The 144179-nt window shown below is 37.4% G+C and overlaps 2 protein-coding genes across 2 annotated transcripts; both read right to left on the bottom strand.

Annotated features, from left to right (window-relative positions):
* Positions 1-40310: 40310 nt before the first annotated feature.
* On the bottom strand, positions 40311-87512 carry lrrc4cb (leucine rich repeat containing 4C, genome duplicate b). Its single transcript, XM_072379997.1, has 2 exons — positions 86520-87512; positions 40311-44732 (listed from the first exon to the last, which is right to left on the bottom strand). The coding sequence occupies exon 2, from the start codon at positions 44703-44705 to the stop codon at positions 42810-42812; it is 1896 nt and encodes a 631-aa protein (XP_072236098.1). The 5' UTR covers positions 44706-44732; positions 86520-87512; the 3' UTR covers positions 40311-42809.
* Positions 87513-131979: 44467 nt separating this feature from the next.
* apip (APAF1 interacting protein) lies at positions 131980-142826 on the bottom strand. Its single transcript, XM_072379996.1, has 8 exons — positions 142812-142826; positions 138704-138772; positions 137672-137769; positions 135569-135617; positions 135370-135487; positions 133832-133967; positions 132695-132862; positions 131980-132539 (listed from the first exon to the last, which is right to left on the bottom strand). Exons 2-8 carry the CDS (start codon positions 138767-138769, stop codon positions 132440-132442), a joined length of 735 nt encoding a protein of 244 aa, XP_072236097.1. The 5' UTR covers positions 138770-138772; positions 142812-142826; the 3' UTR covers positions 131980-132439.
* Between the last annotated feature and the right edge of the window lie 1353 nt (positions 142827-144179).

Genomic DNA, 144179 nt, shown 5'->3' with positions numbered 1-144179 from the left:
TGAAGCTCATAATTTGAATTTAATTTTGTGGTGCACACACTTGACCTTCACCTGCCTGACACATTTCTATTTTACTTTGTGATCCCCTTTGTCCCCCCAAATAACTGAGCAACATAAAGAGAAGGCAACATGAACTTTTTTTATTTCAATCAAAGTGGGTGTAAAGGAATAATTGTCTCACTAATGCAGTCTTGACCACAGGGGCAAGTCTATGATTGTGGCCAAGCCCTTTACTAAAATGTCTTGTGGCAATATTGCAATTTCCTAAATTATATTACTCCTCAATATCAATAGAGAAATTGGTGACTTTGGAAGGAGCTTTGGTGTAACATGGTGGCTGAATTATTTTCAGCAATTGTTTTTTCTTTAGTTTTTTTGATTGCAGATTATTTGGTCAACTAATCAACATCAAAATGCAACCAAAATAGTATTTTTGCTGTCTGTAAAAATGTTGCTTTTGAAACATGAAGTACAGTGCTTGACATATTTTTTAGACCCTATTTACTGTACATATAAAGAATAGATTTATTTTCTTCTTTACATGGCTAGAGAACGAGTAAACTCCCAGTTCAGTGCCATTTAACAAAAGCAGCATTTGCCATTTACACTTTGTCTCATCTTTGTATACAGCTCAACAGAAAGAAAAGTGGTGCCCATGGGGTTGCTTATGGTTCATTTCTTGGTTTTGTCTCACATTCACTGCACACAATTCCATCTAACTGGGAGGTCTTTTGAAAGGAGAGCATGCACGGCCATGTGCATCACAAACAAATGCATAAACACACATTTAAACACAACCTACAGGCTTCCTTTCTTGGCAACAGAGAGCTCACTTAGCAACGTGTCAGAGTGCAAAGATTGGAGACTCAGTAAGCGGTAGGAAACTCGTGGTGTGGAATTATAGGATGTTTGATGTTAACAGAAGAGTCTATACACTTTTGCTGTTAAGACTGATTGGCACTAGAGAGATTGCACAGAATTAGATTCTATTTTGGGGAATGTAGTTCCCACATGGTATTTATCCAGAATGTGAATTCTATATTTTGGGACTGTGAGGGGTACATCTGAAGAAATTTGAGGAGGTTTGGGTGATGCCATTGTGTTGGGTATGATGAGGGCTTAATGTGTAAATAGACTCACACACACCATCTGATTTGCAAACTACCTTTACTTGTAACTGGTCAGTGCTAAAACAAACTTAATTTGGCAAATAGTAGACAGAGAGTGGTCTTTTGAAATTTGAAGTGACTTTCAGTATGCAATCAGCCAGATTTCCATACACATTCAGTCATGAAACCCAAACAAAACCCAAATATTTTACCTGTATATAGTTCAGTATATAGGTGCAGCAATTTATTGAAACATGCAAAAAAGTGGTGAGCTTCTGTTCTGTGTAGACTCAACACTGTTCAACCGCTGAGTTAAGGTGCCTTTTTTATGCCTGAATGATTCACAGGTTGTGATGGACTGGTGACCTGTCCAGGGTGTACCCCGCCTCTCGCCCAATGACCGCTGATATAGGCACCAGCCCCCCCGTGACCTGACAGACAGATTAAGCAGGTTTAGAAAATGGATGGATGGATGATTCACAGGTCAGTGTTAAGTGGCTTACACTAAAGACACATTTTTCTGAAAAGGGTGAAAAAAGCAGTCAAAAGTTTCACTTCTTGGAAGCAGTATATAAAGAAAAGATGGGTGGCTCCAGCCCAGCATTGTACAGAAGAAATAAATCAACAAACAGAACCCGACATATAAAATACAAGATCTCTCAAAAAATTCCAATGGGAAAACAGCAACCGGGAATAAATATTTCAAGACATGATGTTAAAATGAATCTCTTTCATGTCAGTCCTACTCAAATTAAATTAAGTGAGTCCCTAAAAATAAATCCACTGTCCTCAAGACATAACTGCAATGCAATATTTACACATTTAGTATAAAAAAGTTTTTATAATGGCTGACAGAAAAAGTCTATAATGAATTTACTGAATCTCCTCCATAGTACCATAAATAAATGCTATGAACATTAAAGACTTAAACCTCCATACAGCATCACTGCATCTATCAACGGACAAAATGAACAGATCAGAATGGTACTTTTATTTACAAATTCAGATGTATCTGGTGTTCAAAAAGTAACCCCTAGGGCTCATTTGTTCATGGAAAATGCGGCACAGAAAATAATCCCTTAAATTATACAGAATATAAAGAATAAGAGGAGAATCAAAGGGGTGATTCATCATTCTACCCCATAGGGGCAAATGTTTGAAGAGTATAAACCATGTTGGAATGTTTTTATCATGGTCACCAGTGGTGGTATGTGATGCATTGGATGCCTTGTAAAAATAGCGAAGCAATGTCATGGTGAGCATAATTGAAATGCACAGCTATGCGCTAATCCCTGCCGTTAGTGCGTATTGTGCTTTTGTTCTTACTGATCCTTTGTTTAAGACTTCTTGTTCTTGCCCACAGAGATAGAACACTGCAATGATCCCATGGATGCACCAGTGATGACACTGATGATGGAGAAAGTTTTACTGGTATGGGGATTAGAAAATGCATTTGTTTTAATGGTATTATTGGGCTGTGTAAGTACCCCAAAGGTACTTTTCATTCTTGGGAGGATCCAAGCATTTCTATGTTACTTGGGTCTCCTGTTGTGCTCAAAATTGGTTTCTTTGTGAGGCAGGTGATTTTCCAGCCTGTTCTCACTTCAATGGCATTGCATAATACCATTTTGAGAGTACTCTTTGGTGTCAACAGTCAGAAAAGAAGGAAGCCATTAGCATCAGTATTCAGTGCAGTAGGTAAACATAGTGAAATGGAGTGTTACTCTATAGAGAATGTAAGGATGCATCACACTGTGTTGAATGGATATTAGGATTATTCTCTTGTTACCTGTTTCCTGTTGTTGAAATCTGGTTGAGAAGGGAAGAGATGGAGAAAAAAAGGAGGGAGAAGATCTAATACTATTCGAGTTCAGAGTTCAGGTTATGTGCAGACAAAAGACAGCCCCAGGGCAAATACAGTCTAATGCTGTCTAAATAAACTAACCTTCACATTTTCTACAGTCAACCAACACACTGAATTATAAGTTTTTTAAACCAAAACCTGATCTTTATTTTAACCTAACTGAGAAGTTTCAGTTCCTAAATAAAAATATTTCAGTGCCTAATCTTAGCTAGAAAATTGTTCAGTATGAAAAGACAGACAACAAGGAATTAAAGAACAAACTAAATGATGGTCCCAAAATGGTCTCAGACTCAGATCTCATGGTTTTAAGTCTTGGTGTCTTTCTGCCGCTGCTTTCTTAATGCAGCAGCTTTTTGACCCAGGGCAAGATTCTCTATGAGACAATAGAATATATATTTTTTATCTGTCACCCCTCCGCCAACTCCCTTATGAAGACTTTTAGCTTGTCCATAAGTAATCACTTCAGAATGACATCTGAGCGCTTGCTTGCTGTCTGTTACTGAGGCAGCTGGTGCACCAGGGCACACTTTGTGTGTCTCTTAAAGATGCTCTGAGATGACATTTGTGAAATAGTATTAACAGAGAAGCCATCATGCCAGGCTTTAAATAATTTGCTCATTGAAAAAGAAAAGTGGGTTGAACCAATCAGAGTTTTACACTGGCAGCTGTGATGATGTATGCTGGTTTAAGGTGTGACAGTAATCAGTGTAGATTGTGCTATGGCATCAGTTACATCACAGCTAAATAATATTTCCTTATAGAAAAATCTGATTTTGTCAGTGACAAAGATGTTTTTGCCCCACTACAACTGACTTTTGAGAGTTTGAGGAGTTTGATGTTGCAAAATTTTGTTAAAGCTAACATAACAAGTGGTCATCAACAGATGGTTTGTTCAGTCATCTGCCATGTATAATTTTGAATGTTTGTTCTTTTTTTCTACACCACTGTGTAACAAACCATCTGATGAACCAGGTCACAGAATTTGGATATTCCAACTGATCTGCTATATTTTCCACATCTGCAAAAATGGCTGTAGAGCAGACAGAGTGGGATGGTGCATGTAACGGATATTTATTCTGTTTTATTACACTCTTTGACTATCCATGTGTCTTTTTGAGGGCCAACTCATCTATGGCCTTTTCCATGTAGTCCATGAAATGACAGATCCTTCTCACATTCAACATCAGTTGATGTGACCTTGTGTGACAGATCTGAAGAGTCTTTATTTTTCAGGGGGTTGACTGAGGGTCTGGGTGACTGAATCGCCTCATTACATTGAGCAAAATATTTAAATCCGAGACCAATTGCATGTACCCCATGTTACATGTAATCGTACAGGCTTGAATCTCATTCTCACGACCCTGAACAGGATGATGAAAGTATAAAGAATTTTGTAATCTTTCTATTACATGGTATAATACAGTAGGGGTGGCAGGGATTTTGTTTTCCATTACAAATAGTACTACCTTGATGCAAGCGAGATGCCTTGCTGATTATCAATAGCAATTGTTTTTCATACTCAACCAAATTGAGAAAAGTCTCCTGAACTGATCATGGTGTGGATTTGGGAGCTTCTGTTATTGTTAAACAAATTTTTTTTCAGAACAAAGAAAATGCTGCTACAAGTAGCTTTGCTTTTCTTTTTAAAAAATGGTGCCATCAATAGGTCTGGCTGCATTTCCTGTGACAATTTTCCATCCATTTAGTGGTCCACAGTGGCTTGATTGTTTTGGTTCAGATTAGTTAATTGGTAATGCCTACAATGGACCTTACAATTGGAAACAACTATGTTAGTGAGTGGATAAACAGATGGATTCTAAAATAAAATACGACAAATTGGATCCAACCAGTTGTTGCTGTTCTCTGGCAGACACATCTTTGGCATGTTTGTCCTAGAAATTCTTGTAACATATTGATTGACCAACTACATTAATATACAGTGTCTGTAATAAGCTAATACTGGTTAAAATTGTATTAATCTGAAATAATTGTTGCTATAGTCCTAGTAATTGAATAATATTAATATTTGAAAGCGTAATTCCATATATGCTGGATTGGTTGATCTACTGTTTATTCAACTTTGTGACATATTATGACATATTACTAGGAATTTATAACAGAAACTCTAGTGAGTCAGCACTGTCAATGTTTCTCTCAGATAAGTGGTTAGTTCATTTTCCCCATGAAATTTGTTGGAATTTATTAGATTATTATTGCTGAATGAATAGGCCCAAATTTCAAACCTCATTTCTAGTGTGGTGATAGTACAAAGAACAGACCTAATGTTCAGTGTGTGAGCCCTGCTTTGAATTCAAGAAGCCTTGAGGTGATGAAAAAGTCATTGCAGAGAATAAAACGTTCCTTAGACAGTCTTACGCAGAGCAAGGAGAGAAGATGTATCAGAAGAGTCATGCATATTATTAAAAATCCAGACTGGCTTTGACCTCTGTGGTTTCAGGGTGAAAATGGTTACAGCAGATTGTTTGCAGAGGTTGATCTTTAAAGACATTATAGACTGGGGAAAAGCAGTATTGCAAACTGTGAAAAATTAATATAACAAAGAAACAATATGGGAAGAAATTAAACTCATGCATGTCACTCATATATCCCATTTGAAAATTCTGTAAGGTTTTCTCTTTGAAACACGTTTTGTGGGTGTTACCTCTTGTAATAGATATGTAAATGCATGTGTCCAGTGTATGAGTCTTCTTTACAATATTTCCTCTTCTTTCTCTGCAGAAAAGTGCCTTTTCTGAGTATTCTAAACCAGCACCAAACCATGGTCAGATTCCAGATTTTATATGCTTATTCACTATGCAGTAGTTTCCACGTATTATCATAACTATGGTAGTTTGGCCTTCGCTTAGCTGATTTAAAACTACAAACCCAATGCAACAACTTATGCTATTTGTCTTCCTCACAAGTGTAGTTCTACTAGAGCTTTATTAAAACATATCCATGAAAGAGTGGTATATATACGATATCCACCATGCATGTAAGATTCGACAGTACGTAAGGTGTAGTATTATAGTCTCACGCTTTATTACAACAACATATCACTGTAACACTTTATATTAGTGTGCAAAGCACATCTCACTTAGCTTATTAACAAGTTGATGACAGTTTAATTGCTCTAGAATAGCTGCTACTATACTGCAAGGTTTTTCAGAAGAGAAGCTGCCGTCCTACTAAACTGTAGGTTGTTCTGGAATTACAGTTTTTCATTACGTGTCTTTTTGCCATTAAAAAAAAGCACATTGAACTAAGCAACATACAACATTTGTGTTACAGAAGATAGTGTTGGATGGGAGCAGTTGAATATATATATTAGATATAAGGTCAATCAGGAGAAACTAAAAAACACAAAAAAGGTGTTTGAATGCTTTTCTCGTGGCTTATAGGTTGAGAAAATTATGTCTCACTGTGGCAGGTAAAGAAAAAAACATGGAGGAGGAAAGTTTGTATAGCGCTTATCACATTATTATTTATGAACAGTTTGTTGCATTCCTCTGAACAGCTGAACAAGTACTGTACATAAATGTGCGTTATTTGGACTGCATTGAAAGCGATAGGTTCATAGGTCCAATGTAGACAGCTTTCCATTTGAAAATGTTACTTTGTGCACAAGGTGGGTAATTTACACATGACACTAACATGTTCATTTTCTGCCAGATTAATGGAAAGCAGTGCTTGTGTGAAAATGACATTATCTCCATGTAAAACCCTACAAGCATTATGCACACTGTTCATTTCTAAAATCGTTGGGTTTCACACTTCAACAAAGAAAATGCATTTTTACATTTTAGTAACTGGGTTTGCCAGTAGTTGAATCCTTCTGTCCTGTCTACACACACGTGGGTATTGTCCACATGCAAATGCCATTTTAGGCACTGCAGTCATTGTTTTGGAACTTGTTTTGCCTTCTGGGTGAGTATTTTCCCCTTATTCTGACTGTAAAGTTGATGTGTAGAATGTAAAATTATATTTTTTTAGCTTGTCACGTATGATCGTGTGCTGTTATCTCCTCTAGTTTGACGTCTGAATAGGCACCAAATCCCCCTTTTTGGTCATGACAATGGGAAACGCCATCCAGATAATTCCAGTGCTAACCTTGTTAACAGCACTTGCACACAAATGAAGAATAAAAATGTTAATCTCCAGCTACACTGAAGACTGAAGGTATCAGAATGCTCTACAGAGGTCATTGTATAATAAACTAGCACAGGATCAGCTGCCAGCATTGCCAGTTTTTTAAAAGACCTGATGGGACCTCTAGTTGTTAGACCAACTATGAGAATAATAGATAAATAATAAGGAAAGTGATAGCAATTTGCTGCTCGCCTGCACAATGGTGGGAAGACAACTATAATGAGATCATTTATATTGTGTTACATTGATACAGTATGTTTAATATGAAGGGCTCACTTGTGGTGACAAACTCATAGTTTTCTTCCTGACTTAGCTGTTTGAAACAAAGTTAGCTATTGATCATAGAGCTATAAATTTACAACACATTTAATAAGGCTCTTTAGATTATTTGCCTTTTTTTTTTAAAGCTTGATCCCACTTTGCACAAGTGAATACATAATTGTTCAATCCAGGTTTGCCACGGTTTATGTGTTGATTAGATTAAATGTCAGACTTTGATTCAATGAGTGTAAGACTACTATGCGTCTTACACAAATTTTGACAGATTATTTTAACCATATTCAGATTGTGCAAGCAGGGAGAATTGAGTTTAAAAAGTGTAAACTCTTAATATACAGCTAAATAGTCCTTAGGTTGTTATAGAATGATTTATAGAGGGAAGACAACCTACCTCGAAGATATGACACACAAACCAGTTAACAGCTTTGCCTGCAATTTCCATTAAAACTCTGATACAATTAAAAAAATCAGTGATAACAATACCACAGGCAGCACTGCTAGTGGGGTTGTAACAGATTCTCTACTAAGAGGTCATTTATGACTAAATAAAAGTGAAATATTAAGTATCTCCAATGTGAAGAGGCATAGGAAGAAAGTGTAGTGCTTATAGAGCAAGTCAGTTTGAATTTGAAATGTTTATGTTGTCATTTATGATCAAAGACTAGTACCTGCCAGTGAAAGAAACTGACTGAGTCTTTAGGATGTGCAGAGTGCATTCTGTAGTTATTCATTCACACTGCTTGCTTTTCCCATGTATTTTGTATTTTAGTTTCAGGATTTTGACAGGTGTTTTGTTCTCTGGTTTACAAGGACTTCATATTCATAAATGTACGCTGCTCTGCCTGCAACCATAACATCTTAGGAAATGTCCTTTTAAATCGTTTTTGTCTTTGCTGCTGTTTTTGTCTCCTGGATGTTTCATTAATATGAGTTTTATTTGAATAATTAATTGTATTACGTGACAATAATCTCTGACACAAAAATTACTGTTTAACACAAACTAAACTGCCATTTACCAAATGTGTGGAAGCCAATAACCCTTTTTAAACTTCAAAAATGAATGTTGGAAAGTAAAGTTTCCCCAAACTATATCCTAATTGTATCTAATCTAAGTATCATTACTTAATATTACTTATGCATATCAATACATTTAGGCCTCATGTCAATGAGAAGCACATTAAGCTACACAAGATATCTAGAACCTGAATAATGCAGTGCAAAAATTAATCACAGTGACAGTAAATAAGTCAGATTGAACTGACTAACAACACTGCAGAGACATTCATCATTACATGTCACATCGTACATTATACTGCATCTTTATTACTTATTTCCTGTTGAAATGCATATGTAAATATGTGTGCATGTGCAGTGAGTGAAGGAGGGAGTGCAAGAGCTGTGTACAGAAAATAGGGTATCCCCAGGGACAGTACTTACTCCTGGTGGAGCAACCTGTCTTAAATAAATCATTCCATTTCCATGCCCAGCTTCCCTATCTCCCCCTAATCCAGTGTGGGAGAGAGTGGAAAAAGATAGGGGAGTAAGCTGTTTTCCTTCCTCCTCTGCCTGTGTGTTGCTTTAAGCCTTTAGTAACTTGAGTTCCCAACTTTTTTCTTTTTTTTTTTTTGTTGTTGACCCACTTAAATGTTACTGTAAACCCACAAACTGGGTTGTACAGTAATGGAGGGGGAAAAAATATCCCCAAAATATGTCTATCCGTAACCAAGATTGTTTTCAGCAATGCATGTGCTCAAGCTGCCTTAGTTGAGCAGGTCGACCTTACATGCTCAACATACAGATCAGTTTTCTATGGACACTGGAACCAGTGCATAAATTTAAACAGCTCTGCATTAAACAAAAAAAAAAAGCTTGGAAAAAAAATCAAATATCACCTAACATTTAATTCAATTAAATGTATTTGAATGGCATCAATTCAAATTATAATCCAACCATGAAATAGATAATTCCAATTCAAATCCATTTAATACAGACCAATTCAACCCAGTAAGAATCCAATAATTCCAAAAATATTCCAATATATACCATTTCAAAGCCATTAAGGCTTCAATTTCAATCATAATCCAGTAAATTTTGTCATAATTCAATTAATTTCAATGCTAATCCAGTTAAATATATTCAATTGAATCAGAATTACATTTATTTTAAATAAATTTCAATAAAACACAATCAAATAGATTAGATTTCCTAATTCCTAATAGATTAATATTAATTAGATTACAATTGGATTACAATCCAAAAAGTAATTTCTGATTTAAATTAGTTATAAAAGTGATAAAATGATAAAAGTGATAAAATAGTTAATTCTGATTAACTTCCAATTGATTTCAGTCCAACAATAATCATGTTTAATCCAATCATAATCCTATTAATTTATATTCAAAGTAAATACCATACAATTGAATCCAGTCACAATCCAGTATGTCCCCATTTAAATACAAACAGTCCGCTGTAATTATAACACAGGCTAATCAAATTAATTTATATGAAATACAATATCATGATGGCAGATAGCTTCTACTCCCAACATAAATAGACATATTTGTCAAGACTGTAAAATTATTTCTATTTAAAATCAACTTATTTATTTTTGCTGACTTTAAAGTAAAAACTAAAACTAACCGCCAAATGTATCTTTAGGGTATAAGGAATCTTATAGGAACACCAAATTAGATTTGGAGGTTATTGGTAGTCTTAAGAACAGCAACGCAGTTCTTTAGCTACCCTTGGCACACCCCATGGGTCCGTCTGAAAAGTGCACATACTGCATAACAAATCAGATGACCCTGTCAGCTTTGCCTCGCAGTGATTGACACTGCACTCTCAGAAAGCTGCACACTTTTACTAGTGCTGACAAGACAAGGTTTTCCCCTCAAACTGATATCTTTACCTCTCTGTGCCTCAATACCCTTCAGACTTGCATGGTGTGATCAAGAACAGGAGATGTGAGTGAAACTTGTCTAGTCCTTCATTCCTCGTTGAGCACTGTGCTGGAAAACTGCACTAGCTGCAAACAGAGCAAATACAAACTGTGAAATAAACAGCCATTTTAGAAATGTAACGTTCATTTCATCACCCACATTTAAAAAAGCTTGTGGAGTTAAAGCAGCCACTTCACAATCCCTGTAATGTTTCATGAGGCAAAATTGTGCAATTTTTGAGACAACAGAGACAAATGGTAACCGTACAGACACAGCAGGCTGGACTAATTTAGCATAATTTACTGTGTTGTGGGAATGTGTACCTACAAGCTTTGAGAATAGTTTCCCTCTGTTCCCCTGCAGCTCATGGGTAAACATATAATGATGAAAATACTCAAACATTCTCAGTAAGAATAGATGCAATTATACAGGAGCAGCTTTGTACAACATGCATTTGTTTTGCCAAAATCGAATATGTTTTTACTCCAAAAGGTTTAATGGAATGCAATTGTGTCGACACTCCATTGCATGACAAAAGCCATTATGTCCAGTTTATCTGGCTGTCCTCTGACTGCAACAGGGACAATCAGCCTTGTGAGGAAGTGACTCCCTGAGTTTCACAGTTACCCGTTAATTCACATCCTCTGGCTTGGAGCTTATAGCCGATATCTCTTGGAAGTCAGCCATTTTCAACATTATGTCCTTATCTTAGTCAGTGGCGCACACCCGGAAAAGCTTATACTGTCTGTTTTAGAGCCCAGAACATGTTACAGCTTCCAGAAAGTTAGTTTGATCTAATTGTATTTTATTCTACAATTTTCTACAAAATGCACATTTCCAATTTGAACTTGAAACTTTGTTTCCCCTCAGCTTTCAAAAGTTAGGTAATGAGACGTTCGGATAAGAGGTCAATGCATGACCTGACTTGACAGTTGCAAAACATAGTAAATTTCACTGATGAAGTGAAGGCAGCAGCATTTGCTTTATTTCTGAATGAAACAGGATTTTATGTTATTACATGTTTTTTGCCATTCTGTTTGATGCCTCCATATGTTTGTCAGAAAGACATATTACAACTGCCAAAATAAACTCAGAAGTTTACGCATACCTGTAAGTATGAAAAAATAATTAGAACAAATCTTTGGTCCAGACCCCATGATTAATACATCACTTGCAGTGGAAATTGCCACTACGGGTTTCAAAGCTGTGATATTTGCTGAGAATATGAAACTACACCAAACTGTGACCGATTATGTTTATTCTGACTGACAAAGACATTTTTTACCTGAAAATATTCAAATGGCAGTACAGCAAGCATTACTGGAATTTGTCAACAGCGGCACAGCAGGTATGTCTGCCTCTTCAAACCACAGCTGTCCCTTCTGCTGGCCATTTTATAAGATGCTTTATGTCAGTGACACAGACAAAGTGTAAAGAAACATAAATGACTTTTAAAAGTCAAGAAATCAAATCACATAATGTCTATTTGCAAGTGTCAAGCGTTCACTAACTTTTTCATTCCACAACCCCCTTAAAGTGAAAAATCAACAAGATTAGCCACAACATTGCATTATAATATGTATGCACTATCCTTTCTGCCTGAACAGCCATAACATTTTGGTTCAACAGATGTTTCTTTTTTTTTTAAATTTTACCCAGTTTTTTTTAACTCTTTTGTGAAGCCAGGTTTTACTTTGTTCTGAGTATTCGTTCTCCACTGCAGTGCATTTTTTCATTTATTTAGATTTATTTTTTGTTTTCCTTTTATAGAGCTTTCTAAAATGTTTCACTCTACTATACAGTATATCCATTTTCTATACTGTCAATCGGGTAGCGGGTGGGCTGGAGCCTATCCCAGCAGTCATTGGGCGAAAGTACACCCTGGACAGGTCGTCAGTCCATCACAGGGCCACATACAGACAAATGAGACAAACAACCATGCACGCTCACACTCACTCCTATGGACAATTTGGAGTCACCAATTAACCTGACATGCATGTTTTTGGATGGTGGGAGGAAGCTGGAGAACCTGGAGAGAACCCACGCATACATGGGGAGAACATGCAAACTCCACACAGAAAGGCCCCAGGCGGGGATTAAACCTGGAACCCTCTTGCTGTGAGGTGACGGTGCTAACCACCACACCACCGATGGCAAATGGGCAAATTCCTAGTTTCTGAAACCTAACAATCTGTTTATAATTTACTGGGATCATAGTGTTTGGACATCCTAAATTAATCAATTTTGAAACTCTTGGACGATGTTTCAAATTTGATAATCTTGCTTATTTAAGTTGAGACTCACAATCAAGGTAAAGGTCTGTCTCCTGAAAAAAAGATTTGGAAAAAGGGATCCATGCTTTTATGACCCCTTGTTTTGAGTTCTGTCATTCTTTGTATGCGTGCTTATGTATAGTATAAACAAGTCATCCAGGCGTCGCCTGCAGCTCGTCCAAAGTGCAGCCTCTCTGGGCCTTGACACGGAGGAGTTGCTGACTTAAATCCCTCAATGGGCCAGCTCTAGTGCCACCTTACCAAGCCAAACTGCTTCGTTTCTACACTCAAGCCAGAGAGCTGAGGTCATCTAGCCAGTTGCTCATGGATATGCCTAAAATTAGGCTTAAAACTAGAGGTGAATGAGCATTCTGTGTAATAGCCTACCATCTGCCATTAGTGCTGCCTCCAAAGACACATTTCTTCTCTTTGGCCTTCCATTTGTGCTGAGAATGTCACCACCCTTGCCATTTTGATATGTTTTACTATTTCTTATATTATATTTCTTGATCTTATTGTTTTAGTTTAACTGTCATTGTTATATCATACTGTATTGTTGTACCTTTTTCATTTGTGTAGTACTTTGATCAACTTTCTGATATATTTTTTCTGATTATAACGATGAAGAGTGTGAAACATGTGCACAGGATGAACAGTCTTGTACATTATTTTATTGGGATAAAGGCATTTTCTGAAAGGACTCCAGGAGTTACAGAATTACTGGAGGATTAAGAGTTGATGAGTAAAAATGTGCATACCTACAAAACAATGCATGCATCCACATTCTTTTTGCCTGATTAGATGTCAGGATGGATGTTTAATTTATTGACATTTTACCTCACTGAAAATTTGAAAGGAGATATATTTGATGAGACATCCCCTCATGGAGATCTTAATAACTAGAAATGAAACTATACAGAAATGTTCAGTATATAGCAGCTTGCAAAGGCCAAGCATATTCTTCTAATGGCAAACATTAGCAAGTGAAATGTGAAGTCTTGGACACAGTTAAATTGTGTAAAACTGTAAAATAAGCATCATTAAGTATTAAGAGTCATATTGAGCAAGGCAAACATTTCAAGATTTGATAGCACACTGAATATGCAAAACTATTCAAATGCATTTAATTATCATTTTTCCTTCTTTAGATAATACAAAAGCAAAGAAAATTCTTTTTTTGACCAACCTAGTGAAAAATTCTACTGTCGGGAGAAAGAATCGGTTCATGGCTGTTGTTATCCTTGTGGATGCGCTGCTGTTTGCCAACAATAACATTAACATTTCAGGGTATGAACATTGAGATGACATGTTGTCATATATGATTTACAACTCCTCTTAAGATCCAGATGTCGGCCTTTGAAGTAGATGCGTTTGAGGAGTTTCCTACTTTGGTTCTCTGTGAAACTGTTTGTATTCTGCCTTTGGGTTGCCTGTATCTTGACCCCAATCATCTGACTCAACAACTCCAATAAAGTACATTCACTGTCTATTTTTCTTTCCCCCTACACATCACTGCAGATATCTTTGCTGCAATAAGCTGCAATTTTAGAAGTTGTTTTTATTGTCCAACATTGCCAGCGTCTATCACCTCTGTGGTAGCTACAGTGCCATAGAGAGAAAATTAGTACATTTATAACTGCTTTATTAAATTTAGTTCTTTTTGCAGTCAGTGTATATTCTGTGCAGGTGCAGAGATATTTCTTTGTCAACTTGTTTACATGTATGACAGGCACTAAGCCAATATATTGTAGCCAGTAAATTTTTAATTTTTTTGGAAAGAAGCCAGTGCTAGCCAAAAGAGTAAGTTAGAAGTCTGGTCAGCATTATTCAGTCAGCTGAATAATAAGTAAGTCAGCTAGTAGACACGTTAGGAATAAACCATGACCATATATGTAAATCAATTACAGCCATATATTACTATTCGGGTGGTGTTTGCCTACTGTTCGATAGGATTTCTTTTGTGTGAATGCATGTGATGTACATGCTACACAAGCGCTTAAAATAAAGCTCAATTCTAAGTTTCTACTGGGTCTCCTTGTGGAATCTTTGGCATTTAATTAGTGCCTAAGGAGACTGTTGGTTCATGACATGTCTTTACAGTTGCACAATGATTTGTCTTGTCCTCCTATGAGAATCACTACTTATTACAGATGAAGTCTATATATTTTGGTATTTTTTCAGACTCTGGTTACTTTTAATTAACAGCAAACAGTAAATATCAAAATAGTAGAGAGGCAAGGTTTGACAAAATTTTTTAATTTTTTACATTTTAAGATAAAACTGTGATTTAGACTATATTTTGCATAATAATTTTGTATAATCTTTGCAGGGCAATTCTGGCCAGAACTAGCCAAGAAGTAAGAGAAAAAAAAATAAAAACATTTTCACTATATTTATATATGTGGGGTCTGAAAAGTTGCCAATTCTAGAAATAAAGTTGTTTGACGTCAAGTTGGAGCAAATTTTAATGATACACAATTATTCTAATTAATTCAGATGTCCTCAGAACTTTGTTTCAACATAAAAGTGGCTTTGTACAAAGCCAGAAAAAACTTTTTCAACATTTTTTTACACCATCTACTTGTTCATTGTAGAATCCAAAATACTTCCAAACACTGATGCTTTCAAGATTCAAGATTCAAGCTTTGGCATTGTTATTATTCTCTCAGGGAGGTTGTACTTGCTAGTTTCCTCAATTTCCATAGAAAATATTATATTAGAAGCTGACCTTTAAACTAAGTTGACAGGGCATGCATGAGATCAAGTTGATAAGAATTCAATCTGCTGGATCCCAAGAGAGGTCTATGGCCTAAAGTGCTGAAAAACTAAAATTTTTTTTATTTGAATGGGTCATTGCCGTTCAAACAGATGTTCATCATTTGAATGAAACGTGACAGCCCTGTCGCTCAGTGAAGTGAACTGAGGTGTGGCGTTTACTGTTGAGAAATGCCAGGCATGGAAGCTGAGAAGGTCTAAATGTAATTTCACAAAAGCTGCCTGTTGAAGTAATTTCCCAGACTTCTGGTGCAGTTCTAATATTTTGTTTTTGGTATGATGACTAATAAGTATTTATTTTTTCTTTGATTAGGTGGTTCTATAACAAAGTACTCCTTTTATTTGAAAGATGACTTTGATATCTTGAATTGTTTCTACAGAACAGTTCTTCTGTATAGATTGTGCTGATACATCAAGGTAAAATGGCTGAACATTGTGTTGAATTTGTATCCTTTTGTTCACAACCTTGTGGGCTACATGAAAGCAAATTCTAAATAATATAGGATTAAAGAAAAAAAACACCTTTGACACTTCCTCAAAGGCAGGGGGTCACCGAGTTCAGTGTGTGGTCATCTACCCACTCTGCTTCAAAACTGTCTCCTGTGGAACGCTTCAAATGAGAAAAAAATAGTACAGCTACTCAAGCACTTTTTTTCATATAGACAACCAATTTCTTGGTTTTACCTTGAAGATTTTAATAATACAGGCCATATTAGTTTAGAGCTCGTGTGGAACATCATCGGTTTAGTTTTCACCTTCAGTCTGACTCTAGCTGCTTGAGAGGATATCAAAGAAGCATTTGTTTCTTACTCTTTTTAAGGTGTATGTGAAGTATACAAGGAGCATACTGTATGCTAATGCATTTTTAGTGAATGTTGTCCTTCCAATTGATCACAATTTAGCACATATTTTTCTGCAAACGTTTCTTTTTCCAAATAAACAGGTCAGTAATTACTCCAACAAACTTTTTTTATTCGCATATTCGCATGGAGTGTTTCCATCCTGCTACATAAATGTCAACATCCATGGCGTTCTACACAGCTAATGAATAACAGAGCACAGGTGAAAAAACTGCACAAATCTACGTATGTATATGCAAATGTTGATTTTAGAGTCATGAAGAGAACTACTCAATTATTTGTGGGGATATTTTAATCTTTTAGTTCTTCATAATCATTTGTATGTTTCCCAAGGCTATAGAACACAACTACCAGTGATTACAATAAAGCATCAATAATGATAATAATTGTATCGCTATATAATATAATAATCCTGAGAGTAATTCATTGTTTGCTTACTATAGGTTTATGAGACAAGTAATCTCTGCACAGTTTGAAAGTTTTGTGTATTTGCAGTAGCGGGAAAAGTCACGGGTTTCTGGTCACACTGATGCAGTGCAGTTTATTCTTGGATTTGGCAGAAGCAGTGGGGGAACTGAGCAGTTAGAAGGAGGTGATCGATTGTATTATATTGGCTGTATGGAATTAGACCACTGTAATATCCCTGAAGAGAGTGGAGCTCAGTCTTTGTTGGCAGAATGTATACACAGTATCTACTGCAGGATTTCAGTCCTTGTGTAGTTGGATTATAAACTTAAGGAGGAAGGATTAGAGGACATTGCAGAGGTTGTTTACGACTTTCCACCTATCAACTTTCTTTTACCTGTGAGTGACAAATTTCTTAACAAAGAATTGTACCATCTACAAACTGCAGGCGTGTAACTAAATGATTATCAGAAAACCAAAGAGGTAATAGGGTAAAGTAATGATGAATTTATTTTTTAAATGAGTTAGATGGCCATGCTGTGGGACCACACTGACTGTCTCTCAGCCTTGATGGATTGTATTTTGAGTGTAAAAACAGGCAATTAAATGCTGGAGACGAAGCTTAGGTGTGATTTAGCACCGCTCCTCTGAATGTTACATCATAAAACCTTTATGGCTCTAAATTATACATCAGTGGATCTGCAGTAAAATTAGATGTGTTGCACACTTTATTTTATTTGACTTTGTTCTAGTTTAAGGAATTAATGAATGAATTGGCTTCAATGAAGCCAAATACTTTGGAAACATGACAAACATGAGAAAACACATTATATGTCTCTATTCAGAGGAGGATGAAAAACACCTGGTTGTAGTTGCCTCTAACGAAAGGACCGTCAAGCAAGCTTTGTCAGAGCTTCCACAAAACTTGGAAAAGCTGACGTGAATTACAATCTCTATTGCAACTGTTATTACCAATCATTTGAGTCCACAGAGAGTCAATACTTTTGAGTTACGTTGCCTACTTTGGTGCTGAGGTACAACGTCCCATGCCGAAGATATTTTGCTCACACAGGTCTCCCCACAGTCTACAAGTGTGAAAATCATTTAACAAAGCACGTAGGACATCTCTAACATATATGTGGATATCAATTGTCACAGACTAATTGTCTATCACAGTAACTGTATATTTTATTGCCATTGATTGGTAGATAGCTTCTCATGTGCTCGCAACAAGATTCATAAAAAAGCGAATATATTGCTCATTACACATACCAGGATTATGTTGATTAGAAGTCTTTAGGCTTCTTGATTCAGGTTGTGACAACATCGGTATTAATTTACTACAAGTATGTTGCTACAGGTACACTTCTCTTCCTGTTATTTTTCAATGCTGGGAAATATTATGGCAAATGGAAGCTCCCAATTTATTTATTTTTTTTTAAATCGGTTTTATTAATTACATCTACAGAAAGTAACTTTTTAAAGTCCTGTAAAAATGCATCAAGATGCCTTGATAATTGCTTTATAATCGCATCACAGCCCCCTGAACCAAAATCGAATCGTGAGCTGCCTAAAGATTCTCACATCTAGTTGTAGATTTGTGTGTAGTATTTATTTTCTGGCTTTTCCCCTCTTATGCCATCTAACGCCATCTCTTGCACTCTCATTGGCTGTAGCTCCGCACTGACAGCTCACTTATCAACACCTCCCCTACTTCCTCATGCAAAATATTTAGCTTACTAGATATTTAGTCAAGATATTTTGGGTGTGAGACTTGTTTGCAAGCCTCACAAATCATGTCTTTGAAGCGCTCAGACATAGTGATTAACAATTTCTGTTCAAATGAGAAATAAATTGTTGGCTTTTAAGAGGGCCGCATGCAAGTTTGTCTCAATATCCTCTGTGTTAGTTGATAAATTCAATGAAATAAAGCAACCGTTTTTGTATCACATATTAATACTGAGTTGTTCAAAGTAGATTATGACACAGCAAAAGCTTTAAAGCAATATCAGAAAAGTCCATAAAAAAGAGACTAAATGTTAAAGAATAAATGTTATAAATGTTTGGTGGTGGAAGAGAGAAGAGGACCCAAATGCAGAGAGCAATCCGGAGGCTCATAGAAACTTAATTAAGATTTATTAAGAACTGAAACCAAAAGTGAGCCGGAAAGTCATAAACTAAACTGTAAAAACAAAAAGACAAAATTACAGAACAAACCAGATGTAGAAAACCAGACCGAGAATAACAAAGAGAGGGTAATGGAAATGATGTAATGATGATTGAGACAGCAGCTGACACTATTTGACAACAGGTGAGAGTACAACTACAGGTGAGAATGTGGAACAGAGAAAACTTGAACCTAAACTGAGACCAAGACATAAGTACAGACTGAGGCAAGACAAAACTAAGAGTACAGACAAAAGTAAGAATAACAGCAAAGGCAAACCATGAGAGGGGCTATAAACAAAAAGGTGAATCCTGAATACTAAGAATACACACAAGAAAATGGAATCACAAAAAAAAAGTTTGAAACCCTAACAATAAATTAATCACTCAGAAGAGAAAAGGAATATTATTTCAAAATGGCAATCCTAACACTTATTAAGAAATTTTTCAGTTATAATTACTTTAATTGGACATTGAGAAAGCACCATGTAAAAGGAATTAAGGAAAAAGATAAAAGTTATGGGCTAAAACAGCATCTGATGTGCCTTGACACATACTATGCAACTGATTTCAAATGTGTTCACAATAAGTCTGTCCACATTGATGCAGCACAGACAAAACCATGTTCTTCTTTTTGTGTAATTTTTTGATAAATTCTATTTTTTCACAGTAATATTTCAGAATCTTTCTGCTGAAACTCTGCAGATGTTATCTTTATAAGTTTTCACCTCCAAATGTTTGATAGGATAATAATGAACAGCTCAAATGTGCTGCATTTCAAGTACACTTGTTAGTAACATGCAGCTGTTGCCTCTTGAAAAGTCCAGCATGTGTTTGAACTGCACAAATCCAGCACCTTCATACCTAAAATGTGTTTTCCTTTCATTGGTGTTTTTTAAAAAAATTGTATGTGTTCTGCAGAAGACAAAGTCTCTTAAAGGATACATTTTTAGTTTGAGTGCTTCCAAGAGAAAAATCAAGGTACCTCTAAGGCTACTGGTGGCAGTGCCACAGTCGTTACATATGTTGCAGAGAAGGCTGCATATTGAGTAGAAAGTCAAGGGAAATGCTTGTTAAGGGTTTGTTGGCTGTATTTGGTGCAAATCAGCAGCCTTATGTATAATTGATCAGAGAGGAAAACTTCCATATCTTTCTCTTCAAGCCTATAATGTTGATGTACTCTTAAAGATGTGGGAAGGGAAAATAATTCTAGGAATCCAAGTAGTGATCTTAGTACATTTGTAATAGTTATTATTGTTTAATGAACAGTTTCAAATTTGTGAAATACCAGAGCCACTTTTCTAATCTTTCTTACAATCATTCAAAAAAGGAAAAAGTATGATTATTTATATTCAGTTTATTCTCCCATTATTAAACAGGTCAACCAATACTTAAAGCAGCATGTCAGGTTGCTTTAATTACACAATGTCTACAGTCAACCACTCATGAAAGATAATTATGTCAACAAAATGGCTCTCAGCCCCATGATTTCTTACATGATCTCAAGAAAATAAACACAGTAGGTTAGAAACAAAGTCTGAGACGTCTCGATGTGATGATATTATTGCGGATAAAACTGCAATGCCTAATTATTTATTCATTCAGGATTACTATGAAGTCAGTTCTTACTCCATGCAGTGCAAACCTCCACCATTGGAGAGGCCCACAGATGATGAAAATCAACCCTCGTTCTTAACTTGATGGGAGCCCCTAGTGTTACATTTTAACACATAGGGGCATATTTTGAGGTGCGGGGAACTGAGCTACAGCTGCATCTTAATAATTGATGGCTTTATACCACCGGCAAAGCTATTGTTTCATTGTTGGAAAGGTGGAGGCATTGGTGGCGTTTAGGAGAGCTGAGTTACAATCCTGTGACTGGAATTGATATGTCTGATAGTGTTATATTGTTACTATAATGACATTTTACCTTTTCAGTCACTGTTTGATTGGAGTAAGGCTCCAACACTAATAGATTCGATTTTTGAAAACAAAGTGGTTTAGGTAAAAGTACGGAAATGTTGGATCGAACATTAATCCTGAATACCTTAGATAGCATACTTCTTCCTTTTGCAACAAGCTTCTCGTCCATTTTCTGGGTTCCACAATGATTATGTCCCACAATAGCAGTGTAAGGCAAGGCAAGGCAAGGCAATTTTATTCATATAGCACCATTCATACACAAGGCAATTCAATGTGCTTTACAAGATAAATACATTAAAGGAACAATAGATCATTAAAAACAAAAGTTAAAAGGAAATAAAACAGTGCAGAAAATGCATTTAAAAAGCAAACATAAAGCAAAAGAAACAGCAGACAAATAGAAAAACAATAGCTGCAGAGTATTCCACAATATCTAGTTCACTGGTAAGCTGCAGTAAATAGTAATGTTTTAAGCCCTGATTTAAATGAGTTGACAGTTTCAGCCGACCTCAGATATTCTGGAAGTTTGTTCCACAGGAGGGAAGGGAAACTAAAGGCTGCTTCACCTTGTTTGGTTTTGATCCTGGGCACACTGAGTAAACCTGTTCCAGATGATCTGAGGGGTCTAAGGGGTGTAAATTACAGAGAGTGTTTGACTGCAGTCTTAAAGAATCTGTTGATTGACTTCAAAGTATGTCAGACCTCCCTTTAAATTGAAGATACAATTGTTACAACCTGACCCCATGGCATCCTTATCAAATGTCCTAAGCAGTTAACAAAACATTCCTAACAGAGAACTGTTAAACAACTTATACATTTTTAGGGCTTTTGTATAGTCTGTAGTCATAATAAACTGAATTCAACTGAACCAACAAACTGACTCTAAAATAACTTGATTCTGACCTGACTTGTGATCCCATTTACACTCAGACACAAACCACAAGGACCAAATTTCAGCATACTTGCTGGACAGCTATCTGTCATGCTTAATTTTTTACTGTATTGTAGATACTGTCTAACTTCATAGAATTCTCACATTTACCACAAATGAAATAAAATCACCCTTTTATGTATTACTTCTGCTACCTTTTGGTAGAGGTTAACTAAATGCCTTTATGAGACTGATGCCAACCCTAAAATTAGTCTCTACACAGAAGGTGCACCAATGAATTCTTGATGAAATGTTCAGAGACTTCTGACATGTACATTGTTGATTCAAAGGACCACAGAGGTTAAATCTGTTTAATCAAGAGCTTACTGGCTCACAGGAATTTGGAGGTCTCAATGCAAATATGTACTGAAATGGAAATCCCCATGTCCACTGACAATGAGACGGTCAAACAAAGTTGCAGAAACCCGCACTCTGACGGTAGTGAAATGGTAGACTTTTTTTTTATTATTAAGGCTAGTACTGAAAACTAAAAGATAGTAAGAACTAAACTACTGTTAATTAATCTAATTACTTTGGCTGGTCTTGAACATAAAACCTCTGTGATAAAAACTGGTTCCCTGCTGTTCTTGTCCTCCATCAACTTTACAAGGTCTGAGTTTACACAAGGGTTGGAGAGTGAAAAGTTATGGGCAAGAATTGCAAATTTATTGATTGAATTATAAATAAAAACATTATACAATGTTAAAAGGTAAGACTGTATTCTGCTTCTTTTTGTTGAGTCTGATCAAAAAAAATGTGTGCATCACATGACATGCCAGAATTAGACAAGATTAAAATGGTCAATGGTGGGGCTATCAAATGATTGCATTTCCGAATCTTGATTAATCACATTTAATAGCAAATGTATTACTTTTGGTAATCTGTGAAAAGATTATGATGTCAAATATACTTCAGTCAGTACCAGATTGTACTTTCTGATGAAGCTTTAGTCCTTCATTGTTTGCACCAAGATGTTGCATATCATAAAGAAGTCTGTGGTGGAGAATTGGAGCTGCCATCTCCTATGCAGGCATTTGTTGGGGCTGCAGCAAAAAAAAATTAACAAACAGATGAAGGAGGCTGACTCTGTGCTGGCGACTGTTCTGGAGGAAGTGGAGCTGACTATGCAAAGAAGAAAGCTACACAAATTGCAAAACATAATGGACAATGTCACATACTCTCTGTGATCAAACAACAAAGTGTGTTCAGTGAGAGGCTTCTTTAGCTTAGCTGCAACAAAAAATTACAGAAAGGCATTCCTTCCCACAGCAATAGCTAATAACTATTATTGATTTTTATGCTGCAAAAGTATTTCCTTCTTTGGTATTATTATTATTATTTTTGTTCTATGTGTTCATCTGAATCAACATTTCGTGATAAAAAAGATGTGCTAAAAATGCATTAAATTTGATAATAGTTACAGGGGAATTATTTTCCGGTATTTTTAAACCTTATTTCTGGTATGAAATAGGTTTATCTACTCACCGAGAACAGTTTGGCAAGAGTCAGCGTCCTTCGGAAGCTATTTAGATAACTCACGATCCATATAATGGAGTGAACGGGGCAAAGACCCCCTGGAGCAAAGACGGTGCTCCAGGGACGCGTGTGGATGAAGTCGTCCCAGTAGAGTGCCTGTGTATAAATCCCTCCGTTAGCTCTCCTATAGTCGCAAGTAGCCATATTACAGAGCCTATGAGCTAACAGAGCTATAGAACACGTAGTAAGACAGATAATGCCTTATTTAGAGGCTGCATCATCTTTGCCCCGTTCACGCCGTTATATGGATCGCAAGTTATCTAAATAGCTTCCCGAAGGACGCCGACTTTCGCCAAACTGTTTTCAGTGAGTAGATAAATGTATTTCATGCCAGAAATAAGGTCTAGGTTTAAAAAAACTGGAGTTCCCCTTTAAGAGGCATGAATGCAGTTTTCTTAAGATGAACACAATAAAGCTTGGCAGGAAACAAAAACACTACTAGAAAGAAAGGAAGATGAATGTATAAAAATGTCAAAATGTCAAGCCATGTAATCCTTTCAAAAGGTGGTGAGGTCTTCTGTTAGCACCTGGCATGACTCCAAACTAACACATGAAAAGTGCTTACTCCAAATACTAGAGGTGAATGCTGAGTTCTGATCCCACTTTCTGCTTCTCTCACTCTCCTTCATTCCTTCTGGCTTCGAGGGGATTATTTTGGTATCATAACATATGGATTTACAGTAGTAATGTGAGGTATATCCTGTGAGGCTTGCTCCATCTTATTTAATGTAAGGACACTTCAAGTATTGAAAGGATATGTGGCGCATGGGGTTGTTTAAATATTTTTATGAAACCACTAAGATACAATCATAACTCTAGAAATTCCCCATCATCGTAAGATTAATTTATTTTAAGACCCACATCACAATATCAGTGTCAGTGAAATAACAGCTGTTTGTGGTGTCTTGGTACATTTTACCAAACAATTGAGATTTATTCAGAAAACATTTTTAATCAGTGCTTGTTATTCATTCTAATGGAATTATTTTTACTAATCGAAACACTCACTTGAGCTAAATGTTTATCAATGACTTATGTTGAGTCAAAGGTAGAAGTAGAAGCAAATAATACTTGTGAGTTTTTAATTAGCATTTGATTAAAAAAAGCACTGTTATTTTGTATTCCTTTAAATAGTCTTCTGTATATTCACTGAAGTCCCTCAAGTGCCCTTACAAGTGCTCATGTTGTAAGTTTTAAAGATTTTTAGAAAAAGTTTATTTTTTTCTTTGCCATTGATTTGGCATCTGGCATTTTGCTAGAGTTTTAAAATACCTTCTAATAGTTTCCTTTGGGGTTTTACCACCAATGGTTTTCTTTTGTAAATTATTCCTATTAAAAAATGGAAGGCTTCATTTAATATTCTATGTGTTCCTCTACTACTTTTTAAAGATTCTATCCAGCATCTGTCCTCCACCCCTTGTCTCACTTCCTTCACTTACAGCAACTGTTGCTAGGCAACAGCTCGTGGCTGCATTAGAATATTGATATTTACATAAAAACAATATTCACTAATCGATGAAAGATTAACGTTGCAAAAGATGGACGTTGCATCATTGAGTAATCCAGTAGAGTTTAAATATATTGGGCAGACAAGGGCATATCCCTACACTTTATGAAGTGATCTTTTGTAAAGTTCAGTTACCTTGACTTAGTCATTACAATACATTTAGAGTAATTACGATGTTCAGCTGTCTTCATTCAGACAAGATTGGCATTCAGCAAAGAGTGAAAATGATTAAAGTAAATAAGATGAATCGAGGAACAGCTCAGTTTAAATCCCCAAACATACATATCATATGCTGTTTTTATTTAAATCTCTTGTTTTATAGACCCTGTAATGCAGGACGTACAGGCCAGTTTGAAGTTACAGATCAGTTTGAAGTTTGATACAGTATATGGGGTCAGCTTAACCTGCAAAAAGTATTATTAAGTCATGGTCCTTTTTAACCATGATTACAAAGATAATTCTTATGTTTGCCACATTAAATGTTATTTTTGTGGATTCAAACATATATAATCTTTGCCTTTTGTCCCCCAATCCTCTGTTCCCCATCCCACCTGCTGTGACATAGCTTTAGATGGTGAAGTGTGCACATCGCAGCACATCTGAGCACCAGCTGCCTGTCACATTTATAATAGGTTCTTGATATTTTAAATATTAATTTTAAATCTTGACAACTCGCGGAACCATATCTCAATCGTTTTATTTCCTTTTGAAGAAAGGGTTCTGAGAGTCTCCTTGGACATTTTACATTCCCAGCATGAGTCCTTAAACAGTGAAGGTGTTACAACCAGGGCAGGGAGGTTGTGCGTGACATGGATAAGGTAGGACCCAGATATCTATAAAGTAAACTTGATTTTTAAAACAAAAAGGAACAAAAAGCGCAGATGAGCGCGGATCTCAATACATCTAAACTGTGGAAAAAAAAAACAAAGCAAAGCTATGGCAGTGGAAAAACGAGAGGCAAAACCTGAGCTGACAAACCTGAAGAACATAAATCTCGTGGCATGAGTGAAAGTGAGGATTTTTCACTGAACTGAGGGAACCTGGAAACTAAAATACTGTGGGGAGGTGATTGGGGATGAAGTGCTGCTGTGAAAACAAAGACAGGTGACTTGAATGAACCTAATGACGTGACAAGGAAAAACATGGCAAGATACGAGAGTTACGATTGTAACTATGGTTCTATGAATTTGTAGTTACATTCGTAACTCTCGTTCTATTTCATTCCTCCTGACTTCCAGAGGCAGTGATTTAGCATTGGATGACTCATGCAAACAAGGTCACGAGGAATGCTTACCGCATTAAGGCATGAAAGCTGTTGATAGAACAGCCGTTGCCACAGCAGGTAGAGTAGCCACATTGACACAATAATAGCGAGCAAAGGTACATGAGGATTCCCAGGTCGCTGCAGTATAGATGTCCTGCAGAGAGACCCCTTCAAGGTTGCCCATGATGTGGATACACTCCGAGTAGAGTGGCACCACACGTTAGTAGGCGCAGGTAGGCCCTGTGAACTATAAGCATGTAAAATCGCATCGACAATCCACTTAGAAAGCCTCTGTTTTGACAGAGGTTGACCTCTCCTACAATCCCTATAGCAAACAAACAGTTTGCCAGATTTATGAAAATTGGGTGTAGCCCCCGCATACGCCTTTCGTGTCCGAACACGGCAAAGCTGCTCTGACAGCTCTATTGCTTGCTGTGATGAGCTTGGTGGACTGAATGCTGCCAACTCAATTGCTTGGTTTGCATGTGAGGGAGGTTCTCTCTTTGGTAGGAAGGAGGGAACCCCCGAACCATCCCGATACCAACGCATACTCATCTGGCTCACTGATAGGGCGTTCACCCACTCGCTTTGCAGATGTGATTGCCAGCAGAAATGCGGTCTTTGCAGACAGCCACCTGAGTTCTGCCTCTCTTATGGGTTCGAATGGGGGCCGACACACTGACCTCAAAACCAATGTCAAGTCCCATGATGGTACCACAGTGACCTTTGACGGCCTACACCTCTGTGCACCCCTCAAGAACTGACTAACCAGATAGTGTGATCCCACTGTCTGGTTGTTTACTCTGGCATGTCTTGCCGAAATGGCCACCACATATACCTTTAAGGTTGATGCACATCTGCCTCTGTCCAATAATGACTGCAGGAAACGCAGAATGGTGGCCACTGAGCAGTTCTCAGGCCACTGCGCCTGTGCCACTTGGGACTCAAGTGAAGTGTATTGACCCAGATTTGAATGGGCCGTAAGGAAAGGAGACCCAGGATGCTGCCGTGAGCATACCCAGCAGCCTGAGAAAGAGGCCATACCTCAACACTCTGCCTGTCTGGAAGCAACCTATGAGTTGCAAAATATTTTCCACTCTTTTCTGAGAAAGGAAGGCTCTTATCGACAGTTAGTCAAGAGTAATGCCCAGGTAATCTACCTTCTGACTGGGTGTAAGACTGCTCTTGGAGTAATTGACTGTGATGCCCAACCAGTTCACATGTCCAAGGAGTCAAGCAGTGTCTCTGACTGCCTGCTCTGCCCTTCAAAAACCTGTTCAGCCCCCACATGTCCAGGATTGGACGGAACCTGCCATCCTTCTTCGGAATTAAAACATACACTGAATAAAACCCATTGAGCCATGTATGCCACTTGATGGCATCTTTGTCTAAGAGAGTTTCCATCTCCCTGCTGAGGGCAAGGGATTTTGCGGAATCTTTGACCACAGGAATTCTGATCCCGCAGAAAGTTGGTGGTCAGCATCGGAACTGCAGTGAGTATCCCTTGGATATCGTGGATACCACCCAAGGGTCCATGGTCTCCCTCTCCCAGTAGCTGATGTGCTGCTGAGAGAAGCGCTCGACACCAGTCCTTTGAGCTTCAGGTCTGACTGGCCTGGTAAACTTGGGCACTGCGCTCTAGTGCCTGCTGAGCAGCTGGCCCAAACATGTGACCTGGAACCGCTGGAAAAGAATGCAGAGTACGGCGACACCCTTCCGACAGAGAAGACTTCGCCAGCCAGTGACACCGTTGACATCAACCTTCCCAGCTCCCTAGACATGAATGCAAAAGTCTGAAGGGATTTATCACTGAGGGTCTGAGCAGTAGAATCTACACCAGATTCCTGCAGGATCTGAGACAGGCCCAGGATAAGGTGGGAAAAGGAGTTACCAATACGGCCCATGCTATACTATAAGTCCTAACAAGGAGATCATCGATCAGCCGGCACTGAGGACGGGGAAAGCGGGCATCAGGTCTAAGTGCCTAAAAAAGGCACTCAAAGGAGCTGCTGTGACGGGAGCGTCATCCAGCCCCAGGTGTGCTAAAGCATTCGAATTGCTGGTTTCATTGTGGCATGGTCAGCTTCTGATCCACGCAATCAACCATCAGACCCTTGAGACAAATTGTCAGAGGCTCGAGAAACTGAATCTTTATCCTCGTCCTGTCCATCCCCCTCATCATCAAACAAACTGCAGGAAGCTGCAGTTGACAGCACATCAATATCACGACAAGGTGAGCCCCTTGTGGTGGAGTCACTACTGGGAGTTGATCCCCTATCATCAGGCTGCAGATTGAGAGAGTGCCCACCTTTCTAGTTTTCTTAGAAGGTCCCTGTAAGGCCATACTGCATCTGCGTCCTCGTCCCCTAGGTAAATGGTAAATGGACTGTACTTGCATAGCGCTTTTCTAGTCTAGTCTAGCTGACCACTCAAACTTCACAGTCACCCATTCACGCATACTTATACAGCACGTCTTATATGCATAACTACGTGCTTTCGTACACCGATGGATACATCAGTATGGTTCAGTGTCTTGCCCAAGGACAAGTAGTCCGGGGAAGCCGGAGTCGAACCACCGACCTTCCAATTGATGGGCGACTGCTCTCCCTCCTGAGCTGCCCCCAGAGTGGCTGCCAGGTCAGCACTCCCGCTAGCGGGTTACAGCACAGTATCCTATTCCACCTCTGCCAGTCTAGCCCTTCTGACCGACAGTGGCATAAATGTACAGTTCATGCATGGGTTGTCAGACATACCTGTCCTCAGGTGTTCAACGCCGGACAATGATCGTGGCCATCCTCAGGTTGGAGGGGGGCCATGCAAGAGTTACAGACATGCAAGCTCAACATGTCATTAAGTGGGGCAGTCTCCAGAAAGCACGAAAGAGTAATACAGCCAATACTGTGCTGCACAATTAACTCATAAACAGTGTGAGACAGTCACAGTAGAAACACTATGCCGCCCACACAAGTTCAAACGCGTCCACACCGGAGCGTTATTTCAACGAGTCAGTGCACTCCACACTGCTCGACAATTTAAAGTAAGACGTCTAATGGCGTGCTCACTGCCGCTACAACTCAACGAAAACCGAGAGTTAAGCAACGTAACGTGTAATATAACCTGCGAAACCTGCGAAAACACTGCCGTTTAACCTAAATGCAAGCCTGACAAGCCGCCGGCTCTTACTAACAATTAAAGCAATTTAGCTGACTTACCTGTCTGTAGTAATTCAGTACGAATCGTAACGGTGAGGTCATCGCTGTTCATCTGAAAGAAACAGACACACTTGAAAAAAAAAAATAAGCGGCTTCCTGCAGTCTCTGGTGGTCGAATAACCGAAGCACCAACCCTCAGGTTACGAGGGTTACCAGCGGTGAGCCCACTGACCTGCTATCAGATTTTTCCTCAAATGCGAGAAGATGGAAGGAACAGATTGCATGATGACGCGGGACTCTTATACTGGGGCGTGCAGCCTACTAAAGCCCTGCGCGGGACTGTTTTCATCATCCCGCTCCCGTTGAATTTCTGACCATTACCGCCTGCACCCGCAATGTTAGTGTTACACTCCCGCCTGCTCCCGCAATGTGTATGTCCACTCCCGCCCGCACCCGCAAAACTTTGAGAATTTATGCCCGCACAATAATAGAAATGCATTGATTTTGTGTCTTCTCCCGTCCCGCAGGAGAAAACATGTAATTTTATAGGCTATTAATGAGATTCATGGACAATTGAGAAACTTCTCCAAATGTCAGACTTGCCTTGCTTTGTCTTTGTGCTGTAAAAACCTTCTTTGAGCTTCCTTTCCACATTATCTATTGACATCCTGTAGTTAGGATACATCCCGATCCTGCAGTGTTTTTTTTAGCCGCCCGCTGGGCCCGCGGGACCCAATCCCATGCAGCCCTCTACACCCTACCTCATCACATGGTCACAGGTGACTTTGTTGGTATAATAACGCGACTTGCACATATGTGAGATTCAGATATCCAGTGCTAAAGCACCACCTCTGGCGGTCATCCAGAATTCATAGAACATCAGGAATGAAATAGAACTATTGAGTACAAATAAACCTAAAACTTGAAAACAAAGCCCAAGACAAAAAAACCCCACAAAACCCAAAAGAAGACATGACAGAAGGTGGCTGGGCTTTTGCCACATTTGTAAAATAACTCTACAATGTCCTGCCAAAAGAGCTTGAAGGAAAACAAGTAACAAGAAAATACTTAAAATACACTTCCTCCTGTGTGTGTTATTTTTCATGTTTAGCTTTTTTGTGCTTAACTTTAATTATATTACTTTTTATAGAAGAAATTTAGTTTGTCCTGCACAATTTCATGTTTTTTAATATGTATTTCATATACTTAGGCTATCCATAACATAATATACTCCTGAGCCAAATGCTGAAGCTGCACTGTAGACCTCATACTTGATCAGTTTTTCTGTCACCTTAGTGCTAAACCTGCATATTATTACATTAACACCAATTTCATAAAAGTATCAAATGTTGGAAGTGAAAAGTTTTATTATATCTCATCTTGAATTTGATGGCAGAAACACGTCTCAATAAAGTTGGGACAGGCCCATGTTCACCACTGTGTAGCATCCCCACTTCTTTTAACAATGTCTGAGAACTGAGGAAAACAGTTGTTGGACCTTTGGGAGATGAATGGTTGCTCTTTGTTGTCAAATACAGGATTCAAGCTGCTTAACAGTCCTTGGTCTTGTTTGTGATATTTTGCATTTCATTGTGCACTAAAACTTATAAAAATGGTGAAAGGTTTTAGCTGCTGTCAGGCCATTCCAGCATCTGGTCTCTTCTACTATGATGTTGTAATCGATGCAGTGTGTGATTTAGTGCTATCTTGCTGAGATACAGGAAAAGGCTGTCTCTGTAAAAGATGTCTTCTGAGCATATGTTATTCTAAAGCCTGTATGTAGCAATCAGCATTGATGGAACCTTAGACCTGCAAGCTGCCAGTTCCATAGACACTAATCCATCCCCAGATCATCAAACATACAGGTTTGTGAACTGTATGCTGACAACAAGCTGGATTGTCCCTCTCCTTCTTAGTCTGGAGAATGTGGCACACATCATATCCAAAATGAGCTTCAAATTTAAATTGGTCTGACTGATTTACAATGAGCTTTGGTCCAGAGAGGAAAGCAGCATTTCTGAATCATGTTCACATCAGGCTTCTTACCATGATGGAGTTTAAACCAGCATTTAACTGTGTCATCCACAAATCCTCAGTGTTTCTGAGTCTATGCAGTGATTTCCATGGCAGAATGCCTGTTTTCAATGTCTCCAAATTTTCTAAATCTTTTGATGATATTGTATACTATAGATGATGAAATATTGAAGGACTTTGTAGTTTTACATCGAGTAATATAATTCTAAAATTGGACCATCATTTTTTTTAGATTTTTTGCAGAACCTCTGCCCATCTTTTCTTCCAAGTCCAGTCAAATGACTGACCTGCGGCTAAATAACCTGATTAGCTGCAGGGTGTCCCTTCAGCTGTTTCATTAGTACCATTTACTTTTTCAGCCTTTTGATGCCCCTATTCCAACCGTTTTGAGACCTGTTTCCACCATCAAAATGAGTAAAATGACACTCTTTTCGACATTTGGCATGTTTTCTATGTTATCTTCTGAATACGATATTGGTCCATGAGATGCAAATCATTGCATTCTTTTTTTAATCAAATTTTACATAGCATCTCAACTTTTCTGGGTTTTTGTTTGGATGTACAAGTATGTAACAACAATAGTGCTAATAAATCATTCATTTCAGCTTTGCCATCACAACAGCACAAACAATTTGGAAAATCTGGTACTTGGTGCTGCCCGATTAGCTCTCTTACAAGTGCCAGAATGAAGCAGCAGCTTGTCACTTGAACGGCTGAACAGTCAGGTAGTTTGATGCCAACTCATGAAAGCATGGAAAAGGGCATTCAATATCACTGCCACTGTCAGTCGTGTCTGCCAACTTAGGTAACCACCTGTTTAGCATAAGACACTTTTGGTGTAACTGAGCTCACAGCAGCCACCACTACAGCAGCAGTCTCGCTCTTCTATCAACTGTGTAAGACTCTAAAAAGCACTACCCTAGAGTCCCTATCATTTACTCACATACTGGCCCAGGCTTGCAAGTAACAGCTGTTAATGAATCATTAAAATGTCAGGCTTAGTTGTTAGTGTCCATCAAAAATCACCAAGGCCCATACTGGTCAAATTGCCTATTTTGACCGACCAGCACACCACAACTGCAAAGTATTAAGTTTGCACTGACATATAAAAGACAGAAAATCCAATCTAAGAAGTTTTTTTGGGCGGGGAAAAGTAATTTAAGAAAAAATATGTCTACATATGAGAGAGTTGCATGTACTTAGAGAGTTTCTCCTCTGTGTTGACCCATAGATGCTGTATGTACTGCTTGAAATTCTGCCAAAGCAGCAGTAGAACAGTGCAGTCAAAACATACTTATGTCTTAAATGGATTGGCTACTTCATGAGTATATACACATGTAATCTGCCACCTGACACTCTGATTTGTCACCACTACATATCAGTTGCTTTGACAGTTAGTCCTTCATGGAATGTGTTAATCTCGTAACATGCACCTCACTTCTAATTTGTTAGCACCAGTTAGCAAAGACACATTCTGTCTGTTCCCTGCGGAGTGGCTACTACTCATTCAGATTTGGATTCAAGCTTGGAAGTAATAGACGCAGACTTTAATAAAAATATGTATCACATTTTTTTTTTCTGCTGCATAAAAAAAACTAATAGTTGACTATCCATCCATCCATTTTCTATCCCTGCTTAATCCAACTGTTGGGTTAATAGTTGACTAGTAAGTATCAAATCTAAGTACAATACTATACTTTTAGCAAAATAAACCAAATAAAGGTGTATATGAAAAAGTGAAGTACAACACATTGAATATAAAGTACTTGCACATTTAATCTGAATGTATGTCTTCTTCCAACAAAACAGGGCTGACACTTGCTGATTTCTCAAGGAGGGCTTGTTTTCCAGCCAATGTGAACCCAACAGACGTGTTGGGACTGTATTATATACAGGCTGCAACTACATGTCTTCTCTGCTTCTGCCAATTTTCTTAAGTCAAGATTATGTGTGAAATAAAGATTGTGGGTTGTAGCTCTTTTCGTCCTGCAGAAGGTCAAATTTAACACTCGAATAACTGCAGCTAGGGCAATGTGCATCTCAGATCTGCTACACTTATATCATGTGACATATGTCATTATTTATCTGCCATTATAATACAATACAGTGTGTTCAAATAATGCACTCTCTAAGTTGTCTTTACTCCACAAATCTGTAGTTTCTGTAAGGTCAGACAAATTATTCAGCTGTAACGGAACAAAACTCATAAATCTAAGACAAATAAAGTACAACTCAGCATCATCATCTCTGCTGTGACATAAACTGGGATGTTGCTACCTTAATATGTGGTTGAGCTTGAGTTTTTTTGTTTTGTTTTTTTGCTCTGTATTTCTGTCAGTTATTGCAATAAATTACCCAATAACAAGCAAATTAATCATATGAAATAAAATTAATATGGTACCTCATGCACATACACACAAAAATAACACACACATGCCGTGTGAGCATTGAGGCCACATGAATATTTTCCTCTTCTCTTTTCCACAAAATCACAAGAAACTTGGCTCCCTCTCTTATCCAGTCTGTGCAGGCAAATGTCTGAAGCTACTTTGAGCAGAAAAAGCTGCCAAAACTGTGAGAGATGCCAAACTATAGTGAGAGGCAACCATCAGAGCCTGGAAACTCGATTTAAGGCCTTGGCCTACAGCTGTTTCAAATTGGCTCCCACTGATGCTAATTGCAGCAAACCCTATTTCATAGCATTTCTTTCAAACAATATTTGTTGAACAAATTCCTCTCTATTGGATAATTCATTGTGAAAAGGGAAAACTAAAAAGAAGAAAACAAGCAACCATGTGTCCACTGTTGACTGCAACTAACATTACATGTTATATGGTTTGTGACATGAAGTGTCTACAGAGAAAGCATTTCAGCTGAATTTTCCAGCCATTCCTATCAGGCTTGTTTGATGGTATGCACCAGTTTTAATCAATACACATGGAACTTATGCTTTATTGATGCCACAGAACTTGACCAAAAGCCTATCTTCATATTATTATTGGCTAACATAGCCCAAGAATATTTCCAAAGTGACTAAAATCATGGTTTAACTTGAAACTGTGTTGCACTTACAAATAAAGATGGAATAGATTTAGATATTTCTTCAAACCTTAGTTTAGTTTTTACTTTGAACCTGGGTTAGATTTTATTTGATTGCACAGGAAGCTTTTTTTTTTTTCAAATATGAGCAGAGCTTGTGCTGAATGGGAGGTGCTGTCTGATCAGGCCACTGAAGCAGCCGAGCTGGAGCAGACAGGATTTTTTAGGTGTGGGGTTGCCTTCCTAAATGGATATTTTAATTGTGAATCTAGGCTGCGAGTAGTTACTGTTTTAGTTGCAGTAGACAGAGGGGAGAGTGTTCACAGTTTGGAGAATCACAAACTAAACGTGACAGTCAACCCAAGCTAAAAGCCGCTCAGTGGGCATTTATGAGACGAGCATATTTTTCAACATCTAGAGCTAGATTGTTTTTTACTCCATGCAATTTTTGGATCAAACACTTGTTTACATTGTTACTATGCATGGTCTGTGGTCATTTCAATATGGTCTGTGTTACAACACTGTTTCACTCTCGTCATGGCTCTCCGCTGAGAAGCTTTGGATTTAGTTGTCCATCAAGAAACCATGTGATTATCCAAAGTAAGACCATTTTGACTGCTGTCCTCTACAGATAAGACTACTCATAAGTACTTGGGGCAATCCCACTTAAAAGAAAAAAATAAATAAAAATTAAATATCTTGTTAACGTCTGTTTTTTGACAGGAAATATATAAATATGCAGAGGGAATGATTGTGCTAGATGTTTCATAGGAATTTAAACCTAATCCAAGTAGATGTAATGTTTAGAATATGCCCCCATTGAGATGGACTGAGCAAAATAATCAAGGTCTTCAAAGAAAGTTACAGTAAGGGACAGACTTTTTATGTTTATGTTATATTTATGCATTTGGCAGATGCTTTTATCCAAAGCGACTTACACTCATATCCCATGTAGGGTAAGAGGGTCTTGCCTAAGGACCCCTACAGAAGGTAGAACCTTTCATGCAGGGGTGTCAGGATTTGAACGCAGATCATCCACATTAATGGTGGCAATCTTAGCACTACACTATCCAGTCCCGACTTTCTCCATGCTGCTGAATTTCTTCCTCCAATGAAACTGTAATGGAGCCAAAAAGAGAAATTGGACCAACTGTCAAAGATGGCAGTGACAGATTCGCACCTGTAGCACATTATCCTTAGACTGGTACAGCAGTAAGGCATTTTACTCTTTCTCACCAAGCAGTTTCCAGCAGCATGATAATGTAATTTTCCATATGTAAATATTTATTTTAATTTGGGAAATTAAGCATTGAGTAACTCTATTTGAGACTGCATTAAGAATCTTAGAGTTGAACAAAGATTGATTATCAATAATTCAAGAATTGTTTTAATCCTAGTTTTAATCCCATATTACTCATTTTAAACCAAGTTTAGCCAAACTCAAATTATAGATAGATTATAAATAGATTAAATTAACTTTTCCACCCTGCAGACCCATGTGCTGGGTCTGGCTGAATTTTATGTAAAACTTCAACTGTCACCATTTAATGACAGGTTTTCAAGTCAACAAACAGGCTGTCAAGTACTATTTTGAATTTGGCATTTGATTTTGGCAATCATGCCAAAGTATGTTTACATGACACTAGAAAAAAACATATGATTTTGTCAGATAAAATCTTAGTTTTCAGTCCAACTGAAATCGTACAAAACTGAGATTATCAAATCTTAACCCATCCAGAACCCACCCAGAAAATTCTGTTGAAGATCGAGTCACTCTGCATGTATACAAGCAATTGTGCTCAAATGGCTCTAGGCATAAGCTTCAAAGTTCCATCTTTTTGTAAAAAAATTGTATTGTGTGTGCATTAATATAGCCAGATTTCCCATAAAAGCTTCTTACATTCACATATTTTTCTTTTTCCTTTGCTAGATTGATAAATACTTGAGAAATTGTGACAGAAAATCAGCCTTTTAGGACTACTTGTGAACTCACAGTTGCTTAAATAATTTCCACTGTTGCTGTGCTCTAATAAAATTCAGATTTTTATTTATCTATTTTCTTTTTAACAACCCCAACATCTTCTGACTAAATCACCTTTAAAGTAACTTAAAGACAATGGCCGTGTTTCCCAGATTCGCTAAGAATTGGGAAACGCGGCCAATGTCTGTGCAGTGAAGTTATACTTACAGGTACCATGATCTCCCATAGAGAAAGGTTAGATGAAGCAAAACATTTTGGTATGTTTTCTCACACAGTTCACAGCTTTGTGATGTCGAACATACTTCAGTCAATAACTCCATTCTGCTGTTGTGCGTCTGTTCTGGGACGAGGATGGTGATCCAGTCAAATGCTCAAGTTGAGCTATAAACGTTGCTTGACTCAGCTGTGCATATGACCATATTGTTCAGTTTTTGATATCACTCTATCATTCTCCCTCTAATTTGCAATCGTACTTTGACAGAATTTAGAAATTGTCATTTTTGGCTAGAGTTCCCCAGGTTTATGAAGATTGTGGGGATACTTACTGTATTTCAGAGTCCTTCCAGTAGTCTCTGGGCCTAAGGTTGATCAATTTACCCTTAAAGTTGTTACTGAGTTTGAAGATATTTGAAGTAGAAGTTTTAGAAATTGCCTTAGGCTTTCAGGTTTAATCTTTGTTAGTGCATCCCAACCTTACAGTCCATTTTGCTGCATATTATAGACATAACTATGTTGATGGTGTGTTATGCTCTGAGTGCTTCCAAAATGCAAGTGACCTTCAGCTCAATACTGTGACTTAATACCTCCCAGTATTTAGACACACTGAGCACCCGGGCTGCTGCTGCTGCTCTGATAACATGCTGTGCACGCATGCCCTGTGTGAATTTACGACTTACGGAAACCGAGTCATCAGCACAGTCCAGAGTTTACACTTAAAGGATATTTTCTGCCTCACACCTTCCAGTCTGTCCATTGCTACGGGTGGGCTGCCTCATATCCTTTCCCTCTCTGTCCACCTTTCATATGTGTAACAGGTGTTACTGGATGCTTGACTATGGACAACAGCAGTCAAGTGGGAAACCATCTGTTTCACAGCTTGCTGGTGGTCTGTTTAACCTGGTTGTCTCGTCTCTCAGAACGCAACTCCCTCATCAGAGCTTTTCTTAAAGGAGACGTGTGAGCTTGTGACCAAATAGATGTAACTGGTTTGATAATTTTGTGCATATTACACTCAATTAAACACACAGACAAAAGACTAAGGACAGAAAATGTGATGGTGTTTTGGCTTGTGTGGAGCACTCTTGATTGTAATAAGGAATTGTATCACTTATTTCAATAGATATCATGAATATAACAGTATTTGTTCCTTTAAATGCCAGGGCATTTATGCAAGCATCCATGTGGCGTCAATTTCATTATCTGCCCAAGCCTGTGAAAGTCTGTCCAGATTCTATGAACATTTATCCATGCAGCCTGAAATCCCCTTGAACTTTTTGCCCAGCATCAGCCTCAAAAGTGAAACGTTTGTTTTTCCACATTTTTCCTATTCTTGTTAAGTGCTTTTAATCATGCTTTCAGGAGTAGATGATATTTCATTGTTAAAAGCTTCAAACTGGGTTTACATGTTTAGCATCTGATACTTAACACTTGAATCCATACAATGTTGCAAATTATTTCAAATATATAAAGTAGCTTTTGTTACAATGTCCACATGGAATATAGCCTTTGAACACAATCAGTATTAAGCAGAAGGGAAGTGCTTTTTACACCCAAAAAAAAAGATAATTGCATTCTTTCATCTAAAGAAATTGGAAGTTTTCATTTTAAGCCTGCAATGGCACTATGCACATGTCATAATACGGCTTTAACACTCACTCTGCTGCAAAAAAAATGTGTGAATGTGACCCCTCTGGCAGCAAAGGAGAAAATAATTGATCACTTGTTTGGAAATAAGCAGTCTTGCCTCAAAGGAGAAAAGAGAACCAAAAAGTGAAAGCGGGACTTTGGGTCCTCTTCTAGAAGTGAGAAAATGTCATTAAAAAAAGTCTTGTAACTGCAATAATACTTCAAATTTATTTTTTACCAACAATGGTTTACTCCATATCCATGTCTCTCTCTGGATTTTTTTCAAAGGAAGGATGGCAGCATAAGAAAATGTCATAGTGATAGTGAAAACGAGTGCTTAGGTAAACTCCAGCTTTATGAAAGTTGATGCTGAGATTTCTTCTCACTTTTCAATTTGAAAGGCACATAAAAGAAACACTTAAGGGGAGACTGTGAGGTCAGTGAAACTGTCGTTGATAGTCCAGGCGTGATGTCAGGCTTTGTATAAACCACCATGTAGTATTTTAGTAATTAATGAGCCTTAAGTGGCGTTGTGCCCTGTTAATGAGTGTTTCGGGTTAGCTGTTCTGTGTGGTAGCATGGCTGTATTTATGCAACCTGTGTTGTTCAGATGCATGCTATTCTTTCTTCTGACAGCTTCTTTTTCCTTTTATCTTCAGGCTGCTCTGTGCATTGCTGACACTTGTTGTGGAGTTGTACGCTGACTGTACTCTGTATGGCACAGCAACTCTAACATCTTAGACTTGACAATGAGCTGACAAGCAGTAGGCATTTTAATGGGTGGAAAAAAACAACAAACCGAAGAGGCAAATGACCAATGTTTGTTTTTCAGGGGTTTGTTTCTGCTCAGTATGGTTTGAAAATATCGTGCACTTTTGCAGCTATTTGTCAAGTTACCACACATGTTTTTTTTTTCCTTGATAGAACATGCTCAGAAGCACTGTAACTTGTCTTTCCTGGACAAAGAGCTGGATACTCTGTATGACCAACCAAGATGTGAGTCAAGTTTACTGAAAAATATTCTTATAAAGATGTCCACATTCATATGCCCATGGAAAATAATAATTTTTTTCTCCATGTGGGGAAAAGACAACCCCTCTGCCTCATACATGGTGCAGTTCAGTTTTTGAACTGGATCTGACATGATTTCATTCAGCCTCAATAAAGTCATCACTTAGCTAATGAATCAATTATGATATTGGAATTGACATCCTAGTATTCAGCACTGGCCATAAATGCCAGTAGCATCTGAATGAAGCCAGCTCCACTTGCTTCAATTGATGGACAAGTACTTTATAACTGCAATGGAGCAATCTCAGTGGCAGTTGTGTTTTCAAGCCAATTTGTGCTATTTGGGCGATGAGTATGTCATAATAACAAGCAGGCTCCTCAATGATGTTTTGTTATTTTTTAACACAACTTTATTTGTTCTGGTGCAGATTGCAATTAATTGATTCTATTGGATTTTGAATTGGTCTGTGCATGAGACATACTGGGGCAATGTTCCCCAAGCTTCTGTGAGATTCTTTTGACATTATTTGATTTAGCTGGGAGAGGAGGACTATTCCATTGTGCTATTGGGTAAGAATTTTTCAGATTTGCCTGCATGAATAAAATAGTTCTGCCAGACAGATGGAGTGATTCAAATCAGATAAAGAAATCCAGTTTCCCTTGTCTAATGCAAAAAGAGCACTTATTTTTTTCGCTTAAAAGATCCACTTTCCTCCTCTGACCTCATAAAACAAGCTACACGACATTTCAGCAAATTCCTCTCCGTTAAGCATTCTGAGAAACCAGTTTTTTTATCTTTCTACACGTGATCATGTGCAAATAAAACAAAGATGGCAAAATGGTGACAGCACTTCTGTTAATGACACATTGAAATCTATTGGAAAAAAAGGAATCATAATTTTTATTCGTATTCATGTACAGTATGAACTACAATCTCAGGTATCAATAATTGAACATCATCCTCAGGGAAATTAGCTGGACTCCTTACAAGCACTGTCTTTTTTTTCTTGTTTTTGTTTTGCTTTTTAATATTTTTTTAATAATTGGAGCACATGTAAAATTATGATTTGAAGATTTTTTTTGCATTATGTTTTTCAAAATATTTTTTTAGATTTTTTTTTGTAGAAATTTAACCATGTGATGATTATCCTCTCCAAAAAAGAGAGAGAATGTTCCCACATACAGTAACCCTCCCCATACATAGACAGTTGGCAGAATAACACACAATGATTTGATCACCTTGGCTAAGGGTTTTGCACAGAAATCAAGCTCAGTCTGCTGGTATTTTAAGTCCAACATTCTCCATGTCAGTCTACTGTCAACTCCATTCCAGCGCTCATATATTCCCCCCATGTAAGCCGTCCCGGTAAAGCAAATACCAATACACAGATATCCCATTCATTCTGAATAAGTCACAACCCCCAAATATATATATATTTATATAAAAAGTCTGAACCTTTTTTCACTGTAGCCAGCATCAACATTGAATCATTAAGCCACCAGAAGCATTGAAAGGAATTGAGCATTGAAAAAACAAAACAGTGAAAAGGGAAAGAATGGTTTACTCACTGACATTACCACTGACGGGACAATTCCCATCATTCATAAAGCTTTTTGAAGGGCTGGTGGTGAGTAGATTCCGGTTTCAGCTGCTTTTATATGTCTGTCTGTCCTTAGCAGACATGACCAGTCTCTAAATGGATATTTTGCTTCCATCTTGTTTGTTCGCCTTCTCATTGTAGATGACACAACAATACATAAATGAGACTCCTTGGAAGTTTGATTTTGGGACAATGTTTTGTTATACTTTAAGCTATAATTTGCAGTCTATCCAGAGAAAAGATTAAAAAAGGCTGATGAAACTGCCTTAAAGCCAAATTTGGTGACTCATTTTAAAGTACCCAAACTGAATATTGCTTGTCAAAGTGACATCGTGTGTGGGTCAAATCCCATCAAAACCCACCTGTAAATACACATTCCATTCAGCCAGTTTTGTTGATAATCAGTTTCATTTGAGAAATCGCTAGTAGGAAATTCAAATATGCTTGTTGCGCAGAGACCAAAGCAAAAGGAATATCTACTTTCTGCACAAGGTCACTGTTTCCATGGCGACGCGCTGATGGCTAGTTTTCCCTCCTTATTTCTTATCTATTTTTCTTCTTCTGTCCTCTCATATCTGCAATATCTCTGTTTGAAGACCACTCCTGACTGTCGTGGGTCTAACCCCCACCAAGCCACTATTCTATCCTTTTCATTCCTTCCTTCCACTTCCTTAAGCCCTCCTCTTTGAAAGACTAAATGAAAAAGCAGCAAGTAAACAGACTGAAGGAGAGAAAATGTTTTGATGGTCTATAAATGATGCTACATCAAAGTGTTTGTGTATTTTTTCTCTAACAAAAATGAGACTGAGCAGGGGTCGCTTCAATATCAAAGGCCTCTACCCCATGTTAGATGTTAGGCACAAAGTCTCATGCTGTTTTCTTATCAGCTTTTCTGTGTTAGAGTGGAAATGAACTGCTGATACAGATTAATGAGCTATAACCCATCATCCCTTATTTTGTTGCAGGTTCCTAGCTGCATCACTGACTACGTTAGCCCTGTCTGCATTTGTCTGACAGGGTCACACTACATTACAAAGCAGCCTCATTTGCCTTTTTATCTGTACTAACAGATGGACTATCAGCGCCTGAGCTCGTGTAACCCTGGGGTGATAGCAAGGTAGTGCGACACCGAGTGGACGTACATCATTACCGAGTTAACAGGGAGGCTGCCGACCACAGCCTTATGCTACCCTTCATTTTCCTAAGCAATATTCTGCTGTCGTGCGGCAGACGCCAGCGAATAAAGCTAGACAAATGAGACATGGCGAGGGGTGAGGAATGTGCCTGAGCTCAGTGACAGAGAGACAATCAAAGAAGCAAGACATGGAGGAAAAGAGAGCGAAGAGAGTGTTGAGTGGGAAAATGGAGGATTGAGAGATAAAAAAGAGAGGAGGGTTAGAAGGAAAAAGGTTAAGTGTAAAGAATGTAAGGAAATGTGAGGATAGGGGAGTGGGAGCAAGAACTTAATCTTAATTAAAGTGAAGGATGTATGGCTGTTGTTTGGGAGCCACGGGGGAAATGCACATTTAGTCATTTGCCAGCTTTGCTCCGCAGGCTTGCTGGTTTTACTGTGATATCATCCAGAGCTGCGTCATTAGAAGATCTAATCTTATGGTGAATGACAACTTGAATATGATGGTGAGGAAAATAACCTACCCTCTCCCTATCATTTTTTTCTTAATGCCTTGTAAACTTTCTCCATATTGGATGTGGTATGCTGATCAACTTGCAAACAAATGTTTAAGCAATGTCCTTTTAACAAATTATATTATTTTAAAATTAGTCAAAACATTACATTAATAATATTATATTTATTTTTGCAATGCCTAGAGTTGTTTCACAAGCTGCGTTTGAGACCTTTCACATTCACTTTTAATAAACCATTCTTTCCCCTGTGCAGTGTTACACAGAGAGAGAAATAAAATGAGCTAAAGAGCTATCACAAATTGTTTTTCTTCATTTAGCCACTAGACATTTTTAATAAATAATCTTTGTTTTGAAAAGACACCTTTTAAAGTATCACATGTTGTCCCTCTGCCAAATGCTGATTAACTGCCTGTCAACTGTCAAGTCAACTGCATTTAATTTTCTTTTTATCATCATGTTTTGGTCCATTGTATTCCAAGTGTTACACTGGTAATGCTGGATATGTAGTCAAATTTAAGATCAGATTTGGGTCTCTTGCACATTGTCTTTTGAACAGGCTTGAATCAGTAAAGGTTCCTGTGTAGCTGAGCTGTGTATAGCACTGTGCATATGCGGGTGGTGGTAAGTGCTCTTGTAGGTGTTGTAGTGGTTGTAGTGCTCCAGAGGGGGCAGCGATAGGTGTCTCTCCATAGCAGCAACACCTGCAAGCTCTTCCTCAACGGTAATGACCTCCATCGAGGAGGCAGGGCCATCAGGGTCCTGTTGGTTATGCTGCTTCCTCATCTTGTAGAAAATAACCAGCAGAACAGCGGCCATAAGTGTTATGGCCACAAAGCAGCCAATAATAATCTTGGTGGTTTTCATCACCTCATCCAGGCCATTTGGGGCTCCCTCTCCTTCCCGATCAAGGACTGGAACGGTATAAGTCCGCTCTGTGGTCCTTGTTGAAACAGGAGTGCCCTTTGTGGTTGAGGATGACACCCAGCCAAATGGGGGAAGTGGTGTTTGGCTATCATCCCCAGGGATCTCAATGGTCTCCACGGTGACTGTAGTAAAATAGGTCACCCCGCTGTTTTCCACAGAAGTGACGTTAAGCACGGCAGAAGCAGAAATATTGCCTGCTGTGTTGCTAACCATACAAGTGTAAGTCCCAGTGTCCTGCATTGTGACACTAGTAAAGTTCAGTGTCCCATCATTGAGAACAGACAATCGTACCTTGTAAGCCCCATGCGTCACCAAAGAGCCATTTGGTGTGAGCCAGCTGATAGATGTCAGCGAGCTTGTACGACATTTAAGTTCAGCACCCATTCCTTCTGTCACATTCAGGTCAGAGGGTGGCTCTACAATAACAGGAACATCACACTGGAAGTAGCTGTGGTCCAGTTCTCCAATGTAGCGACCTTTAAAGACTGAAGGACTATGGCATCGTGCGCAGCAGCTGGTATTGGCAGGAACTGTTTCTTTAAGCCACCAGCTAAGCCACAGAATATCACAGTTGCAATTCCAAGGGTTATGATGGAGATGGACTCTTTCCAGACGATGCAGCGGTGTGAAGAGATCATGTGGTAGAAAAGTAAGATTGTTGTGAGCCAGGTTGAGCTCCACGAGTGACTGAAGATCATCAAAGGAATTCCTCTCAATAGTTTGGATTTGGGCATGCATCATCCACAGCTTCTGAAGGTTCACTAACCCTGTAAATGAGCTGGGCTTGATAACAGAGAGCTGGTTACCTGACATTTCTAGCTCTTCTAGCCTAACCAAAGGTAAAATGTTGGGTATCTCCTTGAGGTTGCACATACCCAGGTTCAGGTAGCGCAGGTTGCTTAAGTCCTTAAAAGCCCCGTCAGAAATGTAGGAGAGACGTTTGAGCTCACCTAGATCTAGCCTTCGAAGTGAGGGAACCCGGTTGAAGGCATAAGATGGTATACTTTCTATGGGGTTGTTCCGTAGCCACAATTCTTTCAGCTTGGACAAGTACTCGAATGCTCCATTGGGGATTGTCGTAAGTCGATTATCAAAGAGCTCCAATGTGTTGAGACTGGCCAGTCCATTGAAGGCGCCAATTTCAATGCTGCGGATGTGATTCTTGCTCAGTTGCAGGATCTCCAGATGGCGCAGATGCTTGAAACTGTCCACCTTGATGACTTGAATGAGGTTATCCTGCAGGTTCAGGTAGCGGGTGTTGGTTGAAATGCCATCTGGGACGTCCCGTAGACCACGGCGGGTGCATATTACTTTGCTGAATTGGTTGCTGCATGAGCAGGCAGAGGGACAGGTCTGAGCTCGAACCAGCCCAGCCACCACCAGGATCTGAAGGGCCAAAAGCAGCACAAAGAGGGGGTTGGATAGTGCCCCCTTCAGCCTACGACCTCTCATTGTCTGGCGCTGGAGGGAGGAGATCATTGTGTTCAGCATTCATAGTTCATCTGGTGTTTGTGTTCTCTGTGAGAAGAAGAAAAAGGGGGAGGATATTTATTAACCACAAAATAGCAAGGCATACAGTGCTGATGTTGTATTGAGGCAATCACAAAGACAGAAAATCTTTTTTAGAATGCATGAATTAATGATGATGAAAACATTTGCTTGTTTCCGCATCTTAAATATGAGAAGTTGCTTTTTCCATGAGTTTTATTTTATTCTAAATTGAATATTTTATTTTATTCAATTTTTTTTTTTTTTTACGCTTGACTAGTAAAACCAGACAATAAATCAAAAATGGAATATTTCACTATGAACTGCAATACAAATACAACATACTCAGTCCTGAAAGTTCTGAACGCTTCAGTTAATTATCAATATTACCAGTTTTTTACTCTTTAACCTTGGGTTGTCCCCAATTTCCATAAGTTGATGAATCTACACAGAAGCACAAATATATATAAAAAAATAATAATAATTTCAGCCTGTGCCTCTCAGTGGAGTTGAACTAGTGAATACATTATTTAAACTAGTTACTCACAGGAATCATAAGCCTGAAATCCTTGAATACACAATGGTTTCATCATGAAACACTCAAATAAAAGGGTGTAATCTGTTAGACTTGTGAAGTAATTTGCTTTGTTTAAGTCATAAAAGACAAATACAGTCTGAATGCCAATGAGAAATTTGTCCATGTTAAACATAATGCGAAATGCAATACAATCTGTGAATTTTATGTTCCATCATAGGGTAAAATAATGACCTTTTTCAAAACAGAGCAGTAATAATAAGTCAAATGATTTTTAGACAAAAAACCATGACAAATGGTTCAATTTATAAGTGTGAGGTCTGACACTATTGTTACAGTACACTTGAGAGTACAATTGGGATAACATGTCTCCCAATTGATATAGTTATCCTGAATTAGATTATATTAGTCTATTCAACCAACATGTCTAGGAATATGCAGGAACATGCTGATATAAAAAAATATATTGAACAAATTTTACACATACAGCACAGCCTGTACCTCCCACTTCCACTCTGCTCTGTTGATATGTTGCTATCACCCTTCATTTTTTGTCTCTCCTTTAAAGATGGCAATCTACAAATATATAATACATGGTGAACATATAAAATGTGAGTGTGTACAGTCAAGCTGTGGTGTTAAGTGATTCAGACACCAATCTTTAGCGCAGTCAATGCATTTGCCGAGAGCAAAGCACATTGGTCTATAACAAAAAACATGAACCTTCCCTACTGGGTTCTTGTATTTGAATATTCTCCTTATCTCTTTTATGCTCTTACAGTTGAAGTTATTTGTTAATCATCTCTTTTTGTCAACCCCTGAGCAAGAAGAAACAAGAATATTATGACAGGTGTTTTCTAAACTGTAAAGATTGTTAACTGATGTGAAAATGCTCTCTGGTGAAGATGAGTGGCTGGCTTAATCAGAAGAAATGAGTCTACATGTGGCTTGGTTTTGCACCACCCAGGCTGCCACGGTAGCTGTGTTGGAGCGAAGTTGCAGAGAGACGAGCCTCTGCAGGGGGATCAGATCGAATAAGGCTTCCCACTGGCTGGAGCTCATTTTGTCTGGGTGGAATTGCAACAACCCCGCACATCCACCAAAGAGAGGAAAATGTCAGACATGGCAAACACACTGATAGTGATTATCTGCTGTCAATAAAACGTATCAGTATGCATTTCCAATTGAATGCTTAAAGAGATGAGTATGTTGACATACCACTTCCAAGAGTGATTTCATCTTTGGCCACATGCCTTTTTCATAATGCATTTGTTGTGAATACATTTTAACAGCGCCTTATGCCTCATTACATAAAGAAATGGCATATATATTGCAGAAGAAAAAAAACTTCATCCCTTTGTTGGTGCAACACGGCATGGATTAATTTCATCTAGCTGTGCTGAACATGTATTCAGTGAAAGCAGTAGCTGCTTACAACTAAAATCCTGCCAGCAACATAAAAACACACCCACCCTTACTTTTCAGCTTCTGTACCAGCAGCTGCAGGCTTTGTCTGACAGCACTGGGATTTTCCAAATTCATTTGTTATAATGAGTGTGTCGGAAAAGTGCAATGGGAAATATATTTTTCAATCGAGGTGCACAAGGACACAATGGGATATAGCATTTCAAAGTTTTTAAATTACTGTGTCAGACTCAAATCTGTCACCGTGGAGCACTTGAAGGAGCAATGTTTTATTTCAAATAGCGAGATGTGTTAATTTGGACATTCGATACTGTCGATACATGACTAAAGCAAGCTTAGCACAAATGCATACAAATGTCTTCCTAAGAAACTGAGTAGCCCAACACAAAAAAAAAACTGTTCTGTTCTGACATTTAAATAGTATATGAGAAGAAATTTCTTAAAACGGCTCGACACAAATTAAACTTAGGAAGATAATAAATATTTGAGGATGAAACTATGAGCACAAAGTGTTGCATTATGGAGTAACATTCTCTGCAGTCTCATTTAGATTTTGTTATTTGTCTGGGCTTGTTGGCATGTTTAGCAATTCCCCTCTGGGTTCTAATGGGGAATTTGGATTCCTTTATGTACAACACGATTACTCCAACCCCAAAGTGAACTTCTCAATTTGCATTAGCAGAATCTGACAAAGAAGTTTCATATTTAGAAGACCGTTTACTATGGTAATTCCTGTTTTTCCATCATTACTCACAAAAGATAATTCCATTATATTCACATACTGTATATATTCTTATTAATTAAATATATAATGCCATATACCTGAAGTCACTAAGTACTGTAGCTGTTTGGTGGAGAGAAAGTATCTAAACATATCCAAAGTAAAGGAGGTTGAGTTGTTGAGGAGACAGTTGCTGATCATTTGCAGTTAATCATCTGAGTATGAATTAATAGAGTGGGTTAAGCATGAAGTGATATGAAATATGGGAAAACTCTTATAATGATGCAAAAATAAGCCTATGGCCACGAAGAAGACCGTCTAATGACCTGAATATCTTGCTTATTCATTCTGCACATTACTGATTCATTACATTTGCACACGTTTGTTGCATGTCTTCCTTTTAACCTTGTTTGTGCTGATGTTGTAACCTCATGGGCCATCTGGGTCTTTGAAGACCTGGCTACAGACATCATGCTTCAGAGATGTAGATTGATGCCAAGTCTGTTGTATCAGTGTTTAAAATTATCATAAATCTCCATTGCTGATAAATATATTAGCATTTGTAATGTATATAAATAAAAAAACAATACATCACATTCTATTTTGAAGGATGGGGAGGAGAATTTACTATATTTCTTTCAGGAAAAAACTCAGAGGGATATATGTTACACTCTGCTTAAAGCAGGGATGTCCACATCCGGTCCTCAAGGGCCGCTGTTCTGCAGGCTTTAGATGTTTCCCTGCTTCAGCACACCTGATTCAGATCAATGCATCATTAGTAGGCTTGTGCAGAACTTAACAATCTTTTGAAGAGATCCATTTCATCTGAATCAGGTGTGTTGGAGCAGGGAAACATCTAAAACCTGCAGGATAGCAGCCCTCGAGGACCGACTTTGGACATCCCTGGCTTAAAGCCTATTTGTTCCTACTGAAAACACTGACAATGACGTATAATGTTTATTTAATTTCTCATGCAATTCTTTCTCTTTCTTTGTCTTTTCTTTTTGAAAACCATACTCAACCAGGTGTCAGTATTTTACAAAAAAACATTAACTAAAGCTGTGCTGAAACAATTGGCCGATTATTTTTTGTCAAATGGGTTGTCTATCTATCAGAGATTACTTTAGCCTTGTGGGTTATTGTTTCAGACATTTTCAAAAGGCAAGAATGCGAAATATTCTTTTGTGCCAGTTTGTCAAAAGTCTCATGATTGTGGACTAAGATATTTTTGGACTGTTAATCACATCGGGCTCTGAAAAATTTGAATGGGCAATACTTTCTGACATTTTATAGTCATCAGCCTATGAAACAGGAAAACAACTGTCAGCTTGATGGATACTGAAACTAATAGATAGCAGCCCTAAAATTAATCAAGTCTTTTTGCAGATCAGATGCACATTAAATGCATTTTACTGTTTCATCTTAGTAAATGTGTTTCTTACATTTATACTGTTGCCAGCTGCAGCTGTGACACAGTGTCAGAGACAGACTGTTTTTCTTTTGACACTTTCAGAAGACTATCATTTCAAAGAAAGCACAATCATTATTTGACAAAAGGATAAAACAGAATGCAGTATAAACTTTTTGCATCCAGTCATATTGTCAACACAAAGGCTAGACTTATAAATCTAACACTGTAACCCTACAGTTGGAGGTTGCTGACTTATCAGCACTTTTTCTTTTAACCGGAGTGGACATTATGTTTTTTTTTAACTGCAAACCCTACATGATTTTGAACTTCATCATGTGGCTTGTTTGGGACAACTGTTGAAGCAACAATGCTTTTATAAATAAAACTGCTCACATTGTGCACAATCAGTAATTGCTTTAAAATGAATGTTTTGTCTTTTCTCTGTCCTTGAAAAGAATTTTAGGCCACTGTTGCAATACACTGCAATCTAGATAACAAAAAATGAATGATGCAAATCACATTTTGGTGTTTCCTTTGAAGAAATCATGTGTACGCAATGCTGGGCTCTTTTTCTTTACTTAGTGGAATGTCCTGAAAAAGGTTAAAGGTATTAAACCAAAGATAAAGAAAATTTATGCAAGCTAAACAAAAAAAAAGTAGTAGTACATGCAAGGTTTCCTTATTCTTATTGCATAACAGATACAACCTGTGTGACAATCTGTAACATACTTTTGAGAGACGACATAGAGTAACTGATTCAGCTGCACATTTTATATAAAAAAGATACTATAGTGGGTTACGCTACATATTTTCTGTCATCTCGATAGAGATTAAATACTACATGAATGAATGGCTCATGAAAAGGTGGAGAGGCTCTATATAGGCATGGAGTGCAGGATGCTCCAAAGACTGCAGAGACAATCTAGACTTATTATCGCTGCATGCTTTCACATATGCCTCGTTGATTTGTTTTTATCCTGAAGTTGCCTTAGGAAAAATCCTTTAAGGCTGAAATAAACTATGTACCAGGGGACATACAGAATATACTGTATGTTCCTGCTAATTTATCAACATATTATTACCACTACTCTGTTCCAGTTAGAGTAGGTCTTGGATCATTTGTCTTCTCACTACAGATAACTGAAATAGGCAATAATCCTTCGCTCATCATCAAGATGTGATACAGTTGACCTTCTACCCTTAGCCTAAACTCTGCTTCCCCTTAAGGGGTGGCAGGGGTTGAGCAAAGTCTGTCCTTCCAGATGGCACATTCATTCTATTGAAGATCATCACAAACTTAGATGACTAGACTCATTTTCTCCAGCAACTGATGAAAGAAATTCAATTAAAAGAAGGGCTGAACTGAGACCAATCAAAGTGCCATCTGGAATTAATATAAGACAGACAATCATAGTGAGGACTAAAACCTACCATATAGACACATTTCAATTTACCATCATGCTATTATACTGTTTATGAAAACAGAGCAAAAGTCTTTGTTTTCAATCATTGTCTTGTTTCTGATGAGAAATACAATACAATTATCAGCTGACCAGCCACTTTGCCCTATGGACTAATGATTGCTAGGTAGGAGCCCTAGAATATGTGAACCCCATTATTACATTATGATTTGTCTTTGTCATTATGAAATGACTATGGAATTGCAATGATATGGTTTTGTGATTTTACAGAGGAAAACCACAGAAGTAAAGGTTGTGAAGTTCTGTAATATAACTGGATAAGATATCTCCCTTTCCATGAGACCTGATCAAATAAAATGTACTTAAATAACACAAGGGTTTTCAAAGCATCAAAACACTTTAACCCATTAGAAAGGTCACATCAAAAGACTGAAGTGGGACAAATGACAAACTTAAAAGCCCTGATGGTCATTAACTTGTACTGCACAACACTGCAAAGCTGAACTTCAGTTCAGCAGTAGTAATTTGTATATTAAAGAGACAAACTTTAAACAATGTTTAAAAATAAATTTTTCTCATGCTTTGCATTGCTGCAAAATCTCCTTTTACCTTCTGTATAAAATCTTAAGTTTAGCTCATACGTCTTTAAGGTCACCCTCCCCAAATGCATTGGTCAAAATTTATGACTTGCAAGACAGTTGGTTATTCTTTGATTGCGTCATGTCAAACTAGCCACTAGAAGGCAAAATGCAAATACGTTTTATGGTGATGCCTTTCTGTTCAGGAAGAAAAGCCTGGACTACAATCAACATGTTTCAGGAAGTGTTTTCTGTAGGGAAAGAATAACTCCCTTTGGTGTGTGCAACTATGCCGACCTTTTTACATACATAAACGAGCAAAATAGTGCAGTATACTTAAAGAAATCTTAATAATCCATAACATGACTTCCTTAAAATATATATTATTAATGTAAAAATTAAAAAACATCTTGTTTCCTGGTCTGCACAAGTTTTCAGACAATAATAACACTTGCATTGCGTCTTTTGTAACTGTGTAGGGCATTATCAGATAGTAGGACATAGAGTTCTTGTGAGCTTTTTCTTCTGCCTTAATTTAAGGTAAGTAAAAAGAAGGTTAGACTCTTCTAATACAGGAGGAGGTAGAACAAGTGGGTATGGAGACACCTTTAAAGTGATAATTCAATTCCTATTCACGTATTACCTTATGCTGCCTCCATTATGATAATTGCATGGGCTAAATAATCTGCAGGGACCTCCATGTTCAAATGCACTCTGCCAAGGCACTGTCTGGTCTCTGCAAAGGGATTAAGACAGGGTGCCCTGGGTGGAAGACTGGCTGAATGCGAGGGCGCTCTTAGTATTCGTGTCACTTGTCTTGCCCACCAATCTGCTACCATGACTGTGCTCCTAAAAAGAGATCTGCAGGATTGGCCAACTGTAAATGGAAGGGCATGGCAGCAGAGTTGAGGCTGATTGAAGTAAATAAAAACACAGTGCAATATGTTATCGTGACTCAGGCAGTAGTGGTAATCTTGGTAATTGGCTGCAAACATATTGTGTAGACGCTGTAAAATAATTTGGTCTTGGTGAACGGAAAACTGTTGAAACACATTTCCACCGGATATGGTGTCTAAAAGTAGGTAACAGTTTCAGGCCTTTTTCATGCAAAGATCATGCTTAAATTACATGAACAAGAATCATCATTATTCCACCTTTGCATTAATCAATGACTAAATAAAGACATTGTTGTGCCGAATCAATGTTTGCAACAAGAAAAGACAAGTACATACAGCATGAAGCATTTGTTGAATAAACTACACACCATAAACTGTATTTCTAATTAATTTATTTAATTTATTTTTTTTTACAGTCGTCAGACTAACTGTATCACTGCTTGAACTTACATGCACAAGAATTCGAAATGAACTTGTCACACTATTTTGCTTGAAAAATAAATGATTAAATATTCACTTAAAAGGTTCCACATCTCAGTGATGCCCTCATTATATTGCATGCTTCACCAATAGAACTTTGCTCTTTGCAAATGTGTAAATAACATAGTGAATGTGGTTTCTTTCAGCTTCATAAGCTGTCGAAAGTGGAAATTATGTTTTAATGACTGTAAATTTAAAAGTTTAATGCTCAACTACTTGAGACTGCAATTTGCCAGAATCTTTGAGATTTCTTCCTTACTATGGTGTGTCACTGATATAATGGTAATCTCTGGTAATGCCTCCAAAAAGACAAAATGCTGGTGTCCATTGTTAGTATTGAGGACAAAAATAGTGTTGCATTAAAAATGACACAATAGGAATGTAGCTTCAATGGCCAGACTTGGCAGGTCTCCACTCCCTCCAAAATGCAGCGAGCTTGAAGGGATTAGTTCACTGAAGTGTCCTCTGTTCAGTCACAGCTATTTGCCAATGAATTCTGGCCATTCTAGTTTGCAAATTGACTGAAAAGAGGAAGTTGCAGGCAGTTGTTTCTGGAGCTTTTGTGTTCAAACTGGGGCTGACAGAATACTGACAAAAAATGACACTGTACGTGATGCAGTCATTTGTTCTTTTGTTTAAAATTGTTGCCCACCAGAGAGCTACTGTCTCTCATTGGAAATCCTTTCTCTGGATTCTGCCCCATCTATTGTTATGTGAGAAGTCATTCACACGTCTCTAATAAGTGCAATGTTGAGACCATTATGTAGTCACACATCACTATGTTGAGGCACAGTGGGTATGATTTTGGTGTGTAGTCTCACAAGAGTTAACTTATGAAACAATGATTACAGTACACGTGTAAATATAAATAATATTCATGTTCCATATATAATGCGTAATTATGTGGAATAAATGTAGTGACATTTAAGACAGCAGCTAAACACATGTCAGTTTTTGGCATCAATGTGTAAAAATAAAGGTTCCAAAACCATTAAAATGTGCCTTAGTTCACAGTATGAGCTGTTTTTTCTGATATATCAAATACAGAAAGGGTATTTTTCCCTCGGGTCATATGCAGCGTAAATTAACATCTTCACTCCAACTCTTGTTCAGCTCCACATCAGTGTGTGCTTACAAACATCAAGCTGGCACGCACTATCAGCAGAATTACAACAGTGTTGTTGGTGAGAGCGGCATGTTCCATGATGCCAGCGTCACAGTAGATAGCCAGCCTCTGTTCAACAACTTCGATTCCCATGTCCCCTCTGTACTTTCACACAACACCAATATGCAACAAAGTGGAGTCAGTCCCAGTTTGGGAAGTATGTATGAAAAAGTCCTTGTGATGATGAAGATGAAAAATCAAAATGTTCACCCTGTTAAAAAAAGAAAGTTCTAAGTTCTATATGGCATCTAATATGCTATATATGCTTCTGAAGAGATGCTACCAGAGGAGGTAATAGTTTACATATGATTTCACATCTACAGGACCACAACCCATCACTTTTTGCCCAGTTTATGGCCCTGCTATCTTGAAATGAATGTTTGCTAACAGCTACGAGTTAGCATGTCCACTTAGGTGAAATTAATAGTTTACTACAAGCTTGCCATTGAGGCAAATAACATGGCTAATTAATTAAGCTAACATCAGTTAATTACCAAAAGTAAAGTTATTTCTTAGAGCGATAAAGTGCCTTTTTTGTAAAAAATTAGTGCTTTCACTTTAGTAGTTTAATTAAATTTAGCTGGTATCACTTCTATACTGTCATTTCCATCTGTTCAAAATCCCATTTTTAAGAAACAGCTTGCTGTCTCTCTGGTGTGTGTCTGTGTGTGTAAGTTTTTTAAATATAAAATACATATTTGAAGGTTTTCACATTCTTTGTATTCTAGCAGCAGATAGTTTTTTTGTCAGTATTTACTTATGTTTTAAAGTTTAATTAGATACATAATAAGTAGTAGTAATAGCTCTAATTAAATCAAACCTATATCAAATCCATACATTTAGATATGCTCAGCAGAAAATGGTACATCCATTTTAATAAAAAAAATTAAGAAAAAACAATATCAAAGCTATGAAGTTTAAGCTTTGTTTCTCATATACCTCTTAAGACACTTCACTGTAGCTGGAGGAAAATCTTTCTTATGTTTGCCTGCTGACTTGATCAGGTCTTGACAGGACTCAGTCCCACATCAGTGCAAACTGCTAGCAAATAATACATAGCTTTTTACGTGGATAAAAATAAAGAAACAGTAAAAACAAACAGAAATAAAGTGCTCCACTAATCTTTCCTTAGCTGACACACTGCTCGTAACTCAAAGCATAAATATGTAAAGTTGAACAGAACTTCTTCAAAATTTAAAAGAGGATGTTGCTGCTCTGATTCAGCAGCGATGAATTAGTTTTGTGCTGAGAGTTCTTGTTGGTCTTAGATCTGTATGCACTCTGAGGCCAGACTCCAGCACTCATAATCATGTTTTGAGGCTTACAAAATGCCCAAGATGAAAGCTACAAGGCAACATAGCTCCTGTATAGTTAATGGATTTCACCAAATGAATTGGCCTCTACAGTATAGTCTAAAAAGCACTCTGCATGCAATCATCCATGCCTCCTTGAGGAGCATACTGTGTGCACCTGTGAGACTATGTGTAGGCTGTTTCTGCATAATTACAGAATTAAATATTGTAGTGCAAATCTAAAATGTGGAAAGAAAAATACTTAAGTTTTCTGTAACTTCTAACACACACACAGTATCGCATGATACTTTGGAAATGTCCTGCATTTGTGAAAGAATTAAACACCAACACCTATTTATACAATGCCCAAAAGTAGATAAAGAAAGCAGATAAATTCAATGAGACCAAAATGTTCTACGTGATCAATCATTTACTCAGGAAAATGTTATGTTTTTGTGAGTGGAAACTTATCTGAGTTTTTACTTTCACTATCTTGTGTGACCGTCTGTGCAAGTATAATTGCAACTACTGTACAGATTTCTGTTGATCAGTCCTCCACATGAGCTTGGAGAAATGTCAACCCTTTCCTCTGTACATAACAACTAAGGATCTGGAATATTAGTGGATTTCCCCACACAAACTGCTCACTTCCAATTCTTCTACTAACATTTCTATTAGACAAGACTCATGTCAAGACTTTTGACTTGGCCATTTCTAAAGGCCAGCTTTCCTGGTCTACAAGCAGCAAAACAACCTCAAATAATTCATCATCGTTGTTCAAAACAACTTTCTGGATTATCCTCATGATTTTTGACAAACTGAAGCTGGGTAACAATGTTTTTCTGGACAGTCATACACACTATCCTTCGTTCAGTTTTCTCTTGGCTCATATGCTTGGACAGAAGTCAGTTTGACAAAGGTTGTTAATTATTTTAAAGTTTTCTGTGACCTTATATGACTATTTCAATTTTTACCTTTAAAAGCAGACAGTTTTCATCAGGTTAAATCAGACGATTAAATCCTTTCCCTTTGCCAGTAGTAGCGTGTTTATATACATATTTATTATAGTGCTCTGGGGTTTCAATGTATTAATGACAGGTCCAGAAACTAATGTTAGCTTTAAGGTGACAAGCCTGTAACTACGACATGAAAGGATGGCGTTACATTGTATCCTACTGGCCTTTTGGACAACAGCTGATTCTCTTGGTAATTTAAAGTGATTGCATTAAACTTAATAAGGCTTCTTATTCAGTGCCTTAAGTTCTTCAGAACTGAAGAAGGTAAAAGATCTTCAAGAACCATGAGGTGAATTCCAATTGCCTTCAATTAAACAATTTAGAATTACTTTTTCAGCTAGTTTATTCTTTTCGAAACATCACCCCCACATAGCAGTCAGATGTTTAACAGTCAGATCACATTAATTTGTCTTGTCTCTTTTTGTCAATCAATAGCCTCTATGTGAGATGGTTAACATATGTTTATGTAGAGAAAAAGTGAGATGGACCATTTTTGTTGCCACAGTTGTGCCATCCTCTTTGAAAATGATTATGTACACCAAAAAGGTTTTATATACCTTTTTATTGCCGTGTGATCTTTGTTGGTCAATCGGTTATTTAACGGTTATGTAAAATTTCTATCATTTGTTCACAGTTTGTCCTAGTGTGGATTAGTAACTCTTTAAATATGGTTTTGTTACCACCAGAGGAATGTCAGAAAGGTAGTTTTCTGACATCCTCATAAATCTCCTTTGTTTGTGTTTTACACTTATCCTCATGATGTTTTACACAAATTATTGTGGTATGACACTGAAAAGACCTGACTAACCACACTTTAAAACTGATCGTAAATCCACCAGGTTTATGTATGTTTTTTCTACATAAGTATCTCATTAGATGTTAAGTTTTGGCCAAATGTTCTGTTTTTGTTTAAATGGGTTTTCTTTATTAACATTTAGGATTTGAGTACTGTTATGAGGTTGTAGATTACATTAATGCAGAATAATAGAAATATATTTAACCAAATCATAAACTCTCAAGCACCATGCACCCAAATATGACTACATTTAGCTGTGTAATGAACACATATATTTAAGATATGATAACATTTAATCCTGCATCGGCTACAAATACAAATAGACACACATGAATGACATCAGTCACCTGCATAACTTGGCTAAGGATTAAGGTAAGATAAATCTGTCTTTCCTAAACTACCTAATTTACTTGATTATAGTGATAACAATTTGATAGTTCTATTGATCCCTCTATTTTTCGCCCTGCACCTTCCAGGACGGTCAGGGTGTCAGGTCAGCTTCACAGAGAGATGGCAGCAAGTTTGTGGGGAATCGCTGACTTTCTCAAGGGCATCAAATAGAACGGCATGTTCATTATGAGCTGTTGAGTGTGTGGTTACTTAAATCTCCTCTACTTATCTTCAAAAGAAATTTGAAACATTAGACAAGCTGTTACTTTTTTTATTCTAGTGAAAATTAGGAGCACACTATGAAGTTGTCCTACTTCGAAGGCAGTCTTTTCAACTAGTCCTCAATATAGTACAAAAAGAACAATGGGTACTCCTAAAATATTTTTCATTAAGTGCATACCTGCCATGTGCCTGGTTGTCTCATATGGGTACCTGACACCCCTAGGTACTAATTAGTAGCACAAAACTACAAAAGTAGATCCTGAACAATGTTTCTTGTTATATATATATATGCCATCTACATGCCAAAATTGTAGGACACCATATTCCTTTTATAAACCAACTAGTCGTTCCCACTGCAACAATTTACATGTTGGAATGAAATTCCCTTTGACCAGATTACTATAATTATCGACCTCCTGATGAAGGGTGAGAAGAGGATTAAGGTCTGTTTAAAAATAACCCCCATCAAATATATCTGGATTCGACAAATGCAAGCAGAGGAGCAGATGTTTTCTCAGTGGAGTTATTTTGATTTTTGCCTCTCAACTTATTCCTCCTCCTCTTTTCTGTTCTCCGTTAATCTGTTTTGATTACTAAGCAGTGAATGCATGATGCTAGGTGGGAGATCATCTTAAAGTAATTCAGAAACCAGAGTAGGAGTAATGCAAATGGCAGTCAACAATTTTCTAAAAGCTACATCAATAATGTACACCAAGTATGTCATAAAGTCCATATCTACTAAGAGAATAACAAATGAGCACCATGAGCCAAATAATTGTTCTGCTGGTGCAAGGTCATTAGGTAGGATTGGAATTTGTTGTATTATTGCACCAGAAGCATCACCCTGATGACCATTTCATCTTGTTTTGAAGGTTAAGTGTTGATGCATTCTATCATCCACTGAGCCAGTTACTCAAAAGACTAACTGTGGTTTTGCTACATAAGGGACTGGGTTAGTTTTCCCATTGCTAATAGCTGATTGATTATGTGTAGCTAGTGTTGACAGCACACAGTCTGTAGGCCATATTTTTTCTGTCATTATTTGTTCATGCTCAGACGTCTTAGCTGGCATGCTGATAAGCTGTGGTTTTGTGTTTGTGTCACCCCCAGAAAAGTCTTTCTTCTAGTAATTTATCTATGTTTGTCCTATCTATTTTGTTTGCTGATCTAATGATTTTTTTTCCTGATCCATTTCAAAACACAAAACACTTTGAAAACAAATTGGATTACAATTCACAATAATGCAAATATATATATTTTTTTATTACAGTTGCATAGATAGAGTGGCCAATTGGGTGCTTGAGGAGGATTCCCAGGGTGCCATTTAACAATTTAGCTGGTGTTCTGGCCAGAAAATAAATGGCTGTTTTGACTATCATTACAAAATTATTCTGCTGGACATGTGCCCGTTTCAGTTTTTACACTTAAGACTGCACAGCCTTAGGACTGCAGTGAATCAGTTTTAAAGCAATCCCTTCCTCCCAAATTCTCAGTAGAGACCATACTGTCCAGCTCCAGCAAATTGTATTCGTTCATCCCTTGACATTGTGATAAAAAGGATTTTATAAAGGAGGAAATGGACATAATAAAATCACGAGGAGACATCCAGAAAGTTTAGATATAAAAAACAAAAATAGTTGGAGGGTGATGCAATCAAATGTAGGAAGCTAGCAGAGAGTTTTCAAGAGGAAACAAGCACATTCCTGGAAAAAGAAAAGAATGTCACATAACCAGTCACGCAATGTTCCTTATGTGATGAATAATAAAGAAAAATCAAGTGATCTGCATGGGTAGTGAAATAACCCCTTAAATAAATGCTTATGTGACCTTTGATCAGCAAATAAGCCAACCCCTGCACGGACTGATGATGACCTCCAAATTGGTCACGATTTAACTGCTGAGAGGACAGATAGGACATATGTGAATCATTGTTCAGAGGCTTCTAATATTTACATTGTAAATTTAAAGGACTACAGGGGTCTATCATATTAATCAGAATTAGATAGTTTAGCCTGATCAATTAGTGTTTTTGACATATATGAATTCAATGTACTGTACCTTAGATCTACTAATAAAGAATAGGTTAAAGTTGTTTTTTGGAAAGCAGATTTAAAAGAAGTGCTGTACGTAAGGCAGTAAGGCAGCACAAATAACAAAAGAAGAACAGTTAAAATAAATAAAGCAATTGAAGAACTCTCATTTAGAATGAAACGCTATGGAATTTAGGAGTATTTTAAGACAAGACTTAAAAACAGGAAATGTTGAAGCCTGCTAATCAATAACTTCTATCAAGCTGTCAGTGAGAACTAAAGTTTTTGAAGAGCAGCCTAAAAACTCAAATTCTCATTAGAAAAAGAAATCTTCATGTCCTTTGACAATGACACAGTAATAAAGTTGCATTAAAAAGGATTGTATAGAAATATGTAAACTGAACTCAAGTGATGTAGTGTAGGCTTTATTTACTTTAGTTCAAACTAAAGGATAATACGGTCTCAACTGCTGATAATTTTGCTGATTTCCTTCACATCGATTAAGACTGATATTGGACATGAAACTCCAGCTTTGCTGTGAGGGTAGACATTTAGTGCAGAAGTTTTATAATAACTGCAGAAACATCCTTTAAGTCTTCATTTAAATTTCTAGCAGCCTTCAACACAAGTTTGTAACGTATAAAACACTTTTACTGTAAAGTTAACACATGTAAATATCACCACAAGGATTCAGATAAAGATGTGTACATTGGACAGTTATTTTAATTGAATCATTCTGTGGCTGTTAATTGGGCTAAATTGAATGGCCCAAACAGATGTGTCTTTTCACACTTGAACCTGCTCTGGGTTAAATTACATGTTGGTAAATATTTACATTTATTTTTAATCCTGATGAGCCCAAGGCAGCGCTGTCTAACCACTGCGATGCTGATTATTCTTCATCTGAGGCTGCTTGTTTTTCTCCCCTCGAGTCAAACATGTTACTCGCTTGACACCAGGGCCCTCACAATCCTGACATTTTTACTTGATGAGTAATTATCATATGTATTCTTGCAGGTAACAAACAATTTGTCTTTTGGTTTTAGGCCACTGTTTACATAAGGTGTATTGACGCCTTTGATGCTGTGAATCACCTCCATCATCGTATTGGGCTCTCCTTTTTCATTTGATTTCAAATCATGATGTGAATAGATGTTCATCAAAATGCATTCAATGGAATCCTTATAGTCAAGTCCATTGTGATAAACAATTGGTACCACCATAGCAGCAGGAAAAAAATGGGAAAGATAATGACATGTAATTTCAGATAGAAGTCACTTGTCTTAGTTTGTCGTGTTGATTTCAAACAGATAAATAGAAATGATTTTGCAAAATGGTCTTTGTCTGTGCTTATAATTACTGTCAGATAATTATGTAGCAGCTGTGACAGGCCTACTTATATACAGTTTCCACATTTGGCTTTTTTTATATATTGATTCCAGATAAAAAGAACATGACAGCCACAGATTTAAAGTAACATTACAAAGTGAACTATAGTTCTATTGAAAAAAGCTTTTGAGTTAAGTTTAATCTCATTAAAATGATTTATCACCTGATTTGTATTATTAAAAAAGTGACTGAGAACAAACATATTGTCTTCCTGAAATGAATGAACTGAAATATGTTCAGAGACAGTGCATTTTTAAGACAGAGGAAGTAATTTTTTTAATGAATAAAATGCAAAATGCAATATAAAAATCATCATTAACCATGGAATAAATAAACTTAGAAAACTATTTTAAAGTTTGTATTATTGAATTTGATAGAAAACACATTTAATTTATACATGAAATAGACATGGAGCAGCACTGTATTAGATTTTTTTGCTCTTTGATTAATTTAAATCCAATATTAAGTTTTTGTTTTATCTGGCTCTTCGGGTGATAAATGTTCACAATATATTAGCTGACTGTTTCTGTCTGCAGTTTAGTCCTGAGGATGAAATGCACAGGTTTTTTTTTTACTGAAAACAGCTACCAGCTGTGATTCCAATCCATTTTCCAGGCCATAAAACCAAGACAATGAGCTAAGGGATAGCAACTCTCTGAGAGTTCACTACTGTCTACAGCACCTGTCATATTACAGCTTATCGAACACCCATAGCCACCCATAATGGTATACATAGCGCAGACATATTTTTTCAATGCTGAATGGCTTTGGTTGGATCTCACTTGGATTAGTTATAAGGAAGGATGGGGGGGTGGCCAGACACATTTTAGGTTATTGAGGGGTCATTTTCAGAAGCGACTGACGCATCCATCTTTCCCCTTTCCTTTCCTTTTGGAACTTTTACAGGTCTATAACTATGTCACCTTATTACTGCAATTACTATAGCCGTTACGGAGCTGTTGCAAGAAAACTGTTGACTCGCCCCTGTCCCTTTTTGTTCCATTTTTGTCCCTGTTTAAAGATAAATACAATTCTTTAGACTGTATTTCCTGTTATACTGTCAGTAAAAACAAACATCCATTTTTTTCTCACTTGTATCATTAAGTGCCTTTAAGGGCTGGAGTCTGTCTCATGATTCATCGGGTGAGAATCAACCTGAACATGTTTCCAGTCTGTCACAGCGCTGACGCATATAGACAGGGAAAACATTTACACCTACAGGCACTTTAGAGTCCCAGGTCACTTAACTCAGATGTCTTTGGACTGGTGTGGTGGGATGTTTCTAAGTGCATGCTTGTTACTGCTGCTATAACACACATATCAAAGAACAATTTTTGTCCATCTTACTTCCACCATGTTTTCGACAAATTGGGTTGCTGCTTACTTTATGAATAGACTTTTAAAATGAAGAACTAATGCAATATGTTTTGTAAATAATCAAACTATCTAAAATGATTAGACTATTAATTAGTCGATGACAGATTATTGTCAGGAGTTTTAATATTAAACACATGTGATGGCATTTTTGATCATTTTGATTGCTTTTATAAATTGATTAGTTTATGAGGTAAAAAATCAGCAGATGAAACTGTAAAAAAAAAATCTATAGCTATTCGACACAGCGAGATATGAAGCGATAGAGTGATATTGCAGATAGACACACCACAACACATTTTACTTGGGTCATAAATGATTAACTCATCTCTATTCCAGAGCATGAAACCTTAGCCTGCTCCTTAGTCAAAATCTGTGGCATCGTACATGCTGTAGGCTGCAAATACCTTTTGCAAGGTGTTGTTTTAAGTTTGCACTGTGACACATCAGGGGACAGATGCATACAACATTGTGTACGCACAAAAGCAGAAATGTGCAGATACATTCTTTGCATCAGATTTATAGAACTATACATATGTGTTATTGTCCTCTGGAAATCTTAAGCACGGTACATGTACATTTTTCTAGCCATGAATGAATGCAGACATTCCTCTAATTTGTTATTTGCATAATAATACTTTGTTTGCTCCACAACTAAAACGACATTATTGTGAAAACTTTTTTAAAAAATGAGAAAACTGAGATATTTAACAAAGAAGCACAGAAGAAGGAAAACTGTGTTGTTTGTTGATCTCAGTTCTGGAATCACATACAAAAACTGCTCATTTAAAAAAGTAACAAGCATGCTCTGTAAGTGCAGAGCAACGACATTTCAGAGGTTAAAAAACATGGCAAGAGCTCACTCATCACATCAGGGCAACGGCAGAGAAACAACAACTCCTGTTTCATCTATAGCCAATGAGCACGCAGCCTGTGCAGTATACAGTCTTCCTTGAAGATGTCAGGAGGGAGTTTTCTTGAACAACCTTGTGGAATCGAACTAGAGAGGTCCTCCACAGCCATTACACACAACACATGGCTGCAGTTAGAAGTAAGTTAATAAAAGTAAATTGTGAAAATTGACCATGTGAAAAAAAACAAACAATCCCACTGAGCTCTGTGAAGCTGTCTGTTCTGTGTTATACTAATGATGAGGCCTCCTCCATGTCCACCTCATATCATGGTTACATTGCTATAGAAGTGTGTGTACCCATCGTCATGCAGTGTGCTTATTCCCACTACACGCTCTATCTTTATGAATGACGAAAGGTGCATGTTTGTCTGGTCGTACTGGAATGTTACCATATGAGTAACAAACAAGTTCTGCATAAAGAGGCAGGGTGGATAAACCAAGCCAAGTTCAAGCCAACAAATTTGCAGTTTGATCAGCAAGCTTCACTGTATGTGTATTTTCAGACAAGACTTTCAGGTTTATGGACACAACGCACTCTCCAAATGATTACCTGTCTTTATATTCCGGAGCTGTCTGCGCCAAAAAAGATGGTAAGTGAGGAGCTACAGTCAATGAGAGGACAAGAGATGTGGTCAGGTAATGTAACAAAGGGGAAACCTGGAAAAGGCAAAATAATTTGTCAGAGAACAAGGTGAGGAGACTATTTGGTTAAACATTAGCGAGAACACCTGAGATTTGTTGGCATGTCCAGACTCGAGAAAAGAATTTAAGAAAAACTGTCAGTTCTCTTCAACAACCAGGTGAGCAAAACAGATTGAAGTACTGTACTTAATTAATTTTGTAACAATCATGAGAAGGACAGTGGTGTAAAAGTCAGCTGGTGCTGCTTGATTAAAATGAGACAAAAATTGAGATTTAAGCCTGGTGAAAAATCCTGTCATGTGTGACTCCCTGCCACAGATCACTGGTGTAGTGTGAACACACTGGGACTTCAAAACTCACAAGTGAAGCACACCAGATTGTATGAACAGTACAGCAGTCTGACAAAACTAAAAATCGAATTCTACAAACCTGTATTAAGTTGAAGTAGTTTTGTCATGACACAGTTCCACAGTAATCTAAGGACAGTTATTTTTTCATCAGCTTTTGTTTTCACTTACTAATTAACACCATAACATCTTTAGGTTAGGTTTACACACATATACTACTTGGTTTGTTTCAGGCACTAAAACTACTTTCTTAAGATGGTCGCTTGGCTTAAATTTGTTTATGGACTCTTTATAAAGGGTGGCCTCTGCAATGATTCGTGATGCCAGGAAGTCCCTGATAAAACAGCATTATTGACTCATTGGGAGTGAGAACAGGCTCCCGATTTGGACACATGCTTGTTTATCTCATATTCTTCTTTATCTGCCCCTAATGCAAACGTGATCTAATGAGACAAATATAGTTGAGTAATATTCACGAGGGGCCTTTTTTTTTAACTTTCAATACTAAAAAGGGCATTTTGATTATAAACTTTGTACTCGGTAATCACCTTTTATTAGATAAAGGATAGTCATATTTACTGTGCTTCCTTTGAAGCCTTGGAAGAATGCTAAAGTACATATATGAATCTAAAGGGGAGTGGGTAATACACATATAGAATAAATCATACCGAACCCTGTTAATATTTTTACTAGCAGACTGTCAGAGTCAAACACACAAACCTGTGCCTGAGAGTTTCCGCATAACATAGATTTTTGTACTTTGGAAGATGTATATGTGCAGATATCATTTTTCCTATAGAATCTGAGGTTAAGCATTCTGAGCACATATAGAACATTGTCTCTCCCTTTCTATCTCTGCATGTCGGCAGCTTCACTGCACCTTAATCCTGGAAGCTTTTTCCACTCTCTTTCCTCGAAGCATCTTTCTCTTTCGACTTCATTCTCATGAGAACCACTATCTGTCTCCTTCTATCCTAAAGCCTTTTTTCTGTCTCCCTCTCATTCTCTACTCTCATCACTAAATAATTTCTTACAGAGGGAAATCTAATCAAATCTCAGTGAGAGTGAGAAAAGGAGAGATGGGAAGAAATTGTGTGTGTGATTCAGACTGTGGGGGGTGGGGGAGTGGGACCGAATCTGAAAGCAACGTTGGCAGTGTGTGAGGGGGTTGTAGAGTGACAGAGTTGCAAGTGCATTAGCAGTCAGAGCACTTAGTATGAGGAATCCATTCATTATTCATTAGCTAATTCACCGTGTATAGTAATTAAAATCAAGGCCTGTTCTAAAATGGAATGAGCTATGATAGACTGGTTTTATATGTACAATATTTAAAGAAGCTGCTTTTCAATACTTATGCTTCAGGGTTTTAGAAGTCATGTTTGCAAGTTTAAATGCTGCAACTTACTTCAAGACCTCTTCTAGTGCAGAAAGTACACACGGTGGCATCTTTCTCTCATGAGAATCTAAAACAGAAATATTGAAGTGTGCAACACGACCTGTAAATGAAAAAAAATTAAAAAGCTGTTGCATTGTATTGTACAGTATATGTAAGGATAATCACTAATCAAAAACACAAATGTAATAATCAGAGCAGATTAATCCATTTACATATTTCTGAAAGAAATTCCACTTATGTTAATGTCATGTTATGTCAATAATCCCTAAAGCTTGATGAAAGACAGAAATCCTCATGTCAATGCACAAAAAACCCCAAAAGGAAATGTTTATTTGATATTAACAACTCTACACGACAAATTAGTGTCATGTCAGTTAGTGGAGTAAAGTGTGGTGGGAGGGAGGTATTCTGCAATATACATATGTATCTGTAATGTGCCAGTTTATACCAACATGTGGACTAATTAAATCTCTGGCAAATGTATGATCAATGACAACTGATGACAGATGACAAACTGCTTAATCAATAGCCATTTAAATTCAACAAAGTTATTATGTGTAATATGTGTAGAACCAGTTTTTGAGGGAGGGGTTGAATTAAATATCCATTATATATAATTAATTGGCAAATTTTAGGCTTGATTGGGTTGAAATTTGAGCTGTTTTATTATTTATTGGCATCTTGGCAAAAAATGTCATTTAGTGGCTCTGCTGTGGTGGAAAAGCTACTGCTGAAAACATGGGTTTGCTTGCTCATTTCAGAAAACATAAATACCCAAAAATCATCTTATCAGGGATCGAGGGGATGATAGCAAGCCTTAACAAATACAAAACATCCAACCTAAAAAACATGCTACGACTCCTGGGTGTAAACGTTGACCAGTTTCCCCTTGCTTCAGTTTTCAATGACTTTTTTACTAAGGTGTAGGTACCTTGTTTTTTTGCTGCTTTCAGTCTGCTTTGATTTGGGTCTGGAAAAATGCTATATGGTTAAGTTTAACCATGCCTGATGTGCATTTCCTTGTAAATTTAAAAACACATACAGGTGATGCTAATTCTAACAACTGTGATTGGTCTTTTAGGTATGTGTTTATACTGCACACTATTTTGCTCAAATGAAACACCTCTGTGGAGCACAAATATAAAATTTAATGGGCTGTAATTTGATCAGCTTTGCTCATAATGCCAACACATTAGCCAGCATTCTTCTATTCTATTCTCTTCTATCTATTTTCTCATGGTAAAAGCCTTGTCCATCTCTACATTCAGTTTAATTGTTGCATACATCACCTCCTCTAACATCTTTCCTCCCATCTGTGTTGCAGTTTGGGTTAGGGATAATAAACACTCCCTCATAGTCACAGAACCATAGTTCCATCCAGTAACATTTGTTTTTAGTCATTGTTGTTTGAAGCAATGTCAGAAAACTCCTCATCAACACAGGGTTTGGGGTCCAATTGCAGACTACTGTAGATACATTGCACAAGGACAAACACTCACACAAGTGGAGGTCAAACTGATGATTAATGAAACCAAGCTGGTCACACCAGTAACCAGGCAGGCAGGTTTGACTAACAGGTATAGAAATAAGCACACCTTTAAGGAAATATTAGTCTTTTTCCTTTTGACTGGCAATTTTTTTCAACTATGCTTATTTTTTGCATTATTTGAATGGATATCTAATTATGGCCATAAAACATAGATGCAATGTGATTATGCATTTAATGCCATCAATGTTATCATTTTGCAAATTATTCAGCCATAAGTTCAGCTCCTCAGCCAACGTGTCAACTTTCAATATGCCCAGATGGCTGTTTTCTTTGTTAAAATGAAGGCTAGTACTTTCACAACTATGATGTAACAGTTAGCTTTTGGATGTGTTTCAGTTCTGCCTTTTGATTAACCAAAGAAGAATTGCAATATCTGTAAAGAACAAAAAACACACTAAGGTCAGTGTCTCAAGCCCTCCCCAGGAGATGTAGAGATGTGCGTGATCACAATAAAACCAAAAGTACTTTTCAGGATCTGTTTCCCTCTATTAACACCACATAGCAGTGGCTCAACATAAATCCTTGAGACAGTAACTTTTACATTTGCTGTTATTGAAACTCAGTGTGTGGTAGATTATGAAGAAACAAAGGCATGAAAGGGTTAACCTCAGAAAAAACTTCTGCTTTCATGAGATCAACAACAGCAACTTGTTTGGGGAAAAAAAAGAAGACTTTGCATGAGCAGCCCCACAACAAAATAAAAAAGACTGGGACAAATGAATTGCTTGACATAAATACCAGGCCACATAAATAACTACATGCAAGCCAGGAGCAGGGTGACTGATATTAACTCTCAACAATAAAACGCACTTAAGGATGAAAAGGGACATTGAGGAACTAAACGGACTGCTCCCTTTTGTAGATAAAGCAATAATCACCACAAAAGCTGCCGGCAAAATGAAATGGAGAGGAAAAAAATCTCATCACATTTAGACACACTAAGTGTTTCAAAAACAATTTAGCATCAATATCAGCACTTTGGGTGCAGAGTCGTCTTATGGGTCTGCACCATAAACCACACTCTTCCACCATTACAGAGGTGACACGTGTCACACCTTTTTTTCTCAAAAATCCAAAGAGCCACCAAACTACACCTATTAGCTGAATGTCTGGGTGTGTCTGCAAGCACTTTCCCAAAATGGTCACATCTGCCTTCACAAAATTGGAATGGAGTGAAGATCTTCTGACCACCACACTTTTTCATCTTGTATCTGATGACATCATAATAAAGAAGGTTTAAGAAAATATCCCACAAGAGTATAGGATCATGCTTGCGAATGTATTACCAGTTGGATGTCTTTTTTTGCCCCATGATACAACATTCTGGTGAGATATTCTTTAAAATAAATTAATTAAAAAAATGATGAAATGATAATTATGCTTAGAGAAAACTGAATAAATAAACTGAATTGTGAATGCATGATAGGCTGAATGTACACCACTAAGTCCTACAATGCTGTTAAAAACCAGCCAACTTTGATTAAAAAAAAAGTTATTTACTAATATGATCAGTGACTGCTTTGACACCTTTAAACAAAAAAGATTACATATTGAATTATGCAAAATTTGGAGACCTCTGTATTTTATGCAACATGTTCATATGGAATGGGATGCATAGGGCTTCTGGCCATGGACTTAAATGAATGGAGAACTAATTTTTGTAAACTGCTGGACAGTGACATGCTTAATTCTTGTGAACAAATTCACACAAATTTGAATGATTTAATTTTTAATAATGTAAAGCTTGAACTGTGCCATGGTCTCAAGGTCATTGGTGATTCTGAATTTAAAGTTCATATTTTGTTTTTTTGGTTTACGTCTTGGCTCGGGTACACTCTAAATATTTTTATGCATGTAAAAGTTTTGCAGAATAACAGCCTTTAGTTCATATCAAAGGGAGTTATTATCTCTCAGAAAACTCCAATTCAACCTGTTACTTGGGCAGGCCTCCACACTGTGACCATTCTGTCATGTTTGGCCACTATGTTTGAAATTTGCAAGACATTTTTTTACAACTAGGCTCACCGTTGGAACTTGGAAATATGCCCAATTTTATATTGTTTTAAAAAAACAATACTCAAATCAACAAAGCTCAAATCGAGAATTGATTTGTTTGCGTGTGCGTCATGTGAGATTGAGAGAGATCGAACATGTAATGTGAGCCTTTCATCATCATAACAACATTGAGAGGGGACAAAACTGCACAGGCTGTCACCTACCAGTGTCCAGTCAGTGAATAGCTGACTTTGAAATGTTGATTTATTTTTTAAAGGAAACAATCATTCATCCTACAATAATTGAAAGGTAAACACCTACTCGTTCAGACGTGGAACGTTCCAGCAGTTTATAAGGTAAAGCTATTACAAAGAAAAACACAATCTATCATATATACCAATGGGTTCAGGAAAATGCTGACTAGACAACAAACTTGTTAATACCTTGTTTCCATTTATATGTGTTTGTGTTCAAGCCCACCAAAAATGGGGGGTGTTATATTGAACACTAGGGGGCATACTCCCTATGTTATGGACTGAACCTTCACTGACCAAGGTGGTAAACATTAAACACTCATAAAGTGAATCAAAAATGTAAACTACGCTGATGAACTGCGGCAACTCTGTCAGCAGTATGTTAAAAGAAGGAATCAACTGATAGTCTGCAGAAGGGAATGAAATCACATATTCAGTACATCCAAACACATTGTAACTAAAGAGCTGCTAATCTTTACATAAATGGTGCATATTTTAATTGTACCTTTAACTGACCCCTAGAAGTTAAACATGTGATTCATATTTTGACATTTGAGGCCTAGTCTGCACAATCAATCAAATTTGAAAAAAACAAAACAACATACATATATATATCCCACTGTTAATAACTTTTAAATGAGCATAATATGGACTCTTGAAGACACAAATATGGTCATTTCCATAATAATAATTATTCTGATTTATTTTGTTTTGATTAATTGATTATCATGAAATGTCAGGAAAGTGACAAATGTGACAATTATTTTTAGCATGTATTCTTGATAGACACAGAAGAACAAAACAACAAATTTCTGTGTTCACAAAAGCCTTAAACTCTTGTTACTTAATTGTTTCTTTTTTAACATTTCCTGGCTTGTGTCTTAACTCGAAGTGATAAAAGCAACCAGTCCATGAGTGAATGGGAGATTGAAGGCGAGGAAAAGATGTTGGCTGAACTCACTGTTGGTCCTCTCTCTCTGTCCTGGTGTAAAAGTAGGTGTTCATCCCTTGAATACAGATGGCATTACACAAGCAATCCTCTAACCAGCTGAGACAAGCTAACATGCTGGTGTCTGGAACGGCCTTCCTCTGCAGCGCCTTTGCAGTGCCAAACTCCTATGTTCATCTCACAGCCAAGAGCCTTCGCTTAGGGTACGGTTACCTTTTTCTTACTCTTAATTATTCAGTAAATGAGTTGCTTTGTTTTTCTGTTAGCTGTAATGTCAGTGAGGAGAGGGGAGAGACTATTCTTTTGTAGATGATTGGAAAAACTATTTAAAGCTGCCTCAAGAAAATGTGCAATACAGAATCAATGCATAATGGAATAAATATTGCTTGAATGCACAATCATCACAATAAAATTGAATTGTGTCTCTTCTCTGGTCTCCTCCCTTGTGCCTTGGTGGTAGATTGACCTGAACTTATGACAATTAACCTTGAGCACAGTGGGGGAAAGCAGAGGAAGGAGCCACAAGATTTTCAATGATTAAATTATCCATCCTGTTGCACATATCAACTCCAATGTTGCATTCTTAGCCTCTGAAAGATTAGGTATTTGCTGTGCAAAAAACAATTTAGTGTAACCCTCTTTCAGACACTATTTCTATGCAGAGAATTGTATTATGAGTAGAAAGCTACTTTATAATTTAATACATTCAAGAGTCTAAGTGAGGTGTTATCCACTGGTCCAGTATGTAATCCAGTAAAGGCAACTGCATAGGTAGTTTACATGTTTGAGTGATTATGTCTGTATAACTTAAAAGTCAGAAAGTCAGAACACAGATCTGTGCAAATTGGTTTGGGACTTATGACATGTTGTTGCAAAGATGAATGGAAACTGCAGTGGAGATATGAAAGAAAATCAATTCAGTTGGGACTACATTTGCATCACATACAATACAGTAATTGGAGTGAAAAATATCAACAGCTTCCTTATTGAAAGTATCTGAACCAGTGTTTGGATATGGTTGTACAAAGCCATATATCTTGCAGTTTTAGTTGCGCTTAAAGATTTTATTGTGAAAAACACAGCCCAAGAATTATGAGGTGGGCCATCAGAGGAGAGAAAAGACTTCAGCACACAGATTGCTCTACAGCAAAAAGCCCAATGTTAAGATATTTTAATAAAAATGTGTAATTATGTAGGAAGAACATAAGTTAATATGATTCAGCCCACAATTCTACTAAATAAGACAAATGACTAAATTCTGTCTTTATATCATGGTGTGAAGGCCATCATTGGCTGACAATATCACATGTTTTTTAAAAAAACAAAAAAACATCCCATCATGCCAATCATGTATACACAGCGACACTGACACTTAGTCTCTCTTCAAAGCTTTTAGTACAAGTTTGATTTTCCATGTACTCTCATAGCACTAATAGCATTTTGAGAGTTGTTTGGTTGCTCAGAGCCACCGTACGTAGAAACACCATTATCATAAAAGACATTTGACAGATTTATTCACTTTGTTTCCCAGTTTTCCACGCACTTTACGACAAACAATTTAAAAAATACAGAAATAATAGGGTTGCAGAAATTGAAACCTGCTTTGATATCTGTAGTTTATTGCTGACAGGGAATCAAACTGGAACCCCTGACATCCTAATATACACTGGGACAACTCAGCTCTTTTATCGTCTGGTGAAACTCTTGCCAAATCAGATGGATCCAGTTATTTTCTTTTTCTACTGTGAAGAAGTGAGAGGACTACAAAAGCATCCTAACCGCCTGATGACTCCATGTTTTTACCCAAACACTCCCATTCCCAATGGATAATTAATAAAAAAGCATCACACTAAGAGGAAGCTTTCTGTAAATTAATCTAATAATTTCTTCCTGAAATGTTCTTACTTTGTTGCTCTTTTTATGAACAACACTGTTAAGTTAATGGCTTCCCTCGTGTTAATGAATGTACCTCTTGGTTATTGCCTGGCAGATGTGCTTCAGCAAGACTGTGTCAACATTCAAGGCAAGAATTCCTTTGACATTGTACCGCCACTAGTGGATTGCATGTTCCTAGCTCAATAAAAACAACACAGTAGTGGCATTTCTCTGGAGAATTGATCTGATTGTGTCAAGTCATTTCCTGGAGAAATTCCAGTTTAAACAGCAACTTGTTGAACTTATGAATATTTAATTACACATTAAAAAAACTGTCCTAAAATTAAGTAGCACATGGAAAATAAAGTAGAGGTAAGATGAAGACAACAGAGTGCAGTAATTTAAAAATCATTGTCTTCTGTTTTTATTTACAGTTCACTAAGCATCCCAGCTCTTTTTTCCTTTTGGAAATGTGGGTCCACAGGTTGTAAAATATGCACGTAATCCAAATGTCATATATTTCGCTGCTCACTTCATTTTCATGTAAGCTCTGGGCATGAATTTGATCAAACTAGTCAGAGCCTCTCACTTGGGTAGCAAAGCATGTTGTCCTGATGCACTGGATGAGTCCTCGTACCTCTTCTCATACACACTGGATAAAGGGTGCTATATATTTTGTGAAATTAGAGAAAATTAAACCTTCTTTTCATGACTCCAACGTTAGTCTCTAAAATTTGGGAGTACTTCTTAGAACAAGTCAGGTCCCTCCAATTTTAATACTGTATACATTAGTTGATGCCCCCCCCCCCTTGTATTGCACTGCACTGTCTTGTCTCGTGTTGACATAAATATACCTTGTGGTCGAGTCATGTTCACCTCATGCTGGTATCACATAGTCTGTCTGTTTTTGTTTTTTTTTGTTTTTTGGGGGGGTGGGGGGTTATTTTTTGCTTTTCGTGTTTTTTGTTTTATGTTTTTACTTATTAGCTATACTATCATGTATTTGTTTGCTTTTTCACATATACACTTTTTATTTGACCTCCTCTCCGTGGTTGTACTGTTGTGATCCCCTTGTCTTGTTTACACTACCCCTTATGCCACTGTCTATCTCATTTTTCACTTTTCTTTTATTTCATGTATTCCGTCATACATGTGGGGATTCATATACTGTATTAAATGTTTTTGTGTTGAAAATTCTATAAATAAAACATATACAAAAAAAAACAAAAAACACTCAGACCCTGATCCTTGATCTTGAAAGTACCTTTACCAAATCTTAGCTGGCATAGGTGAGACCAGAAAGAGACACTTCTTGTAACATGATTTGAGTTTTGTTTGGAGGCATGGCTGGCCAGAGTCACAACATATAGACTAATTGCACAACCGTAAACTTGCAAGCTGATGTTAAAGCCCAGAATATTGTTGAGTACAGGATATTATTGCTGTGAGGAGAAAGCGCCTCCCCCCTCCCTTTTTTTCCTTGCTGAACCTATTTTGACGTAAAGCTGCAATGATTTTGAAGTCTAAAAATCAGAAAGCAAATAGCATTAACAGCCTATAATTGTTCACTCAGATTGAGAAGCACATTCACCAAGCTGGTACAAAAATAATTGTTGGTCTCTGTGCCTAGTCTTCTCCATTAATAACAGCTGTATGGGGTGTACTCCCATTAAAGCAATGTCACAAGTTCAAGTTGTGCATGGTTAAGGCTGACCACTTAGAGTGACAGGTGAGTGCTGTGGCCACCACCCAGTGAGCATTGGTGTTAAGATGTAGGAAGGGTTCAGCCTTGATGTCTAAGCAAAGTCGGGAGCTGCCAATCATTCACTGAACAACTTACTTGACAAAGCACTTGTTTTGATCCTAATTCCTATTGATCACCATGAGGTAGGCAAAACTGTGAGCCAAAGAAAACAAACCATTACAGTCCAGCAACAGAAAAAAGTGGCCTAAAATGTGTATCCAGCAATTCCTGCTGTGGCATCGGTGCAGTTTTGGCTTCCACGTGCTTTGTATCCCATTAAAAAGAAAAGTCTTAAGAAAGAATGAATGATTTTATAAAGTAAATGTAGTGCTGACAGTGTAAATATATGCCCTAGTTAGATTGCGTGGAGCCCTTTACCATTATTTAATCACTCCTGATGTGTTTGATTTACAACAAATTTCACACAAAGGCCCAGCTCAGAGGGACACACAAGGACATTTAGCTTTGATTGTAAGCTTTTGTATGGGGATCAGTACTTGACTAGATAGGAGCCACTGTAGTGTAAAACACTCTGATCACCTAATGGGCAAAATGTGCTATAAATCCACACCATTACAGTAATAGACCACTTTAATCACAGAAATTACAGTAGATTCCTACATGTCTAATGTAAATTCATTCCGTTTTAACTTGATTAAGTTAAACATTTTTTTTTTTTTGTTGATATATACATATTTCTTTTAATTCTTTTGACAATAAAGTATCTCTCTTTTTCAGAAATATCCAATTTATATCTTGCAGGTTCTATTATCAGTAGGTTTAATTGATATGGTCTTCTACTTTCTGTACTTGAAAAAATTCAAAGCAGGTTCAAACTGAAACATGGTTTTCTTTCATCCTACATACTGTTTACACACACACACACACACACACACACTCAGTTACACAAGTACAGGTGTCTCATGAGGCCTGCTTGCTGCGCTGCACTTTCCTCTGGATATGCTCTAACAGAATATACGAGCTCGAGGGCTTGGAACAGGGCCAGGCTCGTCTCCTCGATTTTGGGTCATAAACGCAGCCTCTGCCCAAGGACTGCGGGGCCTTTTAAAACAGGGCTCAGTTTGATTGGACACACTTCTGTTGCTCCCTCCCGACAGCTAGCAAGCCAGCTGATCAGAGAGGCAGAACAAAGCCGATCTCTTACAAGCCAGTCCGCTCTCAACCTCTTGTACAGTAAACAGGATGTATTTCTACATGAAGCAGACTGTCTTTGCTTCACCAGTGGTAATGGAAGACGGAGGTGTGTGTGTGTGGGGGGGGTTTGATGTAAGACTAACAGACCGGAACTTTTGTGCCCAAAAAAAATAAAAAATCGTTGGATAAATTCAGCATCAGCAACACATTCCAGTAGGGACCCCAGCATCGGGATTAGGGATGGAAAGAAACTAAATTTAAATCCATCCAATGAACCAGGGACAAGTGCAGGATGTTTGTCAGATCCTATGCTTTCTACATACGGCCTCACTCACACTGGTGTTTTGAACATCTAATTTATCCATGAATATTACAACGTGCACCATTTGGCTCATGAATATGAAATAGATGGAACCACAGGCTCTCCCCATAATCAACAGTCGACACACACAGTTCGTCATCAGCTCTGTAGTTCTGCTGCAGCTCTTTCTCTAGTACATTTTGATAATCAAAGCCGATCATAGCCTTAGCAGAGTGTTAGTGCTGGGACAAACTGCCTGTGAATAATATGAATACAGCCTTTTGTTGCAAAGGATATTTTAGTGGATTGCAAGCACTCTATTTTTCACTCTGTCTCGCTTTTCTGTCTGTCTCATCGACATGCGCAGACAATTGGTATTTACACTGTGACAGCCCTGATCCCTTGAAGACCAACTTTCACTCTCATGGAGCAAAATTATGATTGTAATGTTTTATTTACAGTTCTGCCATCTGAAAAAACAGTAAACTCACTGTCGAAACAACACTGAAACATGATGCAGAGCTGAACAGCTAATGCACCAACAATCTCCGTTTACCCCGCCTTAAGCTGCGTGGCTCTGCTCCAACATGACCATATGCCCCTTAGCCGAGCTGCTCTACGCTATATTAAATGACTCATGATACATAGTTGACATGTCACCACTACCCAAGTATGACAAAAAAAACTGGAGGAACCTGGTAGGCAATTCTAGTGAATAGATATGTCGCATTTTTTCTGGCTCACAGTGGCATAGTTTCAGTGAAATGAATTGCACTACAGTCTTCTTCTTGTGATGCATTTCTGTTGTTGCTGGTCGGTCTGTCGGCTGTTTTCCATATATTAGTAATTACTGTTACGAGCATACTGACAAAGAAAGGCAAGCTTTCATTTAATTTAGATCTACTGATTTGCTATTTTCATCTGACCGTTAATTTGTGATAAAATTTGTTGTGTAATTTTTCTGGCGTCTGATCGCCTTAAAAATCTTAAATAAGTATTTAAGGATTTGATGGTTTTGCTTGGGGCTTTAGGAAATTAAATAATCAGTTTATCAAGGAAAGAAGTGAGATATTAATTGACATTTACACAATATAACCAAAATGGCATGAAAACAAAAGGTACACTTAGCATTTTCAAACCCATTACAATAACTCTACAATCTAAGGTGGCCAACTATGTTTTCCCCTTATTATATCAAGTTGTATTTTTTAAGAAGGATTATCTACTCTGGTCTGCTTTTTGCTCATAACTTATTGTTGAGAACAGAAGGGTAAATAAAACCGTAAGTCTCCAGTCTGACGGCAGAAGCAAAGTTCTTGACAGAGATGCATGCTTATCCGATCTAACAACAGGACCGGCTAAATGAAAGTATAGAACAACAACTTGTGGATAGAGTGGTCAAACAGCACTGATTTATCTAACATTATTAGGCTCACAATGTGAGAGTGAGATGAAAACGTCTCCTTGGTTTGTGTTTGTATTTCCTGCCTGGATAATTAAAGTCCAGTGTACAGGTGCTAGTTAGATGAGTGAGCAAAATTCTGCTTCAGCTGTGCATAGGAGTGCATTACACTTACTGAGCACCAGTGCTTTATCTGATGATAGCATTCATTACTGATAACTTAATCAACAGTCCAGTTTGCAGAAGGCAGGAAATAAGGAAAAATGTTTGTGAAGAAGCAATTCACTGGTCATAAACCTTAGCATAACCTTATATATATATCCACATACATATATAAAAAACTTTAAATTGCATCATTCCTTCAGGACCATATGCTGATCCAAGGTGGCTGATGTGTGCTACGGTGTCACTGTCATCTGGAAAGACCAGGGACTGAACCCCAGTCCTTGTTGTTAAAGGTCGAGTGCTCTATATTCGCCAAATATTGTCAGTGTTGGTAAGTGAAGGTTTTTTTAGAGTGGGAACAAAATCAGGTGAAATGACAAGATAAAAGTTTAAAATGTGTTGACTTGACATACATAATGTCCCTAAAAGTGATGTGCGGTGATTTGAAAGTCCTGTTGGTTCACAATTTCTGAAAATCTCCAGTAATGCAAAGATATAAATTCAGGGTTATTTTCTCACATTAGAAATAAATTCAAATTCAAGAAATGTTTAATTAATTGTCAAGAGAAAGGGCCGGTAATGCATCACCCGGTAATAGTGGGGTACTGTTTTTCTTTATTTAACTTTAAAGGCATTACAATGACTTTCTGTGCCAGGAGGAGAGCTTCAAAACAGGATGATGTATCTGCTTATATTTATTTATTCATTTATTCTCATTTTAGTAAACTGATTTTCTTACTGCAACACTACAATTTCCATTCAGGGATAAACAAAGAAATGCCCGGATGATTTAATGTAAAAATACTTTAAGTTAAGTAACAGTAATAGAGTCTGATCTATAGAAATCTTTTTTTGTACTTCTGGTCAATGAGCCGTCTTAGCGTCTTAGTTATTTAAGGTAGTGACACATAAGTGAATTGCCGAGCTCAGAAATGACATTATCTATACCTCAATATAGCCTGATATTCATTCTGCATCATGATGGGTTCAAATATTCAGCCAAAATAATAAATACTTACTTCAGTGTAAAGAACAAGGAGTCTTTATATAGCCCGAGCTCAGCATCTGAGAGTGCATAGAGAGACAGAGGGAACTGACACAGCTGAACTAAACTATGAATGAAGTTAAGCAACTAATAAAAATACTCAACAGTAAGTCCCTTACATGCCTTAAAATCTTGCACAGCGCCATATATCACCATGATTAACATGTCAGCGCACCACCTCTTTTTTCACTCTGAATCTTATGAAGGGCTTAATTCTGACCGCTCTTCTTTCACAACAAGGTCAGAGTGGTGACTCTCTTTCAACTGACATTATAGAAAACATTTTGTAATGCTAGCTATGTTTTTCTGCAGCAAAACTATTTCATTTTTGCTCCATTTACAGAAATTTCTTCACTTATTTTAGTGTTTAAAAAAATACATTTATCAACTAACTTTATTCCATAGCACCATAAACTATGTATTGTTAAATTTAAAGGCAGAGCATCGATGGCAGTACTGATTAGAATCAGCTGCATGAAAATGACTTGATCATACGCGTCTATGATATACAAGAGGCTGGAAATTAATAAAATATCACATACTGTTTCAACCATCCTGTCTCTTATGTATTCTTTAACTACTTGGCTTGTTATATTTCATGACTAATTAAAGGGACTTTGTTATGACTTAGGACACAGTTCACAAATAGCGAGCATTTCTATTTCTTTTGAAGGACTGAATTTTCTTGTGGCAATCAGTGAGGTTCACTAATAATGCATGCATGGCATTGACAGAGCATGATTTTCCAACTTCCTTGCTAAATCCAAGAAAAAACTGATGAAGAAAAGTGTTGACACAAAAGAGGAAATTGTAGCAGAGGTGAGTTGGAGTTGCACACTAAAGAGACAATCTTGCCATCCCTACAAGATTCCCTTCTCGGCTTTGTAGTGTTTGACTTGGCGCCAGTAACTGGGGCTTTATCTTTGCCATTGAAGCCAATCTAGTGGATTCCAGCAAGTACAATTCGTGCTGTTTGCCAGAGCAGTAATTAACTAGATATTAATTTCAGTTTTACACTAATTTGGTAACTCCTGTCATTGTGACATGAAACATGAATCGATCTGTTCCTGGTAAGTTGCAACATGAAAGTCCGTGCATGCATAACTCTGAGTACTGCTAAGATATTCAAAGGCATCTGAACTAAATGAGCTGGCAGGAGATAAAATGTATATTAATATGTGGGGAATTAGATAAATATGGGCAAGTTAGAGAGAAGGAGAAGGGAAGAGGAGGGGGCATGCGTTAAACATGAGAGAGATAGAGACTCATCATGACAGTCATCACTTCAGTTATTATCCCTAATTCTCGTGGGGAATATCTCAGTAAGGCGGAGTAAATTTGACACTGATAGGCACACAATAAGATTTGCCCACACTATGAGCCCTTCTAAGGGCTTCCTTTCACCTACATGAGGTTTGAACGTCATGCATCAAATGGCAGAAGCCTCACATGGACCACGTTAGTGTTGGTTGGATTCTGCTTTGTAGCTGGGTTTCGAAGCGTCATATCCAGGTGCTGCACAAACTGTTGGTGGGATTTGATTCTCTCCTCTCTGCTCTCTGAGAGTCTCAGTCTAATTAGTGCTATGAGCCAAACCACAAAATGTTAAGGGGAGTACCATAACGTCTCACATCAGGACATCAGTAAACCTGTGCATTGTGAGTGGAGACAGAGCACTGAAGAGTGCTGAAATTCTTTTTACAAATTTGGCCACATTGCTCAAGTGATGCTCATGTGTTTTGGTCAGTCACTCACTTGGTTTACTATATTAATCCCAGAATATCTCAATAACTATTTGTTGAATCGCTGTGTAATTTTGAAAGTCACAATCCGCAAAGGATCAGTCCCTCTAACTTTGATCCTATGACTTTTGACCTGAACTTTAACAGCCACATTAAATCAATAACATCAGCAGCTTTTTACCATCCAAAAAAACATTGCCAGAATCAAAGGAAGAGTGCCTAAACCAGACTTATAAAGACTAATCCATGCATTTGTCTCCAGCAGGTTAGACTACTGTAATGGCCTGCTCACTGGGCTCTCTAAACGGGCTGTAAGGCAGCTGCAGTACATCCAGAATGCTGCTGCTTGAGTCCTGACTAGAACCTGACTAGAAATATGATCATATTAGTCCAGTGCTCCTGTCGCTCAGAGAATAGACTTTAAAACAGTTTCTGCTTGTGTACAAGTCTCTTCATGGTCTTGCGCCAAAGTACATCTCTGACAGGTAGGAGCCATCTGAACCAACTCGGACTCTGGGAACCTCAGGGAGGTGTCTCGTGTTGGTGCCCAGAGTCATGACTAAACAAGGTGAGGCTGTGTTTCAGTTTTATGCTCCTAAAATCTGGAGCAGTCTTCCAGAAGATATGAGACAGGCCTTATCGCTGATTAAACTCTGTCTAAATCCAGGCTGAAAACAGTTCTATTTATGATTATTTATGTGCATATGACAACTGAAAGTATTTTATCTGCACTCTGCGCTTTTAATTAAATTAATCAATAATTATTTCTTAGGTTTTTGGAATGATTTTATTTGCCTTCTTCTGATTTTATATAGCTGTAAAGCACGTTGAATTGTCTTGTGTACAAATTGTGCTCTACAAATAAACTTGCCTTGCCTTGCCTTTTTATTTACAGTAGCACCATGTATTTTGTTGCATTTTAAAGAAATGTCTTGACAACAAATACAAACGATTACCAGACTGTGCTTTAGAGGATAAATCTAAATTTTGATCGAATGACAAACTTTTCCATAATAGGCCAAGGTCTTTACTTAGCTAGTATAATATTCCGACTTTAAAGGCAGCTGTAGAAGTTAACTAGTTTTCAAGGGGAAAGACATATTTTTAATGTCTTTGTCACAGCTATAGAATATATCTAGTTTAACTATGTTTTCTGTGATCTTTGAATGTCATGTTGATGTATGTCATGTCATAACGTCATAATCTAACAATAAAATGGGTTATTAACACCTTAATATAGACATAACAATATAAATTGTTAATAGAAGATTACAGGGGGGTAGCACCTATAGGGTTCCAGGTTCAACTCCCAGCTGGGGCCTTTCTGTGTGGAGTTTGCATGTTCTCCCCGAGTATGCATTGGTTCTATCCGGGTACTACGGCTTCCTCCCACCGTCCAAAAACATGCATGCTAGGTTAATTGATGTTTCTAAAATTGTCCTTAGGAGTGAGCATGAGCGTGTGTGTGGTTGTTTGTCTCGTTTGTCTCTGTGTGGCCCTGACTGAGGCCTCAGTTTTACAGGATACAGAGTGCCTTTTTTATCTATTACACTGATTCATGCACCAAAGGACGCAGCAGTAGCCAACGTGGGGTTCAGTGTCGGGCTTGAGGACACTTGCACATGTGGTCTGGGAGTCAAACCACTGACCTTCTGATTGGCACATGCCTGATCTTGCTCCTGAGCTTCAGCAGCTCTGAGTTTCCAGCTTCTCTCTGACATTGCTTCCATCCAGCCAATTTTCATGAGTGAGTTTGTTCATTATGACAGGACCAAATACAACAGACCAACGTATCAGCCTGAACTCAACCTCATTTAAAGATGTTGGACCAAACCAAATTATATAAGAACAGAGCAGTGGAAGTAAAATAATTTCAGATTTTTTAAATGTATCTATTTAATTTGTCTTTTATTGTTTAGTAGCCACCGTGTAAGAACTTCTCTTTATTAGTGCAAAGCTTAACTGCAATCAAATACAGTTTTGTCACTGCAAACAGTCCCACCCATGGCTCTGATGTGCTATTTGTTGGTGTCTATGTATGGCTCACTGGACTGACATTTTTTTTCTTCTTCTTCACACCAACAAACCCCCGTTCGATGTTATATTGCCAGATGAATGAGGCAAATGTGTGGACAGTAAAGGTTAAAGCTACTGTTTCCACTGAATGTTATTTAGATACGCAATTAGGATCTGCTCTGTCTTGAAATGTAGTTTTTAGTTGCTACAGTATATATGTAAGCAATAACTATAAAAACAAATGTTATATAAATACATTAATACAGACTGCATCTTTTGACTTGTAAATTGAATACACCATGTTTAGTGGTATTGATAAACTGTTTGAGCAAAGATAAAGGAAATAAAAGATCATTAATTATGACATGTCTTTGACTCTGAACTTTAATAACCAGTGTCTACTACAATCAATTTAGATCCTAAATGAATCAGCTAAAGATCTCTACACAAGAATATGGAATAACTCTCAAGATACACAGCTTTTAGTTCTTTCTTGTTTGGTGCTGTGATATATCTTGATTTTTATTTTATGCTCTTACACTTTGAAGAAACTTCAGCTGGTGCAAAAAAGCATTAAGTTGGTTAAAGAAAAAAAACAGAAAGTTGCCCTCAAGACATTGTTTACTGTGATTATGCATTCTTCAGAGCAGGGGGCGGAACTCAGCTGTGCCTCACATCACAATACTGCCATACCCACTGTATAATCACAGAAAATAATGTTGACTTGTGCATTATTGCTAACTGTATATGTGTAGGCTGTTGGGAATCTTTTGAGAAATCTATAAAGGTCATTATGGCATTTGCAGAAGTGGCTGGTTGCTGAAGAGGCAGAAACATGGTACCCGTAGACTGAACATACTCTTTCTATCAGAGTCTCTCACTGGAGTTGATTGCTGGCTCCTGCTGCAGGCTACTGCAGACACATGGTACACAACACAGATGGTGAAGTAAGGCACCAACAGACGCAGTCAAAACAATTATGACATTTGTGCCATAAGTTATCATTTTTTGCAGGCATCAGCACTGTCACACTACATAAGTAACACTTAACTCCATTCAGTAGGTACGTGCATGGATGCCATCTCTTCATATATCCCTACTCTGATATTTGTTGATTTAAAAATGCAAAACTGTGAATGACACAGAGCGGGATTCACCGAATAATCCCCTTTCTGGTGCACAAAAGCATAACTTAAGCTGCTACAGTGAATACTAAGTCTCTCTCCAGCCTGGCATGCATGGACTCTTTCACACCCGAGCAGTCCAAATCAGATCTGCCTGTCTCTTGACTTGACACAAACACATGTTTTCTAGAGGTACAACTAGGACGATACAGAGAGCTATCTGTCAAAATGGAGCCGACTGGAAGTCAGTCTAATCTAAAGCTTCATTCCACTCACTTGTCTTTGCCACAGAGACATATAGTGCAAATATACAAGCAATGCAAACAATTCCTTTATATTAGTCAGGATTAAATACACAAGCATGGAGAAGCTGGACTGTTTTTCACTTTATTCGGACTGAATGTCAGACATAAATTAGACCCACTCCCATCACAATCTTCATATCACTCAGAAAAGTATGTGAACGTGCAGGGCACCAATATAAATTGATGAAACAACAAAACTGGGTCTGCGTGTAGTAAAACAGATTCTTCAAAAACTGTGACTACCCCATCAGTCACCAAAAGCATAAATACAACGCAGAGGACAGTCATTTGAAAATGAATCAGCAATTTTTACTGTTGACAGGCTGAAACCAAAGGCTTTCAAAAACAGACATTAATCTACACTCCGATTGTGAACACAGCATACAGTTCAGCAAAGAATGACCTAGTGCAGTTTAAGCAAAAACAACCATCACTCAAAGAGACACTTAGGCTTGACTGGACATTGGTCAATCATAGGTAGTATCAGATATATTATTTTGGTTAGTATTAACAGAAATTTATCTTTTGATTCTGATTTTAGTTTGTTAAATACTTTAAAATATAGTGAAACGATTTCCAGTTTCCCAAAGTCCAAACTAATCTCTTTAAATTGTAATACCAAATCCCAAAGCTATAGAATAAGAAAATCAGCAAATCTATCCATTAGCTACATTCACTTGATCCTTCAGAGAGTCACAGATGGCTGTTTTCTATTCCCACTAACATTGGGCGTGAGGTGGGGTACACCCTTTACAGGTCATCATTTCAACACAACGCTAACACTGACAGACAGAGAAGCATACACACTCATGCTCACACATGTGGCTAGACAACCTAACAAGCATGTCTGTGCACTTTGGGAAGAAACTGAAACACCTGGAGAAAACCCATAAATATAAATTCAACACTGAGGGTTTAAACCTTCTTGTTGTGAGGCAACAGTGCTACTGTGCAATAGTACAACTGCAACACTGTGCCACATCAGCTAATTTTTAGCTGATGTTTATGCACTACTTTATGTAATAGTCATAATGATAAATTTTGTTTTTACTAACTTTTTTCATTCTTTGCTTATTTATAAACCAGTTTTCCAGCACAAGATTAATCTTTGGCACATTTCAGAACCATCACTGCCAGGAAGTGAAAAAGTGCTACAAGCAGACTTTCTTGTCTAAAAAATGTCACACTGAAATTAGGTTGAGAGCTTGTTACAGCACTGGCTTAGTCTTCGGAACTTTCTCTGGTTGACCCATAACCTGAGGATTTGGGGAAAATTAATAAAGAATTAAACATATTTGGCTTGTTGTTTAACATTTAAACTAAGAAAATCGCACATGTATGTGAGTGGCTCTTAAAATTACTCAGTGATTAGTGTCCCACTAGGCTTTGTGTTGTGTGTAAAAACCCTAGGCTGACTCATTATTTTGGCTCCTGTGGCTCAAAAAAAGAAAGAAAGTCTTCATAAAAACAAAGTTTTATAAGATGACTGATTGTTGAAGTATATTTTTCTGGAGCTTCTGTTATGTGTATTTTACTAACTGATGATTGATGATAATGATGATAAGGATAAGACAACAATGGAATGAAAATATCTTGAATCAACATTACTACCATGAGGGGACAGGCACTCAGTATCCAACCGGGCTATTTTGTGCTATTTCCAAAAGCAAGAAAAACAGACAAGGCAACATGAATCAACTCAGTGTACTGTTTGTCAGAAGAGTAAGAAGGCAGCTTGTCACTGGCGATTTATATAGGAATATTATCATGTAAAGCATAAATTTCCTCTTTTATGGACCAGGTTGTGTAAGAACAAAAGCTACATTTTAGTGAGCAGGAAGAAGCCTCATAGTCAGATGAGTCATCGTTCACCCTGTTCTGTACCAGTGGTTGACTACATGTGTGTCACGCATGAAAAGAAATCTATTCACCCAAGTGTTTATTTCCCACAGTGAAGGCTTATGTCAGGGCTGTTGTAGTAAGTAGCCTGGGTATGCTTTACATCCATTCAGTCCCTTAGCAGGCAGGTAAAATGCAAAACCTACAATACTTGTCAAGGTGATGACATTTCTTATGTTTCTGTGTTTCTCTCCTGATGAGTATGGAATTTAATGAGGCAATAAACTCAAACTCGGAAGCCATTACGAGTCCCAGTGTTGTTTGCTAAACACAGAACTCATGTATGCCACCCCCAATAGCCACAAATTCTCAGCCAAGCAGAACATTGTACTAAGTTCCAAAAACATGCTGCCATATACATATATCCAGCTGAGCTTCTCAAGAATCTAAGAACTCATTGTGGCAGCTCAGGTGGCCCATTGCCTTACTCAGACATTTTCTAGTGTGGCCATAATTTGAGCACTTAGAAGCAAATTGGAGTGCACTGAAATAACAAGATATCAGTAGACTTTAAGGCACTGCAGAGTGTAATCTGACTTTAAATCTCATAATAAAAAATAACAGTAGAAAATTCTTCTATACAGAGAATACAAAGCATATTATTCAACAAAATATATCACATATTAGTAAGAACAACTATAACAGCACCTATAACAGCTCAATGTATAATGTTTCCCCTTTTAAATAACCATTTGTTTTAGTTATCTGTTATGTAAATACTAAATATTAAACATAAGGATGGATGACAGGTTAATTTTCCAACAATTGACAGACTCCAAATGATTCACCTCACTCTTTAGTCATCAAAGAGCCAAACCTATTAAACCGGCTTTATGAGTAGGCTATTCTCTTGCGTGCATGCAAATATTATTGTGGTTTGTCCTTCATTTTACAGGCTGGTTGTAAAATCACCGGGTGTGAATATGGTACAGTAGATTTGAGGACGAGTCTGTTCAGTTTTTAAGTGGAAAGCTTTTGACTGCAGCAGCACTTGTAATTTTAGTTGTGATGTCAGCGCTCTAAATGCAGGTCCTTCCACACATTTCAACCAGAGCATTTTCAGCACCACACACTGGTGGACAGCTCCTGTTCACGGTTTGTTTAGGGCTACGCAGACCTAAGCGAGATCTCCAAAGATTTGACGGTTTAAATTTTAAAATCCAAGCTGTTCTACTAGTTAACCTGCTCAGACTATGATGGGGAGAAATAACCTCATTCTGCTCGAGGTGTACCACCCGCGGATGGCTTGGCTGAGGTTTTGTTTCAGACACACGGGCTCAAAATGTAGAAGGATAGTAAGAGGGAAAATACAGGAGTAGATTCTATAACATAAAACATGGCTCAAAGATCTCAAAGCGCCCTTCACGTGGGGCAGCCTGTCCACCTGGCCAATCCGGCGCCCTTTTTGCTGCAAACGTGAATGCTGAAAATACCTGAACTGAATTTGAATTACCATATGACGTAGGCCTTTTTCTATCAATAATGTCCTACTGGCAACAGGGACTACCACATACTCTTAGTCTCTACCAAGCGCTCAAACACACAATTTGTTGCACCAGTCACCCCACGTTTCCTCAGCCCCCCTCTTTGCTCCAATCTTTATCTCTCTATATTTATATCTCGCACATATCTTCAGAAACGCACATAAACGCTCACCCTCGAGAGGGAATGCGACAGATCGCATAACCTACCTACAGAGATGAAATAGAGACGTAAAAAGTAGCTTTACATTTAAGTCTGTGAGCCGACCGCAAATCACGGGTTAAATGGCGATGGAAGATGGTTCAGCACAGGAATATAAGCCAATAAATCTAGCCAATTAATGACTCAATGGGACTGAATTTAATGATGTACTTACGCATTTTGTCGAATAAATGAAGATGAGAACAGTGCAGGAAAAATCAGCAGGGCCCCTGTCCACGTTTTCAAGATTTGCAGTGCAACCGAGACACAAATCTCCATGTGAAAGGGGCTGAAGGCTGCAGCAGTCCGCGTCTCTCACTCGATCACAAGTCAAGATGCTCGCCTGCGAAAAACGCCGAACACTCAGGAAGAGTTGCGTGTATCTGCGGTGCGGCCACCATTCCCTCGGATACAACGCGCGCCGATGAAAACCCTCAGAGGACCAACAGTAGCCTCCTGGACTTGAGTGTATTCGTCTGGACTGAGGAGGAGGAAATCCTGCAGAGTTTTTGATGGGGATTCAAGTCCTTATAGGCCGCTTTTTGTTCCTTTTTTTTTTACCCCTCTCAAATCAGTCACAGTCCAAAACTGATTCCCAACAGATGGCTCGAAAAATCACCAAATCAAATTCAACCGAAAGGGGAAAAAAGATAGGAAAAAAAAAAACAAAAAACAAACAAACAACTAAACTTAAAAAAAATAAGTGACAGTCTGTGATGTTCTTAAATCAGGTTAACGAGATCAGTGGACAGACATGACAATCAACATTTACCTTTTTAAAGCATTGTGGAGAAGGTCAGCGCAGAAAGAGGTGCAGAAGCGTCCTGAAAAAATAAAAAAAAAAAACCTGAGAACGCCTATTGGATAAAATTAAGGATATCCGTCCCACTGCAACCATCACACGCGTCGCATCAGTACAAATGGGTTGCCATAGGCTGCTCTGAAAATCGCACAGCATATGGCATACAACGTTTTCTAACAAGCAGAATGGGAAGATTCTCTGGTGCTTTATTCCCCGCCAAAGCAGTTTGGTGTATTGATTACATAAGTAATAATTCCGCTTGTCAGGGAGCTTGTGTCCAGTCCGCGTGGTGAGGCTGCACCATCCGTGTGTTGCAAATAAAGCGCGGTTTTGCCACCGGCTCCTAATGGTCCCCCCGCTCGCTGCAGTCCATGACTTGAATAGCGAGCACGTTGAAATCGTGGTCTCCAGGCACAGATCTGCCGCGCGTGTGTGACTCAAAAAGCGCGCGCGCGTGGCTAAATAGGTACGCGCTTGTGTAGGCGTGAGCGTGTTCCTGTGTCGCCCTGGGACCACTTTAACTTTGACCACTTTGCCTACGTGTCCATCTCCCCATTTAAATCACCCAGCGGTCGTTAATTATCAGGGATCAATAGCATTAACGCTTAAAGCCCGGATCTGATGTGTCTGAGTGTGTGCTTGTGTGTACGTGGGGCGCGCGTGCACGTGTGATTCGCTTGTTGATGAGGTATGGTTGCCACCTACAGGCGTTATTCTCTATTCAGTCATCCAAAAAGGACCATTTCCACCGTCAGCATCCACAAATAAATTCACACTCAACATGTAACGGTCTTACCACTCCTCCACTTTGAAACCACAGGTAGAACGAGAACATATGTACACCAAAATCAGGAAAAATGTGATAATCTAATTTACTCTGAGGTTATGAACATTACATTATTCCTTCCTGATCCTTTGTTTGAAATTAAAAAATAGATAGCATTCATTAAAAAAAATGTGCCTTATTACTCTCCAGTGTGATTGAAATCTGCTTAGAGATAAAAGCCATGGTCATAAAACGCAAAAACTTATGTGCCACACAGGTTGGTGTTGCCTAGAAGGTGAGGTTTAGTGAGTTGAAGATGGACAGAAGTGACTTGGTTCATTTGATCTGAGATGAACAGCCTGTCTCATTAAGTGGCATAATAAACCACCAGTCGGCCATGTGTTAGAGGGGCTCCTGGCCACTGAGGCCACAGTGCTTTCAGAGATTGAGAAAGGAAAAAAATCAGTCAGCAATAATGTTAAGATAAATATTATTTGTGTTGGAGTGCTTCCTGGATACAGTGTAGATTTTACATAGGTTTATAGTCAAAAGTGAAAAAAAAACTACAGGGTACTCTCCTTTAAAATCCATTTCTATGGTATAGTCATGCCTGACATGTAAAAATGGACACGTTTCAGCATACAAGCCTTTCAGCATATCAAGAATAATCTTGTTTTGATCACCTTGTAATTCAAATGTCAACTAAGTGAAAGTCTATGTAGTATCAAAAGTAAATAATTAAAGTTCATCTGCAGGGGGTTGGGACAGCCTGAATAAATGGTTTAATAAACATGAAACAGTGAAAGCAGATGCTTTTAAAAAGGGCAGACGGTGTCAGTTGAATGGTTTGATGGGTAAGAAAATTAGGTGAATTGTATGCAGTGGCCCTAACTGTCACCACATCAAAAGATGAACTCATATGGGAGATTTTGCACTACCATGTTTTACACAGCTCTTTATACTCATCTTCAAAATACCAAATGAGAACTGTAATGAATGATTAGCATCCTTATTAGTAAACTGACAATTAAATACAAATAATAAATATAATAATCGCAATAGAAACCTGAGCATAGTAAATTCTTTAAGTGAACAGGCTAATGTCTTCTTCATATCTGTTTGAAGAGCAGTCTTTATTGTCAGTTGGGTGGTTATCTGAGGCTGTATTGTCCCTATAAAAAAACTAATTGTTAGATAAACCAGAGAACTCTGGGATCATCAGAGTGCACATAGATCATAAATTGTTGTTCTGTCTGAACCATGAATGTCAACCTGCTGGTGGCTAGAGGAAACGTCAAGGAAAGTCAGACAGAATCATCATCTATAGATCTTAAATGCCTGGAAGAAATTCCATGAAAATCCCTCCAACAGTATGTCAATGAGGAACACTAACCAACAAAAATACCAAACACTGCCAGCCTGACAGCTTCACTGCCAGTGAGACTGACAATTAATTACATGTTTAATTGGTATTCAAAATAGTAACAGCAAATGAATTGTCTGTAGTTTTCTTTTACTCTTCTGTTAATTAGCCAAATGATTTAGTCCTGGAGGAAATGTCTTTTGTCTTAATGTCATTCCAGAGACTTGTACGATCTATGCTCTTGAGGTCTGAGGAAGTTGTGGCAAATGATATTGTCCTAAAACCTTAATGAACCACATTGGTCTTACTTGTCTCGTAAATTTTAATCTTTCTGTTTTGCTCTCTGATTGCAGTATCTGTCCTGGGTAGATAGAAGCATTGAAACATGACAATAGTTTACCACATTTTTACCTTATAGACTCACCTAAAAAACAGATCCAATTCTTTTTAATCAATAATGACAAAGCAAAAAATTATTTTTGAAACATTGCTTTGAGGTATACAGAATTGTCCACAGAACATGATTGTGTCAAGCCACAGATATGGGAAATATTACAAGAAAATCTGTGCAGCTTTTGAAGAGCCCAAATGATTAGCATCCTCAACCATTCTAAAATGAAAGAAGTTTCAAACCACAAACAATGTCACTATGTCTGGTTGCTCAGCCATACTGAGTAATCAGAGAAAATTAGCCATGGTCACACAGGTACAAAACTATGAAAAACTTCTCTGATCTGTTGAAACAGAGATTTAAGTATTTGTTCGCAAGTCCCATTGCCATGTGTGGTTGACAGCAGGCACTGGTCATCATGATGACAACATCATGCTGTGTGAGTGTTTTCAATTTAAGTCAATCAATCAATCAATCAACATTTATTTATTTAGCACCTTACAACAACCAGAGCTTGACCAAAATACTTCACAATTCCAAAACTAGATTTAAAAGTAGATTACATATAACACAAGACAACAACAAAAAGGTGGGCCACAGCTTCAGTGAAAAGCCAGTTTAAATAAATAAGTTTTTAATTTGGCTTTGAACTGAGGTAGGTCAGTGGTGGTATGTAGATCAGAGGGCAGTGTATTCCAAGATTTCAGACCTACCACTGCGAAAGATCGGTCACCCCACTGCTTACACCTGGACCGGGGAACCTCCAGTAGATGTTGACCAGCAGAGCGGAGAGCTCTGCTAGATTGGTGAAACCCTGAGGTTTCACCAATGTAGGGAGGTGCAAGGCCATTAACTGCGTTGAAAACAAATAACAAGGTTTTAAACTGGATCCTAAATTTTACAGGTAGCCAGTGGAGGGAGTAAAGTACAGGTGTCATGTGATCGTGTTTACGGGTGTTAGTTAGGAGCCTGGCAGCAGCATTTTGTAACAGTTGTAGGCAGTGGAGAGATGTTTGGCTAAGTCCAATGTACAGTGTATTGCAGTAATGTAACCTTGAGCTAATAAAGGCATTGATGGCTGTTTCCAGGTCACAGCAGCTCAGAAATAGCTTAACTTTTGCAAGGAGGCGAAGCTGAAAGAATCTTGCCTTCATTACTGCGTTAATTTGTGGGTCAAATTTAAGACTGGAGTCAAATTTCACTCCCAGATTTTTATCAATATAATTACAGTAGGGTGTCAGTGGGCCAAGACCAGATGTAGTAGTAGGCAGGTTTGAAAATACATTCTGTCTTGTTTTCGTTTAGGGAGAGAAAAATTTGTGATAGCCAGAGTTTAATGTCACTCAGACATTTGTGGATGAACTCCTTGGCATCTGGAGAATTTGACATGATGGGGGCAGATAGAGTTGTAGATCATCTGCATACAGATGAAAGAAAACGTTGTGCTTTAGAATTGTTGAACCTAATGGCAGGAGATATAATGAGAACAAAACAGGGCCCAAGTCAGTTCAATAATACTTTATTAATCCTAGAATGGCCATATTGATGCAACATCAACAATTGTTATAGATATGTCATTGTTATAGATTGGCAAAGGTTTTGTAAAGTTGAGAGTTGTGTTTGAAATCTTCAGAGGTTGCCATCAATGGTTTGGGGCGTTGTTATTGTAGCTTGATAGCAGCCTAGCTGACAGTGTCATATGCAGCCTCAGTAGGGAATTCTCTCAGTGGATAACATGGACAGAAACTCAAAGCCAACAGTTCAATCTCTGCTAAACAGATCCTCTCCTTTTCAGTGGGATTTTCAGGTTACACTACCTGCTGTTAACAAGAACTGCAATTCATCCACCTTTATGGTTCCTCTCTGTCGGCAGTATTTGTCTTTATGATAGACTGAAAGCTGGGTTGAAATAGTATTGCCGTCCCAGTGTTCCTGCTGTATCCTCATCAGGGCTCTACGCTTGTTGAATTTATTTTTTATTGATTTCATATTTCTTAGAATGATCAAAGGAAGAAATGGTTTAAACTCACTCCTCCTTTCTTACGTTTTGCTTCTGCTCTTCATCCCAGACGCCTCCTTTTCAACTAATCTGAATTTGGGCTCACATTCAAGATATTGCTTGTGATATAAAAAGATCAATCCCTCCCAGATGCAAAAAAACTCTAACTTGGCATGGTTTTGCATCATAACAATTGAAAAAAGTACCAGAATTACCAGCAGAAATAATTTCAGCAGCAAAGCATGCTAACAAGTGCAGGAAAATGCTTGAAAAAAAAAAAAAAAGTGTTTTCATAGAAAAAAGCATGGTAGAATATCCTGAAAGAAACACACAATATGTCCAGAGCTACTGCAGCAGGCAACGACTAGTGTGGTGCTATTTTCCTCCCGAATTAGCTGAGAAAGCTCAGAATAGAGTGAAAGATGGATGCAGAAAAATATTGTACAAGTCTGAAAAAAAACTTCTTAGGATCACAAATCAGTCAAAGTCCCAAAGTCTACCACCAGTACCTGAACCCAGTAGAACATCTCTGGAGAGACATGAAAATGGCTGAGCATAAATGAAAATTAGTTGAATTTGAACTAACTTGTGAAGAAAAATGGCAGAAACTTCCAAATGAAAAGTGTGCAAATCAAGCTAAGATACATTCCAAGAAGATTTTAAGCTGCCATTGCTGCCGAAGGTGAAAGGTCTAAATACTCATGTAAATGTTATACACTTATAGTATTTAATCTTTGCCTTGTTATTCAAAAGATTTATGTGCAGACCAATAAGAAACTATTTTCTTTATCAATTTTAAGATGAGCCTAAAACATTTAGTAAAGCGTGGATAAGCAGAAAGGGTCTGAAAACTATTTGACAGCACAGTGAGACTTTACAAGCTAATTTTTCACAAAGTCAGATTTAGAGAGGTCAACTCTTTCCAGATGCTTCTGGACAGAGATAACATCATCAAATAATAAAAAAAAAAACAACTGTGGCATGAACAAATTTGGCAGACATGGCAAAATTACTGAAAGGGAATTAAATTGGTGAACAAAAACAAATCTGACATTGGTTCATATGTCCCCATTTTTCATTCAGTTTTGAATTTATCTTCAGCTGCTAGAACTGGAAACACTTGCTACACTCTCATAAAAGATATAACAGCATTTTCCTCATCTGTGAAAGTCAGCGCTTTCCTCATCATGCATAACTTAAAGGGTAGTTTGTCAAAACACAAGGCAATTTCATATGCATTAAATGTAATCCTGATCTAAGAAGCTAAATCAGTGGTCTCTGATTCAAGATTGCATCATTGCCTCAGACTCAGGTTCACAAAACTGGACCTTGTATGCTTCAAGTCATGAATATTCAGGCATAATTGGTCTTAACCTCAATATCATATTTCAAGCATTGCTCTAATTATTATGTGGTAACGTTGCATAACATAAGAAACTTTCAGTCTCCTCTACAAACACTGTATTTTGAGCTCTCAGCATTTTATTTATGCTTTGATGAAATATGAATTTTAATTCCTCGATCTCTGGTGCAAGAAAATTAAAAATAAAAGTGTAGGCAACAAGAGGGAGGGATGCACACCCTATGTTGCTATAAATGAAAGCCTCAGCAGATCTGTACCATCAAATCAATGTCAGCCACATACTGCTTCAAATATGTACTCCCTCATTATAATGTTGTTCATACAAGGACAATATAAATATACTGTATGTCTTATTTAGATCTTTTTGAATCAGTATAGAACAGCAAACACATTTAGTGTCAGTACCAAAGATTTCTAGCCCACAAATTTCCTCTGGGGGCGTAAATTAATGCATAGAGTTTGAAGGATATTTGACAGCTTCTGTTACCTCTATTTTCTTTGCAAACGGCAAAACTGGATATTGTTTAGACCATGTTTATATTTGTATGCAATGTTTCAAAGGGATTTCATGGACGTTATATGATCTGTGTATGGGGAAATCTGTCCACTTTCAGCCTTATTCAAACTCACAAATGAACCAAGAGACTCTAGGATACTACAGATGTCACCATACTGTATGTAATAGTAGTCCGATGTTCCTTCACTTTTCTTCTCCGAATGCAATCTTTTCTTAACAAAGACAGTTAAACAAAAAACTTAAAAATACCTATTTTGTAACCACGTGCAGCATTGTCTCAAAGGGAAATATTATTCTGTTTATACAGAAGTGTAATTGTGGCTGTATTGCGATTTATATCAATTAATGCTGAGATTGCGCATTTGCCAGCTTGTAAAGAACTGATTATGACTCGTATGTCTGAGCTCAACTAATGTTATCATTACTATTCTATTGTTGTTTCCAAAACAGAATCTTGATCTTCAAGAATGTATTTGATCCTAAGTCAAAGTCATCTTTTATGAGATTTAATCTTGCATTTTGGATTTCTAACCCTAACCAAAGTAGTTTCAGATGTCTAAACCTAACCAGAACTGTGCTGCTTGCTTAACAATGTCATAGAAAAGTTTAAAAAGCTTGCAAACGTCAAGACTTTATAATAATGTATGATGCACTAATGTGAATGGTTGACAATTCTCTGCTGGTAGGCAGAGAAAAGTTATTACTGGCCCACATGGGAGGAATATACACTGATGACATGAACAGAATGATATAACAACAAAGACGCAGACAGGGGACTTGGCTATTTTGAAAAGAGAACAGTTAGCAGGGGTTAAACTGGGTTCTGTAAGGAGAGAATCCTTATCCAATGAAGTCTGGATCGCAGACTGCATGTATACTGTAGGCAGTAGCAATGGAGTGATTTATTGAAACATCTGCACATAAATGGAAATAAGGTGTATATGGCAAGAAGTGTGTTTTTGCAATTCTGACAACCTGAAACCTCTTAGACAAGCTTTGCTGTATTTTCTTTACATGGTTTCCAGGAATAGTTCTCCAGAACTGTTGAAGAACATTCCAAAGCTCTTCTTTGGAAGTCGGCTGCCTTTCGTTCCGTTCTCTGTCAAAATGATCCCACACTGCTTCAATAATGTTGAGGTCTGGGCTCATGAGAGTATCTGTCACTCCATATAATCTGTTGACACTAATTTTTCGTTTTGTGTCATTTGGCATACCCCAGCCTTTTCTCTGTTTCCCTTCCTTATTGGCTTCTTGATATTAATCCTTTTTAGGCCATTTCTGATGAGACTTCTCTGAATAGTAAATTTGATAAAAAAAATTTTAAAAAGTAAATTAAAACAGTAAACAGATCAATTGAGGGGCAAGTGCATTATTCATGTCCCCAATCAAGTATTTGCTGGATTTTTTTTTCTTTTTTTTAAATGAAGGCCATCACTTTCAAATACTGTTAGTCTGCCATAGATACTTTTTTTTAGACCTGCCATTTTTTTGGCTTCCTCTTTTCTATTTTTTTTTCCAGTCTAGAAACACTGACATCCCCACTCTTCAAAGAAACGGATGCAGTCATGCACAGTAATTTAAAAGCCTGATGTAATAAACTGTCGTTTGGTTTATTTCTCTATTCCAGTGATTGCACAGTAGTTCCACAATTAGAAATGTTATCATATTTAAGCAGCAAAACTGAAAACTCTATTAATTCAGAGGGAAATATATCTGAACTTATGCTGAATATATAAAAATATTCACTTATTCTGACTGTTCATACAAGTCTGCTTTGTTACAAATGTGAGGAAGTATGTATTTATGAGCAACAGCTCAGCTCTTAGCTTGTAGAAAAGCATTTTAGATGCATGACGTTTAATCAGAAATCTTTCTACTTTAGTGGCTTCCACAAAGAATGGAAGGAAAAGTGAGTGCAGGTGCTGCCTGAAGTTGGCTGATCACACATGCACTTGGTAGCAGGAGTTTTTCTATGTGAGATGTGTTCTTACAGCTAGACATAATCCCAAGTGATGTCAAAGTAGAGTGTACAGGATACAGGACATGATGCAAAAAGTATGTTGTTGAAATCGTACTGTTCTGTTAGCAGCACATCAAGAATGAGATGAGGTCCCATGACTTTACCTTGATGATGACTGTTTCTTTGCTGACATTGTGGATGCTTGTAGTATAGATATCGGTGGAAACCAATATACAGACAGGCAGAGAAGAGGCATTTGAAGCATCAATCTTGAATAACACGCAATCATTCACCATGAACTCTTCCAGGTAGTAGCAGTTCCATTCGCACATGAGCTCATTCAAATATTTTCTGTGCTTAATGCTACCTTGGTAGCATTAAACTTTTAAAAAGTTAGTTCTTACTGCTGCTGACATTTTGACGTGTAGTTCCTCAGGAAAATGACTTTAAAATTTTATGTTTGCGGTGAATGTGTGAAATCTGCTTCAGTGTGGAGATTTTCTGCATCTGTGTGATGCTACAGTTGATTTGGTAAAAGAGACATATTGTGCCCTTTTTTCACAAGCTGGCACAATTTCCTGAGGTCTTAATAAAATGTCTATGACATGCTTTGGTCAAAATAACATAGAGAGACAGTGCAGCAGCTCCATTTTCTTCCACTGATTTATATCTCTAGTCATGCGGGTCTTTTTGTAGTGTGTTGTGACACTTTCAACTTCACTCCACCCCTCACTTCCTACAGTTCGGCCTCTTTTGAAATCTGTAGCACTTAATAAGTCTTGGCGTACGTTATTACAGCATGAGAGAATATAAAGCAAATAGCCTGTGAGCTCACACCAAACAGACAGAAAAATACTTGATCTTCAAGTTAATTTGTAAATACTCACATTTCCCTCATATACAGTTCTACCACATGCCACTGGTAGGCTAAAGATCTATACTTTCAGTACAGTCTCATCAGGAACCGTATGTTAAACTGCCTCAAGTTGTTGAAACATGCACCGCAGAACATAAGAGCCATCGTTGCTTAATATCACTTTTACATCCTAATTCCTTTGTAACATTTGAGCATCATAAACTCTGGACTTCACTGTCACTCCATTCTTTAGTGTTTTGCTCAAGTTTTTTGGAGTGAACATGAAGAACTGTTGCTAATATCACCAATATTTCACCAATATAACTGCAGTAACCAGTACTGTACTGATGGTGCATTCATGACAAATGGGAAATCAGATTTTCTAACTTCTGACCAGTAAAAAATTATAGACTGCCAAAAACGAGTCAGATTTTCTTGTTGGGAACAGAAAATTAAACAAAGCACTAGTAAAGTGTCATTATTTTATTTATTTCTTAAGTAAAGCAGACTATATAGCCAGTGATGAGATTTGATGTTAAAGTCAAACAAAAAAGTGAGAACAGAAGAAGTGATAGAGTCATTCAGTGCAACCATGAAGTGAATGAAGCACCATTAAGTTGAAGCTGGGCATAGAAAATGAAAAAAGGGCTTGGACAACTTTGTAAAGTGACGTGAGTTTCTCAAGCAAATCTGACCGGCTCGTTGAATAACACATTTTTAAATTGATGGGGCCTAAAAGAAAATGGTAGGGTTATGTTTTTCCTGAGTTTTTCTGTCCATAGTGAGTTCAGACTCAAATATTTGCTCAAATAGTGATTTTTCTGTATGTGCCCTTTGAGACAAATCAGCAACATTTGTTCTGCATGAGTTTGAAAGAAGATTTCAAGAACTATACAGGAGTTGGTTATGCTGTCATACTAAATAATAGAGAAGCAGGTTTATGGGATGAGCTCATAGAACTCCATTGGACTCTGGACCAGTGGCTGCAAGGATACATACACTGAAGCAAGTAGAGCAACTTCACACTTCATAAAGAGGCATTGGCTTACAGCTTCTTGACAGTTAGTCAGGGATATACTAGTAAGAAATGAGTAAATAAGAATTATTTGCCCCTGGTTAAAGTCAATGAAGGATCCAGTTTACATTAAAAGGTATCCTGAAATGACACAATGCAGTTATTTATGCAAGTGTAAATGTAAAGCTTCATGCATAAAAAGTATTTTGCGGTTGTCCAACTGGTATTATACAAACAAAATTTGGAAACCAAGATTGCTGCTTCAGACATGACAGAAGTGAAAGAGAATGTTGAAAATGTTAAACTGCTTTACACCTTCTTCTGTCTTTTGGGAGGATGAACTTCTTCTCCCTTACTTATTTAGACATTGTGGCTTTATAGTCTGTCAAACAAATTGAAGGGCACAGTTGAGAAAAGCTAAGTGAAAGTGTTTAACAAATTATGGGCAGAGATGGATTTAGTTGATCCTTTTTATCCCTTTTTTTGGTCCAAAGCCACTTCTCTGTCAAAATTGATTTGGCCCCTAAATTTCCTTCTCTGTGTGAGACATCTCTTCTCCTTCTTTCTTCTTTTCTATCTTTCCCCATCAGCCCATTGGGATTGTTGGATCAGCGGCTGTGGAAGCACATATCCCAGACCACTTTCTGGGACAAACTTCAAGAAGCTGGAAAAAATATGGAAGGGGAAATATGGTAGAGAGAGAAAAAGAGAGGCTCTTCTACCACTACGGAGCCTCTTCAATTATTCAAATGGCCGCTGTCCCTCTGCACTTGTTCTCTCTGCTTGGTTTGAATATTAAAATGGCTGCCCCCAAAGAGACAGATACCCAGAAGATGAAGCCCATGCAGAGAGTAAAGGCTGAGTGCGCTTGACTTTTCACATCTCTGCCAAAAGAGTCGATGGATGGGAGACTGTCTATGAAATTCCATTAAAGGCAGTATGCGGTACTGCATTATTAGCATCAAGTAGAGCTACTTGTGTCCCAACAGAAAGAAAAATCGTGCTCCAGTGTGCACTTTGAAGCTATTACAGTTCCTTGTCCTTTGTTTAAAGACTTGACCTGGTCCTACTTACCCAGACTTACTTTTAAGATTATTAAAGATTATGATTTTCTTCGTAGCCTAGGCAGCATGATTTAGATCTATACTGTTTTGATAACATTGCTCAGATATAGTTAACTTTACTTTGATCAGATTTTCTGATTTTCACCTTTGTAGCATTCTTTTGTAGAGTCCTTCAAATGTCAGGCAATATAATGTGTTTTAAACATTTCAACCCAGGGACCCAATGAAACATTGCTGTCAATTTGAAAGATGGTTTAGAGATTTTCCAATCAGAAAGAAGCTTTATTTCACATTAGCATTTAGCAACACAGTATTACCTGTATGCTAGCATAGTTAAGTGAAAGGTCCATTTTATCTCGGTGCACTTGTTTCTGTTCATATCAACGTAAGAATGGTTGTTCTGATCGTCATTTTTTGGTCTGTTTATCATAAACTTTATTTATTGTGAGGTTTGAATAATTTTATCAACACTGCATATGCTTACCACTTTCTTAAAACTTGTTTTCACTTATCACTTTGCCTATTTCTAAAGACATCACTGCTTTAACTCCTGGGTTCTGCTGATGTACAGCAGTCTTACGTCACCACAGAATCTTTATCGATTGAGAGTTGGGCTTTGATCAGGCCATTCCAAGACATTTTTCTGCTTGAATAACCAATAACAAGGGTTATTGTTGCTGATAGAGTATTACATATTCTCTTAAAGATTCTCATGTAAAACCTGAATCTGCAAAACAAGTTGTAGCTATGTTGTATTCATAACCAGAGTGGCTAATCGGGAGCTTTGGGAGTATTCCCAGTGGGCCCCTTAACAAATGGGCCACTATTCCAGTCAAGAGAAAAAAGGCCTACTTTGGCGATCATTATGTCACTTAATCTGCTCAATTGTGTTTTATTTTCTACACGTGTGACTGTACACGGTCAAGGTCGCAATAGATAAGACAGATGCTACCACCCCTTCCCAAATTGTCAAAGGTGGCTAAGACCACACAGCTTAGCTTCACAAGTTCTGTTTAATTAAAAATGAGGATATTGATGGTATGAATATGCAAGGAGAGGCTGAAAAGGTTAAATGCGAAAAACAAAGTCTTAGTGGGTGATACAGCCTAATTTGGGAATTAAATAGATATTTTCCAAGGGGCAAATGAGCGTAGGACTAGCTACTCAAAGTAAAGGAAGAAATGATGATGAGTCTCGTGATTACTGCTGAATGTCAAGTTTTCAACATGTTGCCATTGAAAACGGTCAGGAATGGTGGTGAAGGTAGGACCCAGCTGCAGTACTTCAAAATCAAAAAGGTTTATTCCAAAAACAAACAAGGAGCATGAACTAAAGGCGCGGCAGAGCTGGATCTCAAAAATACTTGACTGTGGTAATTAAGCAAGACTATGGTAGATAACAAACATGACTATGAAAAACTGTGGCTATGAATGAACAAATACACTCTGAAACTGTGATGCAAAACCAGACTTAGCTTTTCATGAACATGGCATGAAAGGGAAGTGAGGATTCTGCAAAGGCTGTGACTGAACCTGGAAACTAAATGCTGTGGGGAGGTGATTGGTGATGATGTGCAGCTGGGAGCAGAAACAGGTGACTTGAGTGAGACTAAGTGACTGGGGAAAAAACATGGCCTGGAACATAACAAAGAATCTGAAAACATGAAGATCAAACATAAAACGTGACTGAACCTGAAACATAACAATAATCAAAACATAAACTGTGACAAAAACATAATTTGAGGAGGAAAAATTAAACAAGATCTCTAAACAATTTAAAGCACAAACTGTGTTTGCAGTAAAATATAAAAAAAATAAAAAGGTTTTTTGAAGTCTTTATGCAGCAAATAACCTCCAGTCCCTTGCTGAGAATGATGATGTAGAACTGAATGATGAGGACCTGACTGCTGAGAGAACATGTTAGATATCAGTTCAAACAATATATGTGACCGTAAGTTATTGTAATTTAGTAGAAAACTAACACAAACAAGCTGCACAGATGGATACTATAAGAAATCTATATGTTCAGAGGTTCCTGATGCTCACAGAAAAGGACATTTCCATGTTTACTTACAATGAAACTGTATTAAACAAAGAAGCAGAAACCAGCACAATGTTCAGAATAGAGAGAAATACTAGACCTCATTTAAATTTAGATAAGGCATACTAATAAATACTGTAAAATAGTAAGGAATTAACTGTTGTTTAATTTATCCAGTTTCCTCCTTGTGTTTAAAACTGAGCTAGAAGAAAGGCACACACTTACAATTGGTATATCTGTCATTTAAATTAAAGGTTACAGTATGAAATATTTATTTTTCAACAATTCTGTAACCCCAAATTGGCATGATGTGAAATCTGCTGACATTGTAATCAATTTATATCTAAGAGGTATGAACCATATTCTCATCCACTAAGTCTCACTGTTTTTCAGTGACAATTCCTGACATGTTTAGCAATCTGACGAAAGTAACTGCAGTTGTGCACAGAATTGAAGTCTGGGCTTTTTAGAGATGTTTTAATGTTGTCATGACTGTTTTTCTAAGCAGCCAATCAAATGGATAGAGGCTCTCACCCTGACAACCAGAAAACCTTGTTCTTTCTTTCTGTCTGTCTATTTCTTGTGTCAGACCAAAAACATAATAAAGAAAAGCATTTGCGGGAGCTTGTCGGACACTAAATGATGATGGTAAAAGAAGCCTATTAATAATGTAATGTCGACAAAACTAAAACAGTCAATACGAATGCAAATTACCTGCAGTCTACTCGCTGTGACGGGGGGCACAAAGATGCCAAATGTTTCTCTGAATGCTATGCTCTTGCACCGCGAACCATTGGAAATTAATCCAACTTAAAATTGTTCCTTAATAAACCTGAAATAGGTCCAGACTTGGGTTTCTTCTAAACATAGCTCTTAAACAAGACTGTAATTTTCATTGTACTGATGTGTCCGATGGATTGTGTCACACACCGACCTTTCCCTGACGCACAGCTGTCAGACCGTGTTTGGACGAGTTCATTCAGCTGTCAGTATGAAAGCAAGTGCCCCTCTGTTTGCCACTCGTGACGTTTAACAAAATGTATCTGGGCAAATAGGCTTAAAGTAAAACAAAGCAAAGAAATATCCTAATGCTGCAATGTTTAAAATTTAAATTATTGATAGATAATATGATTTATTGGACTACACTCAATTTAATATTGTTATGCAACTGTATAATTTGACAAAAGAAAAGAAAAAGAAACAAGTGAAACAAAAGTGTTATTTTTTTAAATGAACCAGATCTGATGACTGCAATGTCCACATTTGCACCCTTGTGCCCTCCATAAAATTATTTGCTCCTGTATTAGGATTTTTTTAAAATTATTTTGTCACCTTTCTTTCTTGCTTTCTTTCTTTTTTATGTGAGTAGAGGCTGGTGGTGAGATTTAACATTCCTCTTTGATTTATTAGTGCATGTGACTCAGTAGAAACTCCCACTAGAGAGACCTCAGAGGCAATTTGACTTTCTTTGTGTTTTTATTTAATTTAATTTTATTCATTTCCTTTTATTCTGTTAGTATTCAGTGATCACAGAGAGCAGTGTAGGAGGATGAACCTTAATGGATTGTGTTTCCTCTCATTATAGCAGTTCCAGATAATTAAAGTGGCTTTCTGTGTATGCATATTATACTAAAGCCCCTTTGTGGATTAAAGAAAAAAATAACTTGGCTATGGCTATGAAGACCGTAAATGTTTACTTTGAACTGAATAGAAAGCTAAGGTTCAGATGCTCCTGAGGGCAACAAGAACATTTGCTGTCTTAATATGAAGTAAAAATAAGAAATATTCTATGAATCTTTTCTGATCCACTAATTGCAAAATGAAACTGTTTGTGTGCAGTGTGTAAGTGCTGTGAAATCATCTACTCTTAAAATAATTATATAATTGCTATGGCTTGCAAAGGCTCCCAAATTATCTATATGTAGGTCAGAGAGAATGGTCCATTAATATTCTTTGACATTAATGAAAAAACTGCCTTCCATATTGACATTTGACCCTCATGTGCTTGGCCAGAGAGGACCCTATTTCTCATTGCCCTTTGTGTCTGATTATTCCTTTAATCCAATAGAATAATTTCAAAATCAAAACCGGAATGAAAAACGTGTCTGTACATCAAAATTTGACATATCCAGCCTCAGCTTAGTTAGTTCTTAATAAAAAACAAATACAACATTAAGATTAATGCTATCATTACAAAGGTGTAATTGAGAGGGGGATTTTTCACCCCAAGTGATGTGAAAAAAAGCAGAACTCTTTCAGTTCTAAGATTTTAAGTATCAGGCTATAATAAAGATTGATCTTAGAATGATGAAAATACAGTCTCAGATGAAATACAACACATGACAAATTACAATGCGTTATAATTTATTTACGACTTATTAACTTAAAAAATATATAAAAAAATATATATAAAAGAGCTCTGTAAAAACTAACTCTTACTCCTTACATAGGAATTTAGAGGGTAGGCAGCATTTGTATGCTGCTAATCAAGTACACTAGGTTAATTGATCATTTGCTAATGTGAGCAACTCTATAAAAGCAGAGGTTTTGGCCAATATCTGGCTTAGAGTATTCATGTTCAACACCATGCAATGGAGTAAAACATCAGCGATGATCTTGTCAGTTGTTGCTGCCCATCAATTTGGCAAGGGTTATATGACAATTTGAAGTTCATCGTTCACAGTAAGGAATATTTTTCACAAGTGGAAAATTTAAGATAGTTTAAAATCTTCCCAGGAGTGGACGCCCCACCATATTCACCAAAATGTCAAACCATCCAGTGCTCAGAGAAATGGCATAAAACCGTAAGAGCTACTTCACAGACTGCAAGCCTCGGATAGCATGTTAAATGTTAAAGTTCATGACAGTAAAACTAGAAAAAGAATCAACAAGTATGTTTGTTTGGAAGGGTTTGCAGGTTCTTCTCTCAAAAATCATGCCAGCATGGCTTAGGTTTAAAACAAGCACAAATCTTAATGTAATGTACAGCACCAAGCTTGGAGAAAACCAAACACAGCATATCATCAAAAACAACTGTCAAGCTCTGTGATGGAGGGCTGAGGACTTGGACTTGATTGCTGTCATAGGACCTGGACACCTTGCAGTCATTGAGTCAACATTTAGCTTCTCTGTAAACAAAACTATTCTGGAGTAAAATGTGAGGCGTCTGTCTGAAGGTCAAAGCTTGTCCAAAGCTTGGCCATGCAGCAGTACAATGACCCCAAACACAGCAGCAAATCTTCAATAGAATGGCTGAAAAAGAAAAGAAAAAACGATGTTGCAAAGGTCCGGTCATCAACCTTATGAAAATGCTTTGGTGGGACCTTAGGAGAGCTGTGCATGAATTAATGCCTGAAAAACCTCAATAAACTGAAGTAAGATTATAAAGTAGGGTGGGCCAAAATTCCTCCACTATGTGAGAGACTGATAACATCATACAGAAAACCATTACTCCGAGGTATTGCTGCTTAAGGTGGGTCTCTTACATCTATTCAGTTATGAAGTGTAATTAGTTTTCACACACTTCTTCTGCCTTATGGCTTAGTTTTTGTTAAATAAATAATGTTGCTGTGTAATTTGGCATATGTTTTTGTTCATTAAGTTGTTTTTACATTATCAAGAGACCTGGTAAAGACTAGATGTATTTCTATTATCTCCAGATAAAGCCTTGAAATTGAAACTTTAGAATTAAAAGAATATTCATTTCTTTTTATAGAAAAATGGTGTTACATTTAATAAAGAAAACACAAATTCTAACCCCTGCTATAGTTTAAAGTTTCTAGATTATTCGAGGAATTACAAAACAATGGAGAGGTATATAATATGGAAGCTGCCATCTCTACCATTCCAATATAGATATACTGGCACATGATCAAATACGCTCAGTGTCCACACAATCGTTGAACACTGCTGTCCAACGGGCCTTGTTTCTCCAGAATACATTATATACAGAATACATTTTTGATTAATTACACAAGGTCCCCATTGAATTTGAATTACCTCCAAAACAGTGTACAAAGTCCTAGTCATGTGACTTCCCGTATGGCGCCCAGATTTCTATGAAGGATGATAATGAGGCCTATTAGCATAAACATGAAGACAGAAAAAAGCTTCTAAAATGGGTGTATCTTGGGAGATTTCGACAGTTTTACCGCCTCAGATGAACCGATAGCTCAGATGAATACGTGCCTTAGAGTGATTAATGCAAATGCTTTAGGTGTTGCATAGCGACAGTAGTTACAGTAAATTTAGTATTATATACATTACGTGCCACAAAAAAGAAAACACAAGCTCCTGAGTTATGATGCTTCCTTGTATGTTTATTACATGCATGCTGTCATATTTGATCTGTAGGACCCAGTCCTGATCCTTATGCATAAAACATTTCTATGCTTTCAAGAGTTAAAATTATTTGGAATGAAAGAGAATGGTGAATGAATAATGTATTGAATGATTTGACAACCTTCAGATGAAATTTAAGTGATAGGTCAGATTCCCCCCTCTCAGTTTAGAGTTTATATTTATCCAGTATTACCAAAAGTGTAAAAAGAAAATAGCACCTTTCAGTGTTAAGCAGAGTATGGGAGGCCGATAGGAGTGGTTAACACAGTAGAGATGAATCTCAGTGTCTTTTTTTAATTAGAACTGAGTGAACTGACAGAGACAGTGACCTTCTTTCATTGCTATGACTGCCTTTTATAACTGTAGCAACTTGTCTTCAACACTGATTTCATGTATTCAAGTTTTGAATCCTTAAGCTAAAGCGGCAAAGTTTTAGCAGCAATTCATGGTTGTAAATTGTGAGATGGTACTATGTCACTCGGATGTTGTTTTCTGTCGGCGGTGGTCACATGATGGGAACTGCGATATGTGAATTTAAATGTTTAAATTTTTTGTAACTATCTAACCGTGCACAATAATTCTACCTAACTGTGTACTTTTAAAGCTTAGACCCAACAATTTGCAGGTGAGAGTGCAATTGAGAAGCAAACAATTGCATGCAGGCATTTTTTAGCCTTTTTTTGTGAAATTGCAACGTTTTGCACTGTTGACCAATGTACCTACTTCAAGTTCGGTCATGAAAAAAATCTTCATCTCAACAAGATTTCCTATCCTGGAAAATACTGTGCAGGGGCAGGTGGATGGTAGAAATCAACACGTGGCTTTATCCATAATCCAGGCTGGGCACACAGAGGCCTGGATTCTGCATGCTCAATATGCTCACAAAGAAGTCCAAATCATGTCAGAATAAGGATATCCTCACATTCAAATGGTGACTAGGAGATAAATCAGTGACAATCAGACAGGCGACACAGTTCATTGCGAAACCAACTGATCTAGCTGACACCATCCAACTAATTTAACTAATAGAGGCTGTGTCTACTATAGGGTATCAGGAATATTTTCTTTTTTGCAGATGTTGTGTTACTATCAGTGCTACCGTGCCCTATTCATCACAGATACTCAATTCTCTCTAAATCAGTATTTTTCATTGTCGACAGATAGGTGAGGTTTGTGGAATGACTAAAGATCACCTGGAGGCCTCTTCACAAATCAATACAACCTCACGAACACCGTTATCTCCTAAAGAGAGGAGTTAAGATTGATTGTCGTTAAGCACTTTACAGGATAGAATAAGGATGAGGACGAATCATAAAACGCCCACACACCATCTACCCATCCCTCTCAGCTACTACAGAGTACAGCCAATCGATAGGAGCGGGATCAGCAAAAATAAATAAATAAATCACAGCAGAGAGATAAATACATGAATAAACAAGGTAAGAAATAGTGAAATAAAAGTGTAACTGAGCAAACACATTGACCATGACATGACAAAATATAATTTCTTTTTAGAATCCTAGTTTCAAATGCTGCCGGTTTTATGTTTATTGATCCTATAACTGATTTAGCATATTAATGCATTTATGTATGTAGAGTTGTGTTGGTTAAATCCCTGGGTCTCTTTAGTGCTAACCTTTGTGTACCTTTTTGTGTAACCTTTGTCCTGAAATGGAAAAACAAAAAATCAGTTCTTGGATTAAATGACCGAGTCTATCCTACTTAAAATAAATAAAGGAAAATCAGTGGAATTATCCTAATTCAATAGGAGGGTAACAAAAATATGCACAATGGATTATTTGGAGTATAATCTTTTCACAGATATGACGTAAATAGGTAGACAATGTTGGTTCTTGCAGGGTGAAATCAGTCATCTGATAACTGTGTACTGAGTACACAAAACTATGTGTTTCGTATATATATGTATATATATATACATATATGTGTGTGTGTGTTTATATGCAAGCATAAAACTGATACATAAAGAATATGATACAAAAAGAAAATGTCATGTTCTGTGTATTTCTAGTCTATTTACTAATTGTTCGTTTCACAAACTGTCAGGTGTTTGAATACAAGTACAATGATATTCATTATGCAAAGCCAATTGTTTTTCATACAATAAAAGGAACTAACTGACATATACCGTCACTTACACCACAGGGAGCAAATGCAGACAGTTCTATGGCTGTAACTTATTTTATCAATTTAGGAATACCATTATTTGAAATTGAATAGTGAGATCTAAGTTACAACTTGTGATGAAGGAAAAAGATTTGATTTGGAGACTGGTGTAAAATTCTCCCTGGGATCTGTGTGCATTCTTGTTTTTTCATTGTTGCCTGCCATTAATAACAGAGTGTCATGGTGCAATAGTGTTTTATTTGCTTGTGAATAAATAAACGTACAGTATGTTTATCATGTCGGGATGCCACTCAACAATCTGAGCTGAAAATAAAGAGCCAGAGCCATTGTTGTAGTTGTGATGAATAATATTTTCTCAGAATATCCTCTGATGAAATACGTTCAATGATAACCCTTGTTACAAAGTATAGTTTTTATGTATTTTACACTTTTATGCACACAATGTCATGAAGATGTTTAATTCAATTCCAAAGAAGTTCCAAGAAGCATTTATCATCACTCATTTTCCACTAGGGAGAATGAGAGCAAAGGAAATATGTTGCCTTTTATTGATTGTTGCACAGATCTAGGAATGAAGCAGGTGTTGCATCAGTTCCCCAGTTCTCCAAAGCATCAGTTTCATTAAATTAACAACATTATGGTTCTTCTACTCTAGAAATTACAAATTCCTGCAAGAATGATTGCTTCCCCACCTTATTGACAAGTGAAAACATAACCACAGGAGCGTCATACCATGACTATTAGAACCATAAAAATTTCTATTAATACTTTTAATGATAAATGATAAAACACTTACACCAGAATACATTTTTGTATTTCCTAAGTACTCGTGGTATCTACTAGTATCAGAAGAATGAGTAATGTCAACAATCTGAATGATGGGTCTTTAACAGTTGGTGAGAGTGTAGAACATTAATGCACATTTTCCTGACAGCAAATCCAAACCAAGTATGGTATTGTAAAAAGTGTGAAGTGCTGTATAAATCATCGCTTAGCTTTACACAAGCTTAGCTTATTAGATCATAAAATCTTCAGCAGCACAAGTAAGTTTTTAAGTAAGTAATAATTGATGAGTTTTATAGGAATCAATTACTACAGCTTCAAGATAAAATGTCCTAAATAAAATTTGCTAAAGAAACATCTACCATTGCACAATCTGCTGTTTCCTTCCTAAGAAACTTATTATGAATTTAAAAAAATATTTTTTTAAATGTATATTTGGATGTGCAAGTTGACTATCAACTCAAAAACTAGGATGTAACAAAACCCAGTCTCTTTGTTTGAGGATGTCTTGGTCAGAAAATATGTTTGGAGTTGGAGTTGGATCTGAAATCACTGCTGACCCTTACATTATTTCCAAGTGTAGTGTTTTACCAACTGGGGCTGGAACAACAAATGACTCGCAATTACTCTGTTTCCATATGCATGTTTAAATGGTGCAACAAATCTGTAAATCTTTTTTTTTTAAAAAGGGCACAATATGTCTCCTCAAAGACCAACTTGGAATGAAACAAGCTTAATATGTTTCTTCATGATGCAAGCAAATGGGTTATAAGAAGCCAGAGTTTAACAGTGATTATTATATCATGATAATAATATATTATTATTGGTTAAGTCAGTATCAGCTTAATTATTATTATACTATGTATGTATAGTATAGTCTGGTGGGGGTATTTCTATTAGTATGTGTTTTTATTGTTAGGTTGCAGATGGTAGCATAGGGCTCTACAATGTGTAATAGTAAAACTGTAAAATAGAGCACTGACCTTGGAGGAGGATGTGCTCTCTGAAGTATTGTAGCTAAATCTGCCACAACCCATGTATTCTCTTGCGAGATCAATATTGTATGCATATATTGTCCATGCAAATTAAAATAAACCAAACTAATGGAAACATTCTTTGTAATATAAGTCTGATAGTTTAGGTTTTGTCAGTGCAGAAGACATTAAGGCAAAGTGGCCATAAGATACAAAAATGTCTGAATTAATGCTGTTCAAATGGTCTCATTAAGATACAAAAAATTATACATTCCAAAGTATTTTTTACTGTCAGTTAGGTACCCCAAAATAAACTGTAATAAACAGAATCCAACTAAGTTAATGCAATATACAAGCAAAGATGATTTAATGACATAGAGCGAAATGATTTAAATGCAGATATAATTTTGACTCACTATTTTAAAAAAATTTTTTATTCTTATTATTTTAATGCCAGAAGGATCATATTAAAATGCTAATGTACGTTTTTCTTTCCTGATGGCACCAGCTTTTTGATATGACTCACATTTTCACACCAGTGTTGAGAACAAGAGCGAAAGTGGAGCAGTATGTGCCCTACATCTGTCTGCATTTGTTCACAAAGTTGGTCAGGTAAGGGACAACTCTGGGATCCACCAGCCTGACAGCACTCACCGGTAATGCTGTAGGTGTAAATGGAGTCATACTCTGTTGAAAGAATAAGGCTTGTGTGTGTGCTCCCTTCATCCATCATATTTCAGGGTGCATGCATCTGACTATGCGGGCATGAGAGGCGGAGGATGCTCTCCAGCCGGGCCCAGGAGATGGGCTGAAGGGAAGATGACAGATGACGGATGAGGTAGCCGTCATGGTTTCCTAAGAGCTCAGTAAGACCTGTCTTCTGGCACACGTCTAAATTATTACCCCCGCTTCAGTGCCATTTGTAGCTTTCAGCCCGGTCGTGTGTTATCCAAGGGATGCAGGAGACATTTAGGTTTTGTAGGCTCACAAATTCGCTTTTATCAGTCACTTTCTCCAGGAAATAAGATAATCATCTGCATACCTCTTGCTGTTAAATTAACCAGCGCCTGCTGTTTCCTTGAGGCTGCGATGCTGCTACATTTGAAGATTCATGGGTATATAAGAACTGGAAACGATGTCAATGCAAGGTGCTCTTAGCAGTTGGTTATACAGCTTCTTTTTCAGGTGCAATGGGAATGTCAGATCTTGAAATCTTTCTTTTTTTTTCTTGTACTTGAACTCTGACTGCTTCAGAATATGACAGTGTAGGTTTCAAGATTACACAATCGCTTGCCAAGTTGCAGGGCAATATGGATATAGTACATGAAGAGCTTGTATGCAAAGCTAAATTTTATGATCCAGGAACAGCTGGTCTCAAGCGATTACTGCTATTATAAAATACTTGACACAAACAAGCCCTAATGATAAATCCTACTGCATACTCATTAATTCAAGACTTAGAAAACATGCATGACTGTGATCCGCTCCCTGCAGGCAGACTCTCTTGCTGTGAGCTTGGATAGCGAGGGCCCCATTTCTCTATGTTTCACTGCGGCCCCAGAAAAAATAACTGGCAAGGACGCTGACAGAAATGTGAACTGCACACATGTATCTGCCAGACACTGTGGGCCAGAGCTGAGTGGGAGCTTCAGCATGCCAAGTCAGTGTAGAGGAAAATAGGGCAAACAATGCAATCCAAAAGACAACAAAGTGGACCCATTCTTATGCACAGCAATTACACAAATATAAAGTATCAAGATTTGCATATATTTGCAAAACAAAATGGCAACGAGAAGACTTCTTTATTCTGTTTTACTGCAAGTGTAGCTTCCCTGCACCCTCTTGGCACATGCTTTTACTATCAACAAAACTGCAAATATCGACCATAATCTGCAGAACTGAAATGTTTCTTGTCAAGTTCTGTGTGTGAAAATTATTCATATAATGAAATATTATATGAAAGAGTGCACTCTTTCTTCCATTAAAGGTGTAATACATAGACATTCCTCACCCCCACACTCCTTTGTACTAGATCCCTGCTCTGACTCACTGTCTTAGTCATCTCTGTTGTGAAAATTTGACTTTAGTATTTTCATTAATTACCTGCACTGAGGTTCACACATGCTAATGAGGGCACAGCACTGAAATGCATCTCTTGTGTCATAGCAGACATTTTTTAATGACATTTTCAGCAAGCGTATTCTTAGTCTATTTATTATTAAAATGATGCACCTTCATTTTGATCCAAAATTCCAGTTGGTGATTGAAATCATCCTGTTTTAGTGTGACAGCCTGAGAGTGCATTGCACTCTGTTCCACTTCTATTCTAATCTTACCTTCCAAACTCTAGGATGTGTTTTATAAAATGCACTTGTTGGCCATTCTCCAAGCTGCTCCATCTCCATTAGTCCGTCATTGCAAAGTGTTGTTACACGATAAGTTACCTTCACAGATGAGGAAGGCATTTGCTGTATCTCACAAACAGACAAACAAACAAAAAACAAGAATGATGAGCTGATGGATGTTTAAAAAAGCTCTGTAGAGCTAAAGGGAACTGCAGAGCTATGTGATTAATGCCCCTTTGCCTCGCCACATTAGAATAAGGTGATGAGATTAATTTTTCATGGAAAATATTAACTTTAGCAGCTTTTAACAAGTCAGCTTTAAAACATACTGTCATTTAAATTCATCTTTTTCAACAGTAAATTATCAAGATATTAACTTTTTGATGGCACTGTCCACCTTAAAAAGAAAACCATCATTATAAAACCATAGGTGCTAACAGATGCCTTCCTTTCACCTTTGTAACAATTTAACAATTGTGAATTTATGTTTTGGTTCCAGCAGAGTTTACCAGCAGTTTCTGAACTGTGACACGAAATGTTAAGTATTAATTTGTGTCCTGGAACATGACTCATAACTTATATGCAAATGTCAATATGAAAGAAGTGGGAATACAGTAACATGGCATTTCATGAAACTGTCTCAAAAGGAGCGAAGAAAAAAAACAGGCAAAAAAAACTGGAGGCCTGAAAAGTTTGATGGTGATTTGAGTTAAGCAGTGGAGCTTTTTTCTTCATGTTTAAAATCTTATCTCTTTACCATTTCAGTCACATCTCCCTCTGCTTTCTTTTACTGTGTGGTTCCAGACTTGATCAAAAAGGAATGAGCGCAAGCTCTTTAACAACACATTAAATGGTGCTCACATGGATTGAGTTAAAATGATATGCTGGTGCCACCGAAACAATACCAATATTACAACCTTTTTCAGTGCTGGAAAATCTCAAGTTGTGATGGGAACATGTCATCACTTGGAGCTCAGTTTCAGCACCAGAAAACATGCAACACATGCACATGCAATACACTGAATTTCACATTCTATGGCTGCTGATTGTAAAATGCAATATATCCCATAGGCAGACATTACTGAACATGGAATATATTAATGTCTGTCACGGTTTATGTTCTGTTCCATGTCTTGTCTCGTCATTTCCTGTTTTATTTTGAAATCACTAACTATCTCCTCTTGTTTCAGGTATCTTGCCCTTCCTCTCGTGTCAAGCGTCTCATTGTCTTCCCTGATTCCCAAGTGTTTCCGCCTTGGTCCCTCATGTGTTCAAATAGTCTGCGTTTCCCTTGTCTTGTGCCAGTATGTTGTCTCACCACTTGAGCATCATTACCAGCCCTTTGTCTTGTTCTTTCAGCCATAGTTTCCACGAGCCTACAGTGAGCGAGCCTCCTGCAGTGCTATCTTGTTTTATAGATTATCCTTGTCCATAGCCTTAGTTTATTTATTCTAAAACGGTAAGTTTCATGGCTTTGTTTTTCCCTCCGCTTTCAAGGAGTGATTTTTGTTGTAACGTTTCATTGTCAGGAGTTTTTAGTTATCGTTAAAGTTCATAGAGCCTCTGTTTGGTCAGAGTGCGTCTTTTGTTTTACTCCGCCTCGTTTTGAGAGCGTGACTTTGTTTTGATTAATGTTCATAGCTTTTCTGTTTTTCTCCCAGTTGGAGAGTTTTGTTTGTAATTTTCATAGCTGCGCTCTTCCTCCGCTAGGTTACTGAGGAGAGTGCTTAGGTTTTCATAGCCTTTTCCTTTTGCGCTGCCAGGAGATCGCCCTGCATTCCTGTGTTCTGTGTGCTGCCTTTTAAATAATAAAAACCTTCTTGCAACCCACACGACCCTGCACCTGAGTACCCTGGTAACTCGACAATGTCAAAATGTGTGAGCAAACATTTAGACATTTGTACGTGTCTAAATATATATTTGGTAACCTGTAGACCTATCTATGCACATTAATTCACCAGTGAGAGTGCAGCAGAAAAACTTCAAACTTAAGCTGTATCTAGGTAGGGAAATCTATAAAAAGAACTTTGAAATTATTAATATTATTTTTAAGTTTATTGGGAAACTGCAACATTTTGCGGACAATCATGAAATATTTTTGTCATGAACTCACTTGACGAACACAGGAGCTAATAGACACAAAAATATGACTTGGGCGAAAGAAGGAATAGTGGTGGCAAAGCAGGATTTTCAACCCAGATATGTTAGAGTTTACCTTGTAATATTTCTAGTCATGTCTTTTGGTGTTACTTTTGTTGTTTATTTGGTTTAACTAATTATGTATCTTGTATGCCTATTTCACATTTTACCATGAGGTCATGTTGTTGTTCTGGTCCCCATATCATCTTCAAGATGGATACTTACATCTAAATACAAACATCAAATTACAGATTAAATACACAGTTTTTCCCTTGTCGCAGATGAAGGCCGAAAAAAACACGTCTAACTGTAAATCACTTAGAAAATGATTTATTCTGACAAGCTGTGGGCAGTGAAGAATGAAAATGCACAGCTCTGAAGGAGACTCACATTTGATTGCTAAAATTTGCCTCATGATACCACTGTGCAGAGAAGGCAGCTCTATGGCAACGACAGAGCTGAACTAAATTCTTTTTTTAAAACATATTTATCAAAATGACTAAGATGCCTTTTTCTTTTAAGTCTTTTATCTTAAATTAGAACAAAAAAGATTATTTTCCATTCTTCTCTATTATTCCAAAATAATTTTTCACAGTTTTTTCTGTTTTTATTATCGTTTTTTCTTATTTCGAAAAGAATTCAAACCTTCATAAAACAGATAAAGACAGGTATAACTTAGAATCTTCCCCTAGATTTAGTGATTTTTAAAATAAGCTTTAATCACTCAGCTGTAATAAAAAAAAATTAATCAGAGCATTATCATAACACTCCTGAAGTAATTGACAATGCACCAGCAGAGGGCAACAAAAAATCATCATCTCCCCAGCCAACCGTATGTAGGGCACCTCCAACAGCAACATTTAACAAGAACTCAACGAGTGGGAACAACTAGAAACAAGGCATCCATTTTGTGGCAGCCACATGCTCATGGGATCTAAATTTGACAGTTCCACTATTCTAACATATTGCTGTCATTTTAAGCTGTGAGACAGCAGTGAAGCTATTGGCTACCGGACAGTACTGGCTGTCACAAAAGCTCTCACTTCAGAGGCAGTTATATTCTGCTTTCTGTAACCTGTTTGAGATGTAGAGTTGTTACATATATCACTGCAGCTCTTTTAGCAAATACCATGGTAGGAAAAAACGTTTTATCTTTGAGGCTCAAAGTAAGTACTAATGTAATAATGTAGTCATCCACTTTTTTCACAAGAGAAAACAACCCCCATTCCTCAGATGTCAAATAAACAAGCTTCTGCTTTGATAATGAAATATGTGTAAAATAATGTATCATCCAATATCTACTTGGCTTGCAGTTCATTTAATCCAGATGTGGAGGTAACTAGATTAGAGGCAAGCCTGCCATATCTCCTCTGGATGTATCCAATCACATTATGTATGAAACACACTGCAAGAATACAGAATATTTCTACAACGATAGTTGAGTTGTGTGGCAGCAGCTGCATAGGCACTTGTGTGGCTGCCTCTTGGCTTATGTCTCTGCTTCTTGAAGCAGGCATGTGTGCCAAGAAGGAACTAAGTTCCTTGCAAATCCATTCACTGGGAATGGTTGTCATCCCTCCAATCCATTCAAATTTGATTTGGCAAAAGTAGTTTGCATGACAGAACCTTGAGCCTCAATCGGGGGAGGTGATAAAGGGTAGGTTGAATGACGCACATTCTCTGGAAACTAAATGAGTCAGGAGAAGGATTCCACTGCTCATACAATACACTTGGTTGATAAATTTAAAAACCCCATTTTGAAGTGGCAGTTTATGTAGCGAGGAAGCAGCTGGATAGATTTACTTCACTGTGTACAGTGGATATATGTGCTTACCACTCCAAAGAATACCCAGGGCTCTTATTCCCCTGTATTCCCCTCCTCTGTATGAGTCAACACCATCCTTTCCAGAGGAATAGATAGTGGATTGGGTGACCAGACAAGGGTAAAGGGTGATAAACAACAAACAATTTATCATTGCTCGTTAATCTATCTATCATTCTTGATTAATTTCTATCCATAAGCTAATCAAGAAATGTTATTTCTTCACTGTCAGCAGACTATAAGAAACTTTATTTTTGCAAATATAACTATTTCAAATCTCTGAACTCTGCACTTTCCTTCAGCTCAACATTTTAACACCTTTCAACCCCTTGTTTTAGTTTTTCTGTTTACATCTCACTACTTTCCTAACAAAAAGCACATTGAAAACCATCTTCACAATGTCTGCAGTAAGTGGTAACTAACATTAAGTGACAAAAATGACCCAGAAATGACTCAGCAAGTGACTCAAATAAAGATAGAAACAGCACTGACAAATACAATGCAGCATTTAGATTTTAAAAGGTCAGATGTTGTCATTAGTTGATATTTAGTGAAAACAGTCTTAGAAATAACCAGTAGGACTTACATTCACTAAATAAATCCAAATATGTGAGCTCATGTCTGCTTAAAATGCATCTAAATGAGCTGTTGGTTTGTGTTTTGATACATCTTGTTTCTGCTGATCCACAAGAAATCAGTGGATGAATTCAAACTTTCTTTGCATCATACTGTAAAGCAAATGTTAAGCAAACTTAAAATACGCAAATTAACTCTTGTCTCAGTCAAATACCGGTAGTCACCTACAAAATGCAAAGAAGCCGCAAACACTGAAAGCTGAAAGTTTTTTTCTAAAAGGACATCGAAGCTATGAAGCATAAAAAGCACACCACTTCTTGGTCCTTTTTTAAACCCACTTTTTTTCCTCTGCAGATGGACGACATCCAGAATTGGGTGATGGCCTTATAGGCTACATTTATGGCTGTAATAAACAGGGTGGTGTTTTCTGACTGGAAACCAAACTTCAAGGAAGAAAACACACAAATCACTCACCTTGGCTATATAAAAGAAAGTTCTCCAGGAAACTGTTTCAGCTGTGTACTTGTTGATTACTCTTTATAGCCTTTATACTCTTTATAGTCTTTATACTCTTTATAGTCGTGTGTTGATTGTGTCAGAACTTATTTGTAGTAGGAGTTGTTTCCATCTGCTCTAATGTGCTCTAATTCCTTTTTCTATTTGTTTTCTTCAAACTTCAAAACTTCAAATCTGCATCAAGAAATATTGATTTTTATAATTGAAATTTAGTCTTTTCTGACCCAAACCTTCTGTGATGGACTGGTGACCTGTCCAGGGTGTACCCCACCTCTCGCCTGATGACTGCTGGGATAGACTCCAGCCCCCCCGCGACCCGACCGACGGATTAAACGGGTATAGAAAATGGATGGATGATGAACTTTTTACAGCCATGCTATAATTTTGTCAAAAACGTTGGAAATTTGCTAATTTCTAGTTTTTGTGCCTCATCTCTATATGACTCAAAAGCTGATCCAAGGAAAAAACATCTTGAAGGATCTTGCAGTTGCATAACTGCATCTGGAGGAAAGAGGAACGAAAAAGGCTGCTGGAGGAGCCTTTGCATGAAATCCTTTCATCTACTTTCATTTGTAGAAGAGGTATGACACATGATGTAAAGAGAAATTTTGATGATGATTTGACATCATTCATGTTCTCATTCATTTACTCACTTGATTTTTTTTTCACTCACTGTTTCACCTGAACCTTCCTTAGGTTTAGCTATCACTACTACTTATTAGGATTAGGCAACACAGTTTCTTGGTCAGTTTTAGGCACAAAATTCCTTAGTTAGGTTTAGGATTCAAAATGGCATGGTTAGGCTGTGCATCTGATAATAATTTACTCTACTACTACTTTTGTCAGGACACCAGCCCTACACAGGCAGAGCATAAGTGTCCATCTGCCTTGATGACATGTAAATAGAATAGGACTTTTTTGTCTCAAGTTGTTGGTTTTAGGGCCACCATGTGAGACGTTACGGTCTGAAAATGTCTTTCTATAAAGAAAATGTGAGTTGTGCCCATTTTTTGTTGCCTGAATGCAGCATCCTCAGTGAAAATTCTGCTGTGTTACCATAGATGTTAACGTGCCGTGGAGTCGATTGAAACCTGCATCTATTGCAGTCATTTGACGTGTAACTGCATGCCAATTAAACACTCTCACATCACACTCAGGAGCCAGATATCAGCAGGTGTCAGCAGGTTTTTTGACAAGTGTAAATAGAGCTTTGAATGAGAGGGACTAAAACATGAGAAGAGGAAGCGAGGAGCTGAATCAAAGATATATAACAAGAGGGGATAGTCTTTGCTTTTTCAGCCAAGGCTTACACAGCTTAAACACCAGTGGACAACTGCAGATTAGACAATATTTGTAGATTTCTCATGTTGCCTAAATAGCTTGTGAGAGCATTATGACTTTGTTAGTTTCACGCCATAATATCCTTAGATACCCTGTGTAAATCCAACATATCTGCTTTTGTGAAAGAAATCTTTGCGAGTACACCCACACCTACTGTTACCTGTTCCATGATTGTCTTAGATGTACAAAGCTATGTTACATGCATTTTGAATTTTGAGATCGTTATCCTTTTGTAGAAGCCTTTGGTCTTTCATGTTTACCTTTAACAGATGGTGTTGTATTTTCTTTGTATAATTTACTGCCGTTTGATCTGATTAATCATTATCTCTATAAGTAAAATGTTACATTTGCACCACAAGTCCATAGCATAGATAGATCTATCTTCATGCTTAACAAGCAGAAATGTGCTCTTTAATTCTGCAATGCGTTTATCCAAACGTATCTTTGCTAAATGTGGCCCAAAATTTCTGTTGTTACTGTATCAGCCCTCATGGGGTTGCAGAATCCACCAGATTTGTTTTACATGGTCACACATTTATTTATTAATAGAGCAGTTGAACCATTTTTTTCTAAATCTAAATTTGTCTTTGTTGCAATGCAAGGAGCAGTTTCCTGGGAAAGTTTTTAGAGCTTCTTTACTTCCACTTGATCTCCAAAATTCTTGTCAACTTCATAATTACATTTCAGACTTAAGAAATGGCTACCTGGGAACGGTCTACTTTCTTTTTATACACACGTGGACAAAATTGTTGGTACCCCTCAGTTAAAGAAGGAAAAACCCACAATTCTCACTGAAATCACTTGAAACTTACAAAAGTAACAATAAATGAAAATTTAACGAAAAATTAAATAATCAAAATCAGCCATTACTTTTGAATTGTTGATTAACATAATTATTAAAAAATAAATAAATAATGAAATAGGGCCATAACTTAATATTTTGTTGCACAACCTTTTGAGGCAATCACTGCAATTAAACGATTTCTGTATTTGTCAATGAGCGTTCTGCAGCTGTCAACAGGTATTTTGGCCCACTCCTCATGAGCAAACTGCTCCAGTTGTCTCAGGTTTGATGGGTGTCTTCTCCAAATGGCATGTTTCAGCTCCTTCCACAGATGTTCAATGGGATTCAGATCTGGGCTCATGGAAGGCCACTTTAGAATAGTCCAACGCTTTTCTCTCAGCTATTCTTGGGAGTTTTTGGCTGTGTGTTTTGGATTGTTGTCCTGTTGGAAGACCCATGACCTGCGACTGAGACCAAGCTTTCTGACACTAGGCAGTACATTTCTCTCCAGAATGCCTTGATAGTCGTCAGATTTCATTTTACCTTGCACACATTCAAGACACCCTGTGCCAGATGCAGCAGAAAGCAGCCCCAAAACATTGCTGAGCCTCCTCCATGTTTCACCGTAGGGACAGTGTTCTTTTCTTCGTATGCTTGGTTTTTGAGTCTATAAACATAGAGTTGATGTGCCTTACCAAAAAGCTCCAGTTTGGTCTCATCTGTCCAAAGGACATTCTCCCAGAAGCTTTGTGGCTTGTCAACATGCATTTTTGCAAATTCCAGTCTCGCTTTTTTTCAGCAGTGGTGTCCTCCTTGGTCGTCTCCCATGAAGTCCACTTTGGCTCAAACAACGACGAATGGTGCGATCTGACACTGATGTACCTTGGCCTTGGAGTTCACCTTTAATTTCTTTGGAGGTTGTCCTGGGCTCTTTGGATACAATTCGAACGACACCTGTGATGTCAATTAAAGGACACACCTGAGTTAATCATGTCACTCTGGTCAAATAGTTTTCAATCTTTTATAGAGGTACCATCATTTTTGTCCAGCCCTATTTCCTTATTATTTTTTTTAAATAATTATGTTAATCAACATTTCAAAAGTAATGGCTGATTTGGATTATTTAATTTTCAATGAATTTTTATTTAGTGTTACTTTTGTAGGTTTCAAGTGCTTTCAGTGAGAATTGTGGGGTTTTCCTTCTTTAACTGAGGGGTACCAACAATTTTGTCCACGTGTGTAGCTTTCTTTGTAGGGATCTATTACTTTAATTATTTCTGCAAACACGTTTACGTGGCTGAGTTGTTTTGTTTGTCTGTTAGCAAAATTACTCAAGTAATAAAGGATTAATTTCCTAGAAAATGTTACCAGTGTTGTGGCATGACCTAACTTTGAAGTAATTATAACAATGAACTCATCTAGCTAAACTTGCTGAAAGGAATGTTTCACCTTTGTTGTCTCTTGTTGATCAGTGCATATTTCTCACACTTAAATATTCAAAGTAATAGAAATTTTGACCAGGAGTGCCAAAACATTTGCCTGCCAATGTAAACAAACCCATCATTTATTTTTCTTTACTTTTATTCCTAATTCTAAATTGTTTTATGATGCCAGTTGCTTTGCAACACTTTGTCTTATTCTTCATAGTAAAATAAGTAACATTTAGTTTTAAACAACATTGCAGAATTTGTTTTCTCTTTATAATACCTGTGCAAATGTATGTGTGGCTTCTCATAGGCATATTACAACAGCTGTGGCCGCCTTCCTGACTACTCTTACAAGACTAATGTGAAAGGGTGTATTACAGGAATTTATGATCATAATCCATTTGATCCTTGTCAGGTTATGCACATTTTTCACTGTGCCTTAGTGGTTTCAAAGACAGTTTAACATCATAACTTTGGCTATAGCGACTGTTGATGAGGTGACTGACAGTATCTGGTGCAGCTGTGATTAGGATTATTATTTAGGAGGATTTCTTTGTAGACATTTGTATTGCAGACTTAGATTCCAAATTACATAAACTGCCTGTCCCCTTACAGGCCCAGTTTAGGGTGCAGCTGTCACTTGAACATGAAGATTTCGTGGAATTCTCATCAATCAATGATAAGTCTGGCTCATAATCAGAGCTCTTCATTTTCTTTTATATATTTAGTTCTGAAATACAGGAGAGATACCCTCATTTATAATTAAAGATTTAGCTATGGGTTCATATTTGCACATAAGGTAATACAAGTTCAGTATTTTTATTGATGGTCTTTCTTGTCCGATCCATCCGTTTGAGGATCTGCTCAGAACTCTGGGGAAAAGCACTTCGACTGAGGAGGAAACCAAAGTCAGAGTCAAAGCTATGTTCTCAAAGCCAAAGTTATAATGATCTCCACTTGTTTGAAGCACAGACATGCAGGAATCTCCTCAAAGAATTTTAAACTCGAATATAAAATGCAACTGTTTTGATGCAGTAAATGGATAAAGTATCCAAAAATAAGTTTTATTTATGGATCATTACACATTTCAATATAGGATTATTGAGATAGTGTCCCATTATATTATATCAAAATCTAATAAAAAGGAATCAAATATGATTTACTTTATCAGACAGAAACACTAGGTAATGTTTTGGTGTCACATTATGCGTTCTCTTGCAAATGTATCATGCTAGTTTTCTCATAATCTATTTGTCATAGTGCATAAAAGACTGACCAGTCCAAACAAAGGATTGATAATGAAACAAAAATTTTGAAATGGTCTTCTTTTCTTTCTTTCTTACTCTTGAAAAACTTAAAAATGTATGACTTTAATTAGACATTTTCTTTAATCCCTACTCCGTGTTTGTGTCTTTTGCACATGGCGCAGGGCTTAAACTAAAAAGAAGTGATGTATAACATGCTAAAGGTGTGTAAGAGGGTGTATTATCAGGCAACTCATAAGAGAAACTAATTTTTGAATGTATAAACTTATTACCTAAACTCAAAGCATCGGTGTACAACAACTTCCTTTGGTGTAGAACTAAACCACTAATTTTTAAAATAAAACTATTCACAATTAACAAACTCATTCACATTCAAAAACACAGCAGATAGCCCTCCTCATCCATCAGCAATGTTACTGCAGCAGCCCAGGAGGGACAAAAAAAAAGAGAGTTACAAAGAAAGAACTTTTTTTTGTTGTTAGTTTGGGTGCGGGTTGTAGCAAGTTGCAGTTTTCACTGCCAGCTGACACTACATCTTATGCACTGGACCTTAAACCAACATGCAGCAGGTGAAAGAAAAAGTTCATTTTAAAACAAACAAACAAAAAAAATTAATTAAAAAAATGACTTAGTCTGACAATAGATGAGCTCCTGACAAATGGTCCTTGACAACTCCTCTGCTACTCTTTCTAGCCTTCAAATGCTAACTTTTTCTCCCCTTAAAACCAGTCGTCACTCCTGTTGTGACAACTTCACAAAATGCAGTGAGGCTGTATTGGTTTTCATGAAATTTGCTTAGAACACTTTTGATCTTGGCAGTCTATTATTGTTGTGCTTAGTTGTGCTTATAAAGTGCAAAATACATTAGTCATATGTTTACCAGTTATATATTATAGAAACATATCGAGATATGTATGTTATATTTTTGTAAATTTAGAGTGTGTTTTCTCACAAACATGGAAACTGTACCTTGCATAAAGTTTTGCAGCCAGTCAGTCATCAACTATCCCTTAGTGCATATGAACAGTTACAGTTAACAGGCACTCAAAGAGTTTTAGACTGCAAGTATAAGCAAACATTTTGCAGATGCTGCAGAAAGAGGAGATGATGTGACACTTAATAATATGCATTTACTGCTGATTCCTGCTTTCAAAAAGCTGAGCCAAGACAGCATCCTGGCTTGATCTGGTTGAGGCTGTGGTTGTGGAGCATTTCTCAAGACTACAGCTATGTTGAATGTATGTTATGATGGAGTTGGTTACAGTGCTGTGATCACTCCTCCCTGCTCTTGTTACTATTGACAATGCTAACCCAGACAGGGTGTGAATTTGCAGAGCTACAGTCAGATATCAAGAGTTTCTATATGGTGCAAAACACAACAACATCATATTAAACACACACACAAAAACAAAAAGATATCTCCTGTAGTTATTGAATAAATACATAAGAAGACCAGAGTGTAAAGCATACTAAGCAGAATATTCCTTAATTATGTGCCATGACCCAATAGAACTGTGCGGTAGTGTTTTTCATATGGACTTTATTTAAACAGGATATATTACATATATACAGTCATATTGAGATAAAAAGATCTCTTTTGCTAGAGCATCCTAGCTAAGCCGGTAGCATCACACAGTTACAACACACCCCACACACAACACAGCCATTTGACAAATTAAAATTGAAGTGAAGAATCATAATAAATGCCTTGATAAACCAAAAAACCACAACATAAATATCACATGTCAGAAAAAGCCAAGATAAAAATTATTAGCCAAAAGTATCTTCTGGTCTTATTTTTCTATTTTCTTCTTAATCTGCTGTCTAGGATATTTTTGGGCTGCAAGCTTTGGGTAGAAGGTGTGTAGACACCAGGCAGTAACTGTCATACATTCATGCTTCTTCGGCTGAAAGTTGGTTGGTAACTGCCCTGAATTTATTTATTTTATTTTATTTATTCCAATTTATCTCTTTGTTGTGTAACTGATTGCAGTCAGTTTTTTCACTGAAGTGCACAGACTTGTAACAGCACCTAAGTCCAAGTCAGAGTAAACTGTGTCATATGGTTTTACCCCACTTACCCTGTTTTAATAGAATACCAGTAAGTACTGAATCTATTATTTCTCATGAGAGAAGTGAATGTAAACTGATTATTTCATCCTTGAGTCCTCAAATTCTACTGAAACCAGAAATCTTCTAACATAAGGGCAGAAAATGCACTTTGTTTAATGCCTATCTGTGTAAGTTGTTCTTTTATTCATCTGCACAATGGTAGCAAATGTTAGATCACTCAGACAGAACAATAATGTCATACAATTTCATACAATTAGAATAGCTTGAAATGGATTGTTTTGTCTTTAAAGACAATGGTGTTAATACTCTGCAGCAGAGGGCCAAATAAAAAAACTGCATTTTCAAGCATTAACTGCTTATTATCCCTTAGAAAAAAAAGCAGCATTTCCCACAACAGATTATTGAAATCACAACTTCATGTGTTTGAAATATCATGTTTTGTAAAATATTGCTCTGTATGTTTGTGAGTGTGTATTTGGTTTTAGTGTTTAGCACCTCAGAGCCAGAGTAAATAAAGCAATTTTAACTTGTGAAGCATTGCATAACTGAAAAATGAGCAGCTGAAGGCTTTCTCAAAGAGCCCAGCCAGCAGTCAATGAGAGTTGGATAAACTAGTTCCTTTAGTTATATAACTGCACTGACAAACACTGAGCCAATAACTGCTGAATGAGTGTCAACAGCTACTAGCAGTTTCCTACATTATAAATAAAACTGCTGTATATCATAATAGAGATATTAGAGATATCATAATAGAGAGCATTTCTGTATTGATCAGAGGAAATGCAAAAGCTGTTGCTCAGGGAGTCCGAATAAACCATCACAAATAAGTGGTATTGAAAAACAATAAAGAAATTTACTACTAAGGTCCCTAAGCTGTATTTTAAACTGAAAATCACACAGTTATTATTATTTTGATCCTTTTATAGGATTCAGCCAAGAGCAGAACAGGCGTTATTATTAAAACAAGAAAATTAGAACTCCAATTTTTAGGTTTATAATGAAACTGAAATTATTCTCAGGATAGATTTTGGAAACAGCATTCACTACATTCTGGTAGTTCATACAGTATGTTCTAGTGTGCAGTCATCATTGCCATTAATCTATTTATTGGCTATTTAAAGGTCTGAAAGGTAGAATTCAAGTTTACGTCTTCAAACAATATGTGAGATAAGGAAATTGTTGAGGACTGCAGGAGCCATACATAGCCAAAGAGCAGCGTTATAGAAAACATCCGAACGTAGTAGGGAGAAGTAGGATCTCTTGTCAAAGAATGAATGAAAAAGACAAGAATGTTAAATATGTTAAATCTACCTTGAAGTTCAATACAGCATCCATGAAAATAAAAAAAATAAGCTATTTTGCTGCATAAAAGTATTTCTCACATACACAATGAAAAGGTTGGGCTTTTGAATATTCACAACTTCAAAAGAAAAAGATGCTCTTAAATTTTTTGTGCTGACATACATGTCATGCACATACTCGGCTCAACACAGCTGGAAAAACAAAGTAAAGTAAAGAGGAAACATTAGTATTTGGTGAGGCAAACAGCTTTTGTAAGGAAGAAGAGTGAGGTTCTTTACAACTATATCAACAAAGTCAGAGAGGGCAAGAAAACAAAGTGAGGCCTTGGTGAAAGGATTAGGAACATATGAGGGCTCACAGCAAAGTGCTGCTGTTGGTTTGATAAGTTTGCTGAGGGTAAGGATTCACATTGGAATTTAGAGGACAATATGAGGAGCAGATCATTTGTTTTTCCCAAGCCATGGCTGGAAACCTGTAGCAGCAATTATGGAAAGAAAACCTTTTTACTTTGCTAGCAGGAACTTCCATCAGCTACTGCCACTTCACTTGATTTATATGGCTTATTATGCTTATTTAGTCAGCTCTCTAGATGCTATTATATTGGATTCAGTTCAGTAAATCAATCATGGTAGAGAGGTTAAGTTTCAATGGTAACCTGAGCCAGCTGCAGCACTTTATCTTAAGTCCTGGTTTTGGTCTGATATTAACCTTGTGGTTAGAAATAAAAAATAAGTCATATTGAGTGAATTTGACATATTTTTAAAATATTTATTGCTAAACTTGTCAGGTGAAGTGCTTTATTTCTAACTATAAATTTCCCCAGGCTACAGCTGCCTTCAAATAGGAGCAACAATCAGAATTGAGTTATTTAATGTTGAATTGTTTCTGATTGTTCAAAGCATTGGCTTTTGTCCAGATCTCATAAAAGTTAATTAACCAACTGTTTCCTTGTCCCATTAACTGAATTTTCATTGAAATTACAGGCAGGAAATTTAATGGAGCTACCTGAATGATAGATTTACAGAATCTCTGTAAAAGCCTTAATGAGTACACTTTATGGGCATTTGTCTGATATAGTCCCTTTGTCTGTAACAGCTTGTGTTTATCTCCATTACATTTTACAGCTGTTAACTGTTCACACCAATCAGAAGTAAGACAGGCTTAATGGTGAATTTAGCTTATTTATCTTATTATTCAACCAGCAGGGAGTGGAGAGATTTCAAAGTGGACGCCCTGAAAAGCAGCTTCTCCATCCTAATGTTATAGCTTACATGTTGGCACAAACAGTTTCCTTTATACAGCTAGAGGACATGAAGCAATGGCCCATTTGCAGTTACTTCCGGTGTACTAGCTGCATTTTTAATTCGATAATAATTTTCTAGATTTATTTCCTTGGCAATACATACCTGTGTCTGGTAAAACAACCAATGATATCTTCTAATGCAAGATCAATATAGGTTTTCTTTTAGAATAGAATAGAAATAGAAAAATACTTTATTCATTGTTAATAGGTACTGGTCTCAGCAGATGATCATATTCATACAATAGCAGAGAAGAAAAGATGGTACACAGTGGTAAACATGGCCCATAACTTTATTGAGACTAGTTTCTGCCATCACTTCAAGATGAGATAATAATTTTCATGAAATAGTAAAAAGTCCTACATTTCAACATTCAATATGTTTTATTTGTTCTACATTCAATAAAATATTGGTTTGTGAGATTTGGTAATTATTGTATTCTGTTTTAATTTATATTTTACACAGCATCCCAATCTTTTTGGAATTAGAGTTGTAGGCCGTCTCTCAACATCAACCAAATGTGAAATCTCCTTTTTCTAGCTTGACAGGTAGCACCAAGTCCCATCTAACATATTCTCACTGATTTTCTGTCAGGACCCCTGGCATTACAAATAGATGTATAAAGTAGCTTTTCACATCAGCTTTGCATGCCAGGTAAACGTACACATGGTCAAGGTGATGAATCTTAAAACCAACCACAATCTGTTCTTAAACTTGGATAAAAAGTTTTAACATTATTTAGCCTGGTTTAAAATAGACACAATTATATCTACTGTTTGTTAAATTTCGTTTTCATGTCATAACAGGAATCAAGTTCCAACCCATTTGGTGCGGGCATGAAAGAAGGCTGAAAGGCATTGCTCTACAGGTCTTTCTGGCTTTGATTTTAAAAAAGAGAAACAGTTTGTGTCCATCAGCACATGTACAATGATTTTTCATTCTTTTACCCATGAGTCACACGGATGTGGTCGCTGCATAAGCCTCCAAGTATAAAGCAAAGGTTCACAAAATAAACTCCACATTGCTTTGTTACCAATCACTGATTGAAGTTTACTCTATTCAAAAAGTTACCAGAATTTTTTTATTTTCTATAAAATGCATTCTCGTCATCTTGGTAAAGAGTACAGAGAAAAAAAATATTGCGTTTAAGCTCTTTAGGCAGCTGAGGTAAAATTAAACTCATATCACATAGATGACAAGTTGCAATATATACAAGAGAAAAAGCCAAGAGCTGGTTGTGTCATGCTGAATCAAATCCAACACTATATAATACAGTTTCTCTTCTTCTCATGTCACCTTTCTGTATGCAAGGTGAAAGAGGGGCAGAATGCCAGGAAGACGTCACAAAAAGTCAAAATACAAAAGTGCTACCTGATATGTTGACCATAAGACACATTAGTGAGATTCAAGAGTTTTCTGTATGGATGTGTGACTGTGTGCTGAGTGGCTGATACACATATTGTGTCTAAGCATCAATAATATTAATTCATATCACCATTTGGCCTGTCACAACGCTTTTACTGAAGCTAAAAATCATAAACACATTTACACTTTAATCAATATCCTAAAAAATATGGCACAGCAATGAGTGTTCCTCTTCTCCTGAGACATGGGTGCCAAATACGTTAATACAACTTGAACATGATTTATGGATTGAGAGGCGCCACCACAGCACTTGAGCTGTTATACATCCCTCAACTGATTGAAAAGGCTGGTGAAAATAACATTTTCCGCAACGCTTTTAATGAGATGCCCTGCACAGCAACTGGTAATGTGCTCCAAGAAGGACTGCTAATGGCTACAGTAATGAAAGAGAGATGGAATCAAAAACAGTGATGTGATTTCTTGGTTATCCAGGGAACAAACACTTAAGTTTATCTCAACAAACGTAAATATCAGTTGTGATGTTTGAGGAAGTTCAAAGCAACATGCAAAGAAATAAAAGGAGAGGTATCTCTGGACTCATTTAATGGAAGGCCTAAATAAAGCCGGGGTTTGTACTGTCTGGGGATTGAAGCAGCAGATTCTGTAGCACAGATGCAACAGTCATTACAGATGCAGAGGAAGTGTAAAACAATAGTGATGATGATACTCTTCAAATTTTTGAGGCCTGAAAAGAAATCGATTCTGAAGCAGTTACACGTGAAATGAAAATCTTTTTTTTTTCATGAACACAGATGCCTTGTTTAAAGAGAAACTATCTGCTACTAAAACTGCCTTTATGGAGAGGACAACAATTAAAAATACAGCAGTCAGTAGATCATACAGCAGCCGACCCCAAAGTATTTTCTTTCCTTCCTTTTAAAAATGGTATCTTGTGTGTAGCCTTCAGTCTAACAAAGACACTGGATGCGTTCCATTCCTCATGACATACAGTATTTATGAACACAGAAACTGCTCATATTGTTCTTTTTTAGTTTTGCCTTGTACCTTTGATAACACCTTGTCTGTTGTTCACTGTGAAACCACTGGGAGGACAGAGTGCTCCTATCATCCGTTTTCATATACACATGTTCATCCCCGTGAGAATGCATGTGATAAACATAATGATGGCTCCTATTATAGAAGCTCCATTGTTACTTGAGCTCAAAAATCCACAGAGAGCCAAATACATCTGATCTAATAGTATATTCAAGGATATCTCTTCTTTATTCAAAGGGGACCTGTTGTGCCTTACAATAGTTACATGACAGTTATAGTTATTTGTTACTTTTCAGGATGGATTATCACATTGAAAAATATGTATTTAATAAGTTTTAAGCCTAGGATTGGATATTGTTTGTGTTGTTCTTGATTCCAATATTAAAACAATACTGTGAAAATAGTAACAGTTCCTGAACTAATGCTTCAAATAATGTCCCATGACATCAATGAAACAGCTCTTTATTGCTGAGGTAGATCTATTAGTATATTAAGGAATAACAATTTAACATTAGTTAGTTTAGTCTTCAACACGTAAACAAAAAAAAAAACAAACAGTCACTTAATATAGGTAAATATGACCTTAGACGAGCAACAACATGACACATTATAACACGTCATTATTACAGAAACTGAACAAAATCCAGACTTCTCTCCAGAAAGAACATGGTAGCATGGCTTAGGTTTGCAAAGTGCATCTGAATAAACTACATGACCTCTGGAAAAATATTCTTTGGATAGACAAGACAAAGAGGAGATGTTTTTTCCATGATGCACGGCAGTATATTTGGCAAAAATAGCATATCAGCACAAACACAAAACATGTCAAGCTTGGTGGTGGTGGAGAGCTGATAGTTTGGGTGTGTTTTGCAGCCACAGGACCTGGACACCTTGCAGTCATTGAGTCAACCATGTACTCCTCTGAATACTAATGTATACCAGAGTCAAATATGAGACCATCTGTCCAACAGCTAAACGCTTGACTGATGAAGGTCATGCAACAGGACAATGATCCCAAACACAGCAGCAAATACTGAATGTTTGAGAAGGAAAATAATCTAGATGTTGCAATGGTCTACTCAAAGTCCAAACCTCAACGTGATTGAAATGCTGTGGTGAGACCTTAAGAGAGCTGTGAGTGAATGAATACCTGCAAACCTCAATGAACTAAAGTGATTTTGTAAAGAAGCATGGGCCAAAATTCCTCGAAAACAATGCGAGACTGATAATGTCGTAAAGAAAATGATTACTTGAAGTTATTGCTGCTTAAGGTGATTCCACAAGCTATTGAATCATGGAGCATACTTTTTTTTCTATTAAAGGCATTGCTTATGCATTTAGGCTTTGTTTGTGTTGAATATAATATATACCAAATTCTAGGACCTAGTAAAGAAATCTTTAAAGATCTTTCATGCTTAAAGATCGTGTTAGCAGTACATGCATACTACCCCTTTATTTTGGCTCAAAGTATGGTGGTACCGCTACATAACGCACTACACTGTGATGTCTATCGCCAAACTCTATTGAATGTTAACTTGCTTGTCGAGACTTGTACACAACATAACTTCAAAAACACCACACACCATTCATTGTTCACTAAACATTTTCATCACCGAGCTTCTTCTTATTTATGCTATACAACACAGCAGATTTGAATGAATGAATAAAAGCAGACATGTCTGCAGCCTGGAACATTTCAATAACCTACTAAATCTTCTCTTTATCACATGACCATTTACCTTCAAAGTGAAAGTGTATTTATTTATTTTTTCCTGCTTGATAAAAAGCTATGTTCTATAACTGGTTATTTAAATTTGAAAGGCTGAAATATCTTTTTGTCCATGTCTTACGCACATGCAGGAATACAAGCATGAGCTTAAAAGTACATTGCGTCATTATTATTGGTGTTTCCAGGGAGTTTCTGTCATAGTTTCTGGACTGGTTCTGAATACACTGTAGCTTCAAGTACGCTGAGAATAAACATGCTACTACTAGCAATGGGAAAGAGTTTAAAAAGCTTGTGTTTGTGGGTTTACCTAGAAACCCATTAAATCAAGCTACTTTTTATGTAAAAACAACATTAGCTTGTGTACCCGGGTGTTGTATTCCCATCAATGCAAATTACAGCAGGATTGAATGCTGTTTAAACACTTTCCCATTACTCTCAAAAGTCAGATGTTTGCAGTTTTTAAATCAGTGAAAAAAAAAGTGATATTGATGCCATGTGACACAGTGAGAGTGAAATAGAGTCTTACCTTGTAATTATCTCTCAATTCCCTAAAAGGTCATTCTGGGAAACTAACCTTTTTGAGATTATCTAGGAGACCAAAATGCTTTTTTCTTTGCTAAAAAGACATAAGTAGAGATGTATTTTGGTCCATAAAAAATACATCTGCCTCCATGTAATTGCTTAGATCTAAAGTGACCAATTAAATACTTTTGCTCCATGCTCTTTTCACTACCTAAAAAGAAACCTGATTTTGGGAATAGTCATTATGGTTCAGCAAGGTTTCTAACCGAGTCAAACGACCCAGAAGTATCTAACTGGATGACATGGTGGGAGCTGTGCACAAAATGCAATAAAAAAATAAGCCTCAGTACCTCCTTCAACACAAAAATTAGACACCTCTTTATAAAAGGAAGGAAGATCATTATGTCCTATTCCCTGCAGCCCAAACACTGTAAGTTTGCCTCAAGCATATTCAGTCATATTAATTGTGATTAATTGAATTACATAAGGGAGGACGAGTGTGAGCAGCCATTCTTAATGGCACAACACATTGTGGTTTGTGGGTTTCCTTCTTTTTTTTTTTTTTTTTTTTTATATTTGCTTTACATTACCAACCTCATTAAGCATAATTTCAACCTGGCTTTCCAAACGCAGTAAGAATGCACAGCATCCTCTTCAGAACAGTTGCATGTTCACCACAGCAGATACAATCTTAGCCTTGTGGATGTGTGGCAAGATGCTCCTTGCTGCATAATTGTCTTATCTATAATGTAATATAATATAATATATATATATATATAAAATAGATGACTGTATCCACTTTAAAGCACAAAAGTATTTGTGGCCACATTCTGGCTACGATGGATGTACCACAGCACCCCCTAGAGCTCTGTGTAACCTGTGTAACTCTGTATTCCGATTCCATTCTGAACGTCTGTTACTAACTTTATTGTCTATTAAGGAAAGATTTTTAACATTAATGTGAAATGGAGTTAATACCGGACAATATGTTGTAACATCTGGTATGAGCAGCTTGAGGTTCACAAAATGTGAACGTCAGATTCCAATCTGACTTTTGACATTAATGAACATTTTGTGTGGTTTTAGTCCACAAACTGAATGGTTTTTTAAAGACAAAAAAAAGAATCACTCGACAGAAACAGAAAAGAAAAACACACTCCTCAAAAACCATAAAAGTCACTTCAGCTCAGACATTTTTGTCTCTTGACATCGTAAACTTAAAAATGTAATTTTCATGTTATGGGTTGGAGTTAAGTTCCCTTTAGGGATGAGTTAAGCAGAATTCCTCATTAATCAGAGAAGTGAGGAATCTTGGCAGCACGAAAGAAGCTTTTTCTTGTTTTGCACTGCATTTCTTGTTTTTTCCAATTTCAAATAAGCCTGCGGCACATTTGACAGTGCTCTGTTTTGAGCGAGTACAGTTGTGGCAGCACTGGGATAGCAGCAGCAGAGGGAGCTTGTTAAAAGAAGGACAGCTCAGGCTTTCATGAGAAATGAGTATGCACAGAAGAAAACGCGTGCTGTGCGAGGACCTACAGACACTGAGCGATTTTTGCACCAAACGCGCTTGCCTGCTAATGGAATGCTGGTGTGAGAATTAAAGGATGTCCATGAACACAGCAAGAATTATTTTATGCAACATGGGGTTATTTTCAATACAAGATGTTTGACAAAATGACCACAGACATATGAGTGGTACCAGTTGGGTATCGGTTGTTTAATTTGAAACATGCTTTAGACAAAATGAAGTTGGCAGGTTTAGGTGAACCTGAAATCTATAAATCTGCAAGTCACTATCAACATCCCATCATCTTTTATTCATTGCAGATCAAAGGAAAAACATGTTCCCTGACATGCACCACAACCTTGATTTCAGTGCAGTCAGGCTTGAACAGTAAAGCATTTGAACCTGAGGACATTGGTTTGACAGCTACTCTCTTGTGAGTTGTCCTGAGGTGCTTTACAGTGTTCTTTCAGGTACTTTCAGATTACAGGTCTTCGATCTTCAACCCAAAATCTGCCCTTAACATCAAATGTCATCAATTTTTGAAGCAGGTTTCCGTGAAAGGCAAATGATTACAATCTGTTCCCCTGATTGAACTCAACTAACCTTTCTGTAACAAATGTCTCTTTACAATAAGCACCACAGAATGTCAGACTATTCCCTTTTCTTCAGTTGGAATTGCTGAGGGGTCCAATCCACACTGTTTCATCTGGACAGCGATGTCAAACAAGTAATCGTAGCATTCACACCTACGAAATGCAGAAGAAAAGTGGAGGTACACACAACAAAGGACTAAAATAAGCAGGGGTTTTTATGTCACATATATCCTCAGCACAATTTTACTAATAAATTCTGTCATAAACAAGATCAAAAAGGTTAATAGTGTTGGGATGGAGTTGCTCACATCGTCTTTGCTTTTTCCCATGACTCTCCCCAAACATAGACACCATGTCGGCGGACAAGAACCGCACACGAATCTGGGTATTCTTCCATAGCCCGTGCCATCCGGTCTTTCAAGTCCTTTTCCTCCGGTGTGTTTTCAATAATCGGCACCAACAACATGTCGTCGTACCTGTATAGGCAGGGTTAAAATACAAATGACACAAAGGCTAGAAACTAATTAGCTTTTGCCATCAAAGTATAGTCAAGTAAAAAATTTGACATTGCTGTTGCCTGTATAGCACCTGATAGTTTGGCTTTAAAATCAAATGCTGTAAAAGCAAGGCTTACTGTAAATCCAGCTCAGTACTTAAAGGTCAGTGTCTTAACCTCTTTATGGGCATTTTTTGTCAGATTACTTGATGTTCTCCCCACATCCCAACAGCTTCTCTGTTCTGTTGTCCATTTTATATCGAAATCCAGACAGGTTGTTGAGCAAAACAATAACCTTTAACCTTTTCACCACTTTAAAAACAAAACAATCAATCAATGAAGACGATCAGTTGCTACTCTTATCCAGCCTCTGTTTACCCTAAGAGAGAGGCATTCCGACATTCTTTTGTTAGACCACATGGATAAGCAACAAGCTCAACATTAAACCTTTGAAATGTTACGGTATTTTACCTAGGCTTTTTATGAATGACAAGATTGTGGACTGGATCGTTTAAGTCTGAAATAGCAACACACACCTAGTGTGCACAAAAATAAAGTCAAAAAGTGTAAAAGCTTTTGAATTTGAAATTCAGATGTAAAGATGTAATTTGAATTTTCTTAACCCAGGTGGAGGTGATGAGCCAAACATGTTGGTTTCCAGAGAAGAGTTGGTTTAAACAGTGGGTGCACTGGTGCCAGAACAGTGGCATATAAATTATTCTTGGTGGGAAGTTTTCCATTCATAGTCACTGAAAAATGAGCTGCACACCAGTTTATTACACTTAAGTGGTGTATAGTATCCTGAAAATCAGACACTGCATGTCAAACATGTTAAGGTTGTATTTCTATTCTAAGTACCAAAATAACTCTTTCACAACACCTTTAGGACCCTTCACTTGACCAAAAACCTTCTTTTAACTTTGCTAATGCTTGCTGCTTGATTACATACCGGTAGTTTGTGCCTGAGGTGCCCTTACGAATTCCCTTGATCATCTCCTGGTGTGTAATCCTCAACTCTTTGCCAGGAAACAGCAGTGTTGCCATGACAGCAGCCTTGGAGTGGGTGTGTATGACTGCCTGCGCCTCTGTATTTTAGAAAAGGAAAAGCAGATTTAGGTTTTTGAGTTTTCCCTTTTGGTATGTTCTCAATCCAATGATACCTATAACAGACAAAAAGTCTGAAAAGTTTTCTTTCAGAGTGAACTTATCCATTTTAAAGTCTCTCTGTAAAGATGGCCGTTTTTGTCGTGACATTGTTTCCCCTGCATCTGCTCATGCCTGAAGGAAGACCCCTGGCTAAAATAATTTCTTAATTTCTTTAAAAGAATATGGAATGCAGATTAGCTATCATGAACATAAAACCAACTAGAAAGAAAAGTAGCTAAACACTTGGGGGTTTGGCAGAGGTGGGAGAAACTTGAGTAATGTTTCTTCAAGCATGAATATCAGTGACACTGGTCCAACTGAACCTATCAAAGAATAATAAGGGCAAACATTCCAAATCCAGTTGTAACACAGACTGTGGCTAATATTTCTGCCAAATTCCCCACTGTAAGTTGTACTCCGCAAATTGCTGACAGCCTGGTGCGCCTACAAATGGAAGCTCTGATACAATGTAATATTGTGATTAAGTTGCATACATATCCTCATAATGCAGTTAGGATTGGGATACTTAAAATAGCTTAATAATTTTTTGCTTACGATATGGCCTTATTCAGGTTAAGGTAATCAGTCAACGCAGTCTGACATTGGGGCGACATCAGAATATCGCCATACATGTTAATCTAGTCGGTTTAAAGTCTCAGTGAACATTATCCCATCATTCAGGAGCATGAAACAAAACCATCTACTTCTCTCATAAAATATTCTCTCATATATTACTATGAAATGAAATACAACATCAATAATTTTTTTTCCATGAGTCACTGTGGCATCATTTCATAGATGTAGATATAGTCCTTTCAAAGAAAATTTTCTAATTAAATAAATATCAAGCCTCAGAGATATGATGCTGTCCAGTCAGGTCACGCGTACCAATCTCTGACTCCAGCGTCTTTTTCAAATATAGTTTCTTCTGAATCAAAAGATAGCAACAGCCAAGTGTCAAACTTGAGGTTCAAAATGCAGGCTCACTAACTAAAAGGTTCCTTATTCATATGCAGCATCCATCCATTCACCTTCTATGTCCGCTTAATTAAAAGTGTAAGGTCGCAGACGAGAGGCAGGGCACACCCTGGACACATCCTTGCCAGTCCATCACACACACGCTCACACTCACTCCCAGGGAGTGGAGCCGGGAATTGAACCTGGAGCCCTCTTGCTGTGAGGCGACTGTGCAAACCACAACACCACCATGCAGCCCCTCATTTGCAGCTTTAACACTGACAAAACGGATTATTAAAAACATGTAACAGCCCACTGAGAGGATCTATCACGAACTGCACACAGATTAGTATCGGTGGGATGTGATGTGCTGGCATGACCAACCTCTCATAGTGTAGGCGTTCATAAAAAGCGGTGTGCACTGGCTCTTCTTTAACTTCTTCCAGGGAGGCGGACAGCTGATATCTCTCTCCTCCACGTCGCACACAAACATATCATCTGGCTGAGGAACACAATCGTTAGAAAAAACTGAATCACCTCAGCTACTGAGCAAAGTTTCACATTGTGTTTAGAACCGGCTCACCTGTATTCTCTCTTTCTGGACACCTGATGGTGCAATGTAAATCTGGTCTCTGGAAAAAATAGGTACATATTAATATTAAGCAGAGGGTTGATTGATTAGCTCCTGGAGGAAGGAACCATAGAGTTATTTTGTCAGGACATTATGGAGCAGTGTGGTGTTCCACAAGAGACAAACTACTGGATTTCTCTGACTTTACTTTGTCTTTGCTTCAGTGAAAAGGCTCCAGTATGGAGTGGATTTAAACTGCGGCTATTATAAAATGTGAAACAACATTGGGTAGAGAAAAAAAAAAGAAGATAAAAAGCTTTTCCAGACTTGCATAACACACTCAATCCCCAAAGTATTATAACTTTGTTGCTACTTTAAGTTTGAATCTTCTGCAACTGTAGGCTGCGTACGTGCTGGAAATGTGAGTGTCATGTGTATCAACGCAGCACATCTCCAGTGTCGGAGTATTATCCGTGTCAGAAATACTCCTATTCTGTGGCCTTGGTGACGACAAGTGACAGAATAAAGGAAACATTTTTTTTTTAAATTGTTCTCTCTCTTTTTGTGTATCTTGCAACAAAAATGCCCAGAAATTTCTTTTTAATTTTGCATGTAAGGTTTGGTGAGGTCGCCTCAGGCTGTGAGTGATTTCTAAGTCAAACCAAAGCAACTGTGGGGGAAAACGGGAATCAGAACTTAAAATTCTGGCCTGCACTCACAGATAGAAGGCAGGCATTTTCTGTAAACTATGGAATAACATCATCATTATGTGCATTAAAGCTGCTTGATCGATTTAATGTTTGCTTTGTGTAAAGAAGGTCTCCAGTACGTGTAGCATAATATCTGCCATATGATGAATTGCACTTGAATAATGTGTACAGTGAGGTAAGAATGGATGTCACCAAACAAATTGATATTCTATTGGAAATGAAGATGTTTTCATGGCTCCGTCTTCAGCTGGAACTGAAGAAACTGTTGGAAGCACAGAACGTTTGGTTAATTTGACAATTACTTTAAATAATTCTCTGGAAATGAGGGATGACTGAATTTCCAGTGTAAGTTTCTTACGTTTTCCGTTTTCTGTTCCAGAGTGTTCGGGCTAAAAGAGTCCCTCTGTACCAGAACACCCTTTTAAAGTTCCAGGTGAAACCATATCTCCATTAAGCAGGGAAGATAACATGTTTGGGATAAAGTCAGTAAGATTTTGTCGTGCAAGGCATATTATGCAGTTGTGTTAAAGCCTTTTTGATTATAAAATGTTTGTTTCTAAGATATTTGGTATATTTTCTTGTTGGGGGTTTTGTAACAAATGGACTGTTCTCTTTAGATGGTAGAGCCTGGGGATGGATTAGTGGGAGGCTTTAAAAGACAGTCAGTTAAGATCCTGGGCTACATGCCCTGCAGAGGGTGGTAATGCATGAGTTCCTGTCATATGGATGTCTGTTGGTGAATAAAAATCTGGTTGGTCTGCACTGACACTCTGCCATGAGCCTCCTCTGTGAACCAGCCGCCATCGGTCATCTTAACACTTTGGAAACTCTTGCTTTTGTTACCTCATGATGAATATTGTTTATTATCAGAAAATGCTATCAGGAGATGTTAAATATTATGGCCATAAACTATGGCCTCCACATTCTTTCATGACACAGGAGCTGTGTCAAATGTCTCCCACTTTTTATTCAAAATGCAAGAGACAGCCTTTGTTCAGTACTGCAGAGACGCTCAGACTTTTCTATAGGAATTGTATGCATAATCATTTATCAAGACCCATTGTTGGCTTCAATAAAAGTCTGCCGCTCCTTATTTCTAACAGAGATTTCTAAATGGGCGGTGCTTTATTTGTAGCTGCCATCAAACACAACGCACTTCAAAAATGTTTGTAATAAACTGTCAAAACCTTCGGTTTGGATTCTTTCTGAACAGAACATCTGCCTTCTCTGTAGATTCACACGCATTTTCTGAACTAACATAACTGACCACCCACTGAGCTTCTTGTCAGTGCACACATCCTCTAAAGCAATCTCCGGAACAAAAGTGGATATTTGGTATTACCAGAGATATGCAACAATGAGTTACTACTACTGATGCCTCACGTTATTTTATCTGCGTACGAACCCTTGTCTTAGGCTGATCCCACCGCCCGTTCCCGTCACCCATCCCAGCTGATAGAAGAGCCGACATAACTCAGGAATGAGAACGCGGGGATGCTCCTCCTGGAAGACACATAAAGACAAGTTGTTCACCAAATCATAAATGACTCAAGTGTAAGAATGCTTCACATCAGTGAAGCGTGAATAAATTGTGAATTCACGTCAATACATTCACAAGCTTTTAATGATTATGCGTCGGGCATCCACTTTAACACTTTGTTTGTTTTTGATGACTTTTACTGACATTTTACTGTTGTAATTATATCTGGTAATTTTTTTTATCGTTCTTCAGAAAGTCTTATGTAATCTTGCCAGTGCTTTGATTTATTGTCATGCTGGAATGTTCCCTCCCTGCCAAGCTTCTGATCACCGGGAGTCATCTTGTGAGACAGTTTTTGGCATATTCACCTTGTTTCATCACCTGAGCCCATAGATTTATCTTATCATCTGACAAAAGAATGAGCTCCCATATTCTTTCCAAGTTCAGTGGAAAAGTTGAATCTGTTTAGAACAAAGAGATAAGCACTTTGCTTTTCCAATGCATGTTGTCCACAGAGGTTGATATTGATATGTCTTCAGCACCATCTCAGCTCCCATGGAAAATAACAAATATTCAAAGTGAGATATTGAGCTACTTCAGCTAAAATACGAGCTTATCTTGAATTTGGTGGCAGCAACAAGTAACAAAAATAGTTGGCATGAGGCCATGTTTACCACTGTGTGAGTCCATAAATGTGTGTTAGAGAGATGTCTGATGTAGGCTGCTCAACAGTGCTGCATCTCTTTGTCATATTTTGCGTGGAGGGCAGACGGGCTAGTCCAGCACCTGGGCTTTTCTACTACAAAGCCACACTGTCTGGAAATATGAAAGGTCTTCCATGGGATAAGAACATGACATTCTTTTTTCATTTTCATTTTACACTACATCCCAACTTTTATGGAATTGGGGCTGTAATCTCATACAGACACATTTCAGTATGCCAGGAGTAATACTCGCCTGTTTCTTGGTGGCCTCTTGTCCTGCATCTTGGCAGCCATTGCTGGTGCCACTCAAAGTCAACATCTCCTGTGAGAAAATGAGACAACTGTTGACCACACCAAAGAACAACTTACAACCTTGACAGAAGATGTCTGGGGAATGTTTAAGGTTACATTGATTTTGGCGTCATATAAAACACACTTAGTGCTCTTAAGTAACAAGGAAAAAATCTTCCGTCAGTGCGTCACGCCCTTATTTTGACTTGTGTCCTACTGGAACTATTTACTGTAGAAATAACAAGGAAGAGTGTTAGAAAATACAATTCCTTTTCTCAGTAATTTCTCTGCTGTCTTTCCCTCCCTCACAAAGGTTAGGTAGAATCCGTGGTTTCCTTTTGAAGACTAGATAAACACTGTCAGTCATTTAAATTTCCGTGATTAATGGAAAACCTTTCAAGACATATTATTTTAAAGAAGAAAAAGACACTTATCATTCACATTTATAATCTGCGGAAAAACAATCCAGCCATTGTAGATATATTTGATTATTATCTTATATACACAGTTATTCATGATTAACCTGGAAAAAAATATCTAGGAGTTTGTAAAACGTGTTCAAACAATGACACTTTTTATCCTCAATATATGTTTTCATGCAACATTGAATAAAATCACACCACAGAAAACATATTTAAGATATACTGCTGTGCAGAGTTGTCAAGCAGGGAGCAGCGTAGACATGCCAATACGAAACACAATGCCCTGTCATTAGTTATCATGAAGACATGCAAAGGATGCAAACGGCAAAAATCAAAAATGCTCCAAACCCAGCCATGACAGGCAGTCTTTGGCTGTTTCCTGTGGGCTGCCAAGACATTAGCAATGACTCTACAGTCAGTTGCACGGAGTATATATAGCTTTATTGTTGGGATTGTGCAGCAGGAAACTGTGCACACAAACATGGTGATGGGTGTAATGATCTTTCACAGTAAATACTGACACACAATGACTTATAAAAGGGAGCAATATAAGAGAATACTCATAAAGTTTTGTAAATGTGACTGGATGGATACATTTTGAAGAGAGGAAATGTGCATTAGTAATAGTCAAATTGGTTGACCAATCAGGCTAACTATTTGCTACTGAGATAAATTGTAACAGCAAACTGTTTCACAGCATCAACATTTGAGCTTGAAGCTGCCTTGTTAGTGTAGCTGCTGTGGAGGCTTATATTCAGTTAACACCTAAAGAATGGATCTACTCCTGCAAGAGAAAATGCAGACATAATACTGTTGAATTTTCATTCTCAATAGATTTACTCTTTTTTTAAATGTTGTATTTCATCAAACGCTGAAACCAAACAAATAAAAAACCAACATGACATCAGAAAGCGTTTTCTCAAACTAATGGGTATAAGAAACTGGAAAGCCAACATTGCTCAATCTCTGATGTTTATCGTTTTCACTTTACTTTTTCTTTTATTAACCAGCAATATTTTCTTGATGCATCAATACTTGAAGTTTTTCAGTTCATTTTCACTCCGGTATCTCTGCAGCTTTGCAGGGTTTTAGTTTAGATTTCACTTGACCTTCTGCACTGAAATGTTTAGTAGCTGTCTTGGCCTTTGCGAATTTGTAGCAGACATTTTTTCACTATTTTGACTCATTATAGACTGATCGTAAAATAAGCAGCTAATGAACTGACAGGAAATTATCACAAGTCTCATATTTTCTCATTTCTTATAATTCACTTGTAATTTCCAACATTTTAGTACATAATGTACAGTTTAATATCACAGGCCCACATACCAACATTTAAAAAGCACAACTCTAATGAAGATGCAGTTTTCTATTGTTGAGAATGTTTCTTTGCATCTCTGCTTTACAAATTAATTCCTGTTTACTGCGGCAAACCCTTTTGAAACTGCTTTGAATATGTGGTACATGTCAGAACACACTCTCTTGGATGATTGAGCCTATGCCATTAAACAAAGTACGCAAATTTAATTGCAAGTCAAGATAAGATAAGATCAGACTGTAACCGTAGCTCTCTGATTCACAGCTGTGTCAGTAAAATCACTGTGCCCTGATTAAACGGAAAACTGATGAACTCGCACAGTACAAAAAAACAGCAAAAACAGACTTAATAGAAAATAGGATTTTATGCATTTGACCCACAAGACAATTGTCTTGCAGAAAATATTTCAAAACTTCTGATAATTTTAAACATCTGTGGATAAACGCCATATGATAAATAGGGCAAACAGAGACAAGTTTAAAAAGTGCACATGTTTTGAATTTGACAAAACACTACATACAATATATTATGAGGGTTTTTTCTTGTTTTTTATAGTCTAACTGGCAGTGAGTTTTAAAACCAGAAAGGCAATCAGAAACCAATCTTCTGCTAAGATCTGTGCCAAATCCTGGAATGTTAGAGTGTTATCTTGATTTGGATGAAAATTTAGAGGTTACTTCCTTAAGCCACACTCTGCCTCTTTATCAACTTTCATAAAATTCAGCTTACAACACCAAAACCACTGACAGGCAGAGTGAGTAACACGATTCATTAACTTTTGAAGTTATTTATCATTGCCCTGACAGGTCAAAGCTTTTTAGCCCACTCCATATTAGGCTGGTGGTCATGTTTGTCTCTATATGGCTAGATATTTCCATTAGGATAATTTAACGAACCAATGTTAAGAGTGTAGCCCTATTTGGTAGGTTCAGCCATGTTTATGTTTATGTATTTAGCAGACGCTTTTATCCAAAGCGACTTACAAATCAAGATATAACAAGCTATATAAAAAGCTAACAAACTACATAGAAGGAACCCACTAGTCTGACTCTGTCAGAGGTGACAGAGTAGAGATAGGCTGCAGGCATAGAAGGAAGTGCATAAAGATAAAGTGCAAAGATAGAGGGGGTAGGTAAGTACAAGGTAAGTGCTAGGATAGGAGATGCTCTCTGAAGAGCTGGGTTTTCAAGAGTTTCTTGAAGATAGACAGGGTAGTGCTCGGTAGGTCATTCCACCATCGTGGGACGACACATGAAAAGAGTTTGGATTGTCTTAGGCGTGGTGTAGGCACTGCTAGACGACAATCCTGGGACGAACGGAGGGACCGAGTTGTGACATAAGCCTTTGCAAGAGCATTCAAGTAGATGGGAGCCGTTCCATTAAGCACTTTGTAGGCTAACGTCAGTGACTTGAATTTGCCATAAAAAAAACAATGAAAATTATCTGAAAATATAAATGTTGCTGTCAGATTCCCGAGATGAAACGCTTGGGAGTTGCTTTGAAAATACAGATCATATCAGCTTAACGTGCATGCATACACACAGCAAGACCCACTCCACACTCCACACATGGTCAAAGTTTGTAAAAACAGTAACACAAACGTGTATATTAAAACAGACGAACTCATTCACTGTTTCTCAGTTTCTTTTGTCAGACTGTAAACGTATCATGAAATGTGACTGAAAAGCTGCCCATTAGGACAGTGTCCAGTCATTCCGCTCTGATAAAATCCTGATTTCATAAACGCAGATTCGGCTTTACTAACATGCTCAATGATCTACCACATAGAGAGTTAAAGGCGGCAGAACGTCTTGAAGTTTACTCGCCATTGGACATAATTCGTGTGTGCCTCTCCCGTGCATGCATAAAGGTTATTAAATCATTCATAAGGAAATGCAACATACATGTGATACACATGCATGACTATGAGACACATCTATCAAACTCAAAACAGTAGTGCTAGCGTTTATGTCAACCTTAATTTTATTATGGAGAGAAAAATAAACTTCTAAGTCGTTTGGCTTATGGGCTAATACGTGTCGATTGGGGGGAACTCACACATTCACTTTCAGAAGTCGTTTGACCTTACCAAAACAATGCTGCAGCTGACTTAAACGCTCATTAACCGTACTTCTGTTTCAGTTCTGTCGCAAAAAGAGGTTTGTCATCGCATTAAAGGTGATACAAATTATGTGACAATAGCAGTGACAAACTTGCAGCTGTTACACATTAAAAACAATTTCGGTCGGCTTGCAAACTTATTGTGAGTCGGACTCACAACTGTAGCGTCAATAGCCATGAAATACATAGGACAGGACACCACTACTTACCGCACGTACGCTCTTAGACAGACCAGTCTAAATCTAAGTTTGTCGCGGCGAACATTACGTCATCAACGTACGTCGTCCAAAAGTGACGCATCATATGCCGTTAGACTGGATAGAGTCATGGGAGGGTTAGTCACTTCAACTGAAATAATCAAGCGCCAAGTCCTGGCATCCCTCCTGGTGTTTTATTGTGTGTTATTATGTGGAACTGAATCTTTAACATTGAGTGTATTCAACAGAATACCTGTTCCTGAGAGCTGCAGCAAGATCTTGCAAGCAGAACCTGGCGAGCAGAGGAGCATGAGAGCTAACCCAGCTTCAGTTCGCAAGGGAGACCATTGTGCCTTTCCAGCCTAATATTGGTCTGTCTTCAGCACGACTGTCCTGGTAGCTCTGTATAATATCCCATGGGGGAGAGACTGGATGCTGCACATGAGAAAAACTATTTCTTGGCTGCTGGGGATTTTCATAGAAGGCTGTAACATACCCTTGGAAGTGTGATGCTGGGGACAAGTCAGTCCTCCAACTTACTCATTGAACAGAACAGCATGCAATCTTTTTCATGATAAACTACAATTTCTTCTTACAATAATAAAGTTTAATTTAATTTGTTCAGTCCATCCATTTCAATGTTTTATGTTTACCTTTTTCTTTCCATCGGTGAAAGTGAAATAAGTACAGCACAGTCAATTCAGGTTCATCATATCATCACCAAAGAATATAAAAAAGGAAAATATGAGGTATTAAAAAGGGAAATTTTCATTTTAAGAAAAGTAATAAACAAAAGGGTTAGAAAAGTATTCTGAAAATGCATTATTTTTATTGTACATGCTAGATTTCCAGTTCATATGACACAAGAAATGTAAATGTCAGTTTTTTTTTTCTTCTAAATAATTATAGGCCTGGCATAGACAGATAAGAAGCAGAATGCAAAAACACCAGTGTGCTGATAATATAAAACTGAGACAAAAAAAAACAAACTAATTGAAATATTATGACAGAAAACAACAAAATATGCACAATTTGTGTCCATCTGCACAGAATAAGTCAATTTTGTGTCATACTTTTTTCACTATTTACCGTGAAACTGAGCTGAATAAAACCAGACTTTTTTCTCTTAATTTGTAGGAATGATTCATAGATAAATCTAAGTATACTAAATTGAGTAAAATGGAATAAAGCTCAGAACAAACCTCAGTTTCCGCCCTAAGAGTAAAGGCTATTTTTTCCAAACAGTCTTGACCCCAAAAGTGTTTCAAGTCATCCTTGCAGCAATCATCTATCAGCTCCATGCCCAACTCATCTATGTCTCAATACATAACTGCAATCAGTCAGATGCATAATATTGGCGTAAATATCGGACAGAAGCTA

This window comes from Leuresthes tenuis, unplaced genomic scaffold (genome assembly GCF_036924035.1).
Source record: "Leuresthes tenuis unplaced genomic scaffold, fLeuTen1.0.hap1 SCAF_2, whole genome shotgun sequence".
NCBI lineage: Eukaryota > Metazoa > Chordata > Actinopteri > Atheriniformes > Atherinopsidae > Leuresthes > Leuresthes tenuis.
This window is presented reverse-complemented; position numbering and strand designations above follow the sequence as displayed.

Excerpts from the sequence above, each read along its gene's own strand:
- lrrc4cb (XM_072379997.1), bottom strand. The coding sequence starts at position 44,705 with ATGCTGAACACAATGATCTCCTCCCTCCAGCGCCAGACAATGAGAGGT.
- apip (XM_072379996.1), bottom strand. The coding sequence starts at position 138,769 with ATGTTGACTTTGAGTGGCACCAGCAATGGCTGCCAAGATGCAGGACAA. Across the intron at positions 135,618-137,671 it reads GGGATCAGCCTAAGACAAGG|AGACCAGATTTACATTGCAC; the intron begins GTTCGTACGCAG and ends TATTTTTTCCAG. Across the intron at positions 135,488-135,568 it reads TCCAGAAAGAGAGAATACAG|CCAGATGATATGTTTGTGTG; the intron begins GTGAGCCGGTTC and ends TGTGTTCCTCAG.